Genomic DNA, 115,123 nt, shown 5'->3' on the forward strand with positions numbered 1-115,123 from the left:
ACCTGGAAGTCTCTAAACCCCACCCAAATTGAAATATTCGATTAAATCTAACAAATAGCCCAAAATCCACTTTCTCGACCGAACATTTTAAAATGCTAAAAACGAAAAATTAACCAAAACTTTCAATATATTTTGACATGCTTTAGTCATTTTGTTAAATCCCTATGGCTCTTACCTTGCCTGACCATGCTTCAAATACAAATGAAAAACTAAATTCAACCACCCTTTAATCAAAGTATAAATCTAAAAAGCGGGCATAGAGTAATGCTTTAGTCAATTTGTTGAATCTCTATGGCTCTGACCTTGTCTGATCATGCTTCAAACACAAATGAAAAATACATTCAACAATCCTTTAATCAAAGTATAAATCCAAGAAGCGAACAAAAAGTTATGCTTTAGTCAATTTGTTAAATCTTTATGGCTCTGACCTTGCCTGACCATGCTTCAAACACAAATGAAAAACTAAATTCAACAACCCTTTAATCAAAGTACAAATACAAGAAGCGAACATAGAGTAATGCTTATTCGTTTGACTGGGAACACAGTTTCAAAGTAGTGTGAATTTCAAAATTACATTATCTCTAACGGCTCACTTATAATCTTAGGTCATTCTGTAATTTTAAGCAGACACGATCTCAATACTATAGCATTATAATCCATAGATTTCTGCTCATACTCTAACGAATTTTGTTAAAGTAAACACTATCCATAGGGCTCTGCGAATCAAACTTTCTACACATCTTTTTATAAGCAACTCCTATTTTCGGGTCAAGGTTGGGGTTGCTTAGCATTCTAGCTCATTTTTTGAAAAACTTGCTTTGACCACACCTGTTATTAGACCATATGCTTATTGGTTATCGTCTGCAATCGTAAGATTATCCAAAAGACTTTTACTTTACGAGATAATGAAAAATGTCGATGGATACGAGCCATCCAGCCTTAGCTATACCTGGTTGCTTAAAAGAATTATGTTATCTTAAAGTAAAGTCGTGAAAAGGGATCCGTTCCAGTTTTCTTTTTGCGTCATTATATAGACAATGTTGTTTGGAAGGTTAAATCAAAATTTGACCGGCTTTAAAATTAACGACCTTACAAATATATAGATATGGCCTGAAAAAATAAACGAATTGAGCAAAATAAATGTTAGAGGTCACATCATTAACATTTGTTTAAGTTGTATTTAGGTTCCAAACATTTCAGTATACAGCTTATCAGTCATAAGAATAATACTTTAATTTACTTTTGATTCGATTTAAGCTAAAACGATCGGCAGCCAATCTAGGAAGGCCCTTGGGAGGAGGGAAACTCGATTCAAAATCGACCATACGTGCGGCCAAAAATCGGACCTTTACAGTGCAGAGAAAATTTTGCAAAATTTGAGCAAATTTAAGAGGAAAATCGAGCCTGACGGTGCATTTTCTTGAAACTCTTTGACCACTTTCAAACAAAATATGCTTAGATTTTCGAAATTTTACACCTTTAGATTGCAATCTTTTTCATATTTACTGATTTCGACCCTTACAGTGCACTTTGGGAAGTGTGGGAAATATATCCTTAATGGCCGCACGTATGGTAGGTATGGTCATTTATCTTGACTGCCCCCTTTCCCCGGGGAAAGGCCCCAATAAAAGCACGAAAAAAAAAGGAAATTGGTTTGAAAGATTCTTATAAGTTTATTTAGAGCGAATAGTAGTTTTCACTCAAATTCTTAGTGCGATTGAAGTTGCATTAACCAAAAATCTGTTTTTCCAGAGATGTTAATGCTCAATCGTACGTAGTCTTTTGTGTCTGATATTCCGATGGTGAAGGAGGATGAAGAAGCATCTTAGTTTCCTATCAGAGAGAAATGATAGTGTACATTTGATGTGTCATAGCCCTAGTCGGGTTTAACTATTCTTGCAACAGATATCTTATATAAAGCCCTAGACAGAGTTACTCCACCCCTATTTGAATAAAAATCATCCACCATCTTTGAGTAGACCATAGTTCGGTGCTGGCCATTTGATCGATCAAGTCTTCTTTCGCCTCGCTGCTTCGCGCCACTCAGGTTTTTTTTGCTTGGTTGAACAAATTCCCGTTACCGAACTGTGACCTACTTTCAGCAAAGATAGCATTATTTTGCTTCACCTGCTATTGCATGGGAAATACAGAGTAGCTCTATTTAGTGTTTTACCGTAAAGCTGATAATATTCCAGTTAGATGTGTCAATTCCCGGAAACAAGGGCTTGGGTCCAGGTCTCCCACTGCAAAATACTTGACGCGGTCTTGCAACATTCCTTAATCTAAACCTTCCAGATGTTGAAAATTTTCCCGACCTTCAGAGAGCTTTAGGCGTGTCGGTTGAAAATTTTTACATCAGAGTGTCAGATAAAGTCTTTGATCACGTGTTTTAACACGTGCGTGAGATCTAAAGGACGAAAGTGTAATACCTTGACCGTCAAATATTATCCACAGAGAATACACTTTTTTTTTATAAGAACCAGTAAATTTTTGCTGAGGCTCGGCTGTTCTTATTTTTTTGGCTCTTTGAGCCTCAGATTGTTCTTATCCTGTTCTTATTTATAGGGTGTAATTGAGGTATTTTAGGCGTTATACCCAATTTTTACTACTTTGACTGCTAAATTGCTTGAAATTGAGCAATCTCAGGCTCAGGCTCTGCATTGTTCTTAAAATGTTCTTATTTTTTGGCGATTTCGAGCCTCATTGTTCTTATAAAATTGTTCTTATAAAAAAAGAGTGTAACATGTTGCCATGCAAGATTAAAAGTTGGAATAGATTATAATACCAGTGAGTAATTTTCAATCAGGGGAGTGACAGGGGTCTGGTCAAAGTTCAGTCAAGTCACGACAACTAGTTGAGATTAGTAAAATAATGCAATATTTATGTTGTTTTATGAAAGTAAAATGGGTTAAGTCCACAGATGTCGTGCTTTAATCCTCCAAGCAAAAAAAAGTTAAAATCGCAAAAAAAATTGCTGCTATTGTTTTCGAAAACCTGCAAAGCTTCTTATTGGTCAAACGCTAAAATTCCATTGTAATGTCACGTGCCCTAGGTAGGATTTTCTACCTAACCTCGGCATACTTTTCAGCCAAAGCACGACATATATGGGCTTTATAAATCTGTGGATTTACTTTGATGGAAGTCAAGTCATAGGTCAATTCAAAGTGTAGAGATCATAAGAAAAACGAGGTTCAAAATCGACAAACAATAAGAACAATTTAAGAACAATGCTGAGCCATGAATTACTCAGCTGCGAGCAATTTAGGGGTCAAAGTAGTAACAATTGGTCATAACACCTAAAATAACTCAGTTTCATCCTATAAATAAATAAAAACATGATAAGAACAATTTGAGGCTCAAAGTGTCAAAAAATAAAAACAACCGAGATTCATCAAAACCTACTAGTTCTTATAAAAAAAAGAGATTAATTGTCGCTCCCATTTTTAGAATTTGAAGATGAACAATGTTATAAAATAAAGTAAACTACTTAGGCTAACTTTCTGGCAAAACCTAAAATGGACTATCAAAGTTTATAAATCTTCATGTCAATCAGTCAAAGTAGTTAAAACATTTTGAGTATGTCTAAGTCTGACAATAAAGACAATCAAGAAGAGAAGAGCCAAAGAGACTATAGACCACAACTCAAAATTATCGTAACGTGTTCGAGTTATGCCAACTCAACTATGTCACTTACTTTAACCTTTCAAACCAACTATGTTATGAATTTAAAACATAGACCAAAGAAGGATAAATATATCCTCTTCTCAAAGTTAATCCTTCCCACTGGAAAAATTGGCCAAAATATCGTCCCCGGTGGAAAATTTTACTCTAATTTTTGTACCACTGAAAATAATAAAACAAACCAATCCTCACTGCAAAATTTTTAGTATTTTTCCCATTCCCACTGAATTTTCTGAATTGAAAACAAAAGAATTGAAATCCCCATTCATAAAAATTAGAAGAATATCAATCCCCATCAAGCTTCAGTCCGTTATTTTTACCCTCGCTGGCTGAAAGAATCCTACCGGGTCTGTGAGAAGGGGTGTATGAATCTGACTCGAGTATACGCCTTTGTTATGAGAGCAGTCCTCGAAGAATACAACTTTCACCAGAATGCTTCAAGCAATGATTCTCATTTCAAACCAAGATTTCATAAATGTATTTTAAGTTCAATACAAGCCACTATTACTGAATGAAGTGATATTAAGCTATGCTTCTGCTCATCCTCTAGCGAAAAAGGTTTCTTATACTATAAAGTTTATATTTAGCCTATATTTAAGCTTGAAAATTAAGAAAAAATAAGAACAGCAGCCACACCTTGGTCAAAATTTACTGGTTCATATAAACAAAGGTTTAAACAAAAATAAAACAAGAAGCCAAAGCGACATGAAGGCTCAGCTACATAGCAATAGTCGAATGTTTTTTTGTTTTTTTTTCGTACTGATTGTTACAATGCGCCGTTTCTTCCAAAATGAGCATGTGAACTGACAAAGCGCTTTTTCTTCAAAAAAAACTTGTTGTAGTACTTTTCTGAAATTGGAACCAAAATTTGCCACTGTTAAATTGTATTCCACTGATGGAGAGAGCATAAAGCCCATCCGTATCATTCAAAGTGTGCGAAATGCTCCAATACCCATTACTATGGATTTACGGACAATAAGTCCAAGAGAACATACAGCACAACGGACAGCGACGTGATAATGAAAGGTCCGATGTTGGACCAACAAATAATCGTCCGGAAACGTTTATTGAACAAAGTAGCTCAGCAAACTCGCTCACAACTAGACTATTGAAAATTTCATGAAAAGAGAATCTCCGAAAAAATTCAATAAATAGGAACAAGAATATTCACCAAGAAGAATTATTATATTACCATATTAACCTTTTTGACGTCATAATATTCTGCTCATAAAAAGACCGAATAGAATTATAGAAATAGAGATTTTCGTTGGATTTTTTTTGTACTTGGAAAAATCTGATCAATAATTTTTAAAAAGCGGGACTTTTTAATCTGATTGGTTAAGCTTAAGCTTAAGAAGAACCTGATTATGATAAAGAATTCCATGAAAAATCTTTTTGCGGTTTGAAAGAAAGGTCGAAAAACATGAAGAACTTGGGAAGAGATATATATTTTCTCATCAATCAGTTTAGTTGTAATTAAAAATGAAATTTCGAACCCGAAAATGTTGTTTTGAAAGGGTTCTATTTTTGACTTCTATAGTAAAGAAAGGATAACTCGGTATAAACTTAATGGTTTTGAGAAAGCTCTTACAACCATTTTTCATGTGCAATGCAATCGCAATCTTTTCCAGCCAGTCAATCAAACACTACAGCTTGCCAAATACTCAAACTACTGATTTTACTCAATTTCTTGGATCGCTAAACTAATATTTATAAGTCAAACTTTTTCACTCTGAGTCTCTCATAATACATAACACAACATACATGGTGTCCACAAAAAAAACTATGATATCAAAACATATGTAAATATTTTTCTGTTTATAATAAGGGAAAAATATCACTGCTCAAAAGACATGTTTTCATATCATACTTCTATTATTCCAGACTCTTCCCAGAATTGGGCAAAACGCATCTTGTTATGATATAGGTTAAATCATCAAAGCTAGTAACCCACGCTGTTTTCTCTATCGAATCTGTTTCTTTTCTTCCCCGAAAAAAGGTTGATTCATTCAATCCCTAGCTGGCACACAACGTTTTTTCGACGTTATCTAACGTTCCCAACGTCCATATAACGTTAAATGAACGTTGAAACCACGTTGTGTGACAGCTGCGAAGGTCTTCTACAGATTCAACACTGTCTGCTCAAAATTCATTAGCACAACTCCTTCTCACAGACCCACTGAGAACCCTTCCCACTGGAAAAAAGGTCAAAATATCGTCCCCGATGAAAAATCAACTTCCCATTTTTGTCCCCACTGAGAATAATCTAATAAACCAATCCTCACTCCACCAAAATATTATGCTATTTTTCCCATCCCTACTGAATTTTCTTACTTGAAAGCAATGGAATTAAAATACCCAACCATAAAAAAAATGAGAATATCAATCCCCATTGAGTTTCAGTCCGTTATTTTTACCCCCACTGGCTGGAAAAAAATCCTACCGGGGCTGTTAGAAGGGGTGTATGAAAATTATTCGAAATTGATGTTGGAGCAAAAACTCAGAAAACGATGAAAGTGCAACTGAGAGATCAAACTCGAATCGAATCCTTTTTTGCTTTTTAATGATTCTGATAGCGCTCAGTATTGTATCACATTCCCATCATTAAAATCAAAAGGTGGTGCAATCGGCTCTGGATAAGACATTGCCCAAAGACAGACATACAACTACAGGAAACTCTCGCCTATTCAAACTTCTATTACTCGAATCTTTCTATAATTCAAACTCGTTTCTAGCCCCCATCAAGGAGAAGCCCTCTTAAAATAGTTTCTATATTTCGAATCTCTTTATAATTCGATCAAATAAGATAATCTGTTCGAGTTCGAATTAGAGAGAGTAAACTGTACCAACATGAGAATTATACAAACAAGCTCCTCGAATTGGCGGAATAAAATGGCAGAATTCTGAAAATGAACTAAGATCCACTACAAATGGGAGGAAAAGTCTAATGTTTGTGCAAACCCTGTCGTAGACAGGAGACCCGTCCTGTTTTTTTTTTATAATCTGAGATATGCAGGACGGGTATGAGCTGTGAGGCAGATTTCTGCCTCAAAAAATTTACAGTGAGAAATTCGAATTTAGCGATGTCCTCACTTACTAAAATAAAAACCAAATTTCGGAGATCGCGCTTTCTCTAAGAATAACAGAATTCTATTGGCCATGTTTTCAACCGTTATTAGATCTAGGAAATTCAAACTCCTAGCCCAAACCATGCTATATATTTCGCCATTAGTATATAAAATAAGAAATCATAGCATGGATCTCCAGATTAACCCTGTCTGCGCGGGAAGCAAGATCAACAAGAATGGTTCGCGAATGATTGCATAATATGAAAACTTGAAAGGGAGGGTTAAAGGTTTTTTGAGCACTGCTTTCCTTTTTTTATAATAATTTTTATAAAAATTCATCCATAAATTTATATACATTTATTTGGATCTCAATTTTGATCATCTCAAAAACATGTGAACAGAAAAACCCCAAAGATAAAATGTGTTGATTTTGATCGTGTGTAGAGAGACCTATATATTAATGGTGGTCTTAGAAAACACAAAGAAAACCCATGTATAAAATATATGTTTTTAAATATTTTCAGGATCTGCGGAGACATGGGTTTTTTCACAAAACAAAGAAGGAAAAAGAAAATGTCTTACTTTAGACATGGAAAAAGTTCATCAAAACTTTGTATCAATTATTAAAAGAGTATAAGACAATGAGATAAAATCCTTCACTTTTCTTTCAAAACTTTTTTCACCGTAACAAGCTCTATAATTTCCGAACAGATTCTGATTACTTCGCACGCATTCACTCTACAGGCCATGGCTCTGTAAGAGAATCTGCTCAGGTTGGTGCAACGCTTTAATGAATGTATTTCATCTAGTTTTGGGATGAATATTAAATGAGCATTTGAGCGCGGTGATTGGCTAAAGCAAAAAATCTCATCGACATCAAAACGCCAATCAAAAACATTTCGTTTCCAAGCAAAACGCTTTTTTCGCGCAAAAAGCAACGTAGTTTTGATTGTTTTGGCTGGAAAATCCAAGCTCTCAATACACCTTTTCGACCGTAGCCGACAATTACCACGTGGGCATATTTTTCTCCGCTTTATCTCGCTAAAGCTGTTCCAGTCCTTTTTTCGCACCTATAGACAATAGAAAAATGTGTCAAAAAAGGATTGGATCGAGTTTAGGGGGATAATTAAATAATTAAGTGGCACGCACCTGACCGCGCGACTACGGTTGATAAGGTGTATTACATTTTTTGTTGGGCTACTATGGTACTATTAGATCTTAATGCAGCCTAGAAGGAAGCCCTCTGATTACCACCTGTAATGAACAAGAATCTTCTTTTGTCAATAACGAAATGAGAAGCTCCATCCAGACCGAAAAAGACACAAAAATCATTCCTATTGGAAAAAAATGCAGCAGAATCTCTTTAACTCGAACGTCTATAACTTAAATGTCTCCTTAACTCTAACAATTTTTGTGGTCCCTTCTTTTAACAAACCTCCAGTGAAAAAAACATCGATGAAAACATTGATTGGATCGCTATGGCAACCGACGACAGAATAATGATACGCATTAATGACAGCCTGTCGATGGCAACTGTACCTTTTTCTCATATTCTTAATACACGATAAAGTGGCGTGGAGATCTGCTACCTAAAGGAAATAATTTTGTTGGAGACATTTTTTCGCAAGCAATGAAAAATCCTACAAAAATAGCCAAGGAACTTGTTTTTGCTGAGGCAGAAATATTATCAATTTTGCCGAGAAATAATTTTGAAGATCGTAATATTAATTAACATTTATGTTGTTTTGTTATTAATCCGGAAAATAAATTCAAAATGGCGAACTGTTTAATTAACATTAATACTAAATTTAAAACACGGGCTTGCTTCAACAAATTTTTCAGTTTTACCAAATTATATACAGTTTTTTTAACATACGCTTTTTTATAAGAGCAATTATTACCGTTGAAAAGATATTCTCGAGCACTATCATTTTTGAGAATCGAAGATGAAAGATACACTATGGAAAGAATAAATAAGATTTCCTAAAACTTTACGTTTTTGTTAATTTAAAGTTTCTTTGGTTCAAATTATCGGTTATCAAGTCCAACCCAGTCCGCCAAAACGTGGGTTAAGGAAATTACTCTATACAATAAAATGGGACATACTACTAGACTAGTCTCTACCACGCACACAAACACACAACTTCGTACAAAACCAAAACGAAGAAGAAGAAGAAGAAGAAGAAGAAGAAGAAGAAGAACATTTTCTTTTGAATGAACATTTGGAGCTAAAATTACATTTCTGCCTTAAAGTTTAAAATTCAAGTCTAACAAAAAAAGCAGTTTTTTTCTGTTAACACAATACTAAAAGGACTGTATTCTTATCCTGTGGAACTCACCCTAGAGGGTATTCTTAGGGTATTCTTACGATTTGGCCAATTTCAACCCTGATATTCTTATAGAAGATATTTTTATACAAAAAAGCGTGAACTACTAGACTAGTCTCTACCACGCACACAAACACACAAATTCGTACAAAACCAAGAAGAAGAATTGAATATTTTCACCAATAGAAATCATATGGAGACCAAACCAAACCAACAAATCCCATTTTCAAATCAAGAAAAGGAGAAAAAAAGAAGAAAGAATTTCTAATTTTTTTTTGTTGAAAATAAAGTCCCTGAGGCACATAAGGGGATACTTTTTTGTGACGAAAGATTATAAAAAGGGGGAGAAAGTTGTGTAACCTTTTAAAGTATCGATATATCTCCAACAACGTCTCATCCCGCATGGCGTGTTATACTTCAACTTCAGTAAATATTAAATCTAAGATCAATCCAAATTCAAAAGACATCATACAATCTTAAAGGTTTTATTTTTACATAAGTGTTCCTGTTTCATATCAGACACATATTTCATATAAGGGCAGTTTCTGGCTTTTGTTATATTATGCTGATATAAGCGAAAAAATGTTTTTCTTTTCCTCTTTCTGATCAATCTTGCTCCACATCCGTGCCAATCCAATGTGAAAAAGCTTGTGAATTAGAATTGATGAGTAAGCAAGCGATATCATTCTTATTTAAAAACAAAACCTTTAAAGGTTGTAATTTCTTAATGATTCTCATCTCTTGGCCCAATTTTTGTCCAACATAATAAATTAATGCAAGAAGAGAGGAATTTTTTCGGAAAGTTCTTCCTTCTTTCTATTACATAACCAAGAGGAGGAGCAATTTCAGCACCCACTCTGCTTTGTTTTCATGTAAAGGGATTCGAATCAGCCTCAAAAATCAAGTCCGTTTAACCAACGACTTACAAATAAATTATTTATGCAGTGAACTGTTATCAGATAGAATATTATCTCACTTTGGCTACTTCATCATCTATTCAGATTCCCTTTGTTAAAAGTGATTATTGGTCGTAAAAACAGTTTCTCAAAATCTGATGCGTGGATAGAAATCTCTTTATAAGGGTATGTTTGCACGGTATTTTTTCTCAGTTACGAGACTTTTAGTTTTGGAAAACGATTGATATTTACAAATCTATTTCAGCTTACAATCTGGAATTTTAGGAGCTGAAATTTAGTGATTCAATCGATTTAAACTCCTAAAATTAAAAAATAAATTTTAGTCTATACGGAAAGAATAACTAATTTAGGTGAAAACTTGACACCCAAATTTCTTTTCTTAGAAGTGCGTTTTCAAATAGTTTTCAACACTGGTCAATCTATAAAATAAGCTGATTTCAAATATGTAATTCTTATTTGCATCGAGGGGACCGAAGTGCCCGAAATTTCCAGTTGAAAATAATCAAATTTGTGCATAATTTTTGAGAATTCAAAAGAATCCAATCAAGCATGAGAAAATATGCAATTAAAATGCGATAAGAACAAAGAAATGACATTATCATTGCACACGTGCAATTGAATTCCCATTGCAACTAAGGGACGGACCCCTTACAGACACGCTTCATTTTGAGGAAAAAAGAATCAATTCATTCTATCTGATAATAATTCTATGATTTATGCAGGTCGTTGGTTCAACAATTTTTTTGGTAAGCAAGTTTTTCGATAGGTGATAATCGTTAACGTAATTAAAATTACGGTGAAGAAACTTCCCCCGCTTATTCCAAACCCGGCTATTAGCTACTCGAGAGTAACAAAGATCATACCATCAAAACTTGCTTGACAAAAAAAAATTTAGGTGTTCTGGGAAAGTCTAATTCGTATCAGTTATAACAAAAACTATTTCAGGGATATCGTTTCTGTAAATTTGTTTGCTTATAAATTGAGAACAGTACTACTTTATAGCCAGTCATAAACCATGAATTTTCGTTCTAAATTCGACGCCCCTTTCCTAATACCGTCATGAAGTGCTACTGGTGATCGATTAAACAGAGAACTAGTGTGATTAAAAAAGGGTCATCTAAGCAGGGCCTGACGAATTTAGAAAAATCAGCCTACGACATTCATATCATGACGTTATTTAAACAATGAAACTTTTGACAAACGCCTAGTTTTTTAGTGTGTTTTCGTATAAAAGATTACGTCATGAATATCAAAATTGTGACAATTGCAAGTGTAAAGGAAGAGTTCAAAACAAGCCAGTCAGTGCAAAAATATAGTCCTCACATTATAAATTTCAAAATTAAACATATATTTCAAAAAAGGTGAAAGTAGCAAAAAAGTTAATGTTTAAAGGTCTCAATATTTTAAAGTTCAGCCCTATTTCCCCTTTATTTTTCATGTTTTTTTCTTTGTTATTCTTTCTCATTGATGTGAAGGTGTTAATTGAGATAAACGATGAAAAGATATGGTTGTAAAATATAGTAACTGGTTTTTCTGTTTCGGGGACCTAATATATCCCTTATAAGTCAAATATCCATGTTACATTTAAATAATAACCTTTAAATAAGGTGGGGGCGTAGGGAATAAAAACTTTATAATACCGAAATTTCGAAGCAAAAATTCATGGATTTCCGATACCGAAACAATTTCAGAATTCCGAAATACCGAAGAAATTTTGCCCGATTTCCAAAATTCCAAAGAAAAAAGGGTCAATTTCCACAATTCCGAAATACCGTACGCCCCCCTAATAATGAGCTAAAAAGGTGCAAATGAAATACACCGCCTTTGAATTGTCGGCAGTAACGTGATAGGTTGACTAAAATTCGGGCAAATTTGGGCGGTAATTTTGGAGGATTTTGATTTTAGCAATAGGGGGATTAAAAGTAAATATCTACATTAAAATTATGCGAATATCATAAGGTGTAAAAGGGCAAAGGAGTGCCGAAATTTGTAATAAGAGGCGTCTTTTTGCGCCCTTTGTATTTCAGCCAAAACTTAGTCGGCCTTAATTATTAGTCACCTCATCAAAATTTAGTCACTGAGGGCCGACTAATAATTAAGACCGACTAAAAACTTGGACCATTTCTAAATTTACAAGCAGTTGGAAAATAGACACTTTAGACACTCTTTGTTAAAGTAATACCAATAGGAAATGTGGGTTAAGGAAAGCTTAAAAGTAAACTTTTAATTTGGCCCAAATTATTAGTCGGCCCAAATTTCAGTCGGCCTTAATTATTAGCCGGCCCTAATTTTAGTCACCGAGCCAAAATTTAGTCACTTAGGGCCAACTAGATTATGGCCGATAAGGTAATCATTCTAACAGATTTTAAACCCATTTCAGGTTTTTAAGTAAAGAAACTAACCTTATTAAGAGCATCGTTAGAACTTTAAACCTAAAAATTTGAAAAACTTAAGAACAGTCCAAGCTGTGCCAAAATTTACTGGTTCTTATAAAAAACAGGTAAATTGGCCCATATCGAGTAGTAAAGATACCACACTACACGCTTTTTTTATAAGAATAGTGTACTTTGGATGAGGGTCAAGTATTCTTACGAAATTGCCAAAATTGAGGGTGAAATATTCTTAACGTATTCTTACTTTTTTAGACTTCACTTTTGAGTGAACATTTGGAGCTAAAATAACATTTCTGCCTCAAAGTTTAAAGTCAAGTCTAACAAAGGAAGCAGTTTTTTTCTGTTAACCAAATAAAAAATGATTGTATTTTTATCAAATTCTGTGAAACTCACCCTAGAGGGTATTATTATAGGGTATTCTTACGATTTGGCCAATTTTTACCCTGATATTCTTATAGAAGATATTCTTATAGTCAGTTGTTAGAGGTATATAATTCTCAGTCTCATCTGTATGTTATTTTTATAGCGAGGCTGAAAATGCAAAAGATAAGAACAATTCGAGAACAGAACTGATCCTAGTATTGTTGAATTTCGAGAATTTTAGGGATCGATGTATTAAAAATAGGGTACGAAAGCCTATGATACGACAATAATAAGAGGATACAGTGATTTTCTTTTATAAGAACATTGAGGCTCAAAAGCGCCGAAAAATAAGAATAATCTAAAAACTATTCTGCGCCTGAAATGGATGAATCTTGAAAAATCTAAAATAAACGTTGTAAAAAGAGGAAAGATACTTCACTTCATACTCTTTGAAATAAGAACAAGATAAGAGCAGAATAAGAACAATAATAAGAACAGCCGAACCACATCCAAAGATTACTGGTTCTTATAAAAAAAAGTGATAAAGAACAAAATCAAACATTTACGCTGATGTTGGATCTATCAAATCTTGTGCTAGTGACCCCTGCACTTTCAACTGTAAACTCAAATTTAAGCCCAAGTTGTATAGTAGAAAGTTTTAGTATGTTTTTAAGATGACACTTTACCGTTGAATTTTTTGTTTGCGAATTGTTATTTGCTTGGTACGGCCTCTATCCAAGAACTTGGATGTTTTTTTTATGGTAGCGTTTGTTCTTTCTAGTTGCACGCTGAATGGTATCGGGATCACAGGATGATCCCAGCTGGCACATAACGTTGTTTCAACGTTTATCTAATGTTCATAACGTCCATATAACGTTAGATGAACATTGAAACAACGTTGTGCGTCAGCTGGGATTCGGCCTGTGATCATACTCCCATTCGCTTTCGCTTTCAGGAAAAAGGCAACGCAGTTTTGGAAGAATTAGCAGAGGTCAGACCATGGTACTTCTAGAACATAGCAATGTGCTGGTAACCTGATAATGGATGGCCATACTTTATTGGCCAAAACTTAGTCGGCCTTGATTATTAGTCGACCCTAATTTTAGTCACCTCGTCAAAATTTAGTCACTAAGAGCCGACCAAAAATATGTCGTTTTTTATGAAATTTGTCGTTCTTTTTGTCTATTTTTAGTAATGCAGGATTCTTTAGATAAACCCCCTTGAAAATAAAATGAAACAAATTTAGTAGCAAATACTGGTAAAAGCTGATAGAGATATTAATAAATGGTCTTGCCTTCAAGAAAACTCAGGGTATTAGACAACAGGTCCCACACAAAAGCTAGAAGAAGAAGAAAAATATGTAACAATAAATTTCTCAAAAGTGAAAGTTTGGTAGAATTTATCTTATTAATCGTTTTCAAGCCAATTTCATTAAGTTTTCAGAAATCTGAAAATATTAAAAACTAAGATGTTAGATATCACACGAGCTCTTTAACAGATTATGTCAAAGTAAAATATATTGATTTTTCAATAAACATTATTTCTTCCTTTTTCCCTCCTCTAAAAAGTGACTCACAAAAATTTTTCTTTAAAGACCTTAAGGACTTATACGTGACCTTCACGAGAACAATTTTACTATAAGAACCATGAGGCTCAATTTAAAGCCGAGGCCTATAAGAACTTGTAAAGAAAAATAAAAGATTCAAATTTCAGATATTACTAAGGAAATGCTGGATTTTGGGGAGCCTTTTTGTGTTAATTGAAGAAAGCAATAGGCAAACACAGTGAGAATATTTTAAGACTAAAAATTACGATAGAATTAGACCAGCCCCTTGGTTCCTATAGAAAATGTGTTTTAGAAGACTAGTAAATTTTAAAACTTTATAAGTAAGTAAAGAGGGGAACAAGAATTTGAATTAATAAATCAGAACCACACACCCCCTTAATTCTTGACATGAAATTTTATGTACCGGGTGCACCAAAAAAAAGTATCCAGGTTTGTCGAGATATTGTGAGCTTCAGGATTTGAATTTTTTAATCGTATAGAGGATGGTCTAACTTGAATTTTGAGCTATCGTACATTGGGTTTGTAAAAGTAGTTCGAAAATTATTCTAAAAAAACTGACTTTTTTTTAATGTCGAAATTTCAAAAAATCATCAATATATTTTTTTATAAGAACAAACTATAAGAAAACAACGAAATTCCACAAAAATATTCGCAAAATTGTGAAAATAAGAACATTTCAAGAACAATTTTAGGCTTGAAACTCAAAAAGTTAAGAACACCCGTGCCTTCGAAACATTTATTTGGATGTTCTTATAAAAAAGTATTTAGATTGATATCAGATTGTAAAATCAGTAAATGATAGGGGTCAAAAAAGTCAGAGGGCAGAATGATTTTTTAGTCAATAAATCATGAACAACAATAATAATAACGTTTATTTATAAGAAAAAACTATATAAGAACATAAGACTTCGATGGCTAAAATGTTAAGAACAAGTTAAGAACATTTTAAGGCTTTTGGGACTGTAAAACATCCGGTTTCTTAGGAAAACGGACAAAAATGCCCACAAAATGGTGAGAATAAGAACATGTTAAGAACATTTTTATACTAAAATCTCAAAAAGCTAAGAAAATTTCGAATGCTTCAAAAGTTTTGAATGTTCTTATAAAAGGAAAACGTGTAACAAGAATAAGAATAAACCTCTATTATTCTTATGTGTAACTTCTTCTTAACTCTGTAAAAAAGAAAATCAACCTTCTCAAATCTGCGGCTAAAGATTGTCCTTAATATGTTCTCAATTTGAGCCTCGTAATAACTTTTCTTATAAAAAAGACAAGTAATCCATCAACCAATAGAATTTGAAGAAAGATTTAAAATTTGACCAAATGTGACTTGTAAACTTTAAATAAACTGTTACAATCATGGTCGAATATTTTTGAGATTTTAGTGTATTTTATCGCTTTTCAGAATTTAAAGTTCAGGCGAGAATTGCTATTTTAGCACTTCAACTTTCTTTCATTGAATATTTTGATGTTGGTGGGGCTTGGTGGCTTCTAGGCTATATTGCAAGCTTTATTGGAGCAAATTTGAGCTTAGAATATACTTTCCAACTGTAGTTTAACGCGCTAAAAAAGGAAAATCCCCTCTCTATCTCAAATATTTTGTCTATGATTGTAGTAATCTTTTAAAAACCGTAGATTTCTACTCTTGGGTACCTACCTTAAGGGAAGAAATTTTTGCGAGAAGAAATTTTCGTGGAAGAAATTTTCGCGAAATTTGCCATTTTGAAACTCTGATTCGCGAAATTAAATTCCGCGAAAATTTCTTCTCGCAAAAATTTCTTCCCTTAAGGTAATAGCCAGGGGGGGCCCACTGATTAATTTTTCAAAAATTTTCCACCCAGGACATTCTTATTCCACCCCCCTCCCCCCACCGCTTATTGATTTTTGGGAATTTTTTTTTGAAAGTTCCCTCTTCGGTATCAGCCTCCTTTTCGAAAGTTTTCAACCCAGGACATTTTTGCTCGAACCCCTCCCTCCCCCGCTTATTGATTTTTGAGATTTTTGCCAATCCCCCGTTTATATTAGGTACCCGAGAGTAAGTGATTCTAAGCCCGACACGCTAACATTGGGCTACCGACAGTTTCCGTCACTACCCCGAACGGAAGATTCTTATCGAATGGAGAAGATCTACCTTAAAGTAAGTAAATATCATCTTATGGCTGTCAGCGGAGCAGGGAGTGAGGGAGTCTATCGAACAATTTAGATTCGATTATCAAGGACAATCGAATATTAATTAAAAAGGTGAAATTATGGCAGAATTTGATTGATTCTATTGCAATTTTGGCGTTCGAACATCCCTTAATCGAAGTGTGTTCAATTGCGTTTGACAATCAAATTTCAATTGATCAATTTCTGTCAATTTTTGTTCGATTGATTGGGCTGTCAAATCCGTTCGAATTACATTGTCTCATTGTCAAAACGTTGTCGGATTTTATCATTCAGTAGTTACAAGCGACTCCTTTCAACGAAGTTTCCGGAACACACCGTCAATCCAGAAAAATATTAATCATGCCATGACATCGAAAATATTCTCTTATCACCTCATCCTACCGTACTTTCTTATCAATTACAAATCACTCCTTTTTTAAATCATAAATAACGCCATCATGCCAAAAAAAGGCCCAATAACGCCATCACGCCACCATGAAAATCACAGCGGCGGGGGCCTCTTCCAATATCCCAATTCTAAAAGTGTAAAAGCCAAACGCAAAAGAGCTGTGATAAGTAGATGATTAAAATAATAGCTAACATAAGAATATGTTCGAAAAAGAAATTGGTTCAAAATGTAAAATTTGAAGAAAAATTTTCCATGGAAAGATATGAAAATGAACCATTTGTCATTAAAGATTAAGGTCAAAAAAATGGTGAATAGAAGAAGCTCCTTTTCTTCAAATTCTAAAACAAGATAAAGAACGTAAGCCTTATAGAAAATAAAGAAAAGTGTTTTCAAGAAAAATACACATAAATAAACTACACAAATAAATAATATAGAAGGTCATAAAATAATTATTGAAAAATTATTTTAAAATTGAAAAAAAAAAAATTTTGAAAAATATTATAATATAAAAATGAAATATAATGAAGAGTTTTTTTTATATTGAAATGAAAAGAGAAAGAAACGTACTGATTTATTTATAATATGGTGTTCTAATTTTCAATTGATTTTGTCCGAAACTTAAATTTAAATGTATGGAGAGAATTTCGAGTAAGATTCAATTGAATAACTCCCCAGAGATATCTAAACCATCGAGTTTAAAGCCCCAAAAAGGCTAGAGTAGAAGCTTTTAAAAGGGAGATGAAGCTACTTAATTTCCCATCCAGAACGCCCGCGCGTGGTTTTTACACAAACGTCGGATTGAAAGTAAAAAAATGCAGTCCCTAAAAACAAAGGAAACACTAGATACAATTCGTCGTCATTATTGTGGTGCGTTTTAGATGGGAAATAATTGGCTTAACTTTCCCTTGCCTGGGAAAGGCTGGAGATTCTGATCTAGCCGTTCGGGCTTTAAACTCAATGATCTAAACGTCCTTATAATGAGTTTCATAAAAAATATGGCTCTGACCCTTTTCTGCTACCGTATCGGTCAAAACTTAGTCGGCCCTAAGTGACTAAATTTTGGCTTGGTGTCTAAAATTAGGGCCGACTAAAAATTTGGGCCAAATTAAAAGTTTATAATTAAGCTTTCCTTAATTTCCAGTATTTTAAATTTTCTCCTATTTTCCATCTGCTTGTAAATTTAGAAATGGCCCAATTTTTTGTTGGTCTTAATTATTAGTCGGCCCTTAGTTAGTGACTAAATTTTGACAAGGTGACTAAAATTAGGGCCGACTAATAATTAAGGCCGACTAAAATTAACGCCGACTAAGTTTTGGTCGATAAGCTATATACTGTTGGCGGGAAAGCGGGATCAGCCCTAAATCCTACACACTGTTGAGACTTTTGTTTTTTTAGATACTTTATGACCCACTCATTAATAAAAGTTCTCAACTCTCTTAAGTTAATTAATGGTGGATTCCTAATAATAAATATCAAAATATACCGTAAAACGTAAAACACTCCAAAGTTCCTTTTAACAAACAAATTGATCTGATTGGTTGAAACTTGAAAAAAATGATGATACCGGGTGCGCCACAAAAAAGTTTCTCCCTTTGAAACTAATTTTCTCAAAATCTAAAAATTTTAAAAGAACCATTCCTATTTCATTGAAAAGAAGAAAGATAAACTTAAATTTTGATGGGTCATTTATTAAATTCAATTCATTAGATCAAAAGTTATGCTCAATTGAATGAAAAATCGTTAAAAATCGACCTATCAATTTTTTATTTTAAATTGGCAATCACAATTGCCTTTACATGATTAAGAGCATGCATTTTTCAGTAACTAAATACATAAATTTTGAAACTGAAGGATCGAAAGGGTTTAAAATCTTCATCAAAATCACTTTAATTCACTTTTACCAAAATTTTCCTCAGATTTTTGGTTCTAGACTGGATAAAGTCTAGACTGGATAAAGTCTATGTAAAAGGCTGGATCTACAATTGTGGACATAACTGCTGTCCGACTACTCATTTCCCCATGAGTCCCCCCTTCCCCCACTTTCAATGTTGAAGGGATGAAATTTACAAGTTCCACTGACTCCAAATCAACAATGAAGGTGGGGGGAGGGGGTGGATAATTCAACGTGATCAGACGTCAAATTTTTTTGTGGCAGAGCTTCTAGTAAAAATACAACAAATTTTTCACAAAAAACACAAAAATTTACAAAAAATCTGGTATTTTTACTAACAAATTAAGCTCCCACAAACGCTACCATCATCTTCCGCCACCAAAATCACTAACAATGGATGAGGATCCACCCAGTGATATATCATCCATTGACATAACATCAACAGAGACTCCACCAAAGTGTACAACTGCAAATTGCTTCGTTCCAGACGAAGCAAACACCCTTAAATGCTCTATGGTAAAATGTTCTCGTTTAGTTCATTTCAAATGCTCTAAACTACCAGCATACCAAGTTCAAATACACTTAAACAATCAAACCCTGAGACGCAACAAAGCAACCTTTATCTGCTCAAACTGTGTAGACATCTCAAAGGATATAGAATCATTATGTATGGAGAGCGACCAAGAAAATTTGAAAAATATCATACACGAGCGTGATCGAACGATCAAAGATTACCAAAAGAAAGTGAAAACTCTTAAAACAAAGAATAAGAGCCTAGAAAACGAGTTGTACACTGTAGATGACTTCGAGAAAAAAAATTAAAGAACAAATCGACACCCTAGGAGAAAGTATCAAACCTTCGATCCTTCAAGAAATCCAGTCATCACTAACGAAAGTAGAGGATCAGGTGACTGAAGTCAAAACCTATGCTAGTGCTACCAAAGCCTCCACTCCGAATGGCTTAAAAACAATCGTTAAAGAAGCTAGGTATGAGGAAATGAAAGAGAAGTGTGATCATGATAATCGATCGAAAAACATCATCATTCAGTAATAAAAGGAGTAACTGAAAACACGCCTGAACAAACAGAAATCACTGACAGAGCCTTTGTTGATACCCTAATTGAAACGATCAAAATACCAAAACCAAACTTGAGAGCCATCTCAAGAATCGGTAATCAAGCCAACGATAAAAAACGACCAATTAAAGTTGTGCTTGGTATAGAAAAGATGACAGTTCTGCGCAACCTATCCGCACTGAAAGATAACGAGGAATATAAAGGAATCAGCATAACGGAAGACCTAACACCAACAGAAAGGTCTGTCCTTAAAGAATGGACGGAAAAAGCAAAAAATCTCAACTCCGATTCATCTGCAGTAGTACATAGAGTACGAGGTGATTCAAAAAACGGATACTACATCAAGAAGTTTCCAAAAAGCCAACGTCAGTAATATCTGTTGCTGCAAACAAACAATTAGATAAAAATAAAGAAACAACAAAAATAGACGAAACATTACCCGAACACAAAGCATCACCAACAACTGATAACATACCACAAACCAATGACAAAGCAAGTACGAACTTTGACATCACATTGATTCACCAACAAGACGGACATGAACAACAAGACGGACATGAACAACGAGACGTACATGAACAACGAGACGGACATGAACAACGAGACGGACAGGAACAGCGAGTTGGACAGGAGCAGCAAGAAGACAACATGCACAGGTATGATGTAGATTCTCCAATGCTTAATAGAGAGCTTGAACTTGAAAAACTTAAAGATCTTCGTAAGCAAAACTGTAAGAAAATACTTATTGGTCAACTAAATCTCAACTCAATAAGGAATAAAATTGAAAATTTATCAGCTATAGTATCAGAAAATCTAGACATACTTTTGGTTTCTGAAACCAAATTGAGCGAAAACAATCAGATACCGATCTTACAGGACATTCAACAGTGATGCTTTTCGCATGAAACTAGATCTGATCATCAATAGTGATAACAGTGAATTTGAATCAAAAATAAAATGTATCATAGAAGAACTAGACAAACAAGCTCCTTTTAAATATAAAACGGTTAGAGGTAATAATATGCCTTTTATAAATAGAGATATGAGAAAAGCCATAATGATAAGATCCAAACTCTAGAACCTGTACTATAAGAATAAAACACCAGAAAACAAAATTTAGATCGGTAAATTGGTATTACAGGAAAAAAATGATCGGTACTCGGTATTTCAAAATCATCTCGGTATCGGTAAAAGACCCATTTTTATGTCGGTATTTCGGTATTTTCGGCGGTATCAAAGATCATGAGCCATTGCGCCCCAAGACCAAATTTGGTGAGATAAATTTTAAAATCTTGAAATTTGTTTCGCTCGCTTCGCTCGCAATAAAGTTCTTTCACAATCTACCAATACACTCTTCTCGAGATGCATAAATAAGCATTGCAGGCCTCGTTTTCAAATATTGTTGCCTAAGTAACTCAACGTCATTTGACATACTTTAGAGACAAACTTTAATAAAAGTTATTTGACATGTATTTATCTTTTGTAAATGTGCTTTTGTTTTAAAACTGATAACATTCAAACTTTTTTAGATTTATTAAATGCGCAATTTAAAGCGAATATCTTCAAGTTGAAATTCCATATAAAAAGATGCACTTTACGAACAATTAACAACGCATTTGTTCACATTGCTAACACTAGTTTATAATCCCAGATATAATATATCAATTTTGAGTTACACTTAATAGCAAAATAATATGCCGTTGCTAATTATAAATCTGTTCAAAATATTTTAGCTTCTATTTATAAAGAGATGCCAACAAAAATACTTTAGAAATTACCCATCAATGACCAAATTTTTAATACTGCATTTTATTGAATGGCCCTCCAAAGTCAGGATAACTTCCTTTTGGGAATGCATTTACGTCTACGTAAATTGAATGTTGAATAATTATTCTGCTTGCGAACGAGGCCAGCAATGCTTTCTCGAGAAGAGTGTATTTGGCGAACACAAAATTTAAAACAAAAAATTTAATTTTTTTGCTCGCTTCGCTTGCACTAGCTTCTTCGATATCTTCTTGATAAGTATCAAATTCATGGCTTTTTTAGAGTTTATGTTATTTGGTTGACTTACAAAAATTTTCTATTTGGCCAAAGCCTCCTTTACTATTCGAATATATGAACGATTTGTTCTGAGCGCTGATCTACTAAATAATCCCTCCCTCATACGTAAATTAGTACAAATTAAGGAACACTCAGGGGCGCCGATTTGAAAAATCATTGCTGCAATTTTGATAAGGCAAGAGGCTCAGCCAGGGGTCTGCTTGACACGTGAATAACCATTTTTCTGCCGTGAATACAGTTGACGCTCTCTAAATTGACGTTCTACTCTTTGATAAGCTCCCATTTTCGATCCATTGGCCTTTTGACAGGGGGCCACGCCTCCCCAAGTTGAGCTTTTTTGAACGCCAAAATCTTGAAATTACCCTAAACTGTAATTGATCGCCCCCCCCCCACCAAAAAAAAAAATAATTGACCAAAAAGGTCAAAGTTTTCCCAACAGAATGTGAAGGGGTTTGTAGTTTTTGCGATCTTTTTCTGGCTACCTTTGACCTTTTTAAGGCCTCTTTTAAGCTGTTTGATATTTCTTAGACCAAAATTTTCGCCTGCAGCGCTAAGATTACAAAGCAAACTCTCTGCGACATGAAATTTTATGCTTTCTACACTTTTTGTGACCTTATTCTCGCTAACTTTGAGCTTGCTTAGAGCAAAAATTTACTCTGAAAAAACTTTCTCTGAAAATTTCCCCTAAAAAAGGTCAAATTTTTCCAATCTCGCCCCCCCCCCCTGAAACGAAAACTCGTGGCTACGCCTCTGCTAGGCTTTACTCAATCCATCTCGATGAACAATGTCGCAAATTTTTCTTCCTCGCTTCGCTCGCATTTCCTAAATGTTTCTAAAATGACCTAAATTTTAAGTTCAAATTTCGGTATACCAATGCGACAAAAAGGAGCGCCAGAATAAGCCTACAAGGGGGCACCTTAAGCCAAAATTCTACTTTTGCTTACCAGCCTGTACCTACCCAACACGCTACAGTTTGGTAATTGTTATCGAGAATTTTGGATGACGAAAAATCCGACCTTTATCGTCCACACATACCAAGCACCCATTTTTGCCTAAGTAACCCCTCCGGGGGACGAGTACCTAAAAATGGGGTAAAATTGATCGGTATCGGTATTTCAACGAAAAAATTATCGGTATATCGGTAATTGAGAGAAAAAGTGATCGGTATATCGGTATTACGAAGTCCCGTACGCCCCCACCTTAAAGCATGGGATGATTTAGATATATTAAAGCACCGATAATTGTTCTTTGCATCCTTTGCATTACAAGTCACATATTATCTATGATTATGCTCTTCCATCTTTTTGTAAGAAACAAAAATTAATTCCAATGTAAAAAACGATGAAAGGTTTAAGCAAATAGTAGAGGATGGACAATTTTTGAATCTAAATGGGGGATATGACTTAGAACTTACTTTAGGCGTACAAACTTTCGCGAGCAGAAACTTTCGCGAGGACGAAAAATCGCGAAATTCCCGACATTTACTTTCGCGAATTTAACGGAAAAATATTTTTCGCGAGCATAAACTTTCGCGAATCAAGTGCCATAAAAGTTACATTTTATTCAAAGTTTGAAGTTTTACAGATTTTCTATTTTGTCAAGAATTTTTCGCGAGCATAAACTTTCGCGAATGGCCCTTCCTAGAATTTTTAAAGACATTTACTTTCGCGAAAAGGGCCAAAATTCGCGAAAATCGCGAAAGTTTCTGCTCGCGAAAGTTTCTACGCCTAAAGTAGTGGGTGGTGTTCTTTGAGAAGAATTATTGATGCTTAAATATGTTTTAGATCTGATAACTTTACGTCGCTTGATATTGATTGGTGGTATAGATACCATTTTCTTATAAGTTTAATAATTACTTAGATATTAAAGCTAGAAACAAAATACGTTTAATAGATTAACTGCATTCTATTCATTTTAAAATGCACTTAGAAAATATAACTGACATTCGCATGACATTGAATTGTTGCAATAAAGCTTAGTTTAGCAGTATTTTAATGAATTATATGATGAGGTAAAACATATCAAAGATCCATGCTCATATTAGCCTTGCTTTAGGATTTAAAGAATATAAAAAGGGTTGGTTGGTTTGCGTGATAGCGAGATTCGCCAAATCATTTTAGTGTGGATTTGATCAAGGTTTTGACATGTATGTCTGTTAGGGAAAAAGCTTGGTATTAATTATACGTGATTTGAGCTATTTTTCAACATTTTTGAATGATATGAAATAATTTTAGTGATTTTAGCGATATCATGATGAGAGAAAAATGTTTGGTGCACGATTTAGTGTTATGGGGAGGAGTACAGTTATACCCTGAGTATCAGAGGTTAAGTTTTCAAAGAACCTGTGCTTTTCACGGTATTACAGTTAAGGGTCTCTCCGAAGGGCTTTAAACTACCATATTCCTTTTGTAAAGGAAGTTTTGTGAAAAGGAAAGTATGCGAGACCACAGAAATCATTTACAAATGGAGCTACAGGCAAAATTAACCACTTCGTACTCTTTATTTTCTAAGTAAGCAATAAAGTAAGTAATTTCATCTGGTGGCTCTCGGCGGAGCCAAGAGTAAGGCAGTCTATCCCCTTTTCTCTTTGCACTAGATCTGAGAGATAGCATGCTGAGGTAGAGCGTGACACCTTTTCCCAGCTTCCAGTAACTTACCACCTAGATCAGGTTACCTAATCTGAGCTATGCTTACGCTTAGTTAGCGGTGACTGGGGATCGAACCCACAAACTTCGAATGATTGTAAGGCAAATGCTCCACTGACTGAGCTACCTGACAACCTTATATTCTAATTGTGGTACATAGTACAATTTAATTTCACCACCATCTTTTTCAGTACAAGAACAAGAACTATAAAAATGGTTTTAGTGGGTGTCATCGGTGGTACAGGCGGATGTGGAGTGCCACTTATTAATTATCTCCTCGATAAAGGATACAGTGTACGAATGCTTGCACGGACACCAGAGAAAGTAGAACAAAAAGACAACCCAGAAGTGAATGTCATCAAAGGCGATGCTTTGAATGAAGAGGACATTGCTCAAGTTTGTCAAGATGTTGACATCCTCATCTCATGTGCTGGTGGAGGTCCTGGTGTGCGTATCATGGAAAAACTGGCATCTAATGTCGTCAAAGCAAAGCCAAAACGTTGTTATTTCATCACCTCATTAGGAATGGGTGGTAGCTCCACTGCTGTTAACTTATTGCTTAGTTTGGTGGTTTGTCGAAAGAACATCGTTGACTGTGACAAAGCAGATTCTCTTATCTTGGAGAAAGGTTACACAGTTGTTCGTCCTTGTGAATTGAAAGGCGATCCTTTGGGTGATTATTACGCTACTTCCAAGACCGGAATGTCTATCAAAGCCATTTCCAAAACTGATGTCGCCTTGTTTCTTGCAAACTGTGTGGAAAATACAGAGTGGGATGGAAAACCTGTGCAGTTGTACAATGCAGCCTGTAAAAAGTAATTGGATTGTTTGTATAATTCATTAAAGTCGGCCTAAAATGGTAAAAAGTGACCAGAATCAGTAAAAATGACCAAACTTCACAATATTGCAACTTTTGAAAATCTATTGTTCCCAGATCAAAAAAAATCAGTGGATGGTTTTGGGGTGGAATTTATCTTTATATTTCGTAATTTTTGAGACCCAGTCTCAGCAGAGAGTCAGTTGCTGTTTCATAGAGTTGTGAGAGACTTTCGAGGGCTGAAAAAGGGGACCAATATATGGTTCTTATTCCCAAATGCCGACCCTAGATTTCACGCATGCACATTTCCCCTAGAATCTGCGAGATTATGTATCTGGAATTCTTTATGGTTACGGCTAAAGTGGCGAGTAAGGCAAGTAATGGCGGGTGAAAGCAAGTTTGATATTTGACGTATTATGTCGACTTTGCTTATACGGTGTTTTTCCCGTACAGAACAAAGTAGACAACGATATGTCGCCTTTGGCGACGACCCGTACGGGCAGCCCCGCAACCGTAGCCGTAGAATATCTCCGATACATAATCTCGCTAATCTTTTCGAGGGAAAATTTTGAAATCGAGGTATTTTTAATTTGTACACAAACTCGACTTCCAAGCTCGAAGGGCTAGACTCGAGAAATGGAGCCACTTATTTCCCATCCAGAACGCCCGCGCGTGGTTTTTACAAAGTAAAATCTAAGGCGAGATTTCAAAGGATTCAGTCATCAAAAACAAAGAAACCGCTAAATACACAACCCGTCGTCATGATTGCGGTGCGTTCTAGGCGCGTTCTGGATGGGAAATAAGTGGCTCCACTTTTGCTTGCCTTGGGAAAGGTTAGAGATTCTACTCTAGCCCTCCGGGCTATAAACTCAATGGAGTTAGTTCATCTAATGTTCCCAGCTAACCCAAATAGAGACTTATAGTATACGCATGCGTAATTTTGCGTTCTTTTAAACTACTTGTAGTTAATTCCCGTGACAAAAGAAGAATGAATCTGTTGTTGAATCTGTTGGAATCAGGGTTGTGGACGGCGAAATATGTCGTTCTTTGATAGTTAGGGTTAGGGTTTGTCGTTCTTTTTGTCGCTTTTTAATAGTTATTTGTCGTTCTTTTTAGATGGTCTGGAAACGTCAGATGAACAGTCTCTTTGGTTTGTATATTCGGTTTCAATATAGATAGAAATAAAGAAATGAAAAGTGATGTATAGAACGCCCTTGGTAAAAATTGATCTTTCCTTCTAAATGAAAATTTCAAATACTAAATACAAACCTCGTAAAGTATACAATATTTACAATTAACTCAATTGGGCTCTTCCATAAAAAAGTTGAATATGGATGGGGGGCGGAGGATATAACATTTTTTTGGAAATTTACCCCCGAATATTGTGAATTTTGAACCCCCGGACAACAGATCTCACCCCCGGACAAGCATCAGTTGACCCCCCGGACATTCAAAATCACCCCTAATCAGATCAAGCTCCCCCTAAAGCAAGGCAAATTTTGCAGATTTTTAACCACCCCAGGACAAAATATCTAATATATCCTCCACCCCATTCTACATTGAGAGCTTTTAAACTTTTTTTTGCAAAACCGACTGTTTAGCATAAAGGAGCTTGATAGGAATTGAAGAACTCCAAACTTGTTAAAACAATACCCCTTAATCCCAATTACGCTGAATAAACGAGGTTAAGTTTTGGCTATGAATAAAGCCTAAGAATTATTAATATTCATGACTTAATCTCTTATACGGAAACACCCGAAAAACACCGGGCGTTTGCCACCAGTTTTTAATTTACACAATGAAACTAGTAGCAAACGCCCGGTGTTTTTCGTGTGTTTCCGTATAATAGATTACGTCATGAATATCAAGAATATATTAAAAAAGAATCGCAGTCTCAGATTTCAAATTTGTCAGTTTTTTTATATAAAATGTGTCGTTCTTTTCGTCTATTTTCAGCAAGTATGCAGGATTCTTTTGACCAAATCCACTAAATCCACCAAATCCGCCAAATTAAGTTCCCGCCAAATTTGTTTCCTTTAAGGTATACAAAAGACTCTGCTACATACCATAGTTGTAAAGTCCAAAAAAACGTAATTTTCACTATTTGAATATGCTTTGCATCTCGCATCTTCAAATGAAACTTTTTTCCACCCTTTTTATATAAGGTGAAAAAGAACGGCAACAAAATGGAAAACGAAAGTGTTTTAACGAAAAACATATTCTTACCAAAGCCATCATCAACAGATGTTCCACCTATATCCAGAGACTCAGCATATTGCATTATCAACCAGCATCAACAAATGTATACAAAGGTACAAAATAGTACGATGATTTTTAAAGATTGACCGTCAGTACACATACCACTATTCACTAGTAGAAAATGTTGGAATAATGAAAAATATTTTTGAAGTCAGTTCACTTCTTTTTCATTTTCTTTTTCTTATTCTTCGTTTTCTTCCCTCCGACGCCGGCAGCGTTGCTTCGTTTCATCGACGCGTTGTTTTGTTGCTCTAGCAACGTCGTCAAGTGTCCTTGATCAGCTAGCATTCCCAAGAAAGTCGCCACGAACGGCTCGTAATTATGCTGACGTCTGCAATCATCAATCTAGAAACGAAGAGAATAATATGATCAATGGTCTGATTCATGATATTCATGACGTAATGTTTTCTGCAGAAACACCCACGGTTTTCGCCAGTAATGACAAATTTCGAACAATCCTTCTATAGGCTTCTATACACGTTTTTTTTAAGAAACACACTTTTAAGAAACATGAGGCTCAGAATGCCTAACAACTAAGAAACATCTGAGAAACATGCTGAGGCTGAGAATGAGAAAATTAATTCGGGTTTTTAGGAACCTTCCAATCAAAACAAATGTTTTTTTTTCTTTGCATGAAAAATAGGCTGATTATGTCAAAAAGTTTAAGAAAATGTAAGAAGCATTTAAGGCTCAAAAGGCCGATTTCTTAAGAAACATTGAGGCTGCTTGGTAAAACTAGTTTCTTAAAAAAAACGTGTAGAAAGCATAAATTTATAACATAAATATAGAATTTATAGAATTTTTGACTGAAGATCGTGACGAAAAGTTGCGTGAATCTTCGAGCGAGTATCAAACAATTCTAATCTCAACTATTGTAAATTTACCCCTACTAGGAGCCAAGGCAAGGGGTAGATAATATTACGTCATCAACATTATGAATATTATTGTGGGTGTAAAAGCCTGGGTAATTTATTGCCCATTCTGATCTCATTAAAGGAAAGGACATCACTCGACGTATCAACATCATTATAAAAACACAGGCCTGGAAGGCTTTTGTCTCCTTTTTTTGTTAACGGACGGAGCTTACGTACGAAAATGGATTTATTTTGCAAACTTTTTGATCACGTGATTAGCAAATAGAACAATCCAAAGAGGAGATTTTAGTAACGTGATCAAATGATACAAATCACAAGTTGTCTTTTGTTTGTAACAAAAGAAAATTGAACAAAAAGCTAAAACAATACATTGCCAGACCTGGGTTTTTTATGATGACTATGGTATCAATCTGCTTACACAACATTCTTAAACATTAGAAAGAACAACTTTCTCCCTCCCTCGCGCCCGGGGGTGGGCACTCGATTGAAAAACGACCATACGTGAGGCCCAAAATTAGGCCATTGAAATCGGAAATTTGAAATCGAGCAAAATTTGAGCAAATTTCAATGAACACATGATACTTTTATTGACCTACCTGGTTATCAAAACTAATCAATGAACATTGAAACAATGAAACACATAAGACATAAGACAAAAAATGGTCCGATTCTCGCAATTCTAGACCCTTACAGTGCACTTTGGGAAGCTTGGAAATATACCCTTAAGGGCCGCATGTATGGTAGGTCATTTACCTTGAGTGCCCCTCTCCCCCACGGGCTTGCACCGCGCGAGTACAAATGTTGAGAAATTCTACTCTATATTCTGCTTTGTCAGCATAAGAGACGCACCACCTTACTAAAAAAAATAATATCTTTACAACTAGTTTCCCGAAAAAAATGATTTTTCCCTGCAAGGAGCCTCTCCCCCAGCGGAACATAAATCAACATTATGGGTCGTGGAAAAGGTTCGCATGCGAAAGATTCGTACACAAATGATCTAGAAGAAGATATTGTTGAAGCCATTGAGGTTCAAGCCCGAATGGCTAGAGGCGAAACTTTAACCCTTCTCAGGCAAGAGAAATTGAAGCCACTTATTTCCCATCCAAATGCGCATAGAACGCGCCGTAACCATGACGACGGATTGTATCTAGCGGTTCCTTTGTTTTGGAGAACTACATTTTTTGAAATCTAGCGATAGATTTTAGTTTCAATCTGGCGTTGGTGCAACAACTACGCGCGGGCGTTCATTTCCCATCTAAGAGTCTCGCCTCTAGTCCTTCGGGCTTGAAACTCAACGGTTGAAGCACCATCCTTACAAGTCACCAAAGAGCGTTTAACAAAGGAATGAGATGAAAATTTTTATAAAATGTAAAATCAAAAGTTCTGCTTCGTAGAAGTTTAATAGACCTGCGAAATATATTGCTATAAAATAAAAATAAGAATCGACCAGAACAAAACGTTGGTTACATACCTTATATTTCTCTATCTTTTCAAGTTCTTCTTTATAAGCAGTGTTCAATTTTTTGTACTGATCATCCAGGCTTTGAAGACTCTTTTGCAGGTCCTAAAACGGGAAAATCAAAGTGGTCTAAGCGATGGTCGAAAGGTCAAGACATCAGCGCCTGAAATCATAGGGGTTTCCAGTTCAAATACCCGCTTCTTCCACTGTTCCGTTCAGCTTATATAGACTGTCGAACGTTCTAACCGCACTGAGTTCAACGTCAGTGTTTCCTATCATTCGTAGGTCCAATTGTAAAATTGCTAAAAGTAACCAATATCGAATCGGACCATTTTTTTAATTTCCAGCCTGGCCCAAAGTTTTAGCCTCGTTGAGAGGCTAAAAAATTGTGACCACGCCCTAAAAAGTTAAAACTTTGAAAATATGAAAAAGCACCCGCATGGATTCGCCCAAGGATCAAGTGTACAAAATTTCAGCCTAATCGGACCATTTTTTGAAGTCTCCAGCCTGCCCCCTCCACAGTTTTTACCGCCTCGTTTTGAGGCTAAAACTCGTCCCCAGGCCCCAAAAATCTAAATTAAAAAAAAATTAAAACAACACCCCCAAATATTCACCCAAAAGAACAAGTTTTCAACATTTCAGCCAAATCTAACCAGTTTTTGAAGTCTCCAGGCTGTCGTAAAGTTTTGTGACATGATAAAAGACAAATATCGTAAAGGTACGAGTGATAAAAAAATAGCAATATACCGGTAAAGTGATTTGGTCCTGGTGTTTCAGCAAGTCCTCCAAGCAAAGCTTCTCAATTTTTTGTTCTTGGTCCAAAAGACTTTTCACATCAATTTCAGCGAATTTTGCTTGAGCTGGGTCTTTGAAAACGAATAAAAATAAAATAGTAATAGAAATCATCCTTATGATCCGTTTGAAATTAGATAGAATTTTGAGACTTTTCAAAGTTGTATTCAACGAAAAAGATCGATACCATCAAATAGAGCATGAAATTCTGAACAAAAAAGTATACTACAACAAGTCTTGTACTCAAACATATAAAAAAATCCATAGGGTTTTGAACTTCAATTCTGTCAGAGTAAACTTGACGTGAAATTTTGTCTAAAACGTGCTCTCGGGTACCTATTAGCGGGGGGGGGGGGTGGAATAATAATAATACAGCAGAGTTTGGGCAAAAGAGGGAACTTTCAAAAAGATTTTCCCAAAAATCAATAAGCAGGGGGGTTAAAATAAGAATGTCCTGGGTGGAAAATTTTCGAAAAATTAATTATTAGGTATTAGGTACCCGAGAGTATATGGCGCCCTACTATAAGCCAGGTATATATATCTCTCTCCGTTGCATACCAGCAAAAAAGATTTTTCTAATGCGTACAAATGCGTTGACGATAATACAGTACAGCCATAAAAAGCCATACATAGAGGTGGACGAACCTTTTCAAGTCAAAAAAATATTTAACATGTGTGAATACCCCCTGGAAAATGGCAAAATTTGCAAAAATACCCTTGGAGATTCTTTTCATACCTTAAAGTGAGGGTGGACGAGGTAAAATCAGTCTTTACCACTGGAAATTTTAGAAATTTTTTTTACCTCTTTGCAAAAATGAAAAAACACCCCCTGGAAATTTTTCTCGGATTACCCTCTGGAAATGTTCGTGTCCACCTTTGTATGGATATAAAATGGAATGACCCAATGACCGCATAACAAGCTGAATTTACTTTTTTTACTTATCCAGAACCTTGGTTTTCATCCTTATTCATAAAGCGTCGGTCGGTAGTAAAATCTCAGACATATATGAGTAGTAAAAGGATTTTCACGAATTTTTACATACCACCACCCAGACTCTTGGAAGAGGTATTTTACTACCCTAGTAGTAAAAGTTTTTGGGACAATTTGTCATGGTTGCTTTTCGGACTGATTTTACAAAAAAAAGCTAAAAAATGACACATTTTTCACTTAGTGCAAATATTAATGTTTTGCCCTTAGAATTAAAGTTTTTTTCTATATTGACAAAAAATTTCGAGAATTATTTGTTTGCAGCAAACAACTTTCCAACAGAAAATTTTTTCAAATTATAAAAATTTTCAGATTTTTTTCAGAAAATCTTCCAAAAAATTAAAAGAATTACAAAAATAGCTAAAATTTGCTAATTTAACCAGTTTTAACTACTCAGGTAGTAAATTTTTTTCAACATTTAACACCAATTTTAGTATTTATTTTGCCGAGAATGAAAAGGCCATCCATGGTATAATCTAGGCTCCCTCTGATTTGTTTCTTTCATTAGACAGTTCGCATTCTTTGCGCGCAGTTTAAAATATTTCTGTTGTAATGCCTACTTTTTCTTAAAACTCGCTTAAGGCAGTACTATCTCAGCCTATAAAGCTTATTGGCTCTACTACCTGTTAGCCTAACTCTTAATATTAGGTTTATTTTTGACCTGATGTGATATGATACTCTTAGGTTCCAAAGAAACGGATATAGGGGAACCCAAGAGTAGCCCGATAAGGGTATTGGCGGAAGAAGTACACGCTTTTTTAACACACTTTAAAGAAACATGAGGCTGAGAATGCCTAAAAACTAAGAAACATCTAAGAAACATGCTGAGGCTGAGAATGAGAAAATAACATTTTCCATTTGGTTTTTTTTTAAGAAGCAAAATTTAAGAAACATTAGGCTGATTATGTCAAAAAGTTTAGAAACATGTAAGAAGCATTTAAGAATCAAAAGGCTGATTTCTTCAGAAACATTGAGGCTGCTTGGTAAAACAAGTTTCTTAAAAAAAACGTGTAGATCAATTCGCCATTCAGAACTTGTGTGCTGCATCACCTTGAAAAGGTTCATTTCATGTGACCAAGTGTATCTAGGATCTACAGCCATAAAATCTAAGAGGTTTTTGATGTTTAGTTAAGTTACGTAATTTCCGTCATTTGGCTCTTCCAGAAAAAAATTGTATATGGGGGGTGGTGGATATAACAATTTTCAGTGATTTACCCCCCGGACAAAGTGACTTTTGACCCCCGGACAACGGGTTTCACCCCCCGGAAAAGCATCAGCTGACCCCCCGGACAACAGAAATTACCCCCGGACAGAGCAAAATTACCCGGACAAGGTAAATTTTGACGAATTTTTGCTACCCCCTCGGACAATATATCCTCCACCTGGGGTGTACGAACATTTTCTGGAAGAGCCCATTATAGAAACAAACGTTCGAATCTGTAGAGGCAATCCCTTACGCAAATTGAGCGTTTTCTTCTAAAATGGCGGAACTAACGCAACATAGTAAAGTACAAAAGTCCTCTATAGATAGCCCTCCCAGGAAAAGAAATACCTTAAGGGAAGAAATTTAGGCAGATTTGGCGATCAGATCAAGTTCTGCCCAAATTAATTTTTTTCTGCCATCCGCCAAATTAATTTTTTTTCTTTTTATGTCTGATTTTTCACAAGTTACCCCCGATATCAATGTTTTCACCCTAAACAATTTCGGATTTAAAAAATCCGTCATCCTAAATTAAATACTCGCCAAAATTAGCTTTTTCCCTGATCCGCCAAATTAATTTCCCTACAAAAAAACTTTTTCAGCCATCCGCCAAATTAAATTCCCGCCAAAATTTCTTCCTTTAAGGAGGTATTTCACTAACCTTGTTCCAATGATGTCATCCGTTCAACACTTTGTTCTTGTTGCTCAACACCTTCACTTTGTTGAGACTGACTTTCTTCATCGACTTTTTCAGTTTTAATTTGCAGTGTACTGATAGAATCTTCTTTTTCTTTAGATTCTGTAGACTCAACATTTTCCAAAATCCCGATTTCCATATCGGATTTCGACGGCTCGTTTTCAATCTCTGTTTCGGTTTTCGGGGCATCTTCCTCCTCAATTTTTAAGTCTTTCGTCGAGTCCTTTTTAGGAGACTCTTCGCCTTTCACGTAAACCCAGGGCGATTTTCCTCTCAAAATGGATTTTATCCGATAGCTCTCAATATCGGAATCACCATCAGAATCGGATAACGGATGAGTAACCGATTCAGTTCCGGTTATCGTAGAAACGTTTGAAAAATTGTCTGGTGATAATGGAGACTCGTCACTGAACGAAACCGATTTCTTATTCCGTTTTCCCGATTTTGACTTTTTCGGGAACGGGTGAAGCGGATCGGATTCTTTAAGGCTCGCATCGTTTGTAAGTGGATTTATAACAAAACTTTCCTTGTCTGCAAGCTAAAAGAGTAAAAAAAATTCGAAACATAATCATGAGAGGTTTTTCATGTTGTTTTTTTTAGTTATGAGTATCTTCCGCCATTATGGAAAAAATCGTTCGATTTGCGCAAAGGCCGGTCTTCACTTGCGCGCGCTGCAATCGCACGTTACGTAATAAACATGTAGCGTGCGCTCGAAAAAAAAGTTGAACACATTTCAACCTTTTTCAACCGTTACGTCAGATCGCGCCAATGGAATTGCTTCACTTTTATTTTGACCAATAGCGTGGAAGCATTGCTCGAAAAAGTGCAATCGAAGCGCGCGCAAGTGGAGACCGGCCTTAAAGGTTCGACTCTACAGATTCCAACGATCGCACTTTTTCTAGCTTCAACCTTCCATGCTATTGGTCAAAAGAAAAATGAAGCAATTCCATTGGCGCGATCTGACGTAACGGTTGAAAAAAGTTAAAATGTTTTTTTTTTCAAGCAGAAAAGATTGAAGCACAAAAGTGTGATCGCAGCGAGTGCAAGTGGAGACCGGCCTTAATAGAGGAAATTATGTAATTTAACAAAGCGTTAAACCTCGTTACTCGATAATTCACTTTTCATATCAAAGCTTAAGAAAAGACACAAAGACAACAAGGGCGTGAATATAACGATAATTACCCCCTCAATTATTGCCCCAACAACATTATTGTATGCACTTATCGGGGAAAAAAATGTCGGGGTTTTAATTAGTCGGGGAAAAATTTTGTTGGTGAAAAATTTCGTCCCTAGAGGCTTTTTCGTCACTATTCCCGGACCAAAATTTTAAATTCGTCACTTTGCCCCGACCGAATTTCCAATTTAGTCACTTCCACCAGACTAAATTGTCCAAATGAAATGGTTTCCTTCACTAGCTCGAAAAAAGATCTTATAATTCGACGTTTAAAGCACTAATTTCTGTAATTAAGGGTGTAAAAACTTGGATTTAATTTTTGGTTGGAGTATAAAATTTTGGATAAAAGTTTCGGTCAGGGATAAAAAAATCGGGTAAAAGTTTTGGTCGGGTGATAAAAAGTCGGGGAAAATTTTCGTCCAAATTTTCGTCACTTTCCCCCGACATCCCCCCCCTGATAAGGTATTACAGTGAATGATTTTTTCGTAGGTAAGAATGGTAAGAAGTGTCATTCTACCCGAGATAGGTAACCATATTTTGTGAATAATCTTGGTCCCCTTTTCTTGAAAACAATGAAACCTATTGTTAAGAAATTCACACTTTAGTTTGTGCGAATTATATTTATAAAGTAGAGAATGCCACTTACATTTTTGAAGCCTTCGATCAGCACTTTCCTATAAAAATTTAGGGAAATCTTTTTATTAATGGCTCATTAAAGTCATACTAGCATTTACCCCGTCGCACGCCGGTTAAGCTGTAGCTGAACACACTAAAAGTCCTTTGGCTGTTGAAGCTGGCTTAAAAAACGATCAAAAGAAAAAAAAAACGTCTTCAAACAAAGTTTGAAGATCTCTTTCTCGCTTCGCATTAAATACGCCGTCCAGTTCTCGACAATTTGAAAAAATTCTATGTCATGATAAAGAGGAGTGAAATTTAGAAATTACAATTCTTCAAGAAAAAGCGGGGAAGCCACAAAGAATAGTGCAACTCTTTGTTTTTATCAGATTAAAAAAAAAATAAGTCAATTCTAAATTGCTTTTTTAAAACCCTTGTCATAACAAAGGGACGGGCAACCTTAGGTAGAAATTAAAAATACTAAGTGTAGATCGATGGGCCTTAAATTTCAAAACAAAGGCAGAATAAAGTCTAAACCAGGTTCTATCCGATCTATCAATCAAAACAAACTTATCGAGAACAAAAATATTGCTTGCGAAAACGAAAGTGACACACATTAAAACAGACATACAGACTACGGCTATTAATATATAGACTATTCCTGTAGGCATTCTAAGTTGAGACATTTTCAGGCCAGTACAAAATATCAAAACTACTAAGTATAATGATCTAGTGAGCTAAACAATTCTGAAGAATCTTTCTGTTTATTACATTTCGGTATTAATTTTAGCAACCAAGGGCTAGATAGATAGATAGATAGATATAGTCCGTCGATATTTTACGTGGATAGCACAGTAATCTAGGACTTTTAGACAGTCTTCCGATTGTTTACACGGGGTCCACGGCCAGCCAGCTCGGCTATCTATGAACTGAACGGAACATTGGAAGGAGCGGGGATTCGAACCACGAATCCCTGGTTTGAGACGCTGACGCCTTTGATCACTTGGCCATCCGGCTACTTAAAGTCACAATGTCTGAGATTTCCGATTTGACAGCAAAAAAGCAAAAAGTAAAGCAATAAAACTTACTTGTTATGTCTCAAAATATCGATTTTATCTTTGAAGAGATGTCTTTGCTCGGGTACGACAGCCATCAAGTTATATCGAATGTCGTGAGAAAGTTCCCTGCAATAGAAATTAAGAAAGCTACTTTAATCAGATTATTTTTTTCGCAAGATCTAATGATTTAATTCGGCGATTTCGGCAAATTTTTCTGCCAATCTCGCAAAAATAAATACCGTGTTACTTGGAACGTTTATTAATTTTTTTTTGTATTTTTGGAAGGGGCGTTTATTCGAGAGGGGGAGGTAGGCGTTTAAAAACTTGATTCAAGTTCTTCAAAAAGATGACTTTTTTGTTTGTTATTCTAAGTGTATGTATGTATAATATTTGGAAATTCTGTTACTCGAACAGCAAGTAGGAGAAAGAAACCGTTCGAGCAATTGAAACTCTACTACATTTCCTTATCATCTTATTACACGGCTTTTATAAGAACAAACTATATAAGATCATAAGACTTCCATGGCAAAAATGTTAAGAACAAGTTAAGAAAATTTTAAGGCTTTGCGAACTCCAAAAAGACCTGGTTTCTTAAGAAAACGGTCAAAAAATGGGGAAAATAAGAACATGTTGAGAACATTATTAGGCTTAAAATATAAAAAAAATTATGAACATCCGAAGGCTTCAAAAATTTTGGATGTTCTTATAAAAAAAAACGTGTATCTTATTGACAAACCCTCCAGTGGCGAAAGCGATTCGATCTTGAATAACTCTTCGTGCTTTATCCGTCCAATTTTCGTTGTCCAACCACGGTCCTGGAAATTAAAGATATAGATAAAGATATACCCTCCGATGCATTCGGGTTGGGTCCTACCCACAATGGAGTAGGAATCACAGCGCAAGCAGACATTGCAACTCTGCAGATGCGAGCTGCCGAGCCATGGTGTATACCACGATACTCAAACTACACAGGAGAACGGATGTCCTCGTAGGTGTAGAACCTCCTAAGTGTCTTAGCACACCACAATGTCTGGAATATCTACTCATACTCTTGTATCAGAGTTGTGGTACCCAATTCCCCTCACATGGCATGGGTTGACCCAGGCGAAGGAGCATTCACTTGCCAAGTGAATCGTAGTGCCACGGTGGGTATTGAACTCAGGCCTCCCGGACAGAAGTCAAGCACGATAACCACTATACAACTACGCCCGGTCCTGGAAATTAAGCACGATAGAATAATGATTTAGGCTAGAAATGAAATCTCAAACGTTTGCCAGACATGAGATGAAAGTAAAACTCACCTTAATGACGCTCTACTTTTTTACGTTACATACTTCAATAAACTCCTGTTGATATATAACATTTTGGCTGTCTTATTCGATTTCTTATTCGATTTCTAGCTTGAATAGGCTTTTAGGACGGAATTATAAATTCTAGTTCTCGATTTTCCGTTCCCTCAAATTTTAGAATTTGAAGTTTTTCTTACTTGACTCTATACACGCTTTTTTTTATAAGGATACACTTTATAAGAATGTCCATGATGAAAATGGCCACAAAACTATGCTAAGAATATCACCATCATGGAATTTTGCTGCTAAAGCTAAGAATGCCATTTTAAGAGCATTTTAAATTATAAATTATCAATATCCCCAAGTTAGGCTCACTCCTTATACAAAAATGCCATTTTATATTGAGACGTATGTACTAAATAAATGTTAAATCTAGTATGCTTTCCCCAAAAAAGTTAAGAATATCCATGGTGAAATGGATTTACACCATTCTTATAAAAAAAGCGTGTATTCGATATTGAACTCGTGTTTATACCAATGAGAGAAACCCATAGATTTATAAAGCTTAAAGGGCTAGATGTCGGGCTTTAAGCCATCGCAGGTAAAAAAGTGAAGATCCGAAAAAATATTGTTGCTGTTGTTTCTGAAAACTGCTGAAGCTGCTGATTGGTCAATCGCTGAAATTATATTGTAATGTCACGTGACTTAGGTAGGATTTCCTACCTAACCACGACTTAGGTAGGATTTCCTACCTAACCACGGCACACCTTTCAGCGAAAGCTTTACATCTAGCTATTCGGGCTTTATAAATCTATGAATACACCACGGAAACTGGTGTATTCATCCACGGTCCATTATTTGATAAAAAATAAAGTGCAAGCATCGCTCGGTTAAAGTTTTTCCCCAATAACTATTTTTGAAAATTACATGTTTTTTTAACAAAAATACCCAAAAATTTTGAAACCTACGGATTTTCTTAACTAACTAATGTTCTTAAAATCTTTATCATTGTAGTAAGTGTTTTTTGAGCGATATCTTGAGACATTTGGGGTTAAGAGTCCGTGAAGTCGTAAACTGCCTTCAACTTGTTCTTACAATGTTTTATTTTATTTTTTATTTGCCTGCGAGGGGTTAGGGAGAGTGGGTTTTCAGCTTATAACTTTCGATAGCGATCTTCTTTTGGCAAAAGATATTTAGGGTGGTATAATATCATGAATAGATTGAACATACTAAAATTCGAGGGGATTTTGTTCGACAGAACTTAAGAAACGCTCAAAAAAACAACTTTCCCTAAGGAAACGCAGGCAAAAACGGGTTTGTTTACCTACAGAGATCAAACGGTGGAGAGCATCAAAATAATGCGCGTACATTGGTCTTACGAATTATGGGAAAGGTATTTTCAATCTAGAATAAAATTTCTGAAAACGCAGAACAATGTATATTCTGATCGGTAAAATTAAAGATGTCGCTGTTGGGGAAGTTTGACAATAATTGGAGTCAGCTCCCGTTTGGAACTTGTTGATAATGTTCAAACTGAAAAATTGATTGAAAAATTACAATTATAAAATAAACTAGAGAAATTGATCTTAGAAAATTGACAAAATTAATTGATATTTTTGGATAATTGAATATAATGACTAATTGAGTGAATATTGACAGGAATTGAATGCACTAAATGAACTTAAATTTGACTATTAACCCTTTCCGTGCCGATGTCGTATATATCCGATATGCAAATTTTCACTCTACTTGCCAATGTCGGATATATACGACATCAAATTTTTTTACCTAATTGCCGAGGCCTTTAAAAAAGAGGGAGCTCTATTTGCCGAGAAATCAGCTTTTAGGAAAATGGTTTTCTTATTTTGCCGTATATATCCGACATAAAAAAATCCAAATAGTAATAGTGATAGTATATATTAAGTGCTCAAAAGATTTATTTCAGGTTTATTTAAGTCTATCATAAAATATAAAACAAATGACAAATACAAATGTCAAACATTGGCAAATAGGAATAAAATATCCTTGTCGTATATATACGACATGCGGCAACACGAGTTAAAATTTGCATGTCGTATATATACGACATCGGCAAATCAGGTTACTAGAAAAAATTACCCCTCGGCAAATGGATTGGGGTACAAAAACAAGGTAACGGCACGCAAAGGGTTAAAAAACATGCCTAAAAATGACCTAGACTAGTGTCCAGACCAAAACCGGACCCAACCTATATGTGCATGAAAAGGAGGCACAAAAGGCAAACAAGAAAGGCACAAAAGGCAAACAAAAAAAGCACAAAAGGCAAAGAAGCAAACAAAGAGGCAAACGTAGCGGATAGCCACATGCCAAATTTGAAGGCAAGTGAATCTCTAGTACATAGAAATGATCGATATAAAAGATAGAACTTGAAATTTAAATTCTAAAACTTGTGTATAAAACACAACATCTTCATGGATATCCAAGCTCAAATTTTAGAAAAAACTAAATTTACCTCAACATACTCCCTAGAGAATGAAAGTGCAAACCCATGTTTCCAAAACTTTCCTAGCCAACCCAAGAAAGCAAAACAGAAAATAATAAAAGCAGCCTATACAAGATCTAAAAACCATTTAAAACATCCAAAGATTACACCAGAGTCCATGAACAAGTTTGCATGCATTATCATGACCAACCATGAAACCATGTTTTCTTGGAAAATGAACTTGACTCTGTTTTTTTTTTCTTTTTTTCATGTTTTCATGTAACAGAAAGCTCTATCTTCACTAGCAAGTGGAGGACTATCCTATTTTTGCTTTAGAATTGCTCCGCGCCGTGTATATTGGTCCTTACGGCTTTAGCGAAGTGAGCACAAGCAAGCAGACTGCATTCTCATCTGGAGAGTGCAAATCGCTCTAGGGAGACCAGGCTGTAAACCAGAACATAAAATATCAAAAACTAGACTGTGAAATAGTTTACAGCCTGGATATCCAGGCTACATACATCCTTCTTGTGTGAGTGTCAAAATTGAATGATGAGTTGAATTGAAAATGGTAAAAAATTGAAATAATATCTAGCGAAAATTTCCTAAAAACAAACATGTAGTAGCAAACCTTTGAAAATCAGAGAAGTCAACTTACTGGGGGCAGTGGGACTGAAAGTGTTAACAAGCGTAATGCTATGCTGCACGGGAGAATGGGAAAACCACGTGCCTGGTGGGTTTAGAATCACAAAATCCGGGAAGGGTTTGCAAATAAATGTTATACACTCAATAAAAGAAAGCACAAAAGATGAGTTAAAAAACTGATAAGATCTCATTAAACTGGTACACGCTTTTTTTTATAAGAATACACTTTATAAGAATGTCCATGATGAAAATGGCCAAAAAATTAAGAATATGCTAAGAATATCACCATCATGGAATTCTGCTACTCAAGCCAAGAATGTCATTTTTAGAGCATATTAAATTTGCTAATTAAATTACCCCCAAGTAATAAGAATGCTGTAAGAATATTTTAGGATGAGTTTCTAAAAAAAAGTTAAGAATATCCATGATGAAATGCATTTACACCATTCTTATAAAAAAGCGTGTATTTACTTCGAGAGACCAAATGCACTTTTCCAGAAAGAAATTTTACCCCCAGTGTTGAGGATATTGATTCTTCGAAGTATCGCACCCCCCTGGATATCCTACTTTATTAGCTTGTCAAAGTAAAACCAATTTTCTCCGTCTATGTGAGAGTGTGGAACATATAAAGTAGTCAGAGATAACACATCATCTTTCTATGAATATTTTGGCCAACTGGCCTTTTTCAACATAAAGATTTATTAGTAAAAACCCCCTCGATATCCACTCTTAAAAAAATACTCAACCCCCGGGATATTGTCAAGGGGAGAACGGGGATTGTCTCTAGAATAACAATGAATTTGTATTCGGGATCGAATCTGGAACCCAACGCTGGCATAGTGTCCTCCCCCCCCCCCTTTATAAAGGGGGGGGGGATTCTGATTTTGGCCCTTTTTTTAAAGTATGGGGGAAAATGAAAAATTTGAAATTTGCCGGGGGAAAATAAAGAGGGGGGAAACCATAAATTTAGGAGATTTTGACTGGGGGAACTTCACTGATCTCAAGGTGATCTTGTTGCAAAACCTGTTTAAGCAATAAAATCAGCAAATCTTTTGGGATAAACCAACTTTTCAATACAATTTCATTTTTCCAGCACTTTCAAGGCTATTTTTTCAAGCTTTCCAAAATTTCAAACTTGATTTAAGGCATTTTTATGTTAACCATATGGGGAACCGCAAAATCTTCAAATAGCTGGGAGAATTCAAAAAAGAGGGGGGAATGGAGAAAAATTTTGATTTTTAGTGGGGGGAACCAACCCAGGAGGACACTATGGCTGGAAGAAGGGGAGAGCCTTTTGGGCATTGTAGAATTCAGGGCACAAGCATAAACTGACACTAGATGTAGTTAGCGACAAATCCGTTGTTGACTTCTTCAGTAATTAAAACATAACAATTAGCGATTGAAAATGTATTCAAATACAATGTTTCCGCCTTCGAGATCATTGAACGATCGATCGACTTAGAATGTCGAGAGATGCCTGTAGCTTCCTCGCAGCTCAATACAAAGGCCATCTCTCAATCGACTCATGGGCAACGTTCCTCGTTCCCGTACAAAACCAAAGTCTACATTCTTCCTCGATACGATCGTTAAGCTTTGCAAGCTCTTCACTCTGCCAGCCCAAACACAGAAGTGTTTAATTTCATTCACTAAGCATCATATAATTAAATGCTGAATAAGATGGCTATAGAGTTGGTTACTATAGCAATAGTTATAAAATGGTATATCATAAGTTCACCATGACAATATCCTCTCTTATAAAGATGCTTACCCCTTGATATCGTATTTTTTACTTGAAAAGACATTTTACCTCCTGGATATCCGCTCTCTTGTAGATATTTATCCCCTGGATATCCACATTCGAACAAAAATCGTTCACCCCTTAGATATCCGATATCCTTAACAGGGGCGCACGGAGTATTTCTGGAAAAGCCCAATTCTAGTTCCCAGTGATCGTCAAAAGTTACTCAACTTCCAATCTCTTTATTTTCATGGACAAAATCAAAAACATGAACGAAAAAACCGACAAAAAGCAAAAAAAACAACCATTTGAAGAAGCAAAACAAAAAACATTCACTCTCACCTCCTGCTCAGATGACGATGACCAAAACCGTCTAAAATGCCGAAACTGCCACCGCATGGTACACTACGAGTGCACACAATTACCGCTTTACCAGCTGCAAATCTTTGCCAACACTTATAACGAACAATATCTATGTCAGAATTGCGTGCGGATAACACGATCTCTAATGAGTAAAATAGGCGAGAACTCGTATCATATGATGCAGAGGGAGATTGAGAAGAAGGACGACGTCACTAAAAAGCTCAAAAACCAGCTAGCCAAGAACCGCGCCTTAAGAACGATATCGAAAGCATCTTAACCAATAAGATGGCTGACTTTGAAATAAAAACCAAGCAGATTATAAAAGAAGAAATAAAGCTAACGACGAAAATACGTAGAAAAAAACATCAGAAAAAACATACGCTGAAATAACTAAGAAAAACAAGGATAATTTCAAATCAGCAGTGAGAGAACACCAACAAGAAAAAAAGAATGAAGAAAGAGACATCGAATCAAGAAAACGAAACATTATTATACATGGAATGGTGGAATTAGACGTAGATAAGAAAGAGGAACAACAGGGACAAGACAAAATAGATATTGAAGGTATACTAGGTAACATTGGCGTCCAAGAAATCAAACCGTCCCACCATCGCATTGGACAAAACAGAAAAGGGCTACAATGGCGTCCAATCAAGTTGATCTTAAAAAGTATGGAGGAAAAAAAAAACGGATAATGCAAAATCTGCATAAGCTGAAATGATTCAAGGAAATTGGTGGCTTTAGCATTACAGACGACTTCACCATCAACGAAAGAAAAATTATTAAAGATATGTGCCGAAAAACAAAGAAAATTAATGTAGAAAATGATGATTTCGTTTGGCATGTAAGAGGAAGCCCTAGAACAAAGCTTCGCCTAGTTCGAAAACCTAGGACAAAGACCAAAACAACGTCTTCTCTGTCCATATCTTCTGACGACTGGACGACAGATGAAGAATTAGACAATATCTATAAATCTAAATTATTTCGTAGAGGTCGCTAGACCTGGGAAATATAAAACGATAAAATTTGAAAAAAAAATGCGAAAATACAATAAGAATAGACCCGAATATTGATAAAGACCCAAAGATCACAACAAAATAATCCACTGCTATTAAACATCCAGTATCGAAAGGAGTTTGACTGATCCTCCCTTCAAAGACATCGAAACAAGCTCGTTTCATTGTTTGCTTTTGAAATTGATGAATTGCACCACACACTCGAAAGACTGACGCAACACCAAATACAGCAATCGTAATATATTTGATCATTTGTTTATTTTTTAAGACCGGGTCTTCGTTTTCTCGCTTTAAAACTAAACACACGGTATAAAGCCTGTAGATGAACAAAACAATGGCAAAAATAGCAATAACAATATCTTTTGCAATAATCCACCAAGTTGAAGTCGAGATGATATATTTTTCAATGTAGAAATATTCAAATATTAGTTCATAGCCATCTTGAAAAATCAAGCCCAACGCACATAAATCAGATTTGAGTTCATCTATTGATCGTTTTTTCGAATCTTTAAACCATATCTTCATTGTAAACATCATAAAACAAACTTTCAAAAAATAGCCGAAAGTGAGAACTAAACCCATGAGGAATCTTGCAGAACTTTTGCGATCTATTGCAGGATCTATCAGATTTCCATTGGAATATTTGAAGAACATCATGATATCCAGAAAAATGTCCACTAAATCCCAGAGAAGTAAGAATATAATCGATAGGACCATTGTGAAGAAAGCGTATATTTTTTTTACTCTTGTATTTTTTATGGTGACTGAACAGACGTGAACCTCAAAATTACCTTCACAATGATTCTGCCATTCCTTGTAAAGGTGATTAGCAATATAATAAGAATATCCTATCGCATAGAAGACCAACGTTACAAAGTTAATGCAAAGTAAAACAACTGGAATTTTGTCTCCTGATGGTTCATCCCAGAGCATGAATAATCCACAAAAGGACTTATTTCCATCCGTTATAAAAGCAAGTTCATGGCAAAAAGTTGTGTTCGATGTCGGTGGTGGCGGCGCAGCAGTTCTGCCTAATGATTCATAAAAATAACTTGAACCCCGACTCATGCTTATTATGATCTGAGAGCGGTTCAGGTATAGGAGACTATTGATAGTCAATCTCCCCTTTTAAAGCCTCTTCTATACTCTGCACTTACGACAGTAAATTAGAGGCGTCTGTTACATTGGATAAGGTCTTATATTCCTTTTATAGACCTGGTGTAATAATACAATACAAATTGGTCGAGCAGAAAAAATCTTTTATCAACAATAATGACAGCAAAGCTTTTACGTCACCTCTTTTGTACTTTTGTCTATGTGTGGAAAAATAACATTATTAATTTCAAAAATTCCTATCTAGAGTTACCAGATACTTCAAAGAGTAAACAATGCAAAAATGCAAGTTTGGACGCTATAAAATCATGACATTTTATGTCAAAATGAAGAAGTGTCAAAATACATGCAGGGTTGCTACATGTTTGGCAGGTTGAAAATTCCAGACTTTTTGTTCTCAAAGTCATATTTTTCTAGACTTTTGACATGAAAATGTCAAAAATTTTCCAAACATTTTGGCAAAATACCCAATATTTTCCATACATTTTATCCACTAGGAAGGTTTTCAGTTTTTCCTTAACGTTCATTTGATTGAATGCCAGATTGATGAATACAACGCACGGAATGAGAAGTATCAGAATGAATATGATTGAAATCTTTGCTTGCGAGCGAAGCAAGTAGAATTTTTTTGGAATTTCATAGTTATACCAGGATAAAATTTTCCAATTTAAGGTTTACTAGACTCCATTCAGGAGTATTTCCTTCAAATTCAATATTATCCAGACAGGTATACCAATTCCAGACTTCCACCTAATTCCAGACATTTCTGGCAGACGTAGCAACCTTGACATGAATTTACAGGGACAAAGGTTATATTACTTATATAAGTAATCAAAGTTGTATGGGACCTTAACACTTAAGATAATTTGGTCAAAAATGAAAACCCGGTTAAAAAATGAATCTGTCTTACCACTTACCTTTCCAAAAGGCAATAAATTTCCTATTCCTATTGGTGTTATAATTAATAAGAGCTCCTCTTTATTTTATAATCACGTGAGCATCAATTCTTCATTCTAGTTGGAAGTTTGTTTCTTGATGGAGAATATTTGGTGTGATTTTTTTGCACACCTGCGTGTCTTGGCAAAAGAGTTTGTGCCTTTGAAAAAATCATACCTTTGAGTCTAGGAAGGTGAAAGACACAAGTTGGAACTTTAAAATAGGAGCCCTCTACGTGTTTCAAAGTGGGGACCTATGTGGGAACTGAAAGTGGAACCCCTACTTGGAACCAAAATGGGACCCTGTGACCGTCGTGCAGTGGTAGAGCATCCAGCTACGATTCGCAAGGTTGTGGGTTCAACCCCCAGCCGGGTCATACCAAAGATTCCCAAAATGGAACTTGATGCCTCTCTGCTTGATGCTCAGCAATTAAGAGAAGGATCAAGGGTAAGTGGAGCAATCCAGGGAGAAAGAGTGGCGCCCTCCCCTACCTCCACTACCTTCGGGTAGATAGCTATCGAAGGAAGAGTCTGACTGCATTCGCAGACTTACTTACTTACTTACTACTTGAGACCATGAGTTAAACGTAAAATGACATTGAAAAGCGGTAGAGACATGAGTGAATGTCAAATTGAAGAGATCTTTTGAAGCGGTCTATGTGCAAAGAGAGGGCGATACGACAGCCCATATCAGGTAAACAAAATGTATCGTATCTCTTTTTACTGAGCATGTACAGGAAATTTGATCTGTTTGTTTGATGGAGGTCAGATAGAAAGAAACGACCACTCAGTTGGCAAATCAAACACGTTATTTACAGACCGACATTACAAAATAACATGTTTGCATTTGGAAATATTCCATTCGATTTGGGTTCTTAGAAGAGATGAAAGGATAACAGTCGTCATCAGTTTTATCTTTAGGAGTGTGTTGAGTGGAAGGCGACGACGTCCTTGAGTTAACAAGTGGAACCAAAATAGTTAAAACCAAACGCATATTGATAAGCAAAAAAAATCAACATACACGAAGAAAAAGAACAGTAGGCTTCGGTGACCAAAAAAATTTAAAACAAGTTGAGAACATTTTAAGGCTTTATGGATTCTAAAACGCCCAATTTCTTAGAATTTGCACAATAATTCGAACAAAATGGTGAAATTAAGAACATTTTAAGAACACTTTTAGGCTTTAAACTTAAAATTTTTAAGAATATCCGAAGGCTTTAAAAGTTTTGGATGTTATTATAAAAGAAACATGTACAGTCACTTGATCAAACTCATGAATACGTTTTCTTTTTAGCATTAAAGGTGGAAATTCAAAAAGCTCCTTCATTTTCATTTCCATGATTAAGATTTAAGATTCGCCTTTAATATTGGATGACCCGAGAAAACTTTCGGACCTTAAGTCATTGAGGAGGTGAGAGAGGTGAGAGTCCTTTCGATGAATGGAATAGGCCATATCTGGATTCACTGTAAAAAAAAGTTTGCGACCGCAGTCGAGGGCGACCCGAAGGCTCCTTTTTGTATAGCTGTCTACACGAAGGTAGGGGAGGGCGCCACTCCTTTCCCTGGATTTTTCACTTACCCTTGATCCATCTTTAGTTGCTGAGCATCAAGCAGAGAGGCATCAAGTACCATTTTGGGAATCTTTGGTATGACCCGGCTGGGGATCGAACCCACAACTATGCGCACCGTAGCTGGATGCTCTACCTTCATGCTACGGTCGCTAATTTTAGGATAGGGAAATCACGAACACGTATGGGGAGCACAAATTTGTACGAACTAAGGAAATGCGAGCATCCCCGAAATTGATTTTGATATATATACTCTCTGACGGGAGTTTTATACACAATACAAATCCCCTATAAAAAATCAAACCTAAAAAAAACCCAAAGATTGTGTGAACGAAAGAAATTAAAACGTACTAAACACTTTTTCTTTAAATAAATGATACTAATAATGTCCGTGCATAAAGGCTAATTAGACTCTCTCGCAAAACAACACTCTTGTAAAGGTCACTTGACTAAAACTCGTGATTTATGTGGTTTTCTTAGAATCAAGTGGACATTTCAAAACTTTTTTGTACTATCATTTTCATGATTTTGATACGCTTTGAACTGTCGTCAATTTGTTTACATTAGATATTTGTGATTTTTTATTTGTTTCCATCTAGTCTGATGATGGTGATTATGTTGTTTTCTTGAAATCAAGTGGACATTTCAAAACTTTTTTGTACTGTTGATGCGCTTGAACTGTCGTCAATTTTTTAGTTTTTTTATTTGTTTCCATCTAGTCTGATGATGGTGATTATCTTGTTTTCTTGAAATCAAATGGACATTTCAAAACTTTTTTGTACTATCATTTTCACGATTTTGATACGCTTTGATTTTGATAGGCGCTGTGGTATTAGTGGTCATTTACCTTGGTTGCTGCACAGGCGACTGAGGTTCGATTCCCACTCGCAGCGGTTCACTCGGCAAGTGAATGAACCTTCGCCCGGGTCAACCCATGCCATGTGAGGGGAATTGAGTTGTCAGTTCAAGGTGCTGACGGGACGCTAATTGAAAGCGTCTATTGTTGCGAAAATGGGCCTCTAAAACTCCTGCGACTCAACCAAATAGAAATAGAAATGGAACTGTCGTCAATTTGTTTACATTAGAAATTTGTGATTTTTATTTGGTTAAAATACACTTTCATTTATAAGCATTACGTTTATAAGCATATTAAGGCTCAAATTCGGCAAAAAATAAGCATAATGCTAATCATACCTCCAAGCTGAAATGTAAAAAAATTTGTGCAGCTTTCAGGGTGGCCACGCTTATTTAAGATGAACAATCCAGCTCTTTTGGTCAAAAACATCCTTTTTTCCAGGTATTTTGAGCTGAAAAATGTACCTTTTTCCAGCATTCACCAAAAAATCTGTACTTTTTTCCAGCTATAAGCGAGTGCAAAATTATTACCATTGGATACCCCTTTAAAACCTACAAAAAATAGAGATACCCTCTATCTGAAAATTTAGGTAGGATTTTAGGCTGAAACTTTTCGTGTTGAAAGTACGCTGTCTATGGTTCCTACAAAATGGTTTTTCTCCAATAACTTTTTATATAATAGTCCTTTTGGTCTCAAATTTTGAACAGATGCACTACAAAGTAACTAATGTTGCAATTAGATCATTGGGACCTAAATATTTTCAAGACTGTATGTTAGAATCAAAATACACCTTAAAACCTAAATTAGAACTTTGAGGGCCTTAAGATTTCTCTGGGGTCTAACCATGTAAAAGAAAATGATTTTTTTACCTGCCATAAATATAGGTACCAAAAAAGTATAGGTTTTATGACCCTAAAATACAATTGTGTAATCTCTAGATCCGAGAAACTAAAAATTTCGATAACTTCGAATTTTATAACACTTTGCGATAAGTGAAATTCTCAAAATTAGTTTTTTTTATGATTATGATTAAGTACATTTTAAGAGGTTGTAAAAAAGTGAACTGAACATTATTAAATTAAGTTTGGTGGCTAAGAGAGCCCGAAGTGCAACTTTGTAGATTTAATTGCTCTCCTTCACTGTGATTTAAAGTACAGTGTACAAGGAGCAAACTGGGTGAAGAGGGAAAGTCAGAAAAAGTTATGAAGTCTTCTGAATGAAAAGATTCGATTCAAAATTGGAAAATTGGGTTAGTCAAGAAAAACTATCAAAAACTTAAACTATCAAAAAAACTTTTCCAGTTTTTCCAGCTTTCCTCTTTGGAAAGTGTACCTATTTCCCGTTTTTCCAGCTAATTTTCTGAAAAAGGCCATTTTTCCAGTTTTTCCAGGTTTTCCAGCATGCGTAGCCACCCAACGCTGATCTTTTAGGGCTGCTTTTAAAGCAGTTTGCACTTTCTTAGACCACAAAGATTTTTTGCCGCGGTGAAAAATTTCAAAGAAAACTTACATTCTTTGAGTCGAATCAATGTTCCGACTTAAAAATACAAAATTATCTTGAACCCAAAGAAACTCAATCGAAGTTTAAAAGCATATTAATACGCATAAATTAAAATGAGATTTTGCTAAGCATACATATTGAGCCTCGACCCGATTTTCCCGTATGCTTATATAAAAAAAAAGAGTATACCGCATTAACAATTGTATGTATAAAGAACTACATTATCGGCCAAAACTTAGTCGGCCTAAGTGACTAAGTTTTGGCTTGTTGACTAAAATCAGGGCCGACTAAAAATTTGGGCCAAATTAAAAGTCTAAGCTTTCCTTATTTTCCAGTATTTCCAGCTTTCTCCTATTTTCCATCTGCTTGTAAATTTAGAAATGACCCAAATTTTTAGTCGGTCTTAATTATTAGTCCGCCCTTTAATGACCAAATTTTGACGAGGTGACTAAAATTTGGGCCGACTAATAATTAAGGCCGACTAAGTTTTGGCCGATAAGGTACCACATATCATTCATATTATAACATCTTATTATAAAAATGAAGAACCTTTGAACGCTTTGAGTTTGAAAGAAAAATACACGCTTTTTTATAAGAATATCTTCTATAAGAAAATCTGGGTGAAAATCGGCAAAATCGTAAGAATACCCTAAGAATACCCTCTAGGATGAATTTCACAGAATTTGATAAGAATACAGTCATTTTGTATTTGGTCAACGAAAAAAACTGCTTCCTTTGTTAAAGATAAATTGAAGCTTTGAGGAAGAAATGTAATTTTAACCCAAATGACAAATGTGTGAACAAAAGTCCAAAACTCTCAAATTGACCATTTCTCATGTTTGAAAAAAAGTCAAGTCTAAAATAGAATAGAATACGTTAAGAATATTTCACCCTCAATTTTGGCACTTTCTTAAGAATACTTGACCCTCATCCAAAGTACACTATTCTTATAAAAAAAGCGTGTACATCATTAAAAGAATTTCTATAATTCGTAACAAAAGTTGAAGCAGAATTGAAAAGGGCGGAAACATTGAAAGAGATAAAGAGTCTTCAAACTGGCTAGACTTTCCTTTTCTAGTAATTTTTAGTAGCCTGGTGCTCACAAGTCTATCCTTAAAGGCTTTGTTTTTACATAAGTGTTCCCGTTTCATGTCAGACACATCATTTCATAATGGGACGTTGTCCGCAAGCAAAAAATGGTCTTCTTTTCCTTTTTCTGACCAATCTTGCTCCACATTCTTGTCAATCCAATGTGAAAAAGCTTGTAAATTAAAATTGATGAGTATAAAGCAAACGATATTACTCTTATTTAAAAACAAAACCTTTAAAGGAAAGAAATCTTTATCTCTCTTATAGAATGAAGATACATAAAAAGCCGACCGTCTAAATTAGGTCTATTACAAGAAACTCTCACCATGATCTATAGGGTGTGCCTTCAAGCCATCCAGTTCGAGAAGGCGTCCTTTGTACGGTATGTAACTAACATAATGAAAAGCTTCCATTGAGCGGACAGCTGTCAGATTCTTTGTACGGTCTGTGCTCCAACGTTGCTCAGCCCTAAACAACAACAAAAATACTTACCTTATCGGCCAAAACTTAGTCAGCCCTAAGTGACTAAATTTTGGCTTGGTGATTGAGCTAAAAGAGTAATTAGAGCTAAGATGTAATCTTAGTGTTATCTTGCAGTGCTGCAACTTAGCACTAAGTTATCTTGCAGTGCTGCAACTTAGCACTAAGTTATCTTGCTAAGTTGCAGCACTGCAAGATAACTTAGTGCTAAGTTGCAGCACTGCAAGATAACACTTTGCTAAGTTGCAGCGCTGCAAGATAACTTAGTGCTAAATTGCAGTGCTGAAATATAACACATTACTTTTTTCTGAGCGAGTTTTTGGATTTTTACGCTCCATCTTTTTTTTGCTATTAAAATTTGAGGTGAAATTAAAAAAAAAATTCGTTTCGGTTATTAGCGTCCTTTTTTTTAAACGCATCATTTAAAAAAAGTGATTCAAGCCATGGCACTAAGGAGCCACCGTACTTTTTAGTACGGGCAATTTTCAAGTTTTAAAAGATCATTTTAGAGCAAAACAAGATTCGCACAAATGCGACTAAATATTTCCCCTTACACTTGCAGATGGACTGCCTGATCGAAAAAAAAAAACGTTTCAACTTGAGGCCGTCCAGGCTTGCGCACCGCACTGGGCTCGACTTTAGTAACTTTCGAATTATTTATTACCGTATTTAAAGGTCTGATTGTAGCAGTTTAAGATTTTGAAAAAAATGAAAACTCAACCCCAGGCCCAAAAATCAAAATTTTCAAAAAAGAAATATGGTTTGTCTCTTAGCCAATCAGATTGCTTATATTTTTCAAGTTCAGGAAAGGAAAACAAAATTCGAGTTATGGAGCCAAAAAAGGGGAACATTCGATATATGGAGGTTTTTTTATAAGAGTTTGTTAGGAGATTTTCATGCTGCCAACGAATTTGTTCGAGTTAAGGAGACGTTCGAGTAATAGAGGTTCGAGTTATTGAGACTCTACTGTATTTAAAAAAGTAAGCTCATCTCCAGGATAAAGAGATGCCTTGGAGTTTTTACAACATGCTTAACTGATTGGTTATTTTCAAACAATAGGGATGACGCGTTCTTTAGAAAAAGTAATAAAATCGTTTGTCTCAACATTTAACGACCAACAGAGTCATCAAAGAACTTGTAAAAACTCCAGCCTGACTCAGGATAAGATGATAAAAACTTCGGGCATTACGATACGCTTACAAAAAAGTGTAGACTAAAGAAATAGAAAAAAGGGCTCGGTACTGAAAGGGTTATTTTATTTTATTTTATTTATTTTCCGATTTATTTAACGTTGGTGTTACATAGTTATAATTAAATACTAATTTATACCAACTATTGACAAAAATGATTATATGAAAAGATAATTTCAATAAAACTATATAATAAAGTGAAACTATAAATTTTTAGGTACATATTTTACAAAGGCAAATATTTGTTAGGTTTATTTCATTAAGTGAGGATTTAAATGAATCGATGGAAGGCTTAAGCTTAGTATTTTCGGGAATTTGATTCCAAAGTAAGCTTCCACGAAATAAAAAGGATTGCGTTCCGAAGCGATGGGAGGTAGCCTTGGGTATTGACATTGGGTTAACAGCATACACTCTTTTTTTATAAGAACAATCAGGCTTAGACTGAAACAATAGGTCTATTATTCTAGACAATAGAAAAAATAAGAACAAGCCTAGGCTTAACTCAAATTTCATGGTTCTTATAAAAAAAGAGCGTAATGAGGGTTCATAACAAGAAAATTTCAAAGTGAGGAACGTTGCATATTGTAGTCATGTGTTTTAAAAATTACACTGAATGTAAACCTCAGATTAAGCACAAAATGTATATTAATATATATATGTATATAATGTATATTAAAAAATGTATAACAAAAGAACAGTAAAGCTAAGTTTGTTAAAAATCAAGGAAACCAGCACAAATGGGATAGGCCAAATCAGCAGTTTTTATTGGAATCATAAAGGCTAAGGTCAAGGAATTGCAATGTGACCGTTTTGTCATTTTTTTGGTAATGAATTCTTTAAGGGGGCATTCAAAAAGTACGTTCGTCGCTGAGGGGGGGGGGGGTCATCCAAAAAGCGAACAGGGGGAGGGGGCCCATAGTGTCCTCCCCCCCCCCTTATAAAGGGGGGGGGAAATCAATTTTCCAGTTTTGAATGGGTGAGGGGGGAAAATGAAAATTTGAATAGTAAAGGGGGGAAAAAAAAGAGGGGGGAAAACGTCGATAGTTGGCAAATTTGGTGGGGGGAAGTGTGAAATCAATTCAATTTTATCTCAGCAACCAAGGTCAGTCCACATGATATCATGTGATTAGATCATGATTGAAAATTAACCAATTTTCGTCTATTTTGTCTAGTATTCCTTTTGCAGCAAAATTTTACGTCTGTGTCAGGTTGACATTTGAGAAATTTATACGGGTATATGGGGGGGAAATGATATTTTCAGAATTTTCTGGGGGGAAAGCAAAAAAGAGGGGGGAAACTAAAAAACTGAAAGTCATAGGGGGAAAAAAAATAGGGGGAAAAAAAAGAGGGGGGAGATTTAAAAAAATCAAGAATTTGGTGGGGGGAACAAACCCTGGAGGACACTATGGCGGGGCCAGAAATCTAAGATTAAAAACGAACGTTTCACACATTTCGTGTGCTTGGTTGAAATTACCTTGGATTACTTTCATGTTTATATTTATGTGGAAGTTTGTTGATATATGAATCTCTTGACACCAATCTAATCCACAAAGGAGGAGATGCTTTATTCTATCGACCTCTTTGTAAATCAATCTGCTCAAGCAGACAAGGTTTATATTTTTGCTGTGTACGAAACATTGGAGCACTAAGGGGTTACTCACATATCGATTCTCTTGAATTTCGCCCACGGTCTGTCTTTTTTTGTGAAATGCGGCTTTTCTGTTGATTATGATTATGGAGATAATTAATTCCAGCAACTTTCTGAAAACAGTTTAGAAATTATCTGCCTGAGCAAGCCATAGCGAATTTAAAGATGGCTGACAACGAAACAACGATAAAAGTGAAGGAGAAAATTTTCATCGATTTTTGATAATTTTTGAACTTTGACGTTAAGAGGTGGGGGTGGGGGGGTTTTCAAATTAGCGTCAATTTGACGTTAGTCGTGGGCGAAGAATTGATATGTGAGTGACCCCTCTAAAAGATAACACTACAACAATCCAAACAAGAAATGACGTCGCCGTTAAAACATTCAAAAATATCTCCAAGCCAAGATGCAATATGTTTATTAAATACCCGCTCACAGTATCTCTAGTCAGGGAAAATAATCACACATTCAAAAGTGTCTTTAGTCAGGAAAACAACCAAAACAATCACACAAGTTTCAAAAGTTTAGAAAATCCACAAAACCTCTGACCTCATGAATGTAAGAACCAAGCATTAAAGACTTTGTTTTGGGGTCACTCGGTAAACAAATCTCATATAACTTGTTCCAGAGATATTGTCGTCCATATAAGAGTTTGTATTTCAAAGCAAAAATATTTCTCGTACTGCCCATTTTTCTCATCAATTCTTCAACTTGAACCAGTTTCACATCTCAATAGAATGTTAATACCATTTTGCCAACCATTTAATGTCCAAAGTTATGGGGATGTAGCGTTTTCTTCATGTCAAGCAAATGTCTCTGAAATCTTTAAGTTGGTTGGTTTGGTATTCGGAAGAGGTAATCCATGGATATCTTTGTAAACAATGATGAAAAACTCTTGAAATTACTGATGATTACAGTTGAAGTGTTACCCTCACATTTCATGTAATTATTGGTCGCCAATTAGATGAAAATTGTATGTTTTTTGTTCGTCAGAAAAGAGTTATTACTTTTAAAAAGCCAAGAGTGACCTATGGCTAAATCTTCATGATGCACCGACAAGCACGGAGACTTAGAAATTTTTTTGAAACTTTTCAATACTTTACCCCGGTTCGAACCTACATGTTTCAGATTACGAAACACGTAGTCTATACCACTAGGCCACGACGGCTGCTAATTTTCCGAAATTCAAGGTTATTTATAGAGTGACATATATAGTATATACGGGTGAACAGACCTCACGAGTTAGGCTAATAGTTATGATCGCCATTCCTCCAGGAAGACCCCACACACGGGTGCACCACCGGGAGGGTGCACAGCCGTCTGGGTGCATGTTAGGGATGAGCAGCAGGCTGGCTTCGCCAGCCTGCTGCCTATCCCTAACAAAACGCTGCGCTCGCCTGTGCCCTTACGCGCACAATATTTTGCCCGCGCGTGCCCGCGCGGTGTACTTGCAAGGCCGGTGCATCATGAAGATTTAGCCATCGGTCAAGAGTGAATTTTCGACCATCTTGTATTTTGATCTGAATTATTCGTGTCTTGATTACTCAAAAACATGCGCGTAACATCAAGGTAAATCCGTGCGATTTTGTCTGAACAGCTAAGGCAAATGAAAACAAAAACAAACTTCGCAATGTGGTGGCGGATTGCCCCTTTAAGGGCGCAAAAAGGGCGTAAGTAGCCAAGGATCGGAGAAATGCCTTTTTAACTAATATTTCCCCTTATAGCGGGGAAATATTCAACAACTCATGCCATTTCTCTATCGATATTCCTTATCTTGAGAAAACACGTATCACTAGCATTTCGGGTTGTCCTTCCAGGGCAGCTGGTTTATTTTCATTGTTTTAAAGATTCCCAAATTCGGTAGTTTTTCAAAGGTTTTGAGAATTTTATGTTCGAAATTTTTTATTTTATTCGTGGATTCGACCTTTTTGTGTTTTTTTATTTTCTATTGATTGCATTTTTGTCAAGATGTAGTTTTTGCTGCCTTTTTAGGAGATGAAATTCTACTTCTATTTTTATGTTTTTGCCGACCGACCGACCCTTTGTTATGGGTAGCTTGACCCGTAAAACAATGAATTAAATTGGCCTCGCCTTAAAGGCCTGTTTTTATCGATCGCGCGAGCGTGCGTGCACGCTAGGCCAAAATTCTTTTAATAGATTTGTCCGCACACTCCGCGCGATCAATATTTAATTTCCATCAAAAACATACACAATCTGTCTGTATTTTTTTGTTTACTCAGCAGTTTTTCCCTTTCTTGATTGGTTGAAAAATTATCAATTGAGATGTGCGCTTCTGTACGCTAAAAAGAATTGAAAATTTTCAGCGTATAAAAGAGCACATAAGCGTACAAGAGCGTCCACTTTTTGTGTACAAGAAAATTTAATTCGTGACGTCAATATAGGCTATTTCAGGAAATTTTGGCCTAGCTTGCACGCTCGCGCGATCGATGGAAACAGGCCTTTATGAAGTTAAAATTCCAATTTCACGCTTTTACCTTCCATGATTGTTATGTGCAACTGATAGGTTCCAAAAATTTCCAATGGCATATCCTTTGCTCTGAAAATTGAAAAAAATTTATATTTCTTAGTTTGACTCTAAACCCTAAAAAGCTTTCCTTCTTTATTTACTCTGAGAAAATAATTGTCAACCACTAGCAATAATTTATTAGACAGATTCTTAAAATTTCTTAAACAAAAGAATTAAAAAACAACTCAAACCAATTTAATATCTATATACTAAAAGTCTAATTCGTATTGAGCTGTGGGGGGGCCATTATGGATTTTTTTCCAAGTCTCTTTTTGAATCGAGCTCCGAGCGGGAAAACAGTAGAGTGTCCTTTTTTTGAGGCGGAGTACGTTTCTTTGGAGACACGGCACCGGAAAATAGCCTACGGTTCCTTGCCGATCGGAAAACGTCGCGCGGTTCGGAAGCGTATCTCCGTTTTCGTAATTCTACTTTACTGGTAATTTTCGTAAAAGTAAATAGAAAAGCAAGAAGCTCATTGATTGATCTGGTCTCTCTGCTCTGGTCACTGGTGCCATCGTTTGTACATGGATAGGGAATGGTCTAATGGTCATGGTATCATGTTTCTTAAATAGAGAACATTTTGTTATGGATTTTCAGAAATTATTATGGGCTTATCGCAACCAACCATCTTAACAAAATAAACAAAGAACAAAGACCGACCAATGGAAACATTTACTTTAGCCCTCTTGAAAATTGAGGGTGGCATATTTTTGCTGCATGGTAATACATCCAAGTAATTTGGTAGTCTTTGTAGGCGGCAATCACAAATATGTCCCGACCGACCGACCGCTTCACTTTGTAGACCGACCGACCGCCTCACTTTGTAGACCGACCGACCGCCTCACTTTGTAGACCGACCGACCACCTCACTTTGTAGACCGACCGCCTCACTTTGTAGACCGACCGACCGCCTCACTTTGTAGACTGACCGACCGCTTCACTTTGTAGACCGACCGACCGCCTCACTTTGTAGACTGACCGACCGCTTCACTTTGTAGACCGACCGACCGCTTCACTTTGTAGACCGACCGACTGCCTCACTTTGTAGACCAACCGACCGCCTCACTTTTTAGATTGACCGACCGCCTCACTTAGTAGCCCGACCGACCGCCTCACTTTGTAGCCCGACCGACCGCCTCACTTTTTGTAGACCGACCGACTCAATTTTTAGACCGACTGGCCGACTCACTTTTTAGACCGACCGATCCGACTCACTTTTAGACCGATCGACCGACTCACTTTTTAGACCGATCGTCCGACTCACTTTTTAGACCGATCAAAATGGTCTAATGGTCATGGTATCATGTTTCTTAAATAGAGAACATTTTGTTATGGATTTTCAGAAATTATTATGGGCTTATCGCAACCAACCATCTTAACAAAATAAACAAAGAACAAAGACCGACCAATGGAAACATTTACTTTAGCCCTCTTGAAAATTGAGGGTGGCATATTTTTGCTGCATGGTAATACATCCAAGTAATTTGGTAGTCTTTGTAGGCGGCAATCACAAATATGTCCCGACCGACCGACCGCTTCACTTTGTAGACCGACCGACCGCCTCACTTTGTAGACCGACCGACCGCCTCACTTTGTAGACCGACCGACCACCTCACTTTGTAGACCGACCGCCTCACTTTGTAGACCGACCGACCGCCTCACTTTGTAGACTGACCGACCGCTTCACTTTGTAGACCGACCGACCGCCTCACTTTGTAGACTGACCGACCGCTTCACTTTGTAGACCGACCGACCGCTTCACTTTGTAGACCGACCGACTGCCTCACTTTGTAGACCAACCGACCGCCTCACTTTTTAGATTGACCGACCGCCTCACTTAGTAGCCCGACCGACCGCCTCACTTTGTAGCCCGACCGACCGCCTCACTTTTTGTAGACCGACCGACTCAATTTTTAGACCGACTGGCCGACTCACTTTTTAGACCGACCGATCCGACTCACTTTTAGACCGATCGACCGACTCACTTTTTAGACCGATCGTCCGACTCACTTTTTAGACCGATCAACCGACTCACTTTTTAGACCGACCGATCCGACTCACTTTTAGACCGATCGACCGACTCACTTTTTAGACCGATCGTCCGACTCACTTTTTAGACCGATCAACCGACTCAATTTTTAGACCGACCGACCGACTCACGTTTTAGACCGACCGACCGACTCACGTTTTAGACCAACCAACTCTTTGTTTTATAAGAACACTTTATTTTCCATCATTTTTATTATGTTGTAAATAGGAAAAGGTTATAGTTATTATTGACACCATTATATGATAAAATGAATCATTCTAATTTCATTCAGATTTATATACATTAAATTTATCACTAGCACCTCTTCAATTAACACTAAACCTCATTATAAAAAATATTGACATTATCCTATCTTCCATTTCTTTGGGTTCCTTTGTAGTATTGAGCGGCTGATATTTTCATTTTATACCGTACCAGTTTTTTGTCCTCAATAAATTCATGTTGTCTGTGTAGTAAATTGTTTTGGCCTTCAAGCTTAACTTCTTGCTTTTAAAGTATTCAGTTGTTAATCATTATGTCTATATAAAAAGTAAAATGGTTAATCGGGAAGGAAAATAGGAAAAAAAACTTTTTCTAATCTGTGACACATTTTTGTTCCCTGTGTTTTTTGTTTACATTGGGAATCCGCCATTTTTCTTTAAATCCGTTCACATAGCAATGTGATAGACCGTATATTTTATAGCCCGGACTTTTACGGAAGATAGCTATGAAACTCAATAAGGCGATATCTCGAGATTGGAAAGGAGTTACGAGATGGTTGACCCCTCATTGGATCGGGAATTTAATAGAGAATAAGTTGGGAAAGGTAAGAGTGGGTATAAAGAAACTTTAGAAAATATATATATTCAAATTGGGGCATTTTGGGTCCGATGACGTCATCAAAACCTAAAAAATACAATATCTCGAGTTTGAGAAGATTTAAGCAATAGATGACCCCTCATTGGATCGGAAATCATCAAGAGAATCTTTTGGATAAATGACAAATTGATTTCAGTGAAGTGAAAAGTTTATTACCCTTTCGATGACGTCACTTAGGGCCAAAATGACGTCACAAAACATGAAATATGCGGTTTTCCGAGTTTTGATCATAGAAAAGTGGTAATATTTCCTTCTTTGGGCTTACAATATACAATTTTTTACCTTCCCCCACCATCCAAAGGGCTTTTGATGTGTTCAACAACACTCTACTCGGCGGGTGCGACGCCGGGTGACGGCTATTTATAACTAAATTACCAAAAAGACGACCCTTGTACAAGAAAGTCTAGACATTATCAAGGGGGGTTAAAGGCCCTGATTTCTTGACTTAATGACTTCTAGGCTAACGGCTAGTTAAGGGAGACGGTTAAAAGGTAAACAGTGCCTTTGGACACAACTCGTGCCATTTTTCATTGTCATCCGACGCTGCCCTATTGAAATCACTAAGAGTGTGGGGGAGAAAGGAAGAATAAAAAAAGTCCACTTTTGGCCATCCACAACTCCGACCGAAAAGTGACTGAACCACCCCTACCAATTCATTCCTTGTTTATCACGGGAATTAACTACATGTGGTCTAAAAGAAGGACAAATTACGCGTGTTTATGCAGAAGTCTGATTTTTTAACTCTTCGGAATGGGACCTTTCTCTGACTGCTAAAGTTGTTGTAAAAACAGCCTTTTGTGCAAAAGCACCACTAAAAGTACTCACGGACACTGGACACTGTCCTACTTTCTTAGAATAAACGAACTCACATGTAAAGGAAAATGAAGAAAAATAAAATAATGCATACCTCTGAGTCAAATCCTTTACACGAGTCACGAAGTTGTTTCAAAGTATAGCCAAGAGAGACGTCAGGAACGTTGAGCAATACACTGAGCAATGCGTGTGATGCACAAGAGTTGGGAATAATCTGAAGTTGGAAAGATAATAAAGAGATGTAAGAAAAAGTATTCAACCAGTCGTTGGAATAGTTAACCACGAAATCTGAGAGATCTAGAAAGTTTTGGAGAAAATAACGTAAAATTAATTATAAGTAAGAGACAAATGACAATGAAGTATAAGCCCGAAAAGCTAGAAGCGAATCTTTAACCTTTCTCTGGCAAGAAAAAGTGAAGCCTTTAAATTTACGCCGTATTTTTTGCCACGGATTGAATTTAGCGATTTCTTTGTTTTCAAGTGGTATATTTTTTAAATCTAGAGGAAAACTTTTACTTTCAATCCGGAATTTGTATAAAAACCATCAACTTATGTAAGATTTAGCAGCTTCAAATCCTGTATAGGAGATTCGCTTCTAATCCTTCGCATCGGGCTTATACTTCATTAACAAATGGTACTAAAAAAACAAAAAGGTGCTATTAAGACTAAATTTCGAGAAAGCTTTTAGTACATTGATACTAAGACAAGTGATTTTATCATCATTTTTTAATCTTTTACAGAATTTTTCGGAATTTTACAAAGATCAAAAATGGAAATTTTCTCATTTAAAGAAAATTTCCTAAGTTCAATAACTTTTGCATTCAGTCGAATTAGCAAAATTATTTGCTTTAAAAAGCAACCGAAGGTTTAGAATGGCTTGATTAAGGGCTCTGATCATAGTTCAAAAATTGATTTTGGTATTTGAACATAAAAGTTATATTTCAGGTTCCTTAACACTTTTAACAAAGAATTGCCTTTATAAATTGCTTTTTAATCGAATCCCTTAAGAGTAATTAAGAATTTAATTGCAAAAATGACGTTATGAACTTTAAAAAGATGTTAATAATATGTTGCATCACCCTCTTTTACAAAAAGTGCTTAGTTTTAATGGGTAATTAACTTTTTTGTTTCAAAATTTCTTTACACTGTCCGCAAAGAATTGAACTATTTTAAATTTTGCGGAAAATTTTTCTAAAAAGATGTGTCAAAAGTTATGACTGTTTTTTTAAGCAAAATCCAGATGAAAAATTGATGAAAAACCACTATTTAGAAGATTTCGATACAAAGAAGCATTTAAAAAAATTTTCCGCAAAAATTTTTATTGTTCGGTAAAAGATACACCATCTACTGCGAAAAAATTTTTCAAAATGTTTTTTCTTCGCCGAAACTAAGCTCTTCAAAGTTGAAATACTCTTCCTCGCAAAAGTCTTCATTTTCTTCTTCATCAAATTTTTTCAATGCAATTTTTGAATTTTCAGATTCAGGAATAGTTTGTTTAACAGAAAATGTATAACATGCCATAGTTTTGTTGGTTACATCAGTCAGAAAACACATTTTAAACACGGCAATTATGAAAAATTTACTATGGTCAGAGCCCTTAAGGCTCGAACGGGTACAATCGTTAACCGAATGAGGTTATTTTGTTGTTTCTTCGCAAAGTTTGTATAGTAAAATGAGAAAATATGATTTGAGATACGTGTTTTTTTTATAAGCAAGTGTCTGCCCCTTGGCCAGGCTCGAGTATGCTTAAAAGCTTTCAAAGCATCCAGGCATAGCATATGCGTATTATATGCTTATGAGTTATAAAATCTTGTTAACATTCAAAAAATTGACCACATGAAAAATATTTCAGGCTGGCGTATGTGCTTATAAAATACATGTAATTTTGACATGTTTACTTATCAGGCCTTAAAAAGCTGAAAAGTGCCACTTTCCCTAGTACTCAATACTCTATATTTGATTACCATTGGTCTTAGAAATTGTGCACAAACGTTTTAATTTTCCCAAACCATCTTGAATTTTCTGACTGATACACCACACCAAGGTAGCTTGTTTGAGTCGAAAAGCTGATTTTTACTTCAAATCTTCTAGAATTTGAAGCGTTTGGTGACGAACAATATCATCCACCATCAGTTGGATGGGATAAAATTATAAATCCCATTGTGTCCACTTTGGTTGGTTCCCCCTATTACAATCCAAATTTTTTTCGACCCCCCCCCCTCTTTTTTTGCTTGTTATTTGACGATTTTGCGGTTCCCCCATTATGGTTAACATAAAAAAGCCTTAAATCAATTTTTGGAAAGCTTGAAGATAGCGTTGAAACTGCTTGAAAAATTGGTTTGGTTCAAGTAAGGTTTGCACTATGAAATCCACACTTTTTTGATAATTGATTTTATAAATCTTGAATTTTGGATGGGAAATCTTATTCTGCCCATCGGGTAGATAAGGCACTAAGACAAAAAGTACCAAACTTATAATAAACGGATTTTTGGCATACTTGCTGGGCAAAGAACATTTCATTTTCGACTTTTTCATCAGCAAAAGTCTCTTCCAATACGACAGCTTTGCGTCTTGTCTTTCTTTCTTCGGTCCATTTGAATAAAAAGATAAGCCCAAAAACATGTCTAGTGGAAAAAATTAAGAAATTATAAAATCATACAAGTATTATGTATCGATGTCAAAAGGTCAAGAGTTATATTCTAAAACAAGAAGCCTAGCGGCGTGAAGGCCCCAGCCCGATGAAAAAAATTAAAAACTTGAAACTGATTAAATGTATCAAAAGTAGAGAGAGATGAGAGGTCGAAAGATAAAGATAGGTTGGAGTGAGACCCTCACTTGATTAACAAGGGTGCCAGTGGTAAAACTTCAAATCAATTCTAGAGCACAATATAACCTATTTAATATATTGGAGATCCAGTTCCGTAAGACGGCGCCACATAGTGAACAGGGTCTAAATCTAGACGATGGTCAGTATGTGACGTCAAGGTTCTGGAAACCAATGCTTTCGCACATCAGGTTGAGTTCATTGCATGATTGCATTGATGTCATCTGACGTCAATTCAATGATCTCAACCGAACGTTTGTTAAACCTGATGAAGACCTCCACGAAGGAGGTCGAAATATTGTTTCTTAAATTTATATTATGAAGAATGACCATTAAAACGTAATGAAAAGAATATAACCTAGTAAAACATATAAAAATGTCGGTGGTCTTTTGTTCACTTATTTACTAAATACGATTAAATTCCGAATTTAAGAGAGTCATTTTTATGAAATTTAGGCAAATTCGGTCAAACAGCATGTTCCAATCTTTTTTTACTTTTACTTAATTACCACCAGCCATAGCTTTGAAGCAAAGTTGCAAAATATCAAAAGAAAAAAACTCGACAAAAATCTTTTTTTCAAACTTTGCTGACGTCAGCACAATTCAGCAAAAACAATCACCCTGCACAATGCTGACGTCAGTTAATTCGAAAGAAAAACCTCTTCAAAACTTTCCTTCTGATGGCTTGCAGTTTTAATCCAAATTTCATTTGCCCAAACTTGGGAAGATAGCTCCTAACTGTGATTATCATATTATAAAAAGCCTTTCATTTATATGCAACTTGATTTGTGCGACTTGATGAGGTAAGAAAAGTAGACCAGAAAACAGTATTTTCCAAGTTTTGGTAAAAAGTTGAAGTACGTACTCAATCAAAATAATTAGTTAGGCGGTCATTTCCAAGGCAACACACCATTGTCTAGGCATTAATACACAGCTGAACAACTATCTTTGCCAGTTTATCAGATAAAAGCAGCGGAAGGATCCCGAATAAGTGCCAGGAAAGTTCTGTTGTTGTAAGGCACCAGGTTATCATGTCGTTAATTTATTACGTAATATTTTTGTCACTAATTATGGGGAGCTTTAGGCGAACGTGACAGTCTGTAGTAATTAGTTGTATTCAATAGGGTCGTTAGTAAAAAATAGTTTGGTTCCCGTCACCCCAACTTTGAAAAAGTGGGTCGGTCGGGGTTGAAAAAATTTATGCTCAAAAATATCATGCGACTCAGTATCTTCATCTGCCAGGTTGTTTTAAAAACCCTTCTCTAAAAATTAAGCCCCAGGTTCTTATAGCCAGAGTGGTTCCATGTGGTCCAAAAAATGAAAATCGGGAAAAAAATCCATACAAAGCTGGATTTCGGATTAAATTTGGATGGAAATCCGCTCAAACGCCGCTCGCTACATCGCTCAGAGTTTGTAATGGCGGAGGTTGATGATGACATTCGAGCAGCGCCATAAACCGCTTCCTGTCCCTTCGACTCCTTTTACTTAAAAAAAAATAGGGTCGGTCGGGTGTGATGGGAACCAAGCTATTTTTTACGAACGGCCTAGACCATTGTGATTGCCTAAAAACGACTATTGGAAATTGTATCATCTTTCAGTAATGTTTTGTAGAAATCCACTGGTTTGCCATAAATCAATTTGAATATTCATCCAAAAAAAGTTATCTCAATAAAAACCATAGTTGGTATCTTGAAAAATGGAATCGCCCCAACATAAAAAATTGTCCAGCAAAGCTCAGTTGTCCAAAGTTGTCAAATTGTCAAAATCCAGTAATGGCTTCCATCATTCAAATGAAACGACAACAAAATGTGTTAATTTTAAATAAATCCTGTGTCCTGCAACACTAAAAACCCATCACCGATCTCTAACTCTATCCAGCCAATCACACCACATACTTTACAACCAAATTTGATAAACTATTTCATGATTTGTATTTGTAATCTACTGTAACTCCATCTTTATTTGTTTTTGATATCAAAGCCATTTACTAAAAATAAAGTCTTTTAAAAAACAAGAAAGAAAAAAGACAGCAATACTATTGAGGTAGAATTTTATGTTTATGAAATTATCACTCATAAAACTTCATGAAAACTTGAGCAAAGACAAGAAAATTTGGCAAAATGTTTGAAAAAAGGTTTACAAAGCAAATTCACTACAAATTTTGTTCGATTTGAAAGTCTCTTGACCAAATATATTTAAAGAAAATATGGTCTAGAAAATCTAAAGCCTACTCTCGCTTCGACCGCCATCTTGTTTTGTTTTTGTGCAAACGTTGTTTGTTTACGGAGCGCGAAATCAGAGAATATATCTTTCATAGCCAGTATCCGACTTTGGCGAGCTCTTTGCTTTTAAGACGCCAAAATTAAGAAGTGTGGTACTGGTTTTAAGCGCCGTTTCTACCAAAACAGACCCGGACAGACACACGTACGAACAGAACGTTGCAAATGAAAGGCCCACTCGCTTAGCGCTGGGCCAATTATACAATTCATGATATGCACCACTGCAATGACTTCACAAAATAATGCAGCTTTTCTGTTTTTGTTTCACCCAATTCGTCACTTTTTCTATTGTTTAAGTGACTTTTTGGGTGGAAAATTTTTAAAAGTTCCCGGAAGACTCTGAAGTGGTGCATATCATGAATAAGCTAGTGCATTACATGAGATCGAACAGATTTGAGATAATATCAAAATTACTACTGGTCTCGTTTTTTCACCTTCACAAACTAAATATGCAAGGGCAGAAGGTTGCAAATGAGATCCATTCTCTCAATACAAATGAAATTAAATCAAGAAAGCGAAAAAGCTCTCAAACAGTAGTCATGGTTTCATCCAGCTTTTTAAGTCCCCCATCAGCCCTAGCCCCTTCATGACCAACAATAAAACTTGGGGACCCATCGTAAGTCTTTGTCATTTTTTTGCCCTTATTTTCTGTAAAACAAGCTAGATGCTGAATGGACCTACCTGATGATGAAAATTAGATAGCAATGCGAGGAGAAAAGTGAAAAAAAATCAGTCAGAAAATGTAGCGTTTAGCGAAAATGCATAACGCAATAAATTCATCATTGATTGTTGATGCGGGGAGAGGGAAGGGTTGTAGGGAAAAAACAAATAGAAAGTTCTGGTCGCAAAAATCAGTTTTATTGACAATTGAATCATGCTTGATGGTGAGCATTGTAGTTATCAATAATGTTTTTGTTTGAAAAACATAAAAATATAAGGAAAGAGTCAAATGAAAATCTGCAAAAACGGAGATTTCCGGCATTTTCAACCGAAAAGACTTTTTTCTCTAAAATCGAACTCGGCCATGTTTTGAGCATTGCGAATACGCATCTTTCTGCAAAAAATCAAAAAACTTAGAATGAAAATTCGAGAGAATGTCAGAAAACCGGCATTTTCGGCCGGAAACAATTTTTTTTTGAAAATCGGGCTCCATTACATATTAGTTATTGTCATTTTGCATCAGTGTGCAAAATTTCATAAAAAAATATAAAGTACAGCTCGAGAAATTCAAGAAATACTGTCGTTCCGGCGAAAAAAGGTTGTTCCGGCGATTTTTAAATAGTTCCCGCTTCAAAAATCAATTTTTATTGAGAATTAAAACATGATTGATGGTGGGCATTGCTATTAATAATGTTTTTGAATGAAAAAACAACCAATTTTAGGGAAAAAGTTCAATGAAAATCTAGAAAAACGGCGATTTCCGGCATTCTCGGCCGGAAAAAAATTTTTCTCAAAAATCGGACTCGGCCATATTTTGGGCATTGTTAATACGCATCTTTGAGCAAAAAATCAGAAAAAACTTATGATAAAATCTCGAGAAAATGCCAAAAAAACAGTTTTTCTGGCATATTTCCGGCATTTTCGACCGGAAAATTTTTTTTAGTTTTTTTTTTATGTTTTTGGCCCAAATTAATGCCCAAATAAATTTTTTCTCAAAAATCGGGCTCCGTCGAGTTTTGGGCATTGCCATTTTGCATCACTGTGCAAAAAATCAGAAAAAAATAATGAGTCAACATTGAGAAAAGCTGTATTTTCTTATTTGGTTAAAGGGAATTTCCCCAAAATACGAAAATCCGTTTTTTTTAAGGCGAAAAATCACTTGAGCAATTCTTTAGAGAATCTTGCCCTCCATCTTTGTACAATCAGAAAAAAGTAATGATGATTAATGGTAACAGACGAACGAACGAACGGACAAAAATGCAAGAATCGCATATATTACAGCTGATTACAGACACTCGTACAATATCTTGATAAGAATCAAAAAGGCAGGAAACACTTTCGGAGGTTTACACTTAGCCATATATTCTTAAATAAAGCCATATGTTATGAAGCAAAAAGTGCGACATACAGTACACAAGCTTAATATTTCCCATTCGACTTTACGGTGCTGAAACCTGGTGCCTTACCGAATCAATTTTTGATGAAACCATGTCTTGTTATAGGATTTAAGGGACCTATAGGAATTTTAGCTTAAGAGTCACTTAGTATTATTTGGTACTAACTGTCAAAGGGTGGTGATGTAGGCCCTTAGTTCTAAAAAGTCACATTGTAGGCATGCTTGTACTGACTGCTTGACCTCCCCTCTTGGATGACAAGTGTCAAAACAACATAGTTCCAAAATAATATATGTTGTACTCATCAATACAAGATACAACAAGTGATACTTTTATGGACCTACCTGGTTATGCATTTAACACATATATAATTGATATCTACATAAGCGTGACCATGAAACAATCATTCAGAACACAAATAGTGACGATCTATTAAAATTAGTCGTTTGTTTCTTATAAAAAAACGTTTAGAAACCAAAATTTCATGCTCTTGAAATATTCTTTCATATTCAAGACTTCGAGAGCAAAAAAACATATCTCATCAAAAAATTCAGTAATTTCAAGAACATTGATGTATGCTTATTAATAGTGATTCTTATAGATAAAGATGTGTTTTTTGAGCTGAAAAATTCTTTTTTTACAAAAATCTGCTTGAGCCATCTTTTACCTACTTTCATGCAAAAAGTCAGAAAAAAACAATGATCCAATATTTCACAAAGTCCAAAAAACCCTTTTTTTAGCCGTTTTTTAGCTGAAATTTACCCCTAAATTTGTTTTTTCGAAAATCGGGCTCTGTCACATTCGAGGGTTTATAGTTATGCATCTTTGCTCAAAAAATCATAAAGAATGAAAGAGCCAATCTCGAGAAAAGCTAATACCTAAGTAATTGATAATGTGCTTATAAAAGAATATCGAATTTGGCCTATTTTCCTATAAAAACACGCCAAGCAACCAAAATTTCATGTCTAAACACACATATTTTTTAAAAGTAAGCCTTCCTGAGCAAAAAAAAACATCTATCTCATCAAAAAATTGAGTAATTTGACTAAGAACATTGATGTATGCTTATTAATAGTGATTCTTATAGATAAACATGCGTTTTTTGAGCCAACAAAATTTTTTTGCAAAAATCTGCTTAAGCCATCTTTTACCTACGATGGTACCCTACTTTCATGCAAAAAATCTGAAAAAATTAACGACCTAATTTTTCACAAAGTCCAAAAAACCCGTTTTTTAGCCGTTTTTTGGCCCAAATTTGCCTAAAAAAATTTTTTTTTGAAAATCGGGCTCAGTCACATTCGAGGGTTTATAGTTTTGCATCTTTGTGCAAAAAAACTAATGAGCCAATCATGAGGAAAGCTAATAACAAACGAACGAACGAACGAACGAACGAACGAACGAACGAACGAACGAACGAACGAACGAACGAACGAACGAACGAACGAACGAACGAACGAACGAACGAACGAACGAACGAACGAACGAACGAACGAACGAACGAACGAACGAACGAACGAACGAACGAACGAACGAACGAACGGACAAAGGTTAATTTATAGGACCTCCACCGGGGTAGGTCCAACAGGATACTACTTTAACGGGATAAATCTTTGCACAGATTAAATTTTGCAGTTGAGCCCATCCACAAAATTTTAAGATTTTAAGGAATTAAATTTCGCAGGGGAAGGGTTTCTTGATTTTTGGCGGGATCTAATTTCGCAGTTCGGTAATTTCTGACCTGAAACCTTATAATATAATAAAAAAGAAAATAAATATAAAGAAATAAAAAAAATATTTTCAAGTTGAGTAATCATAAGTCATCTATCTTATAATAGAGTGTTTTGACAAAAATAAAATAAGATTTCACAGATTGCTAAAAAAATTCTGAGGGGGGAATTAATTTATTGGATGGGCTTTTTCCAAATTCCCAATGGGACTTAACTTTGCAGAGGGCACCAAAATCTGTGAATTATAAAACCCCTGCAAAAATTTATCCGATTAAAGTAACTGGTTGACTGAACCCAAAGCCGAGAAGTTTATGAGTGTGCTAATAAAAAACTATTTACTTCTCCATTTGCGTGGAAAGGTCATAGATTTCTTCAACTTCTACTCCTTTAACACCAAAATCGTAAACCAAGAGTGTGAACAAACCTAAAAAAAAATATTTCAGAATCACTTTTTAAATAGTACTAAGTGCAAGAAGTTTCTTCAAATTTTTTTTCTAGTTTGGAATTATTTCAAAGAAAGAAAAGAGGTAAAAACCCTGCAAATGAATTTTTTTTGGTTGCTTTCTCATTTCAAGGCTAAGATAAGTTTAAAAAAATAAGGCTTGACCAGTTTAATTGCCAAGCAGTCATTAAGTAAGGTAAGTTTGAGACCTCAGTCGAGGGCAACCCGAAGTCTCCCTTTTTCTCTAGCTGTCTACCCGAAGGAAGGGGAGGGCGCCACTCCTTTCCCTGGATTTCTCCACTTACCCTTGATTTGTTTCTTTAATTGCTAAGCATCAAGCAGAGAAGCATCAAGTACCATTTTAGGAATCTTTGGTATGACCCGGTGGGTATCAAACCCACAACCTTGCGCACCATTACTGGATGCTCTACCTTCATGCTACGGCTGCTAAGTTATTAATCAACTTTAGGTGCTTATTATAAAAATGTGTAAAACAATGTAGCTTACCAGGGTCACTTTCGAGTTCAATCCAACTTCGGAAACTCATCTTCAAAGTCAAAATCTTTTGCCAGTTTTTCAGTAGTCACCAACGGTTTCTGAAGATTGGAAACTTAAGCGGAACTATAAAAATAGTGATCCATTTTAAAATATTTGCATTACATCAATTTTTTTTATTTTCTAGCTGAAATTGAAAAGAAGATAATATTTGGCTAGTCATGTTATTATTGAAACGAAACTATAAACAGTGCACATTATTCTGAAGTGAAGGTAGAGTTTATCACCATGCAACCCTTACATGGAAAAATAAAAAGAGTCTAGTAGAAGGTTCATGACCACCAGTATATTCTCCCTAAAAAATTTTAAGACCAGTCTGTCAAAAACTGTTTGAGTATTATTTCATGCTATGAAACAGAATGCCCTTAAAAAGAATTGATTTCTCCAGTGATAGATTTGTTAAAATCATTAAAAATCTAGATAATTTTGAATAGCATAAAATCTTGAATAGTACACCACTATGCAAACGTCATAATTATTAATTTTAACATTTGACCAAAATTCAATCCCACAATCCTTTTCATCTTGATTCGTAATGCGTGCAAGTTATACTTTTGTATTTTCAATAAGTGTAATAGATTTGCAAAAGCAATTAATGCAAAGGATGAGGGGATTAAAACTTGGACAAATAGTTAATTATTATGCCTATTTTTAGAATCACTACGATATGTTATTGGGCTATTCCAGAAAAAAACCCTTCATGGGGGGTGGAGGATATATTGTCCAGGGATCTTGAAAAAACCCTGAAAAACTGCCATGTCCATTGGGTGAATCTGCGATGTCCAGGGATAAATATTTGTGTCCAGGGGGTCAACTTGATGCTTGTCCAGGGGTAAAACACGTGCCCAGGGGGTGAAAATCGAAATGTCCAGGGGTAGATCACAGAAAAAATAATATATCCTCCACCCCCCATGAACGAATTTTTTTGGAAAAGCCCATTGTAATTTCCCGACTCAATTAATGATTGTGTAGAAATACCCAACCACTCACATTCTAACCAACATTAACTTAACCCCCTTTAATATAATAATCAATACTTTAAATTTCAGTCGGCAAAGTCATAATAGTATATATTTAAAAACTGGTGATAATTGCACAATAAAGAGGTTGTTCAATTACAATTTTGTTTCACCGTTATATGCTAGTGTAAAAGTAAAATATAGAAAGAAAAAGAAATTAAACAGAAAAGTGTAAATTTGAATCCCATAAACTTATTGATGGATTAGATTATCATAAAAATGGCTTTCTACAAAATCAAGTTGCATTTTGTTGATTTTAAAGATTTCTATTTTGAGATTATCTATCCCTTCAAGTTGAAATTAGGATACCAGCTTAATATAAGGACTCATTTTCAAAATAGTTCAACACTGTGATTAATAAATTTGATACAGAATAATAACTTATAAGAGACATTTTTCCCCATTTCAAAACTGGTTTATTTCCATTTAAAATGTCTCATATTTTGAAATTGGAACGACTATGTGACAATAAGACGGCAAAGTAGACTAAAGGGGAATCCGATAAATTTGGAAAAGGTACTATTTTACCAAAATAATAATATTAAAAATAAGTGCAGCATTTGAAAGTCTCCTGCCAATGACAACAGGAAGACAGTCAGAATGTTGCACATAAATTTTTTTTTTAAACGACAACGGTACACCAAACTTCTCCATTCAGAGCCAGGTTATCTTATTAAAGACACAGGCATTACTTTAATCAATCTCTTTAAGGGGTTAGTTTAAAAGAGGGCATTTTTTCAAACCAAAAATAGCTTCAAAACACATTCTGCTGAAACATGGTTTAAATGGAATACATCCAAAAAAATTAATAAAAAATTATTAAAAGAGATGCTTCTCCAACTAACAAAATAACAAAAAATGTTATTCATTTAGATCCCACATAATTATTGGTAGTTGAGACAATAAAACCACTTTCCTAAATTAAAATTAAAAAAGAAAGGGAAAACTCTCCATCTCATGAGTTTTAATTTCATCATATATATCCAACTTGGACAACCAAAGTTGCAATCATCTGCAAGCTCCAAAGTGTAAAATACTCCCCTTCTGTCACTTGATGTTTTAAGGACAAAGGAATTTCTGAGCTTTTTTCCATACCACCTCTTGGCCAGCACACAAAATATTCCGACTATACACCAACATTGTTCTTCAAATGGCACACAGAGATCTACTCCTCGTTCTCACAATCCCTTGCATAATGACCAGGAGTATTACATTTATAGCAGGTCATTTGAAGCTTTTCTCCACATTCACGTGCTTTGTGGCCTGGCTTTTTGCAATTGTAGCATGTTTCAGCACTGCTTTCACAGTTTTTGGCCATGTGACCTTTTTCACCACATCGATAACAGGAAACGCTGGCAAGCCCACGATCGTTTTCTTCATTTTCACAATCGCGTGCAAAATGGCCAGTTTCTCCACATTTGTAACATGTGGATTCATTTTGCTGCGTCTGCTCCTCTTCAGTACAGTCAGCCTTTATGTGACCGCCTTTTCCACAGTTGTAACATCTGCCTTCCTCTGCTTCACACTCCCGAGCAAAATGACCTGATTTTCCACATTTGTAGCAACGACCACCAGCATTATTGCGCTGTTTACGACAATCTCTTGAGATGTGTCCAATACGTCCACAGTTGTAACAAGACTTTCCGTTGTCCACTCCTTCACGTAACGCTAAACCACAATCACGTGAGATGTGCCCCAATTCACCACACTTGTAACATTCTCGATCTAGAAATGAAATGTTTCATCGTAAGTAAACTTTAGATTGTCAAATTCCCTAACATTTTTAAATTTTGCAGCTTTTCTGCATAGACTATGAAAAAAAAACAAGAAAAAGTGGTTGATTGGCCAATGTTCTGTTAACTTAGCCCTGGCATGAAAACTTTTTTCGAAATTGTGCCTCTGACCTTGAAAATTTCAACTCCAATTATATCTGCTCTGCTGTGTTATGTAAGTAAACTGGTTCGGAGGGGATCATGGTTTCAAATCACGGGGTTCTTAGTTTCAAATCACGAGCATCAATTGGAGTTTAGCATAGCATTAGAGAGATCTTAACAACCTATTGACTCAGTTCTACATTAATTACTCCTGCCATTTGGGCAGGGTAATATCTGCTCTGTAATGTCTTTTAGGCGAATGAGAAACAAATTACTCCAGCATATTACATTCCCTCAACCAGTAAAAACAGTACAAATTATCTTGTCCCTAGGTAGCTATTGTATTGTAAAAGGCAAATCAATTAGATGACATTACCAGATGAGCTATAAACCAGCCAAACCAGTAAATATACTTCATCATCTGATATAACCGATGCAGATTTTTTTATACATGTTAAAGCTTTTAAAATCTGGTAAATTGTCAACATCTATCCCCCCACTTAAATATAATATAGTCATTTAGGGTAATTACGGGACGATTTTGACTTATTTGGGCATAATTCTGAAAATATTAATCCTGTTTGAGGTTTTGCATCCTTCGAATTCAAGTGCTACCGTCAACTGCTCTAACTTGGGACGATTGGTCGTAACATGGGATTGTTGATATATGGCCTGTATTTTCACAAATTTGTTTTGATAACTCCACCAAGTTTATTAATCATACTTACTGTCATAACATGTCATGATAACTTTCACTGACAGCGCGCCCTTTTTAACTTGGTTGGAGAAATAGAGAATATTCGCCGCCTAACCGCCTGATGGGATTAACAAGTAACGAGTGTGTAACTTGGCACGTGAGTGACATCAAACGCTCTATCGTTTTGCTACTAATTTGTTCTTCTTTGTTCCAGACGTGTGTTCCACTACAAATTTTTTCATATTTCGATTAAAAAGCCTACGTGCAAAATCGTATTTGTGTATTTTGTAATTTCCCGTTTGCATTGACTCAAATTAATGACTTTAGAGGTTTGGTGAAATGGTGGCCGAATTGCAGTTATGAATCTGCCACTGAAGTATGGATTTTAAGTAGGGCGGCAAAAGGGTCGCTTACATTCAAGGAATTTCCGATACCTGGCAAGAAAATAAGAGCTAATTTTATGAATTTTCCGATACTAATGACCGAGCAAGGAGGAAAAACCCTGGATTTTCTGAATCCTCTTTAAACTTTTTTAAGATTTCCAAGTGATAAAAAATTCCAAAAATCGTTGTAGTCCACAGGGGTGTAATGGGTTTTTTCTGGAACTGCCCAATAACAATTACAAGTTATGTCTTTTGTCTACTGGCATGATTTTCTCACCATGCTTTCACCACATGATTCCTGCTTTTCCTTAATAATCAATGTTTTGCTTGGGTTTTCCTCTGGATTTTGGTCAAACAGACCATTTTTCGTGCCCTTCAAGAATTAATAAAAATGATGGTAAAAATAGCCTGTTTTATGAATTAAATCAGCAAAAAAGTGCCCTTTTTTGGTCATAACAGACACTACCCTGCTTTTCTAGAATTTGGTCTGTCAAAAAAGACATTTTAAGATTTGGTTGAGCAAAAGAGACCTTTTCACCTTTCCATTCGCCATCTTGAATTGTATGCAAAAATAGAGGAACGAAAAAGCTGTGGTCGGATTTAGTTCGAAAATATGTAAAACATATGCAAGTTTACACAAAGATGAAAAAGAAAACAAAGCATCTTGGATAAAGAAATATTATAATCATTAGAACAATAAAAGATGGAATTTCTTACAGTAATCCAAAAAGAAATATTTACAGAACAAAAAGAAATATTTACAGAACAACGAAAGCCTTTTAGGAATTTGTTCTTAAAGACATTGCATCTTCTGTTTTCATGCCATTAAAAAATTCTACCAAGACGGAGTACACACATCAAACTTTCAAAACACGCAAACTAAAAGCAGTAATTATGACGTCACACATTCAGCGGGTTCAGATCAATGTTTTGATTTGATCGTTTGGCAGTTCTTATTCCCAGGAGAATAATTTACTGTCAGCCGAATAAGGATTATTTTTTTAGCTTCGCGGGCGATTTTTCAGTTTGAGTTTATGTATAATGTTATGGTTTTTTTTAAGTGCTTGTTCTGAGAGCATGAGCGAATTTGATTATTTCTAGTTTTCAAAAGAAGCAAATTCAATCTTTCTTCTACAAGATTGCACTTTAATACAATGCCAATTATGCATATGTAAGTTTTATATTAATACTTTCTTTTTGCATATGTTTTGCATACTTTCTAAGGGAATTTCACCACGGCAATTCGGCCACCATAATTTTTGCTCACAATTCAATATGGCGGATGGAAAGGCGAAAAGGTCTATCGAAACTGTGTGCCAAAAATCGCGGAATTTAGTTGGGGACTAGAGAAAGCGAAATCGCGCAATCTGATTGGATGAAAAAAAGACCGTGGGAACTGGAACCAAAAATAATTCTCATTCTAAAAAACAAGATGGCGATGAGAAAAGCATGTCTTTTGCTTTGGATGAAATGTTGTAAATTCTGGTTGATTTTAAGGTTTTATCTTATCTTATCTCATTTACTTTAATTAGTGGAGGCTTCTTCAATGTTTGGGGAAGGTAAGTCTATAAAATTTATTTGTTTTTCAGTGGAAAAAAGTGTTTTAAAAAGCATTTTTTGTGCTCAAGGTTTATTTTAGTCTGGAGATCCATTCGCTCTATTCAAGCTTACACCACATAAGCAAAAGTCCCATCAGAAGCTACTAATTGAGAGTATGGTATTTTTGACCCAGTTTGAATTGTTTACATTTACTTTAAATTTCATGCCGAAAAAGCTGTTGATAAGGTTGACCTGATCGGCAAATCATAACAATAATATCACGTGATTTCAACCAGAACAATTGTTTGACAGCCAATAGAATTCTGAAACCAGATTTGGCATCTACAAAAATACCCGGCTACTCTGTTATTTCTATGTTTTTATTCGTTTTAACTAAATTCTATACTCCGAAATCACACGAACAGACAGTTACATCAATATGCCTTCTTACCTGTCTTTAAAAATATAAATAAAAGTAATCACAGAAAAGGACGCGAAAAAAAAAGACATAAGTGTGAGAACAGAGTAATCAAACTCGTTAGAAAAAGTACCATTAGAAGTCATAAAAAATCAACCTGAATAAATGCAATCGAAATCCCAGAGAACTTCATAATTCCCCAAACAACATTACATTACTATGTCAAACTCCCATTACATAAATTTTACAATTACGTCAGAGTAGACTACGCTCGCCACCGAAGAGGTTTATTTGGAAAGGGTAATTACATTTTATTGTTCGCTTCTTTTTTAAAGATTGGCCGGGTTGGAAAAGTATGATTTTCTTTGTACATATTTTACCTACCCCAAATATTTAGGAGGCTGAGTTTTAAACAAATGGTCAAGTTGAAACGAACGATAAATGTATCAAGGTCTGTTTTATTTACCCCCTGGTAACTTAACAAAAGAGACTTAACTCGATGTTACAATCCAATTATTGAAAGTTTGTTTCAGCCTTTTTATAATGAGCGAGACATACGTTCTCTGATTACGCAATTTTCATATTGACATTTTCGAGGCATTTTGATGTAACTGACAGAGTCTCCCAGCTAGGTTTATTTTTCTACACAAATTTTGTCTTCAATTTGACTTATGGTTATGATTTTTTTGCAGAACATAGTAAAACTATTCAGGAACTTGGACCTTTTTACAGAATTTCAAAAAATCTGTTCGTTCTGGAGATATATTGAGAAGTTTAGACATGGGTCGTGTTTCGCGTTCCCAAACCAAACGCATGTGTCTTGTTACCAAAGCTGTAACATTGATGATTGAAACTTCAAATCGATATATCTCAAGAACTAAAACTTTTTGCCAGGTAAATGATAGTCTGGAGATCCATACTCTCTATTCAAACTTACACCGCATAAGCAAAAATCCCATCAAAAGCTACTCATTGATAGGGTGGACAGGCCAAAATTTTTCCCTCAATTTTTAGAAACCAAACTAATTTTATTTGAAAGTCCTTACCTTTGTGAGAAAAATGAGGGGTCATTTATTAGAATTGGTTAAGTATTCCCAAAGTTATTCCATTTTCAAAACACAAAAAAATCACCTTTTCAAAGAATCGCCTCCATACACCACGCCAGCAAGAAATAATTTTCGGAAGCACCAAAATCGCGCCAAAAATGGCGGATGAAATCTAGTCTTCCGTGTGGCGGGGTGTGGGGAGTTTTTGCTGGTGCGGTCTGAAAATCGGCCCGATGACTGTTAAACTTTAGCTTATGCGCTAATGAGCTGGAAATGATAGCTAAAAACAAATTTCACCACTAGAAAGCTGAAATCCTCAGCTTTCAGATGGTGTATGGTGCTTAAATGAAAAAAACCGCAATCTTGTTAAAAAATCACAATTTCTTCTTATTTTTCGAAATTCCAGACGGCCTGTAGATTTTCAAATAAAGCACTTTGTGATAGATTGTAGCCTAATCTTACCCTGGGTTTACTAAAAAAACCGCGATTGAAAAGATGAACCAGCTCAATAGCGACGAAAAACATGAATATCTTTGGAAAGAAAATAGATACCTGGATGCAGTTTTTTTTACTTGTTTCCCTGATAATTCCTGATTGATTTAAAAAAAAGAATGAACAGATTTGGATGATTTAAAGGTAAGTACTAATGCATTGAAGTTCATTTTTGTAAATTCTTCCTCGTTCCGCGCAAAAAATCCCGACGAGTGCGCACCCTATCATTGAGAGTATGGTATTTTTGGCCCAGTTTGAATTTGTTTACATTTGGCTTGAATTTCGTACCAAAAAAGCCGTTGATAAGGTTAGCCAATCAGGTTAGCGCACTTCCAATCAAAACAATAAAATCACATGATTTCAACAATTGTTTAACAGTCAATAGAATTCTGCGACCAGATTTGGCATCTACAAAAATCCCCGGCTACTCTGTTATTTCTAGATTATTATTCGTTTTAACTAAATGCTATACTTCAAAATCACACGAACAGAGTAGACAGGTCTCCCAGCTAGGTAAACGACCCTTCATTTTTCTATCATGATAGGGGCTTTCAAAATGGCATAGGTTTTGAATGTGAAAAAAATAAGTTTGAAATAGCGACTGGCAGCTCTATTTTAAGGGGGGCTCACTTGTCGATGATGGATTGATCACAAAATCCATAGCCAATTGGTACTTGAGATTCTAGAATAAACTCAATTACCTATCAATCATATCTTATCTCAAAATTAAAACACCAGAAAAACCAAAGTGTTTGTTTCCGAATAATTATGAAATGAAAAGGAGAATTATGCTATAAAATACATACCAGCAGATGATTTAACTTGACCATCTTGATCAGGACAAGCATAAGCATAATGCCCTTCATCTCCACATTTATAACAGGTAGTCATGATTGATAAAACTACAAGATTTGTTGATACCAGGTACTTGGAAAAGTTTATCACTTCCTGTGGTACGTCTAAGCGGCGAGCGACTTTCTTTGAAAAAGTCTTCGATTTGTGTTTACAGGTCCCTCCCGCTAAGTTGGCCAGCATACTTAGCCCGGTACATATATTATCATTTTAAGTATCTCTATTTTGATAAAAGGGTAAGGGCCCAATATTTACCAATGAAATGGCTCTACGAAAAAGGGTATCCTTATTATATGTTTGCATGGTACTGGAGGTTTGAATAAATAAAAAATGAGAAGAGTTTCAATATAAATATTAATTTTCTTTGTAAACGGCCAGCTCGGTTTGCTAGACCACGTTCGGAAGACCCCAATTTCGTTTTCAAGTATAAACACAGCGGACATAACATTTTCAATGGAAACTTGAAAATTTTCCACTGTTGCGTACACATCAAAACAAATTATCCCCTAAAAACCTTTAGTGAAATGAAAAAAATTCACATGTTAGTAAATCTGCTTTCTTTTTTTCGTTCTTTGACCGATTAGGGAAGGTTTTGGAAGATTTGGATTTGATGTAGTCTAAACGCAGCCACTTTATGGTCCCGGAGGACGAAAGTTGAAGAAAGGAGCCGGGGACGGTCGGAATCGCCGGAACAGCAGATAAACTTTGTGCCTCATTATTAATTTACTGACCAATAGTTTTTTTTTTTTTGAAATTATCAAGTAAAATTAAAACCAAAAGTAAGAATTAAAAGTATTTTATTTTTATTTTGGAAAATTAAGAAAATATTTTATTTAATAATACCTTATATTCGTTATATTTCCTAATTAATAGTGGTCTGTAGATTAACCATAACACGTGATAATTTTGATAAACACAAACTCACTTTCACTTTCATTCTCAGCAAGTCGTCAAGTGTGGAAAGTGCAGAAAAATTCATGAATCTTTTTTATAGTCAGTTATAGTTGAATCTTTTGTTTGGCTCTCTGAGATACAATACATAATACAACTAGGTAAAAATTGAACCCTCTCATAATGTGTTTTCTATTTGTTGTATAATATTCACAGTCACTTGCACTTCTAGTGGTCAAATCCATTCCACTTTCTAAATTCTGATATGATTCCAGTCTGGAACTGAGATCTTCTTTTTTTTCCACAAGAACGTGCAATTGCGCAGCTATTTACACCCTATTTGGTTGAGATTGCTTGAGTAGATGAAAGTTTTAAGATCTTTCAAAATAGGGTCAAAACATGGTCAAATGGGCAAAAGTTTTTAATGTGATTGTTTTTGCTAAAATAAATTTTGAGTGAATACAAGGCTTTCAAAATTCAAGACATTACAGTAAGTTGGTCTAATGTCGACATCCCTCCTCACCTTATTCAGTGAGGCTCTTAGGGGTCTTTGACAAAAAACTTTCAAATTTTTTATCGGCATTGGGCCGATAAGCTTCAGACCCCCTCCCCCCCTTGCTCTTATCGGCCAAAATTTTTCAAATCCAACTTTTACATCTTCAAAAACACAATATCCTCCAATTTTGACCACCTTCGCCTTCCCACACGTCATCGTTTAATTTTTGTCTATTTGTGCACGAACATTGAGTTGATATTTGATATTGATATTGTTAATCAAAACGAAAGTTAAAATGACGGGATGAAGTCGCAACATTTCGAAGGAAAAGGCAGCGCGCTGGCTAATGAAAAAAGAGTTTTTTATCAAAGCTAGTTCAAAACTGTACTTTTAAAACTGCGAATTTGCGCGCAAAGGTGAAAGCAAGTGAAATCAGGACCCTGCCGACGCACCAGACTGTCCGGTGTATTTGTCCGGTGGCAAAAAGTATCCTTTCGCTACACCGGACGCAATAAGTCCGGTGTCAGTCCGGTGTTGCATACAACACAATATAGGGAAATTTTGGACGCCGGACATTTATGAAACAAAAATTAAGAAAACACCGGACCCACTGGACTGGCCATGTCCGGTGTTTTGATTGTCCGGTGGGAAAAAATATCCTTCTCCGACACCGGACATCCGACTTCCTTAAGTCCGTGTATAAAATTGTCCGGTGGTAAAAGAAATTCTCATTTTACACCGGACTTTCGCGTGTCCGGTGTTCGTTAAGTCCGGTGCGTCGGCAGGGTCCTGTGAAATCATATGCTTTCAGTGGAGTTTGTGGACGAAATCAGAAAGGCATTGGCTGAAAGGATTTTCGTCTCAATATTGTTTTTTTATCGGTATGTAGCCCAATGCCGATAAAAAATTCAAAAGTTTTTTGTCGAAGATACCTTATCGCGATTCTCAGATTTATGGAAAACACCAGCTTTTTGCAAAGTTTTGCCTCAATTGCCCAAATCCATAATCTTTTTTAGCTTGAGCAGTTATAGGAACATTTGGCGAGTTCCTGTACGCGGCCGCAATCAAAGAAATCATAACAACACTCATTAAAAAATGGCGTTAGTGTCTTTTCTCACTTTTTTTAGCCTAGATGCATGATACAGTTATGCATGGCTCTATCATTGTTTTTATGGCTGGACTACATAATAGACCTTTTTTCAAAGAGGCCACCCTGTTGAATAATTATGTAGTCCAGCAGAAAAACAATGATAAAACCATGCATAATTATTACAATATGCATGATACAGTAATTATGCATGGCTCTATCATTGTTTTTATGGCTCTATTATGGTCTATTATGTTTAGATCAGCCGTTGGCGAGATATAAGATTTTAAAATCGTTTATAACGCTTATTTTTTCGATTTTAAAATCTTATATCTCGGGACGGGTGTACATAATGCATAAAACATAATGCATAATGCATCAATGCATAATAGTATTGTGTAATTTACAGAACAATTTTATACTTTCTAAAACTCTCCTTTGTAGAGGCTAAAACCGCGAAAACCTCTTTAGAAGAGTTTCTTAAGTAAACATTCCAATCAGAGGGATTTTCCCAGACATGATATTTACTTTTCGAATCCGAACGAAAGAGAAAACATTCGAATATTGTCGCAACAAAGGGTTTTTCCCTCAGCATAAATAATAAGAAGGCAACATATCAGAAAGATTTCCCCTAGTCTGGAGACCTTACTCTGTTACAAAAATATTTCTATCCTGTCAAAATCCCAACAACTTCATAACTTCACTGAAATGCAGAGTATGGAATTGTTGACTCAATTCAAATCACTTCAAATCACAAAAGAAAAAACCGTTATCTTTTCAAAACAATTCAAAAGCTTGCGCTACTTCTTGAAACAATAGAGCTGTTTGATGTCATACTTTTGTTTATCAAATCATAACAATAAAATATTAGCCAATCAAATTCTGCGATTGATTCTTGCATCTTGTATAATTCCCGGCTACTATACTGTGTCTATTACTTTGATATTTTTTTGAAACCACACAGACAGAGAAGTCGGGTCTCCCAGCTGGATTTCCCCTTCTTCTTTCTCAAGAAAATGTAAACACATAAACATTCGAATGTAAAAAGATTCAAAGAATTCAAGATGTAGTTTTTTTTATGAAAATTTAACCTATTGTGAGACATTCTGTGCAATTTTTAAGGTCAGAAGTCCAAAATTGGCCGAACCCCCCTGGGGTTACTGATTCGCACTACAGGCAAAAATTGGAAAAAATTTCCTGGCCTTTTCAGGCCTGTAAATATATCAACTATTATAAATCTTATTTTTTTCATTTGCTGTACTAAATTTTATGAAGAAACAACAAAATAATCATATTGGGTTGAAAATTTTGCCTATTGGAGCCCTAAACGAGCTGTTTTAAGCCAATCTTGGGTAGCAAAATGCTTTTAAAGGCCAATTTTGCAAGTTCATAAACTTTAAACTGATTAATTCACATGTCTAAAATTTTCAAAGATGGAAGTCTTCAATAAAGTCAAAATTCATAATGGCGTCTTCAAAAATTGCCTTTTAGCTAAAAAAATCATATATTTTATTAAAATATGGCATTTTTTAAGGCAAGCTTCTACAAACTGAGTTTGAATGCTGACTGAAATTTTTTTTGCAGTGATAGTATTCTGGCCGTGAGGGTCTTGGGTCTGTGATGCGTTTTATTCTGCAATTATGGAAATAGAATCCCTGCTAAGAGCCATTTTTCAGGCAAAAACCCAAATTTGGAATGAAAAAATCTCTAAAATGACAATAGACATGGGCCCCAATTTTCTTGCAGTGATAGAATTCTGGAAATAATGCAGGAAAATCAAAGTCATTTGGGTTTGGGATTTGGGTATACCCCCCATTTTGGAATTGAAATTCCTGCTAAAACGCAATATTTCAAGCAAAAATCCTATTTTTTAGATATATTAATATTTTATTTATTAATTATATAAAAGATTTCACGTGCTGTGAACAAAAAATTTGGAATTAAGCGCACTTGATAATTTTGCCAAAGAAAGCTGAATAAATTCTCTTGAAGTTGAAAAAACACTTATGCTAAAAAATGTTTCCCTCCTTTTTTTCCTTTCCTTTCCTTGGAGTTATGTAAGTTAGGAGATTTTTTTTTTTAATCCTGTTTTTATTACTGCCGCAATGGCGAGCTTCGACCTCCTTAACATTACTCAAAAAGTCAGTTAGTGGAATAGTTCAATTTTAAACTGACTTTTGAAAAGATGATCCAAAATTTATTCTTGTTATTTTCTTGATGATTTAATCTTTTTGAAGCAACAAAGTGTGACCATGCGTAATTCAAACCAATGAAATGACACTAAAAGAAAATTCTTTAAACAAGATAAACCAACCAATCCTGTTTTCATTGACCAACCAAATGAGAAAATCATGGTCAAACTTTAAAATATTTATAGTAACTTAGAAGCATTTTTTTATAAAAACATTATTCAAACATTCTTCATTTTCTTCGTTTCGTATCTATGGTTGCGTACCGTTTAATGTTGTTTAGTATAGTTAGCCGAGTCCAAAGAAGTCACTGCAGTGCTCGCCGTGCGAATAGTAATTAGGCTGCATCATTAAACGTGCAATAGCACGCGCACACCTCCACACACACCTAAAATCCCTGAGGAATGCGATCAATCACACGCCATAAATTCAGATTCCACTACTAAAAGTTGTACATAGCACTCCTAACACGGCTTAATTACAAAAAGTAAGGTTTTAGGAGTGTGATTGACCACACGCCTGGAGTTTTCAAATGATAAAGCCTGAGTAATTGACTTTTTGTTTGGCCATCAAAGTCATATCTTGCAAAATTGATGGTTGGGTTAGATTCTTAGTTTAGGTAAATGATCTTTTTGTTTGACTCTGCGGGATCTGAGTTAAATGGTATACACCCTTAAAAAAATAATTTGAACTTATAAAATGGAATATCTGAAAAACTACTAAAGGTTGAAAAATAACTGACCTCTCATTTCTTTCTGAGGATAAGGGCTTTTCATTAATCTTGGTTTGACATTTGACAAATAAATTTGAAATTTTGACTTCCCTAGTAATGCGCTCCTTCTTTTTGGCTGATGCTCGCTACTTTTTTGTACTTTGCGTACAACCTCCTATCTGCCTCGTTCATTTGTTTCCATCAAGGCATAGACTTTTTCTCATTTTCAATTCAGAAAAAAAGCCGGAATTCAATGCCAGAGTTAGATGGTAAACAAAGTACCGTGAATCCTCGACTAAGCGCTCTGGTGCTTACCTTAAGGGAAGAAATTTTCGCGGAATTTAATTTCGCGAATCAGAGTTTCAATATGGCAAATTTCGCAAATGAGCCAGTTTTAAAAGTTTCACGGAAGAGTTGTTTATATTTGTTTATATTAGATAAAAAATACATGTTATAATGCTTAAAAATCAATTGTCTCCATCTTTTTTGGTAATACCTGGTCAAAAACAACAAAATAAAAGAAGAAGGAAAATAATCGAATTTCGCGGGATTTAATTTCGCGATTTAACAATTTTGGTGTGTTTCGCGGAATTTAATTTCGCGAATTACGCCCAAATTCGCGAAATTAAATTCCACAAAAATTTCTTCCGCGAAAATTTCTTCCCTTAAGGTATTTAATTTTTCAGGCTCTAAGGGGGCGCTTATTCAAGCAGGGCGCTTATTTTTTTATTTCAGAAATTCGTATATCAACAAATTCGGAATCTGCTTAAACTTAACTGTTAAAAGAGTTGATTTTTCAAAAAAGAATGAATAAAAGAAAAATTTGACAATTTCTATCATTTTATTCTTAATCACTTTCTTTCTTTTTAAGACACAAGTATCTACTCAATATCTTATTCAATCAATAACAATATTCAAAAAAGCGCCCCTCCCTTGAGGGGGCGCTTATTCAAAGGGGGCGCTTATTCGAGCGGGGCGCTTATTCGAGGATTTACGGTACTGCAAATAACTAGAATTTAGGATCATAAATATTTGGTGCAAAAAATTGAACCATGGAAAATTTTCATTTTTTTGATGGTTCAATAGAAATGATTTTGAAATTTTCTGTGTTTTAGTTTTTTGCTCAAGCCCCTGTAACTATGGGCCAGCACCCCTTAAATAAGATTTTTGCATGAAATCAAAACTGAAACCATTAAAAACGAAAGTAAAATCAATCCCACACTCGAAATTCCCTAATATTGATGCATGAGTTTTAGTCTAAATTGACTTATCTTGGCAGAGCAGTTTTTTTACACAGGGATAAAAATTTTTTGCTCCTCAAACATTCGTTCCTGTTTTATTTGGGGCATCGGCAGGGAAGTCTTACTGCTTAAAGTGAAGAAAGAATGAAAAAGCAAGCGCATCCTCCTAAAGTATCTCACAAATTTAATTCTAGGCCAGGTTAGTACCAGGTATTATGCTCTTTCAAGCTTGAAATTTACCTATTTATCTGATTTCAGGAAAACAATAAAAAATTACAACTTTTCAAAAATGGTAAGATATTATTACATATGAAATTTACAGTTAAAGCAAGTAGGATATATTTTATCTTAAGTGGATTGGGTTTTGCTTGGTATAATAAGCTTTAACCTTTTTTTAAATTGGAATTTAAAGAAAAATAAATTTTGAATTTAGCTCTACCTTTGTCGCCACAAGTTACTAATGTTGTTGAAATTGGACTTCGTAATATAATTAATAAACTTTTTTAGTGAATAACATGGTTTTTTTACGAAACTTTATAACCACAACTTTGCACAAACAATTTGGAAGCGCTCTAAATTAGGTTGTAAGGTTAGAGTCTGGTAGGACTTGAAATATAGCCTAGAAACCAATAAATCCCTCCCAGATTGAAATATTTGATGGAATCAAGTTGAAAGCCAGAAATTGACATTCTCGCTCGAACTTCAATTTTCGAAAAATGCCATAATTGCCAATATGTTATGGCACTGATTGTAGTAGTTTTACTGATTCACGAAAGAAGAAACCTAAAGACAATGCACCAAAAAAAAATTAATTTATTAAGTTTTTACCCACTCCTCTTTTTCCAGTCCTAGCTGAAAACAAATTTGTTCTTCGATGTCTTAGCAAAATTTCCTGAACGTATATGAAATTTTGAAAACAATGAATTGTTTTTGTGTCACACAATATATAGACCAAGGTCAAATTTGTTGAAGTGATTCAGATTGGCAATGGTATAACTTTCATTTTCAGATTCGAAGAGAAGTCAGATTAAGAAAAGAATATTTATATCGAAAATCTTTGGAAGACCAAAAAAGAAGCATCCAAGAGAAGAAACAAAAGTTAAAGAATGCTTTGGATGGTATGTTTTTGTTGAAAGTTATTTCATTTTTCTTTTCAAAAAGGATGTTTTAAAAGAAATTTACCTTATTATTCTTAGGATTAATTTTCCGGTGGCCTTTTTTCGCAAACTTCTGTATTTTCAAACTTTTACCCAATTATTCATGATTACATTTATAATATTTGGTAATATTTTGGCTAAAACTTAGGATTTTAAATTTTTCATGAAGATTGGTCAAAAATGGCTAATAGTTGCGAAAATTGCGAAAATTAATCCGCGCTAAATCTAATCCACCTCAGGGCATACATTTATTTTGGGATCTCTATTTTCAAATTAGCTACAAAATCTGTCCTTTTTAGAAGTTAAAAAAGTGAAAAATGATTTTTGACAACGACAATGCTATCATTTTGTGTTATACAAATGTTTATATGTGTTTTAAATGTGTTTAGTACTTGGTCAGGCCATGCAAAAGATTTCAAAATGGTAATGATGTCTAAATACTCAGCAATTAACAGTGGCAATTGGAGCAATCCAAGAATAAAAGTAGTGTCGCCCTCCCCTACCTCAGGGTAGATAGCTATAGAAAGAAGAGCCACTGTTGTCGCAATTTTTAACTCTTCTTTAGACAGCCAACTTTCTGCCTTGCCTACTAAGTCAAAGAAAGCAATACATCGACTCAAAATAGCCAACTTTCTGCCCACTTGAATTCAAAATTGGAATAAGTAGGGGGAAATGGTCCTCAGCCATTCTAATTACGTCGACATTCGGCTATTGCCGACGCAAATGTTGACGTAAAAGTGCTTACTGTACTATAAAACTCAGAATTCTGCCGAAAGCGAAACAAATCAATCTGAATTAGAAAAGCTGCATCCAAACCAGAGCTTCTATTCTCTTTTTTAAACAGAGGGAAAAGCAATCCCAACAGAATTGAGAAAAGATGAAGTTGAACTCCGTAAATTGTTAGCCTATGATGAGAAGGAGCAAGATGGTAAGTTTCTATCAATTATTTTGTATTCTGTTAACAGATAGATTGTTGATCTTTTCATTTAAAGAAATTGTTGTTGTTGTTTTTTTCTCTCTCTTCAAACCCTTGTTCAGGTTTTTGATATGTTGCATTTTTTATGTTTTCCTGGAACCTTATCGTACTTTACCCTAGCGTGAATCAAATTTTTGCGAAAATTAGTTCCATTGTAAGTCATAGGTGAGCCCTACTGTAATTGAGTAATTTAAGCTGGGAGCAAACCGTCAAACATTGCTCTTCAAGTATCGTGACGTTTCATGTTTGAGATCAATGTTTGACGGTTTGCGGAGTCAAAAATCGTATCTTTTCAACAAAAATATCCAAAAATATGTTTGAAACAATGTTTGAACATGTTCATAATAATTTTTTCAAACATTCAACTCGGGGTTTCCATAGAAGGAAGACTTTGTATTGCTAATCGAACATTAAATATGACTTCGAACACGTGATTTGAAAAGTAAAAAACAAAAGAAAGAAGCCGTTTATGATTCAATCCTTTTAGCGGGCGCTTTTGATTAAAGGTGAATGAATGGATCTATGATTATGTCAAGAAATAATTTTTTCATGTCATGCTTTTGTTCATCAGTTAAGTCCAATCAACCGATATCGAAAATCATGATATATCTTCGAAGATTATTTGAATAAGACATGAAACTGTCAGTATTAAAAAATAATGGTCAACTGGTCAACTACCATTATACCCAGAAATTGCAAGATTCTTTTTCAATGTTTTTTTTCTTCCCTGATATTTAACGTTTATGAAACTAAAAGGTTTTAGTTTTTCTTTAACAGCTTTTACAGATCATTTCGATGACGAATACAGATGGGCAGGAGTTGAAGACCCTAAATTAATGATCACCACTTCACATAATCCAAGCTCAAAACTCAAATTGTTTGCAAAGGTATTATGCAGGATTGTGAACCGGCTTGTTTTTTTTGATGCGGTCTGAACGAGTTTTTTAGCAATGGTCAATGCAAGCTCGGCCCTTACTTTTGTTGACCACGGGCAATAAATCTCAGTGCAACCCTCAAACAAGACTTTTTCTATTTTGAAAACTTTAAGTTATCGTAAGTTGATCTAATGTCGACATCCCTCTTCTAATTTCGACATCGTTTTTTAAGAGATAGGAATAATAGGAAGGTCGGGATCACTGATAGACAAAAGGTTTTTTCTTCCCTGATCGCTAAGCAAAAAATATAGTTTCCATCGGCGATTCCGAAGGGAATCGATAAAGATGGGTGATAAAGCGATAAAGAAGGGTGTCGACATTAGACCAACTTACTACGGTATGCAAAATGATGCTTTGTTTTAGGATCATTACATTTCATTCACTTGTATTTTATAAGCTTGAGAATGGTGATTCCACCGAAATATATTGCTTGACTGTTTTTAGATTTTAAACTTGAAAAATTGCTTTAAAGGGACATTACAGTAGTAAAATGTAAACATTGCGCAAACCACGTGTCATTAAAGAGAACAATGAAAATCACGTGTCCAAAACAAACTTGTAAAACAATTGAACAATAAAAACTAGCCATATTTGGTTTGACTTTTTATTTTGACATGTGACATTTGTTTTGATTTTGTATCCGCTGCATACAGTTTGTTTACAAATTTCGCAAGTACTGTTATGTCCCTTTAAATTATAACATTACATTCTCTTTCTTCGTTTTTTCTCATTACCAGGAAATAAAACTAATCCTTCCAAACAGTCAGCGGTTGAATCGTGGTAATTTTGTTTTGGGTCAATTGGTCTCCGCGTGCAAAGCCAACGATGTTACAGATTTGATTATCATACACGAACACAGAGGAGAGCCGGGTTAGTTGTAACCAGATTGCTAAATCAGTTGATTGTATTGGATCGTTCACCGAGTGGTCACACTGGCACACCGGTGTAACCGTAAATCTTTACTCCCCGGAAAAAATCACTCCCTCAGTTATAATTTCCCGGGAAAAAATGACCCCCGGAGTAATAATTACCTGAGAAATTATTACTAACTTTTTCCCGTGGAAAAAATTACTCCCCTTCAAATTGCAAATTTATTTGCTCTAATTAGGGGGGAGTATTATTTTCCCAGTAAATTATGACTCCCTGGTGAATTCCGACTATTGCATATTCGAATTAAACATTCGATTTGGACATTCCAATCAATGAAGTCACTTGCTAAGTAGAGACGTTTTAGAAATGTATGCATACTGTAATCCATAAACTTTATTGTTGTGGTTGCTGTAAAAGAAAACCTAGCCATAAAATCATCTACAAGTTAAAGTGACCCGTTGTTACCCCCACCCATCCCGTTGAACTGTACCCCTGGTGACGCAAGAACATTTTCATCCGTTCGGGGAAAAATCAAAGAATGCTATCCCCACTGTAGCGATTTTTTATCTTCATTTTTCCTGTTGAAATATTCCACTTTAATGGACCCGAATAATAGAGGGGTCCAAATATAAAAGGGGGAGGGGGTCCGAATATTGCAGCATCAGAGCTGTCTCAGACGCTATGTTTGAAGTCCTTTCAATATTTTTCAATGTTTCTACTACTTTACACCAATATGCTGATAAAATTCACCTTTTAATATGTCCTTTAGTTGCTTCCAATTGATATAGTAACAAACTCAACAGAGTCTAAATGCGGGGGGGGGGGGTTTGAATAAACGGGGGGGGGCTCGACATCAGTATAGTCGAGAAAGATGCCTTTTTATTAGAATTTTTATATGGCCAAGAAAAAGCTCTACGAACAAGAATTTTTTGAATTAAATTTCAAGAATTATTTGAAAATAAAGAAAACAGTGTTGCAGTGTCAAGATGTAGCCAGGTTTTTTAAATATCTCTCAATTTTCTAACCCAAGCAAATCACACTCAAGAAAAAAGCTTAAATTCAATTTAAATTTCAAAATAACAGTAAAAGTTTCCATATTGTTTTTGTTATTTAGTCATGATAAACAGGAAAAAAAAGATTACCGAATGTTGATCGTGATCTATGCAAGTTTTTTGGTATACTATCAGGGGAGTAAAAATTTCCCGAAGGGAGTCATTATTTTCGCGTAAATTTATACTCCCGGAAGTAATAATTTCCTGCGAAAAGATTACTGGGGGGTAATTTTTTCCCAGTAAATAATGACTGGAGAGTATAAATTTTGGGGAGTAATATTTTACTGTGACACCGGTGCCACAATTGAGTGGTTCTGCGGCGGAACTTCGCTTTACCTGTTTAAAAGTCGCCGCATGAAATTGCTTTATAGAATGAGTTTCTAAAGATTTAGGGTTCGTCTGGAGAAAAGAGAAGCAATGTCCTACCAGTGGAATGTAGTTGTTTTTTTTTCAATCAGAACACCCTTTCTAATTTCATACCGTCAGATATTCTTGTCATTTCTGTTTCGTCAACATAAAAGGCGTTCCTTTTTGGATATAAAATGAGATAAAAAACCAAAACCTTTAATTTTGCAAGGTATTTTCGGCTCAAAATCCATCATAAGTAACTTTTTGGCTGAAATCCGGAAAATCCTTAACAACTCTAGCCCTGAGCCAACTATTGGGGTTGCTTATAAAAATAATGACGTGTATTTTTGATTCGTCAATTTTTTTTAGACGGCATGGTTATATCACATCTACCATTTGGCCCTACGGCATATTTCTCGTTATCAAATACAGTACTGAGACATGATATTCCCAACGTTGGCAAAATGTCTGAAGTATTCCCTCACCTCATATTTCATAATTTCAAAACTAAACTTGGACAAAGGGTGAGTATTTCCTTTTGTTGTTTTTAGGGGAAATGAGCATGACTCACGATTGTTTTTGTATTTATTTCTGATTTTTTTGCACAATGATGTAAAAGGGTAATGTTCAAAATCTAATAGGGCCCGATTTTCGAAAAAAATAATGTTTGAGGCGAATTTGGGCCGAAAACTGCCTAATGATGTCTGTCTAATAAAATTTTGTTGGACTTTATGCATTTGGGTTTGCTTGCCAAACATCAGTCCTATTTTTGGATTAAGACTTATCGCTTTTGTCCCAAAAATGTTGGCAATGAAGATGGGACTTTACTGAGAAAAGTGCCTTAAGGTAAGGTTATTCTACTTCAATGGGATAGATTTTTGCCGGGATTAAATTTCGCGGATTTCGCGGATTTGGGTGTCATCCGCGGAAATAAGTCCCAATGAAAAGTCCGCGAAATTCTTGAATCAAATTTCAAAAAATGTCAAAAGACCACATTTAACATGATTACCACCATCAAAGAAGTGCTAATAATGCGTATTTCACAACCAAATGCATAGTTCGGTAGGAAGATAGCAAAAATAGTACCAAAATCCGGAAAATACTATCTCACAATAGAGTCATCCGTAATATTAAGTCCCTGCGAAATCTTAAAATTCGCGGATGAGAAAATTAATCCCATTAAAGTAAGTGACTATTTTACATACGTTCGTACAGCGCCGGGAACTTCGATTAATCAAGCATAACTTTTTGCAAATGAATGAAAAATCCAATTGTTCAATTCAATTTCTATTGTTTCAATAAAAGACATATGTAGAAAAAGATACGGGTCGTCTTAACTTATTTTATTGTAAGCTTGCTTCAATCTCTGCAATTTTTTTTCAGTTTCAGTTATTCCTTAGCCAGTTTAAGCTGAATTTTGTTTCTACCTGTTGAACCTATTTTGTTTACCAAAGTTTTGTCTGGAGTCTCCTGTTTAGAGCTTTGCATCTTACCTAAAGTACTGTTGACGCTCTCCGTTGATACCCTCCATTATTCGATAATATTGAAAGTCATCGTTAAACGACCATATTATATGGCTCCCTTATTCGATGAAAAAGAAATTCCCCTTTGAAAATCGAATTGAAGAGCGTCAACTGTATCTTTGATACACGGGTTGCGAAATTACATTAATGCCGTCAAAACATGTGATTACTTGAAAAAGTTCATGTGATTTTATTCCCATGTTACTTGCTTTACAATTTACAGCTGATAACTTTATTAGTGCCAAAAATCGAATCAATCAGAAATAAATGTCATGTAACAAGCACATAAGAATTTTGAGTAAAAACGTGATTTGTCTTCAGACTTTAATTTTGCAACCTGTGTTTTAACCCTTGGTGCTATCCAAAATTCCAGTTATTCAATGGTGGGAACATAGCACCTCTATACAAGAAGTTGATTTTCTTCTTCTTCTTCTTTTCCAGACTTTTTATTTTGTAACACTGTGTATTATCGTAATTCGTATTGTTTTTATTTATCATTTTTTAGGTTCAAAGTATATTGAAATATTTGTTTCCTGTCCCTAAAGAAGACTCTAAGAGGATATTGACATTCGCAAATAAAGACGATTACATATCCTTCAGGTAGTATTGTAATTTCCCTACGTGAACTGCTATACCCAACTGCTTTCCATGTGTACAACTGTTTAGTTTTCAGGCTGAGACCCATGGGGACGGTTCCCTTGTATTTTTGTCCTATGGGAAATTAGTTTTTCAAACCAAAGGATATTCGCAAATAAGGACGATTACATATCCTTAAGGTAGCATGACCATCAACTGCTTCAAATTTGTGTCATCACAAGCGACTTTTATAAATACATATAAAATGGAATGGTTCGTTCGTTTCGAACATAAGGAATGTTCTCACTCCCTTTTATTTACTAGTTTCAGAATGTCTTAAAACGTTGGGAACAGTTACATTCTTCTTGAGTTAAATATTAGCCTTTGGCCGCAAAGGAACGTCATAGAACATTCTGAAACGTTCTGAAACATTGCTGAATGTTCGAGAACGTACTGGAACGTACTAGTAACGTCATGGAACGTTCTGGAACGCTCCATTTCATTTGTACTTTCAAATCGCTTGTAATGACACATTAGTCGAGCACTAACTTTTGTAAGCAGCTTCATTTTGACACGATCAAATCTAATTGAGCGTTCAAGGCAAAAATCCTTGGGCTTATTTTTGGGAAATTTTGAAAAAAACTTTGGCGAAAACTTGAATTTCGATAAAAATCAGATTTTCCCAAATATTAATTTCTTCAACCAATCAGCTGAAACATTTTTTTCTAAGAAAAGTTTGACCCTTGCTCATGTTCGGCATATGCTTAACATTGTATTGTATTTGAACAATAGATCTATTGTTTTAAAGACCCTCTACTGGGCCTATTTGATTTTAAGTGTCATGCTTTGGGCCAACAGAAAAGCTGTACATGTCATGGACCTACCGGTTGACCCAGGAAAAGGTATAAGGTTTGGAGGGTAACTGTGTCCGAAATAATTTGAATTTTTACTAAATTGTTTTTCCATTGGAAAGAGGTGACCCAAAGCATGACACTTAAAATGAAATATACAATTTCCAAATCAGTCAATACGTCACTTTCAACCAATCAGCTGTTGGGTCCGTGGAAGACATTGCAATGGTGCATATCATGAATTAAAGGTCCTTCTATAATGCTGATTGGTTGTAAGTGACGTAAAATCAGTCAATACGTCACTTTCAACCAATCAGCTGTTGGGTTCGTGGAAGACATTGTAATGGTACATTATCATGAATTATTAGATGTGGAGTTACACTTTTTCCTTTCCCTTTGGCAGGCATCATACATACAAACGAAATGATGGGAAAGAGATAGTTATGTCAGAGGTTGGTCCCCGCTTTGAAATGAAACGTAAGTTGAAAATTTGAAAAGAGTTTTCCCTGGCCTGTTCTATCGACTGACCTAAGTATATTCCTCCCTGGACAAAGTTGAATTCACTATCTTTGATCGGAGTTTTTTTAAAGTGGTAACCGCAAAGAAGCCATCGCAATGTTAAAAATTGACGTTTAACGGCGCTACATCATCAAAAGTATTAAGATCTCTCGATGCATTTACATCGCTCTTGAGTTACCACAAATTTTCAAAAAAAATCCGATCAAAGATTTTGCTTGGCTGAGATTGAGAAACTTTGTCCAGGGTATATAAAGGTCAGTGGATTGATTATATCAGAATCAAATAAAGCGAACTAAGAAACTGGGTTCGAGTTTGTCTCAAACAATAACAAATACACCCCTGTGTCACAGACCCGCTGGGACCCCAGCCCCACTGGAAAATTTAGCAAAAATTTCGTCCCCAGTGGAAAAGTACCCTTGACTTTCCAGGTCCCACTGGAAAAACGACTTTGATTTCATCCTCATTCGAAAATCAATGTTTAAAATTTGCACTCCAAAACCATCTCCACTGGTTTTTTTAACCTTGATACAAAAGAATGTCTATCCCAATTGGGATTGTCCAGGGTATATAAATATAATGGTCAGTGGTTCTGTTACCACATCAAAACAGTGATTTTTCAGATACTTTTACGGTCAAGATTTAATATTGCTGATCCCTATTTAAAAAATGTTGACCCGTTGAGTGTCCTTTGGTATCGGAAGAGATTGTCTGACTTTAACATTTTGTCATGTATAGTACTAGTTGGGTACAGCCTGAATAAAAAGTCGAGAGTTGGAATTTATTTACTTTAGGCGTACAAACTTTCGCGAGCAGAAACTTTCGCAAGGTCGAAAAATCGCGAGATCTATGGCATTTACTTTCGCGAATTTGACAAATGAAAATTTTTCGCGAGCATAAACTTTCGCGAATTAGGTATATTTTAAGTAGAAAATTCAAGTTTTCAGTGCATTAAACCAGTGTTTTGATCGTTCAAATGTACTCAAACCACAATTGATGGACTTTTGGACGATTTCTACACTAAATTTTATCCTCGTTATCATCAAAGAGGAAAATTTGAGTAAGTTTTCTTTGCAGATTTTTTTTTCGCGAAAATCGCGAAAGTTTTTACGCCTAAAGTATTTCCTTTAGACTGCTTTAATCTTTTTCATCCAGATTTTGGACCTTGTGAGCGTGGGGATTGACTAAAGTAAAACAGTTGCACCAGTTTAAATGTTTTTGGTTGAACGTCTTGGTCAGATCATCCAGCTCTCTTTAGAGCAAAAATCACGCAAACAGAAAAAATCAATCTTTTCATAGAAAGTCCTAAATTTTATGTAAAAGTCTTCAGATGTCATAAAGTTTACTCGAAAAATCCCTAAAATTGTCCTAAACTCGTATTTTTAATGCTTGGGAGGCTTGAAAGCCTCATTCGCCGTACCAGATATAAAAAGCTTCCGTCGTGCCTGTAGCATTTGATTGGTTAATTATTTTCTTTTTTTATGTAGTGCACGAGATCAAACTTGGAACACTAGACCAATCAGAAGCAGATACTGAATGGAAACTGAAACCTTACATGAACACCTCACTAAAACGGAAACATCTGGGAGACGATACTGCTGAATAATAATAAGGAACGGTTTTAAAAAAAGATATTTTACATACATAAAGATTAAGAAAACGGTGTATTTCTTCTTAATACTTCAAGTTTCTTGCTTACGCATTCATCAGTTGATCAAAAATATTTTACATACATACTCAATAAGGCTTTTCAAGAAGATTGTGGTATATATCTAAGGCTTCCATTTTACTCTACTGAAAGTTCATCAATACACCTTTTCGACCGTAGCCGCCAAATGCCGCGCGGGCATTTTTTTGTTCGTTTTACCACCCTAAAACTTATCTGGCACCCAGATGGTGAAATTTTCATCCGACACGCTAAAGCTCTGAAGGTCGGGAAAATTTTCAACATCTGGAAGGTTTACATTACGGAATTTTGCGAGACCGCGTCAAGAAATTTGCAGCGGGAGGTCTGGTAACCCAGCCCTCGTTTTCGGGGATTGGCGGGTCCAACCGAAATATTTCTAGGTTTACGGACAAGGACTGTTGAACCCGACTGAGGATGCGGCACATCAAAGGCCGACTATCATTCCTCTCCGATGGGAAATTGGCCCGCTCCCTTTAGAGCTTTAGCGTGGGCGGCCGCCAATCCGCCATCGGAATATCAGATAACCCTAAAACCGCCACAGTCTTTTTTTCGCACCTAAAGACAATAGAAAAAAGTCTAAAAAAGGATTGGATCGAGTTTCGGGTGATAAAACGGGCAAAAAATGCGCGCACAGCAATTGGCGGCTACTGTCGAAAATGTGTATTTGAGTCTTCTAGCAGACATTGGATGGAACGCTAGAATATGATACGCTACGCTAGAATATGATAAAACATTTTGAATTCATCAGACAAACGTATTGTCCAGGTTTACAATTATCTAACGTTAATAACGTAAAAGAAAAGAAGTATGTTGTAATGAGTGTTTTTTTATTGGAATTACTAATAAGCACCCCATCTACAAAGGCGCTTCACTACAATTATTATGCTCCTTATAATCTGATTATAGCGAGTTTGTGTATTCGAGATAAATCGAAGGAGACGATATAAAGTAAAATTGACATGTCACCAAAATCGTCGTCCTATTTGCTCGGCGACGGTAAAAACGCCAAAAAACCGCCATCTGTTTAGGTGAGCAAAGGCGAGCCGTACATCAACTATCGCCTTTGTATTGCGTCATTTCACTTACCGTCGTCCTCGATATCATACGATACATAAACTTCCATAATATTGATAGCTCGGTGTGTGCGACGCTGGGTGACGGCTAGTGTTTTGAATAATAATCATAGTCGACCATGATTTTTCAAATAAATAAAGTTCAAAATTGAAGTATGTTGTAGAATATGTTTTTTTCAAAAGAAGTGCTTTTCAAGTGAAATCAAAAGTAGATTCATGGCGCAATGCCCAATCTTTTCTGTATATTTCTTCTAGGAAATAGAGGGAGCAAAGTTAATTCGTTGTATTTTTATGAAAAAAAGGAAAATTTTAGCTTTCTTTCCAAAGAGATTATATCTAATTAGTCTGAATCGCAGATCTCTACAAAACCTCAGGTATTACCTTAAGTGGATTAATTTTGGCGTGGATTTAGTTTGGCGATTGGCCAAAATGCGATTTTAGGCGGGGATTTACTTTGGCGAATGGTCGGTTTTTGAAATTTTGGCGGGGATTTAATTTGGCGAGTTTAAATTGTTAAAATTCGCCAAATTCACCAAATTTAAACCCCGCCAAAATTAATCTATTTAAGGTATAAGAAGCACGCGCATCCGTCTTTTGGATGTCAACAGCCTAATATCTAATTTCTTTATTCTGCTGTTATTCTAATTTTAAATTTTAGATTTTTTAAAAGCAAAAAAAAAACAATAATGGAATCGTTTGTTATTCGTGATGCTGTTTCGAATGATTGTGATGACATCATGAAATTGATCGTCAATTTAGCTGTCTTTGAAAATGAGCCTGAATCACGTGTCAAAATAACAAAAGAAGAATTGATACGTGATGGTTTCAGTGAAAATGGTGAAAAGAAATGGTTTCGTTGTCTTATTGGTGAGGTCATCAGCACTGGTGAATCAGGTACCGTTGCATGTTTTTTTTCTTAAAAGCAAGCCTGTCCCTTTATCAGGCTCGTATTTTGCTTAGCATTCTAATGTTCTCAAACAATAGAGCCATTGTTTAGGTACCAAAAATTGAGGCTGTATATGCTTATAAACCTTATGCTTATAAAATAAAAAACATACTTCGAATAAATGCCCCCTTCTTTTAAACGCTACCCTCGAATAACGCGCCACTCCTTTGCGGAAAAATCTTCGATGAACGCCATCTTAGAATAAACGCCTCCCTTCTAGAAGGGCTTTTATTTGAACCAGGCAGGTTGAGAAGAATATTATGAAGGAAAACAATAATTTTTTTTATTGTAGATAGATATATCTTAGTCCGGGAGCTGAGGGAGGTCAACTATGACTGTCGGAGTGCCACGTTAAATCTTTTAGCACGTTGTCTGAATTTTCCGAATTTCCATGTTGACTGTGCGAAAATCTTTGTATTCTGGTCCGTAAAATCTTTGTATTCTGGTCCGTAAAATCTTTGTATTCTGGTCCGTAAAATAAACAACTGCAAGAAAATTTAGGACAGTCAACAAGTAAATTCTAATGTCTGGGTGGTCAACTGATGCTTGTCCATGGGGGTCAGACCTGCTGTCCGGGGGGACAAAATTGACAATATCCGGGGGGCGGGTAAATTTCTAAAAAATGCTATGTGCTACAACCCCGCATATTTAATTTTTTTCTGGAAAAGCCCATTTTGGTAATTTGTTGTCTTTTTGCTCTTTTACATGAGCTCTCTCTGACTTTGTTCCTATTCAATTCAGGGCAAGAAATCACAACAATGATCGGTTATGCTTTATTCTTCCCAACCTACTCAACCTGGAATGGACGTACAATCAAAATCGAAGACCTGTATATTGAACCTGCATTCCGGGGCAAAGGATACGGGACACAAATGTTAAAGCGTGTTAATGAGATAGCTTTAAGTGAAGGGTGTTCTCGAGTTCATTGGAATGTCTTGGATTGGAATAAAAACGCTATTGAATTCTATAAACGCCTTGGGGCGGAATATTCAGAAGAGTGGCGGGTATGCACCCTTCACCACCCTGAAATGGTTGGGTTGTCCAAAAAATGAACCAGGCAGTAGTTGTATATTATAACTATAAAACGGCTGCTGTGTAGCCGTAAATGAAAGTGAAAATGTGATCATTTCTATAGATCCGGGACCAGAGATTTTGGTAACGTGATCAAAAAGTGTGCAAATCGTAACATGTCTTTTGTTTTTAACAAAAGAAAATTGAACAAAAACTGAGCTAAAACAATACATTGCCAGACAGGGTTTTTTATGATGACTATGGACAGACTTACGTATCTGTACATAATTTTACATATTACAGAGTAGTTTGCAAAGTGTATTTCTAGGTAAAAGATTTCTCTAATCTAAAGACAAAAATGGTTTACGATAGACGATATCGGCTTAACCGAATTCTCCCCGAATGATTACCCATGATGCATTGCGCAAAGAAATTCACGGACAATAACCCTAACCCTAACAATGCATCATGGGTAATCATTCGGGGAGAATTCGGAAAGCCGATATCGTCTATTTTACAAGTTTACGAATTTTCCCTGTCAAGAATAGTATTGTTGATTCATCGCATTTTCAATATGAGAGTTCACTTCGTCATTTTCTAGCCTCATTCTACGGTAATATGCATCTCTAGCCTCGTTGCTATGTACCTCGACACCATCATTGTAACCAATATCTCCGTTTCCATAGTAACCACTACTTTTGTCATAGTAACCAGCGCTGCTGTCAATGAGCTCATTTTGGTTATATAAAGATGCGCCATTTTGGTATAATTTAGTTTCCATGGAATCGTCCACTTCAATTCTGTTCATGAAGTTTGACCAATCATGTTTTTTATTTAAAGAAAATCCAGGCGGGATTTGAGCTCTGATTCGCCGGAACGGTGAGTGTGCCTTCATGTATTTGATCTGAAAACAGGAATTAAATGTAGGAATATTATAGACTAAAGAGCTCAATGCTAAGCTTTCTAATTAAGTGAGTTAATTTTTGCGTGGACTTTTTTGAGCAAATCGAGAATCTAAAATATTTTGCAAGGACTAAATTTCGCAAAAACGGCCAAAATTCGCGAAAATCACGAAAATTAATCCACGTTAAATTTAAACCACACAAGGTAACCCCTACGAAGAGCTTTCCCAGCAGGTGGCACACAACGTTGTTTCAACGTTTTTCTAACGTTCACAACGTCCATATAACGTTATATTAACGTTTAAACAACGTTGTGTGCCAGCTGGGTTAAGTCAACTTACACAATCCTCAGTGTCCATAAACTCTACGATACACATATGTCTTGCGTGTGATGACGTCATCGTCAAAACGAGGCTGAGCAACACAATTAAGTAAACATTCCATTGTGATGGCATTCTATTCTGTGATAATATTGATAATTTTTTTTTCTTTATTCTATTATTTTCTCTAAATTATTTGACAGTAAATACAACGATTCATGATATTCATGGCGTAATGTTTTCTACGGAAAGACCCCGGTTTTTGCCAGCAGTGGCAAATTTTATACGACTTTTGTCTAGTTTGAATTTGCCATTACTGGCTAAAACCGGGGTATTTCCGTAGAAAACATTACTTCATGAATATCATGATTATAGACTCTAAACCACGATCTACTCTAAAGCATTGAAATTCAAGTGGAATACTGCGAACACCAAAACTTTCACTGAAAATAGGCTGTGGAGACATATCGTAAGAGTTTGTTCGCCCATGTGTCAATCACATTAAAATATAAAAAATGTATGGAGAGCACATTTCCCCATGTTAACATGTAGATTTCATAGTTTTCCATTTCCATTTATTTAGAACTCTCCTGAGATTTATGAAAATAATTAAAGTGAGTTTCCTTCAAAAGAAGTCAAAGCGGAAGTCTAGAGAGGAATCTTTGACCTTTCCCAAGCAACGAAAAAAAACTTATCAAAATTTGCGCCAGATTTATTTCGCAGCCAATAACAGTGATAAAAATCACAATATTAACATTCATCCAAAACCGTAAATCCTCCATAAAGGAGCATCCAGAGCCTATCCATAAATTGTAGTAAAATAATGTTATGGTGTAGAAAAGCTTTTCACATTTGTATCATCAGATTGTGGTTATTCCTACCATACCAGCTGGCACACAACGTTGTTTTAACGTTCATTTAACGTTATATGGACGTTGTGAACGTTAGGTAAACTTTAAAAGAACGTTGTGTGCCAGCTGGGATAACGAAAAAAGACTCGTGTGACATCATGAGCCCCTTTTCAACAAATATTTATCGTCGCATGACTAAAATGATAAATAAGAGAGCGACTGCTTGATCATTACGTGATTTCTATTTAGACAGGAAAATCTTTCCGCATTCTTGTGTCAAACGTCGAAGGGATTATATTGCTATATTGTTCATGGTTATATATATAGTTCAAGCATCGCGTTATCCTTTCTCAAAATTTCTTACGTTTTAGCTATTTTAGCATGACGTAATCTTTCCAGTAGTTCAGAAACTAAACAAAAAAACAATTTTCTTTTAAAGAAATATTACGCCATTAGGTTGATATAATCATCCTAGCTGGCACACAACGTCGTTTCGACGTTTTTCTGACGTTCACAACGTCCATATAACGTTAGAAAAACGTTGAAACAACGTTGTGTGCCAACTGGGATAAGAAAATGTTAATTTTTCGAAATTTTTCCAACCCCAGGACCTTATTAGGACCCCCTGTTTATTATCCTTATTTTGCTCTAAATAGCCTGATTTTAGCCTATATTTACCTAATTTTTGTGTTTTCAGAAGTACAATTTCCAACCCCCTGGCAACAATTAAAAATTTTCCAACCCCCCCCTGTTTACTTGGCATACCTAAAGAGTACCCTTCTAGGAATATTATCATTTTGAAAAAGACGAAAAAGATAGTGTCGTTTCAAAAAGATAGTACCGTTTCAAAAAGATAGTACGTATTATTTTAACAAAGATAGTATCGTTTTGAAAAAAATAGTGTCTTTTCAAATAGATAGTACCGTTTCAAAAAGATAGTATAATTTTAACAAAGATAGTATCGTTTTGAAAAAAAAAGTTTCATTTCAAATAGATAGTACCTTTAAAAAGATAGTATCATTTCAAATAGATAGTACCGTTTCAAAAAGATAGTATCATTTTAACAAAGATAGTATCGTTTTGAAAAAAAAAGTTTCGTTTCAAATAGATAGTACCATTTCAAAAAGATAGTATCATTTTAACAAAGATAGTACCTTCTATTTTCGTTGCACTGAAAGAGTTGAAGGTATACAGGGGTCTTATTTAGGCTCAGTGGATCGTGAATTTCGCCGGTCAAAGGCACGAAAAAACTACAAGTTGCCGATTTAAAATTTATTCTCACCGCCTCAAGTACATACTCACACTAATCAATACACTGGGCTTATTATTGGAGTTCATTTTTCATTCGCCAGCCTATCAAAAATAATGCAAAACCCCTTGGTATAAGACATTTTCAATGCATCAGCTTCTTTGTTTTTATCACACTGGCTAAAGAATAAGTACGCGTTACTAAGACTACACGTTTTATTTTAAGAACAAACTATATAAGAACATCAAAATTTCGATGGTCAAAATGTTAAGAACAATAAGAATATTTTAAGGCTTTGCGGACTCTAAAACAGTCAATTTCTTTGGAAAATAGGTAAAAATGGTCACAAAATAGTGAAATAGAGAACATTTTAAGAACATTTTAGGCTTAAAACCCAAAAAGTTAAGAATACCCGAAGGTTTCAAAAATTTCGATGTTCATACAAAACAACGTGTATCCACCAACAGTTTTTCCTACCGTCTCTGGTTGATATAACGATTGCCAGAGTGGTCCAGAAAATCAATGTTAAGATTTTCATTTTAAACTATAAATCTATACTAGTACATAGCTTACACTAACATGCCACCGCAGCAATATAATATTTAAAGAATTCTATAATAAATTGTATAATCATAACAATGTCAATTGCAAGATTATAAGAAATGCATGGGGACAAAAAATAGTAAGTAACTACACGTTTGGTTAAACGAAGAAATAAAAGATTTTCTTTTTTCCTGAAAATAATAACAATAACACTCCATCTAAATAAATAAAAACGATGGCCTAGTTATAATTAAGGTTTCGGCGAAGACATGAAAAAATCTAATTAAAAAGAAATGACCCTTATGTTTTGCAAGCTATAAAGTTTATTCCACTTAAATTGGCATTCATTTTTGCTATCCCGTGGAAACCATATCAGAGTAATTAGACTACTCGAGTACCTAATAAACGTACAGGGTCGAAAATGGAGGCATGCAAACCTAATTGAAGGATCTTTTCAATGAGGTTAGGGGGTAAATATTGGGTAATTTGCTTTCTTTTGACGAGTAGAACAAACCTCAAAAGTCAACTTTACTTTAGAGGTACTTTTTATAGGCCAAGATTCAAAACATGTTTGACATTGAGTCATGGTGAACTTCATTGATTTCTGAAAATCTTTCATGTTGTTACTCATATTGATGTCGTCAATGTCTGTTTCTACAGTTTTTGATTTTTCAGCTTGTTTTTTAGAATAATATCTTTCTTTTCGCTGTTCTGGATCATATCTTTCTTTTCGCTGTTCTGGATCGTATCTTTCTTTTCGCTGTTCTGGATTGTATCTTTCTTTTCGCTGTTCTGAATCATACCTTTTTTTCGCTGTTCTGGATCGTACCTTTCTTTTCGCTTTTTAGGATCATAACTTTCTTTTTGCTTTTTAGAGTCATAATTTGTTTTTCGTTTAACAGGATCGTAATATTTTTTATGTTCTTCTTTTCGTTTTGATTTTTTTACCCTTTTGTCAATTTTTTTGAACATATCATCAAGTTTGCTTTTTTTATTGCTTTGATCGCAAAGACCTGTATAACTGGTTATATTTCGTTTTCGGCTAGGATATTCTTTTTTGGTCTCAATATTCTCACTGACTTTCGTTGAAGCGTCAGCTTTTTTGTCATTAGTTTTAGCTGATTGAAGAATATCAGTATCAATTGCAAAATCAATTTCTTCCGAATTAAGTTTTTTGTAAAAAGCAAAGAACCATCCTCCTGTATTTTCTGCGAACAATTCATTTATATTTTGATATAATATTTTGTCAGGATTTAAATCATCGATGTAAACCCATTTGTTTTCAATAAAAATTGCACACGCAAAATGGAAACCGCAACTCCTTACAATGGCATGTAATTTATAGTTAATTTCTTTCACTGAAATCTGCTCAAAAAATCTGCAATTGTTTAGGCATAATGGAGTGGAAAATTCTATCAAGAGAAAACTTGGAAGATCAAAAGCTTGAACCTGTGCCGGTATATTGACAGAGCAAGTATCGCAATTTATTACTGAACTTGGATTAAGAAGAGAATTCAATACACAGTTTGGCCATGAACTTGCATCAATCATTATCTCTGGATACATAATTTCTGAAAGGATACTAACAATGTTACCTGTTTCTCTACGTTCTTTTTCACAACCGCAACTATTACATGTACCTTGAATTACGGAGCTCACTTCAAAAACATGTTTCTCTCTTTCTGATAAGTTCTTGAAAATGTTACTTCCAAAAATCTCTTGAAACTCTGCGTCACTATTTCTTTTTGTAAACGTACTACAATTTTCAATGATCCTTGACCATAATGGTTTCCTTAATTTCATCCAGCAGTCGAAAAGCATTACATACTTTTAACATCGTCATTTTCAAATGGAATTTCCATTGATCCACTTATTTGAAGCAAATTAAAAAAGTCACTTGATTCTTCAAATGATATTTTAGCTTTTATTTCTGGGAGAAACAAGCGATAACAAATTTCAAGAAAACAGTCAACAGCACAAGAAAAAGTACGTCCACCAGTTGATCTGCTAGAATTTCGGAAATGCACAACATTCAATGCAGTGTCTAAATCAATTAAAAAGTCCTCCTCTTCCATTTCTTTAACTTTAATTCCTTGTACTTTCAATCAGCTTGAGGTGCTTACTCAAACTGGGTTTGACAGTGTTTAACCCAACTGGAGGTGCTTACTCACAGCTGGCAGTTGACCATGCTTCGATCAAACTGTTCGGCCAAAAAATTAGTCAATCTGAATGTCAAAGACAGGAGACAGATTGTATAATTTGACTGTCAGCAAATTCACTGGTTTATATGTCAATTTTTGAAAAAAGTAATGCAATTTGACTGCAAGAGACCTTTAAATTAGAGAACCAAGTGCTTTTGAAAATCCAACTGCTTTTGAAAATCCAACATGTCTGCCAAAAGCCAGAAACGTGACTTCACACTGATATTTACACAATACACTTGATCAATTTCCAAGAACCAATCAGATTGCGGTTACTCAAACATGGCGGCGTTTAACGTAATTTGATTTGTCAATAAAATCTTAAGAGACCAATCAAATCACGCTATTTTCGCCTAATTATTATAGAGATCAGTGATTTTTTACCGTCATTACATGGCGTTCTAAACACAGATATCTGTAAAGCCCGAAGGGCTAGATTTGCAGCTTTGTTCAAAAAGTGAAGCTCATCTTTGGAAGGATTTCCTACCAGAGTCACGTGACTAAAATATGCAATTTCACCGGTTTGAGAGATGTGAAATAGCGTTTGCCACCTAATTTTTTTGATCTCGCGCTCCGAAAACAATCAAAATGCTAGATCCTATCCATCGGTACGAAATTTAAAAAGTCAAATTTTAGCTTCACTTTTTTTGCTGGAGAAAGCTTAAAGCTGCAAATCTAGCCCTTCGGGCTTAGATATCTGTGGTTCTAAAAGCTGTAAAAGATCCTCTCAAAAAACATGAAAAAATGTCCGCCGCGCATGCCAAAAAAGAACTACTATATTAAAGTTAACCGGGCAACAAACTTTACGGAGCATAATATTAGCCGGAACATACAATACGAACAAACGCGCGCGCGCAAAAATTCGAGATTCCTGTCCAATATCCTTGCGTGAAGCTATGAAGGCCTCCTCACTCGCTGCGCTCGTTGCGGGGGCAAATATAAAGTTTTACTCCCTACAATAACAGTCATAATATTTGAGAAAAAAGGGAAATTCCCACGAAATTTTATAATCACAAACGATTTGGAAGTCCACTAGCTTATATTAGGTTGGAAGGGTAGACTTTTAACGCTAGATTTAAGCCTGATGACCTTAGGTTCAAAAGTTCAAGAATGGTCCAATAGGGCTCAGAATATAGCGTGGAAACCCCTCCCAAATTGAAATATTCGAATAAATTTATCAATTAGCCCAAAAGTAATTTTCTCGCCCGAACTTTAAATTGCTAAAAACGAGAAATTAACCAAAGTTCTCAATATATTTTGACCAATTGTAAATCAATGTTATGTTATATGTGATCAAAGTATATTATACTTTAAGAGAACAAAAACATTTATTTAATTTCTTAATTTGCATATCCGTGATTTTAAAGTATTTATATATTTAAAAAATTTTCCAAAAAAAAAACGATTTGTTTTAAAAACATGTTTCTGACAGATGGTATTACTATGAAATAAATATATTTCATTATTTTGAAATTATATTCTCAATTTCAAAATATTTTCCCACTAATATAAAGATCAAACTTTCTATATACTTGTACTGTACTTTGTAAATAACAATTTTGTTTTGTCCCGAAGCAAAAAACCCACTTCTCACAGACCCACTGGGACCCCTTCCCACAGGAAAGATTGGCCAAAACATCGTCCCCAATGGAAAATTATACTCAGATAAGCAAATCCCCACTGTAAAATATTTTGCTATTTTCCCATCCCCACTGAATCTTTTGACTAGAAAACAATGAAATTTAAATTATCTTCCCCAGTGGAAAACCATCCTCTATTTTTTCCCCCACTTAAAATAATCAGATAAGCAAATCCCCACTGCAAATTATTTTGCTATTTTTCCATCCCAACTGAATTTTCTGGCTCCAAAATAAAAGAATTGAAACCCACAGTCATGAAAAAAACATATATCAATCCCCATCGGTTTTTGGTCTGCTATTTTTACCCCTATTGGCTCGTGAAAATCCCACCGGGTCTGTGAGAAGAGGGTGTAGTAAAGCCTAAAGGTTTTTCTCCTACGGTCTGTTACGAAGTTCTACGCATTTTTCATCCGACATCAAAATTCCTGACCTAAAAACTCGAAGGCCAGGCAAATCAATATTTAAGCCTAACTTTTTATCATAGTTAGTATAAAAAACGGACTATGTTTTTATATACCGTGAAAAGCACAGGCCAAAATCGTATATCAACCTGTGCCGACCAATCCAGATGTTATTGATTAAATTGATTGATCCTCCTGAATATTTTCAACGTGAAGTTCAAGCACGAAGCGTTTTTATTTTATTTGAATAGACTCGCAATCAACGCAGAGACAAATAACCATGACGACCATCCAAGATCTTGGATTAAGTTCAGCAAAGATGATTTTTTCTTCGTGTCGTTAAAAACACATCTCAGAATTGTCATCAGTCGTTTGGATAGACTTTAGAAGGTAGCTAAAAGTTCGCAAAGATGAATTCCTCCATACCCTCTAGTGAGTTGGATGTACAAAATACACCAAGAGGAGTTTAAAAACTTTTTTAAAGGTTAAAAGAAAAGAGGATAATGTTGGCTAAGCATATCGCTGCCATCAAGGCAAAAGGTCCAATCTCAAAATTAGTGTCTGAGAAAACTGAGAATTTTTCTGTTTTGCTAACCTTAAATCTTGAGCTTGGTCCTTTTTTTCATTGTGAGGGGATCCCATCTACATGAAAAAGGGTTAAGCAAAACAAAGAAAGTTAGCAAAATAGAAAAATTCTTAGTTTCCTCAGACACTAATTTTGAGATTGGACCTTTTGCCTTGATGACAGCAATATTCAAAATTGGTTAAAACAGATTTACTTTTTGGCTATTTCCAGGAAATTATTAGCCACAATTGGAGCTATTTATGCCTGCCTATGCCTGATTGAACCGCCTCTACATGGTTGCTATCGAATGGTGCGTGGGCTGCGGCGCCCCTAGGTCCCTATTGGTGGTATCCAGTCAAAAATGAGACTTACACTGGGATTTAAATATGTTATGTCACACCATTCCAAGAATTCAACCACAATTAGAGACAACTTGATTATATCCTTACTTCGAACAAGTCTGCTGGTTCTCCCTTCAGTTAAAAACAATATGTCTTATAATCCGGCCTCCGTAAATCGAACAAAACTGTATTTCCGGTAAGTGTTATGGTAACTCCATTGTATCTACCTGGTGTTTCAGAAAAGTGTACAAGTTTGAAGATAGTTTGTGAGAGAACTAAAAATGTTATAAATCCAAACCTTTCACCATTCGAAGGAGAAAACAAAAAAGTTATGAAGAAAATTTGATAAAAAAATCTCTTTCGAAAAAGCGTCAATTTTGAGGAAAAAGGGGATTTGGTTTCATAGTCTCCTCATAATCCTAATTCAAACTTGTACACTTTTTTTTTGAAACACCCGGTATCAGAATTTATCTCACCATTATTGCAATAAGCCAAGAATTTCTTCAGATATCACGGGTTGTATAGCCAAAATCAAAATAAAATATACTTCGGTTGGTCCTAGAGGATTAAAAATTTAAGTGACAAGACCCATGAAAATAGATTAAGTTCTATCACCCCCCTTATTTGAATTTTTGAATGAATGATTGTAAAATTCCTAATGATTTATTAAGATACGAAAAACTCTTACGTGACGAAATATTCAATATTTTTTTGAATGAGATTGTGCGTCAGGAGCCCTAATATTTTATGTTCTTCCTTTTAAGATGGAAGTGAGAAATTTGTCATCCCAAAAAACATGATTTTCAACAATGTGAACAAAACAAAGAGAAAAAGGAAATTGTAAACGTCATGGTACTTCAAATTTATGTGGGGAAGTGGTTTCGTAGTAGCGCTTATTAATACGCCTTTTCGACTGTAGTCGCGCGGGCATCTTTTTGTCCGCTTTATCCCACTAAAACCGTCCCAGTCCTTTTTTCGCACCTACGGACAAAAAAATTCCCGCGCGACTACGGTCGAAAAGGTATGTATCCAAATCACATAGTTGTGGGCTTGAGCCCCGTTTTATTTGATATTTTGAGGGTGGATTGGAGGCTACCCTCAAACTTGGTCCCCGTGTATCCTAAGCTTTATTTACGTTACTGATTGACGCTAGAGAATACCCTGGTGTTGGCTGATGCGAGTCCCCCCTCCATCACAAGTTTCCCCCTCTATCAAAGGGGGGGGGGACTTCTCAGAAAACATTACGTAACAAATGAAATCTGACGATTTGTTCTTTAATTACGTAATCTTACGCGTTTGAAAAACAGTATTATCTAGTGCTATCAGTAAGCATCAAAAAGCCAACAATACGTAGAGGACAAGGTTGGCATCCCTCCTAAAGGAGCGATGATCGAGCGAGTGGTCTAAGCGTAGATTTATAAAGCCCGAAGGGCTAGATGGAGTGCTTTAAGCTCTTCCAAGAAAAACAAATTTAAAATCGCAAAAAATATTGTTGCTATTGTTTTCAAAAACCTGCGAAGCTCCTGATTGGTCAAGCGCTGATATTCTATTGTAATGTCACGTGACTTAGGTAGGGTTTCCTACCTAACCTCGGCAAACTTTTCAGCAAAAGCACGATATCTAGCCCTTCGGGCTTTAAAAATCTATGGGTCTAAGATATCAGCGTTACAGGGATTTGTAGGACTAGGGGTTCATGGTACAAGTTATCGCTATTTTAGTATTTTGTTCAGTTCTGTTAGGGTTAATGTTAGACTAATTCTAGCAAGCTAGACGACTAATTCAGATGTAGTAGAAATAAAGTAAAAAGTATTGGGGGAAAATTTTAGTTTATACAAACTCAATCCCGTAACAATAATCGTATTATCATACAACGCCTATACTAATGTAATACACGCATTATAAACGACTCCAGTCTATCAGACCATAGATAAACAAGCTGCGTGGACCCTGTGAAAACAAGCAAGAGACTGTCTAACAACCCTAGTGTCCTTACTGGGATATCTACGTAAAAGCTCTAACGTATATCTAAAGCTCTAAAGGAGTGGGAGTTTCCTATCGAACAGAAATAATAGTTGGCTTTTGCTGTGTTGCGAGTCCAACTTTTCTCAACCGTAAATATTGAGAAAAATTGTATTTGTACCAATTTTTAAAACAGGTTGGTAGGCTAGGTTTAGGAGAACAAAGCTAAAACACCGTTGGTAGTATATCTATGAGAAAAAAACCTGCTAGAAAATGCCAGTAACCCTATTTGAAATTAATAACCAAAGGTTTAGCTGGTTTAGCCTATAGATAATTTTTTTTTTGTAATAATATTCTAAAAAAACTGAGAAAGATTACCATCAACCAGATCCGGATGCATTTAAAATGTTCCTTTGCGGAAAAAAAGATTATTCCTACTGCACGAAAAGTTGAAGTTGCTTTTTTCATGTCGGTCTTTTTTTGTTGTAAAGTTGCGGAACAGGAAAAAGTTCAGCCGAGAATGAGAAAGTTTAAAGGTTTTATATTTAAGTTTTCGTTTCATATCAGGATGGTGTTTCCCTATTGTTATATTATGCTGATATAAACAAAAACATGTTTTTCTATTCCTCTTTCTGACCAATCTTGCTCCACATCCTTGTCAATTCAATGTGAAATAGCTTGTAAATTAAAATTGATGAGTAAGCAGACGATATCAACTTATTTAAAAAAAGAAAACCTTTAACCATCCTTGGTAACCGAAATTTTAAAATCACTTGACATTCTCCACATCTAAGATCGCCTTATGCGTGTAACTGTGTAATATGTTCTTGAATTGACATACTTTAGATGAGAATGTTTTTATTGATTTATGTGCGTTCAAATGATCATTCTTCATATAAATTTTTATTTCAAACAATATTTCGACCTCCTTAGTGGAGGTCTTCATCAGGTTTGTACAAACGTTTAGTTGAGATCATTGTTTTAAAATAGTATTTAAAAAAAAAATTACATGAAGAATGACCATTTGAACATACATAAAACTGTGTAATAGACTTTTTCAAGTTTTGAAGAGAAAATATATGAAACCATTGATATCCTTTGACTTATTTCAAATTTTTAGGAATATTACTGAGCGGAGCTTTTAACTTTTGACTTTCAGAACTATAAACTCTTAAGTTATTTGAATTCATTTTTAACCCTTATATTTAGCAATAATTGTGTTAAAGAGAATTATTAAAACTGTACCCTCGAGTTATATACAACTATAAAAGATTGCGTAAAGACAGAACTCTTAAACAAAAGAACTGAACTGGTTTCTAAATGTCGTCATCAAAATAAATTTTTATCTGCAAAATATAAGTCTAAAGATTGATCTCCACGCATATATAACGTCTTTAGAGAATTATCATTTGTATTTATGATCCTAGGGATTCATTCCAATTATACATTTTTATACAATCAATCCAAATTTTTCAATATAAAATCATAGCATTTGTCATTTTTCATTTGAAAGCTGACGATTTGATATAAAGACATATAAAGGTGAAACTTGAAGTACTATAATTCAAATTTTGTTTTTTCTTGTGCATTGTAAAGACAGTTATAAAATTTTAACGCTTCGAAATTTGAAATTAGACATCTGTCCAGCCCCGAGATAAAAGACGCTGTGTCATCATAATCTAGTCTCTATAAAAATTGTGTGAATATTTTACAAAGGGTTTAAATATATATTTCAAATAAGTTCTCTATTGTAAAGTTTGATGTTCTTTTTAAATTTTAACACTTTAGTCTTAGAATTTTACACTTGAGATTTAATATATAAATATTACTTTTAAAGCTAGAGTTTTGACTTTCCTGCATGCACCCCCTTCTCACAGACCCACTGGAACCCCTTTCCACTGGTAAAATGAGCCAAATATCGTCTCCGGTGAAAAATCATACTCTAGTTTTTCGTCCCCGCTGAAAATAACCAGACGAGAAAATACTCACTGCACAATAGTGTGCTATTTTCCATCCCTCCTGAATATTCTGGCTCGAAAATAATGGAATTCAAATCCCTAACCATAAAAAACATGGGGATATCAATCCCCATCAAGTTTTGGTCTGATATTTTTTACCCCCACTGGTTGAAAAAAAACTACCAGGTCTGTGAAAAGGGGGTGTACTAATAGATCCTTTTTGCACGTGGATTACTGGTCTATATTGTTCACCTAATTAAATTTCAGACGTTAAGGTTTACAGCTATGCCTGAACATTTTCAGCTTATACTCTTTCCTCCTACACAAAAAAACGGACACGGGGCTCTAATTTGCCCAAACTTGAAAATTGAACGATCAGTAGCGTAGACAATAGGGGGAAAAATTTGTGTAGGAGAGCAGATTTTATGACACAGTATAATTATCTATTCATATATTAGTTACAGTGTCATAAAAATCTACTGTCCTACACACATTTTGCGCTCCTTCTGTCTACGCTACTGATACGCTAGTTTTTGATTATTGTTAAATTGTTCTACAAAAATTAAAATTTATCGATATTTTGAATCCTATAGCAGATCGCATGTCCTTTATAGTGAAAACGCCCTCAGAGCCACTTTCACCACTTTTTAACTGTACTGATTGATCCACTGACCTTTATATATCTCTGGACCAAGCTTTATCCATTTTTTTTTGAATTGGTACATTGGTAACGGTAATGAAGTCATTGTAGTGTTAAAGATTAACGTCTAACGGCGCTACATCATCAAAAGTTTTCTAGCGCTCTCGATGCATTTACACCGCTACTGAGTAGTCATTAGGGTACCACTTTTCATGGCTACAAAAAACTCCGATCAAAGATTTTGCTTGGCCGGGATTGAGAAACTTTGTCCAGGTTTACAAAGGTCAGTGGATTGATTATATCAGAATCAAATAAAGCGAACTAAGAGACTGGGTTCGAGTTTGTCTCAAACAATAACAAACACACCACTGTGTCACAGACCCACTGGGACCCCAGTCCCACTGGAAAATTTAGCAAAAATTTCGTCCCCAGTGGAAAAGTACCCTTGACTTTCCAGGTCCCACTGGAAAAACGACTTTGATTTCATCCCCATCCGAAAATCAATGTTTAAAAATTGTACTCCAAATTCATCCTCACTGGATTTTTTAACCTTGATACAAAAGAATGTCTATCCCAATTGGGATTTCAATAGGAAATTTTATCCCCACTGAGGAAAAAAGTTCCACCGGGGTTGTGAGACAGGGGTGTATCAAATAAAACTGGGTTTGAGTTTGCCAATAAATTTTTAGTAATCATCTCAAGCAATGACAAATAAACCCTTGTGTAAATACACCCCTGTGTCACAGACCCGGGTTTTAAATTTAATGGTAAAACTATATCCCTTAGTGAAGAAAATCTATGATATGATCTTGCTCGTTTTCCTCAAACATCAAATTGTGTATATTTTTTTAAAAATCCTGAAAAAATCGAAAATTTATTTGAAATGAATATCCTGCCTGAATACCATATTTTCGTATGAAATTAGTGAAGTTGATTTAATTTCCCAAATTGTAATACAAAGAACTAGCAGATTATTTGCCTTTTAAATTATTGAAGCGAAAACCTCTATCTTTAATATTTGGAGTAAACTGTGAAAAAATTGGGTTGGGAAAGTATATAAACTTCACATGCATTCACAGATATTGTTATTTTAAGAATCTTTAAAAATTTTATTGAAAGTTTGCCATGTCTAAATCTAGATTTAGGCCCTAGGACACCACCGATGTTGCTCTTTTTACGAATGTAGTTTTTTTTTACCTTATAGAAATAGCTAATTTCTACAATACTGACAATTTGGTGACAAAATATTTAACAATACAGGCTAAAGATTTTATCAACTTTATTAAATTTTGACTTAAAAATTGTTCTAATAAATGATTATGTCGAATAATTTTTTAGGATGTCTAATTTTTAACAACGGAGAAATGTACGTCATGCTTTATTCAAGCACATCCTTGTCTGTCTAGTCCTTACCTAACTTTTCGTTACACGTTATAAGAACAAACTAGAACATAAGGCTTCGATGGCAGAAATGTTAAGAACAAACTAAGAACATTTTAACCCTAAAACACCGTTTTTCTTAGGAAAATAGTTCCATTTATAGTGAGATGGAAAAATCGTCTAAGACGAGAAGCTAGTAAAATGTGATCTGTGGAGGAGATCCTTTTTATTGAAACATGAATGGAAAGTACACTACTCCATAATGCTCATTTTCTAAATTGCTCGTCTCAGACAAATTAATCGTCTCAGTATAAATAGAACTAATGGGCAAATATACTTACAAAATGGTGACAATAAGAACATGTTAAGAACATTCTTAGGCTTAAAACTCAGAAAGTTAAACATCCGAAGCCTTCGAACATTTTGGATGTTCTTATAAAAAAGCGTGTAGTTACGTATATACCTGTTTCTTTTGTATATCACTGGGCAAAATTATAAGTTTTGAAATGGGAAATAATACCAAAATAGCAATGACTTAAATGTTTTATTTTTACATAAGTGTTCCCGTTTCATATCAGACACATGTTTCATATCAGGACAGTGTCTGCCTATTGTTATATTATGCTGATATAAGCGAAAAAATGTTGTTCTTTTCCTCTTTTTGACCAATCTTGCTCCACACCCGTGTCAATTCAATCTGAAAAAGCTTGCGAATTAAAAATGATGCGAGTAAGCAAACGATACACGTTTTTTTTTTAAAAGAACAAACTATATAAGAACATAAGGCTTCGAGGCCCAAAAATTTAAGAACATTCTAAGAACATACTAAGGCTTTGGAGACTTAAAAACATGCAATTTCTAAGAAATTACATCAAAATGCTCAAAAAATACTGAAAATAAGAACATTTTAAGAACATTTTTAGGCTTCAAATCCAAAAAACTAAGAACATCCGAAGGGTTCGAAAATTTTTGACGTTCTTATAAAAAAAACAACGTGTATCACTCTTATTTAAAAACAAAACCTTCAATATAATATTTGATATAAACTATAAGATTTGACATCATCATCCATTTTAAGCCAGCGGTTTTTTTAATTTCCAATGGTACACTTTTTTTCTTTTTTAAGAACAATTTTATAAGAACAATGAGGCACAAAATTGCCAAAAGATAAGAACAATTTAAGAACAATACTGAGCCTGAAATATTACTCAATTTTAAGCA

At 35.3% G+C, this 115,123-nt stretch overlaps 5 protein-coding genes across 5 annotated transcripts; 2 read left to right on the forward strand and 3 right to left on the reverse strand.

The window, feature by feature from the left end:
• Nucleotides 1–27,284: 27,284 nt before the first annotated feature.
• Nucleotides 27,285–70,624, reverse strand: LOC136800937 (ubiquitin carboxyl-terminal hydrolase BAP1-like). Its single transcript, XM_067057549.1, has 13 exons — nt 70,448–70,624; nt 69,838–69,922; nt 63,112–63,238; nt 60,709–60,828; nt 56,862–56,923; nt 51,377–51,519; nt 37,218–37,296; nt 36,512–36,607; nt 35,455–35,482; nt 33,599–34,172; nt 30,704–30,822; nt 29,969–30,061; nt 27,285–27,967 (listed from the first exon to the last, which is right to left on the reverse strand). The coding sequence occupies exons 1-13, from the start codon at nt 70,485–70,487 to the stop codon at nt 27,779–27,781; spliced, it is 1,755 nt and encodes a 584-aa protein (XP_066913650.1). The 5' UTR covers nt 70,488–70,624; the 3' UTR covers nt 27,285–27,778.
• Nucleotides 70,625–71,538: 914 nt separating this feature from the next.
• On the reverse strand, nt 71,539–78,963 carry LOC136800939 (uncharacterized). Its single transcript, XM_067057550.1, has 2 exons — nt 78,770–78,963; nt 71,539–73,239 (listed from the first exon to the last, which is right to left on the reverse strand). The coding sequence occupies exons 1-2, from the start codon at nt 78,852–78,854 to the stop codon at nt 72,680–72,682; spliced, it is 645 nt and encodes a 214-aa protein (XP_066913651.1). The 5' UTR covers nt 78,855–78,963; the 3' UTR covers nt 71,539–72,679.
• Nucleotides 78,964–84,076: 5,113 nt separating this feature from the next.
• Nucleotides 84,077–95,913, forward strand: LOC136800940 (U3 small nucleolar ribonucleoprotein protein IMP4-like). Its single transcript, XM_067057551.1, has 10 exons — nt 84,077–84,097; nt 85,690–85,723; nt 86,441–86,549; nt 87,433–87,516; nt 88,342–88,451; nt 89,237–89,369; nt 91,139–91,293; nt 92,798–92,892; nt 94,123–94,196; nt 95,723–95,913. The coding sequence occupies exons 2-10, from the start codon at nt 85,721–85,723 to the stop codon at nt 95,839–95,841; spliced, it is 882 nt and encodes a 293-aa protein (XP_066913652.1). The 5' UTR covers nt 84,077–84,097; nt 85,690–85,720; the 3' UTR covers nt 95,842–95,913.
• A 1,744-nt stretch (nt 95,914–97,657) lies between these two features.
• LOC136800941 (thialysine N-epsilon-acetyltransferase-like) lies at nt 97,658–99,525 on the forward strand. Its single transcript, XM_067057552.1, has 2 exons — nt 97,658–97,889; nt 98,683–99,525. Exons 1-2 carry the CDS (start codon nt 97,682–97,684, stop codon nt 98,991–98,993), a joined length of 519 nt encoding a protein of 172 aa, XP_066913653.1. The 5' UTR covers nt 97,658–97,681; the 3' UTR covers nt 98,994–99,525.
• On the reverse strand, nt 99,491–100,322 carry LOC136800943 (uncharacterized). The gene is made up of 2 exons (XM_067057553.1): nt 100,196–100,322; nt 99,491–99,856 (listed from the first exon to the last, which is right to left on the reverse strand). Exons 1-2 carry the CDS (start codon nt 100,307–100,309, stop codon nt 99,491–99,493), a joined length of 480 nt encoding a protein of 159 aa, XP_066913654.1. The 5' UTR covers nt 100,310–100,322.
• Nucleotides 100,323–115,123: the final 14,801 nt, after the last annotated feature.

This window comes from Clytia hemisphaerica, unplaced genomic scaffold, assembly GCF_902728285.1.
Source record: "Clytia hemisphaerica strain Z4C2 unplaced genomic scaffold, Clytia hemisphaerica genome assembly, whole genome shotgun sequence".
Taxonomy (NCBI): domain Eukaryota; kingdom Metazoa; phylum Cnidaria; class Hydrozoa; order Leptothecata; family Clytiidae; genus Clytia; species Clytia hemisphaerica.

Bases quoted from the DNA above. Each gene is read 5' to 3' on its own strand.
- LOC136800937 (XM_067057549.1), bottom strand. From the start codon at position 70,487: ATGAGTTTCCGAAGTTGGATTGAACTCGAAAGTGACCCTG. The intron at 37,297-51,376 runs GTGAGAGTTTCT...TTTAATTTCCAG, and splicing joins GGCACACCCTATAGATCATG to GACCGTGGTTGGACAACGAA. The intron at 27,968-29,968 runs GTATGTAACCAA...CTTCGTTTCTAG, and splicing joins AAAAGATAGAGAAATATAAG to ATTGATGATTGCAGACGTCA.
- LOC136800939 (XM_067057550.1), bottom strand. From the start codon at position 78,854: ATGACTACCTGTTATAAATGTGGAGATGAAGGGCATTATGCTTATGCT. The intron at 73,240-78,769 runs GTATGTATTTTA...TTTCATTTCTAG, and splicing joins TCAAGTTAAATCATCTGCTG to ATCGAGAATGTTACAAGTGT.
- LOC136800940 (XM_067057551.1), top strand. The intron at 87,517-88,341 runs GTAAGTTTCTAT...TTTCTTTAACAG, and splicing joins TGATGAGAAGGAGCAAGATG to CTTTTACAGATCATTTCGAT. The intron at 88,452-89,236 runs GTATTATGCAGG...TCTCATTACCAG, and splicing joins AACTCAAATTGTTTGCAAAG to GAAATAAAACTAATCCTTCC.
- LOC136800941 (XM_067057552.1), top strand. From the start codon at position 97,682: ATGGAATCGTTTGTTATTCGTGATGCTGTTTCGAATGATTGTGATGAC. The intron at 97,890-98,682 runs GTACCGTTGCAT...TATTCAATTCAG, and splicing joins CATCAGCACTGGTGAATCAG to GGCAAGAAATCACAACAATG.
- LOC136800943 (XM_067057553.1), bottom strand. From the start codon at position 100,309: ATGCCATCACAATGGAATGTTTACTTAATTGTGTTGCTCAGCCTCGTT. The intron at 99,857-100,195 runs GTAAGTTGACTT...TCCTGTTTTCAG, and splicing joins TTATGGACACTGAGGATTGT to ATCAAATACATGAAGGCACA.